This window comes from Sinohyriopsis cumingii, unplaced genomic scaffold, assembly GCF_028554795.1.
Source record: "Sinohyriopsis cumingii isolate HCF-2022 unplaced genomic scaffold, ASM2855479v2 utg000488l, whole genome shotgun sequence".
NCBI classification, from domain to species: Eukaryota; Metazoa; Mollusca; class Bivalvia; order Unionida; family Unionidae; genus Sinohyriopsis; species Sinohyriopsis cumingii.
Genome location: NW_028315905.1, coordinates 229577 through 373755, shown reverse-complemented (window position 1 = coordinate 373755; position 144179 = coordinate 229577). Strand labels below are relative to the sequence as shown.

The window sequence follows — 144179 nt, the reverse complement described above, 5'->3', positions numbered from 1 at the left end:
TATATGCATACATACATAGTTACTTATATGCATATATAATACATGTATGCATACATAGATTCATACAGATCTGAAACGTTAGATTGTTGCACAATGAATGGGGCTATAATACAAGATGGCTGTGGATGACATATACATAATATTCAAAATAAATACCACCTTCCCCAGATTGGTTAATCCACCAAAGACCCTACTAACTTGTCAAAGGACTTACTGCTAGAATGAACACTTCATCAAACCCAGCCTTCACTAAATTCAAGTGAACATCACCTTGCCAGCTTGTGTACCTATCTTTATTTGTTTCAATTTTCAGTACATTTGTGTGCTTTCTCCAATTAATAAAATTTTGGGTTGTGAATTTAATACCACAACAAGCACTGTAGCTACAATGCAATGCAGTTCATCTAATTGATAATATCTGATCACCTGGTATATGATATAGTTGTAATAAATCAGATTGTCTGTCTTTACAGCTCTAACCCTTTATTCCGAAAAGCTTTTACATGAGTCTAAAATAACCATTATGAGTGCACTGTTAAGCTTTCATGGCACAGTGTTGGTGTATATAATTAGAATAAAAGTTTTCATTTTGTCTCGCAACCAATAAGGGTCCATAACTCGTGAAAAATATGTTTAAATGCTGGAATATGTGAATTATGTTCATGAATTGAAGTTGCACATTATTATAATTTGAATCGGTGTTTTTGTCCATATCGCATGAGCTAAAGATATATTTTATTGTTGAGGTATATTTGTGGCTATGGAGGAACCAAGGACATGATCTAAAATATTCCCATATAATGTGATGATTTGGTCATTCCTGGTCCCTAAATGTTTTTGTTATGAATGCAAGCAGCAGGGGGGGCGAATCCGACATTTTGTCCAAACGTCATTTGGCTTAATTAGTACTTTCTGCACTCAGCGGATCCGGTGTCGTCAGCGCCTGGTAAAAAAAAAACGACGTCGTCGTCGAGGGGATCGTCCGGACGTCATTTGGTTTAATTAATACCTTCTGCGCGCCGATCCCAGCGTCGTCAGCGTCCGGTAAGCACATCGACGACCGCGTCGATGTCATCGCCCCCCCTGCTGCTATGATCTTACAAACAGAGTGATCACTAACTCCTCCTCTTGCAGATCAATTAGGTTATTTGACTGATCGGTAAGTCTGAAATTAATTCTCGTTAAAAGCCGATTATGGCATCGCATATAGACCGGATTAATCGGACTCTCAATGATCAAAAATTCCGGAGGGGCTGTTGGTGAAAACGAATAAAGGATATACCCCTGTTGAGCTTGATTTGATTGCTTGGTATCCACCTGGTAACTCCCTTCGATAACATCACACACTAGATTAATCGCTATCACCGATGCAATATTTACGTTGTATGGAGCAATATGCCTACCACCATCTCCGTTATCGTATCTGAGGATAGTTGATGGGGGGGCGTCCGCGGGTGGATTCTTAGGCCATCCTAGTATGGTTCTTATTGAACTGTTATAAATATCAACCATATACCCCGGTGTGCTTATTTCAATCGTCGACGATAACGTCGGTTCATGAACCGTAATAGCGATTTTTGATTCTTTTCCTGTGATCGATTTTATCCTGCGTTGAAATTCCTTATTGATTTGTTCTATTTGGTATGACCCAGTTGGTATTGTAACCTCCTCCCAGTCTGGGGTCCCATCGGGTTTATTTGTCCGTGCAAAAACCAGCGAGTTATTAGGTTGTTGTCCGTTAAATGCGTCCGCTCGAATATTAGGCCAACTGTGATATATTCGCAATTTTGCCAGTGCTATTTCCTTCACTGGAACCGGCGACGGGAAGTTCACACTGAATTCGGGTTTCGTTGACGTTATCGATATCATATTTGTTTGTACCGGAGTGGTATTCTCCGCGATCCGCTGAAGTAATTGAGACCCTTCGGGGTTCAGCGACATTATTATTATTCGTTGTTTTTAGTGTCTAATTTCAACAACCAGGTGGTTCCGGCTTCCAGTTGAAATTCCTCGATTTTTGACATCGCGGAGCTATACAACTGGACCATCGTGGAGAATTCAACATCGGATATGAACAAATTATCAATCGATAATGAGATCAACCCGGATAATTTCGAGTACGCGTCGGATACTATTTGATGTTTTACTGTATACTCGTCGAGGTTTTTTTGAAAACACGATGATATCTTCCTAGTGATTGCGTTGGCGACTCCAGCAATTGTTGTCATCGCGGAGACAGCGATTGGAACAGCGATCGGGGCTATCGTGGTCACCGTGGATAAAATAACACCGGCGCCAGCTACTATACCCGACACCGAGCACACGACCGCGTCGATGGCGGTTATTTTTCTGCGGTATTTTTTTATTTTTGCGCGGTATTGTTCGGAAAGCGTTTTCAAATTCGCGGAGAATTCTTTTGCGGTATCGAATCGATATTGATGTGACGTCGGTGATACCTCTGATTCAATTACCCTGGTGGTCATTTTATTCTAAAAGAGCTAGTGTTTTTAATTACTTAGATTCGCTACAAATTCCACATACCATGTGATGTTTGCCCGGGCTAAATTTCCATCAACGGCATAAATTGTAAACTGTTCAGTTGCGTTCTTGTCTATAATTGTTGATATTGTATTGTTAAACCCGGATGAACTCGACGATAATATATTAAACTGCATCATTGAAACCAGTGTCAATCGATAAATGCCCTTAACAGTTGCGGTAGTATTTACTGTATTCTGTGTAGGAGTCCAATCGAATGATCCATGCCGAATTGTGTATACTGTGTTGATGATGTTCTCATGAGGGATTTTTATTTTTTCGAATTGCTCTGCTACTCTCGGTAGTCCGTCTTTAATCGCTTCAACATCAGTTCCGATTATTTCTATTCTCCGCAAATTCGCGTCTATATTATTCTTGTTCGCTGCAACCCTAGTAATGAGTATATCTATTTCCTGTATATGCGCGTCCACATTTATTTTGTTCGCTGCAACCTTAGTAATGAGTGTATCTATTTCCCGTGTATGCGCGTCCACATCTTTTTTGTTCGCTGCGACCTTAGTAATGAGTGTATCTATTTCCTGTGTATGCGCGTCCACATCTTTTTTGTTCGCTGCAACCTTAGTAATGAGTGTATCTATTTCCCGTGTATGCGCGTCCACATCTTTTTTGTTCGCTGCAACATCAGTTTTGACTGTTTCTATTCTCCATTCATGCGTGTCTATATTATTCTTGTTCGCCACAATATCAGTTTTGATCGTTCCTATTCTCTGTTCATGCACGTCTATACCTTTTTTATTCGCTACAATATCAGTTTTGATCGTTTCTATTTCCCCTGTATGCGCGTCTATATTTCTTTTGTTCGCTGCAACATCAAGTTCGATTGTTTCTATTTCCCCTGTATGCGCGTCTATATTCCTTTTGTTCGCTGCAACATCAGTTTTGATTGTTTTTATTTCCTGTCCATACACGTCTATATTTCTTTTGCTCGTTGCAACATCAGTTTTGATCGTTCCTATTTCCCCTCTATACACGTCTACACCCTTTTTGTTCGCTTCAATATCAGCTCTGATTGTCATTATGTCCTGTGTATGCGCGTCTATATTCCTTTTGTTCGCTACAATATCAGTTTTGATCATTCCTATTTCCCCTGTATGCGAGTCTACATTATTTATGATCGTTGCAACATTAGCGCCGATTATTTCTATTTCCCGTTCATGCACGTCTACACTCCCTTTGTTCGCTGCAACATCAGTTTTGATTGTTTTTATTTCCTGTCCATACGCAGTGATATCATTTATAGTTGTTGTGATTTCATCCAGCTTGGTATTTTTTTTACCAAAGAATTTATCAAAGTTGTCATCGATCCTGTTAACATTTTTTCGTAACGTGTAAAATTGGCCCGACAGCGTTGTAAACTCCGAAATAGTATTTTTTATTGTTGCAAGATTCGGTTCGGTTACCGTCGGGGTCCCGAAAAAACTAGCGGTAGTGAGTTGTATATCGGTGACAGATTTTTTCACCTCGGTGACAGATTTTTTCACCTGCGCGTCAAGTTCGGTTACCGATCTATTCAACCTTATAAAACCGTCTTTGACTAATGTTATCGTCGACAGATGTTCACCCGGCTTGAGTCGTCCGTCGCTGGTATACAGCGCGATAGTGTCCTCGGCGGCATCACGCCGTCGTGTTAAAACGTCATCTAGCGACACATTACTGGATTTCAATTTATCCTGGCGGTCTTGAAATACAACTATTTCACCTGGGTCAACACTTGTTAAATTCAACGTATCAGCGATTTCATCCTCGATTAGTTTTTTTATGTCATCGGTGGCGGGCGTTTCCGTGGATCCTTTCAGCGCCGAAATAGGTCGTCCCCAAATATCAATCATCGTTATTGTAAAAAAAAACAGCGTTTCTAATTAACCCGCCGGGCCTCTACGACCCCACTAGTGTATTCGTTTACAACCACATGAGGTGGTTTTCGCGATGATGAAATCTCCGCGAGTACGTTCAATACTTCACGGCCGCATATCGGCGGGTCGCTTAACTGCTGTGTTGGCAACGTGGAATAAAAAACCCGGGCTGAACACGCCCGGATATACCGCATAAACTCGATCGGCGGAGCTAACCCGTATGAATCAAAATAGACGATCGCACGCGGATCAATCGCGTACACAACCCAATGAGTTCCCGCTCCGGAGGACCCATCGAGGTTAATTATGCCTGTTTCAATATTCCTTGGTGCCGCCGGTAATTGATCCCTCATAAAAACACCTCTGAAGTTTTTTATCGCTAGCGCGTCTGCGGCGTCTATTAAATCAAAATTAGACATGGGAGTCATAGACTCCTGGTTCCCGGTAGTCTTAGACCCTTTCCCGAGTACCATGAATACGGGGTTCCCGGTAGTCTTAGACCCTTTCCGGCTACGGGTCGTTTTTTTTTATAGCCTTTCCCGGTTGCCTTTTTCAGTGCCATTCCCGCCGCGGTACCAACGGCTCCTAACTCCGCCGCCTTAGCCACTGCTGGTGCGGCCGCGGCAATCAACGCTGGAATCGCGGCTAACAGCGGAAATATCCCACCGGTCTTTTCCATGTCTTTGATCGCTGCGGCCGAGAAATCTACCTGAACACCCTTTTTATTCTTCATCGCATTATTGAAATGTTTTATTTGACGCACCGTCAACGATATCTTATGATTACCCCCCGCCATCTGCGACGGCTTCAGCGTTATTGTGGTCCCGCATTGTTTAGCCGACTTTGATCGTAATTTCTTGACTTGACCATCAGTCAACTCTACACTGACGACACTATACGACATTTTATTGTAAACGTGTTTGTGCTTTCAATTACATGTTTTCCACTGGTGCATCAACGATTCTCATTCGTCCACCAACACCTTCCAACAGCATTGATTTATCGCTGAGAATGACAGCAACCGCTCTATAATTAACACCAGCCGGGGCTATACGAGCTCGGAAGTGTATATCAACGACGGATTGTCTCGTTAAATCAAGATGTTCCAACGAAAAATAATAAATCGGATACAGCTTTTTAAAATCATGTTGTGATATTTGCAAACCAGTGTCGACGTTTTGATCACGACCCATATATGACAGCAATCGATGGTACACACGTGCGACATGGTTGTCGCCGTAATTAAGCTGTATATCCTCGGATGGTTCCTGTTGTCCGTTTATTCTCAGCGAAACATCCCTGACTCCTAATTGATCAAATATCATATGGCTGTGTTCTTGATTACCCAATCGTTCCCTATTCTGTAGTGCTATAAATATATGACGCGGGGCTGAAACGCCTTGTTTTGATGCCAAGTGCCATGTAAACGTATCGGCGACGTTATCCTCTTTAGCATCAGTTGTTACCGCTAGCCAACTCAACAACGATTTTCCTCCCTGTTCCATAAATGATAACAATCGTGCTTCCGTGGTAACTGATGGAGTCAGCACCGGCATCCACAATGGCATTTTAGTTAAAACGACTTTACCGGCAGCGACGCCAGCAGCACGCCATATTGCATTGTTATCATCGCCCCTTCGCGTCAGCGCGATTGTATGCTTGGCCCCATAGATAACCCTCCTGACATTTCTGCAGAATCCAAATATGTGATGGAGTGGAATCACGCATGAAAACTGCCGGCGTGGTCTTTTTAGCATCGACATTCGTGCTGCGAATCCCATATTGTAATTATCGTTAAGACTTTTTATAACAGTGAAATCAGCGTCTGGTTTTGCTCTGCGATCTGGATTGGTTGCTTCAACCTGGTCAACTGTGGTATTTTCTTTTATTAGCACGTTAACGTACTGAAAATGATCAGCGTTATCGGCGGAGTCCTTCGCAAACATCATAGATGGGCCCGCCGATCTCGTATAATCGTCCGAGTATCTCGCTTACCTAATTATCGTCGTTGCAACATCAACCTCGCGTTCTATTGATTCAATTTCTCGCCCGTCAATAAGATATCTGGCACTCTCAAATAACGCCATGATACCGTTGTTGACAAAACCAACTCGAACACGATCGTTATCTGCGTACGGTGCATTATCGGCGGCATTTGTCACGAGTTCTCCCTCAATTTCGATAAACGCTTCACATGGCAGAAAGTATCTACTGGTATCTTGGACTTGAAGTTCAATTCGCGATCGTAGGTCAGGTTGCGCTGCATAATAAGAATAAAATTGATAATCACGGACAGAATCATCCCTGCGCACTGGGGCATCCATATCAAACGCGGGATCAGCGGTTCGCACAAACATTTTATTCTTTATCATGTTGATGTTTTCAATTGCGATTTTTTCGTCGTAAATTCTTTGAATTCTGTTTAAGACCACTCTCCCGCTATTGTGTTCATGGGCGCGTTGGTGGATGACTGAGCCGCCAACGACTCTAGTTTTTCTTCCACGGCGTTATTTATTACTTTACTGACATTTGCAGGCATCACCGTCGTTGATGGCATCACCGGTGGTTTCTGTTTTTTTCTCCTCACCAACGACATTAGTTTGTCCTTTGCTGCAGAAAGCGCCTTTCCGGCAACGTCTCCAATAGCACTAATACCCTTATCACGAATAACATCAATAGCCTTCATTCCTAATTGTTTGGCTAACGGCGCTACTTTTGGAGCCATTCTTGTAAATAACCCCGCAATGGTGCTACCGAGACCATCTCCATAGTACGCGCGGTAAACAGGCAATCGCGAGTTTACCACGTAGACGAGTACTGGTTTATCGTGGTTGTAGTGTATGATCATCCTTATTATAAAAACACCGGTTTTTCAATTAGTGATTGTGATCACCACCCCCTTCCCACCGCCGTGTGGAAAACCGGAATAAATTTTATCAAAATTTCCTGGGGTTTTTGCCCTCGATAAAAATCCGGTTTTTTACCGGTTTTTTCTTGATTTTTGGTCATTTTTTGTTGCCTATAGTCGTTTTTTTTCGATTTTTCAGCAAAAACATCGATTTTCTCTAAATGATTTCCTGGGGTTTTTGCCCTCAAAAAATGGCAAAAAACGATCAAAATTGACGCGGATATAATTTTGCAAACGGTTGACATGTGTGGCGGGTTAGTTTTGTAAAACATTTTTTACTCTGACCAGTTTCCATCGATGGGGGAACTGTCATAATTATTCTGACATTTCCTCCTGTGGAAAACCGGAATAAATTTTATCAAAATTTCCTGGGGTTTTTGCCCTCGATAAAAATCCGGTTTTTTTCCGGTTTTTTCTTGATTTGTAGTCATTTTTGGTCATTTTTTGTTGCCTATAGTCTTTTTTTTTTCGATTTTTCAGCAAAAACATCGATTTTCTCTAAATGATTTCCTGGGGTTTTTGCCCTCAAAAACCAACCAAAAACGGTCAAAAAATGGCAAAAAACTACCAAAAACGGTCAAAAAACGACCAAAAACGGCCACAATTAACAAAAACGATAATTTTTTAAATCATCCACGAGTTCGTCTATGAGTGTTCGATACGCACTAACGTCCATGATACCGCCCGTAAATAACCGCTTGCAAATATCAACGGCCTCATTGATTATTTCCGGAGAGTTATTTCCGGCTCGTTTTCCTCCGATTAGTACCTCTAGCCGTGATATATCACTGAGAACACTGTTAGGACAGGTAACGCCGTAGGATTCTTTACCAACAGAGTATCCTTTTCCTTTTTTTGGTAATCTACTTTTTACTTTATTGTGGAATGCGTCGTAATCGGGGCCATCACCACGTAGTAATGCATTCTTGTGTTTATTCGCTAAATACACCATTCTTGTCCAATCCCTTAACGACTTTATATTTTTCTCGTAGCCGCTATTGATATGCCTATCTCGTAAATTCTTAGCAAAATTGTTGGCGGCAAAATCAATTAATTCTTCATCGCTGAAGGCCCTGATTTGATCTATTATGCCCTTCTTGAGTATATTCCTCTCTCTCTCTTTTTCTTCCGATGTTTCTTCCGGTATTTCTTCTTCTGGTTCTCTTGCGGTAGCACCTAGTTCTTCTTCGTCGGCCATTGTAACATAAGGTTCTTGTGGTTCGGTTATAGCGAGTGGTGGTGGCCTCCGTGTTGTGGCAGCCGCTAGTGTTTCTAAAGACCTTTTTGTTTGTTCGGTCTGAGCCGCTATCTTTTCAAGCGCATCGAGGACGGGTACAGTTGCCGCCGTAACATCTGTGGTCGCTTTAGTTACCGGGGCAAAGAGTTGTTCGCTTCCAACAGTAAAATCGGTTTGTAGTTGCTGCCGCGTTTGAAGTTGTTCTGGGACCCTGTCTCGTAACGGTATGAACTTTTTAAGCGCTGCTAGCCGCTCTCTGGCTAGCCGAGTAGTAAGTGATTCGCCTACCATTATTGCAATTGCGAAGCAATTTCTAATTTCTCGCCGGAGTTTTCGTCTATAATCCTTCTAATGTTTTTGATCTTACTAGAAATCTCCCGGCGTCGTTCATAAACACGTCCGAGTTTTTTTCGTATTATTTCAACGGCAGTGAATAGTCCAATGAATGCATTTGCGTCATTGTGGTACAAGTTTTCATTGATCGTATGTTGTAATCGTTTTATAAAAAAGTACACGCGGGCCAGGGTAAAACGCCCCCGTTTCGATTGTTCGTTAATAATCTCATAATCGGATAATATTTTTTCACTGTCGAGACCATCAGATAATTCAATTCCTTGATTTTTTAATTTTGAAATCTCGGCTAATATATTATTGATGTCTTCGATATTCATTATTCTTATAGAACATCTTGTTTTTAAATAAAAAAAATGAAACCCCGTGTATCAATCCCGAGGCGTTCAACAATACTGAATACTTTGTTTTCTTCCGGAATGGACAATTTATTGTCATGGCGACTTCGTCAGCGCCATAGGCGCCGGTGACTTCGTCACTCGCTGATATTTACATATGAAAATCGAATTCTATGCCCGGTCTTTTTTGAGATTGCTGTTTGATATACTCGTTCTGCTGCTTTTCGTATTGAGGCGATACAAATGTCAAAGTATCTACTGGCTTCATTCATCGACTGAAATATTTTTTCCTCGTGAGTTGTTGTATCAAATGACTTTACGGGTTTTGCTTTCTTTGGGTATTTACCGGTTTGGCCTTTTTTGGTATTTTGACTCTGCGAGACAGCTTGCAAGTTTATAAGAGAATTATCAGTCTTATTATTATTAATATGATCAATCACAAGTCCATTTTCGATTAATCCGTTGAATACCTCAAATACCGCCCTATGAACATGGTACTTCTTCTTTCCGGCACCAAACATCAGATACCCCTGATTACTTACGGTACCAACCGGCTTCTTCAGTTTGCGGTTTCTAACAATGCCGTCGCGAGATGCCTCGTAATTGACGAGCACAGGATGCGGCTGAAATTCTTGGTCCATTTTGTATAATAATACTACTTGTCTAATTCATTATTTGGTTTAATTATAAATCTTTCAACGTAGTCTTGGGGGGTTTTGATGACGAAGTCGGCGGTGGGGTCAATGACGGCGTTTTTAATTCGCTTGTCATAATAGCGTTTTAGTTCCCTGTATCGCTTTCCGCCACAATTGATACACAACTGCGATTTTCCTCTTACACCGACGTGACAAACCAAGCACGGGAGGGGGCCAAGAGAACCATTACGAACGCTTTGTAAATGATACCCGCAGAATTCGCCTCTACATGATTTATTGCACAGGGTTGTCGACCCAATCATCAACCATTTGCAGTGATTCATTATACTATATTCTTTCATTTAAATACTTGTTTTAATTATATGGATGAGTTCGAGAGATTAGCAGCAATTAAGCCCTGGAAAAATATTAAGTTCAATCTCGATAGAGTCCTCAGGGACGCACCAAAAGCGTTAATAAACGATAAAACCCTGTTGAGTAAAATACGCGATTGTATCGATGAATTCAAGCGTGATGGTGCATCTCATAGTTGGTCAACATTTCGAATTGATGGCGTTGTTGATGCTACCATGAACGACAACCGCGCAGCAACGATAATATCACAACTTGACGGTAAAAGGTATTTCTTCAGAGTAAAATTCATTGTCCGGGTGGAATCAGGTGATTGGATCATACGTGATAAATTTGAACCAGTTCTCAGCGACAAGAAAACAGTCATTGTTAGCCGCGACTCCAAGCCGGGGCTGTTAACCGGAGTTGACAGACCATACTATGAACGAGCGTATCCTGAAACAGCAGTTGTTTATGGAATATACCCGTTAAATAAGAAACCTGATATCGGAAAACTGAAACCAATGAAACAGTCAACGGGGATAAATTGTGTAGCAGAACGAGTAATAGAGCATTTTACAAATGCGTGTCGAGGAAACAAATTGACTGATTTACGACGTAGCAAAATCAACCAGTGGGAACTAACCGTAAAAGAGCGTGGAGCGACCATCAGCGACATAGCGAGATTAGAAACATCGCTGAGATTTCCAATAACCGTTACAACGATAACCGGTGAAGTATTATACGAATCGAAGTACAAATCAAATGGAGCCCCAATCAAAATTATTGATCATAACGAACACGCATGGACGCCCGCGATCACAGTGTTTCCACGGGATAGAACAGTAAAGTATATTCCCGAAGAATTCTCCCGGGATGGTTTTCTCGCGGAGAGGAAACTATTTGATGCTATCGCTTATTTGTGTAAAAACGACCCTGTATCAGTGTGGTTACTTCGCAGCGCTGATACCTTTGATCAGTTTGTAAGACCAAACGGTGAATTATATCGCACTGAAGCGTTTCACAACAGGATGAAAAAAACCGCCATAGAATTTGAGGAGCATGATGAACAACTGCTAACAAATTGTTTTACGATTCCATCGGTTGTAGCTCATGTTGCAGCAAGGAAAAATGCGTGGAGTCCAACGCGCAAGGAATTTTTACCGGATGTACAATCCAGTTGTTTGGAATACTATCACGGTGGACTATGGAACACTGAATACAACCGCGACGCTATGATTTCCGTTGATATGGTTGCTTGTTATCCAGCGAGTTTTCTCGGGTATGGATCCGCCGCTGAGTATTTCAAACGATTTGGACACCCCAGACATGAAATGACTCGTGTTGCTATTAATGGACCCTGCCTGATTTTGATTTAACCGGATTCGCTCGCATAGTATCATTTGAGTTCGCGGCAGGACTTCATCGCTGTTGCTATATTTGGATCGGTAGACACATGGCTGAAAAGAAGTGGCTGCCAATAGCGCTGCTACGGTATATGATTGATTGTAAAATGCTAGTTTCGTTGATTGTCAGTGACGCGATTATATCATACCGAGCGCAGACTGAAGTCTGGTTACCAGAACCGGAGCGTCTAGATAGCATAATTGACGAGTCCAGAAAACACATCGATGCCGACGAGGAATATATCGTCGAATGGTCCAGGAGGATATTCAACCAACGAAACCACGAGGCAAAAGATCTCGGTAGAAGAATAATCGGTAAGTTCACACAAGGTGGAAAAAACTGCGACTACAAACGATATTGCTCACGGCTGATTATAGATGACGCAGAATATGATTTCGTAATCAAGGACGCAGTGGCGAAAAATAGATACGTGAACTGCGAAACAGCTTTCTTGTCCAATGGAACAAGGTTGGGTACAGTTGTTACCTACAGCGATGGAGACAGCCCGGCATACCCGCATTTGAGGGCGTCTATGCTGGGTTACGCCGCTATCAATTTATTCTCGATGATAAATAGATTTCCTGACACCGCCGTTAGAGTAGCCGTTGATTCGTTTTATGTTGACGTAGCGTATAAGGAAAACGTAGCCGAGTTTACTAGTCCGGACGAGAGTTGGGGTACATGGAGAATTAAAAATGAAATACGACGCGATTATTCCCCGTCAGCAGATGTCACCGTTGAGAACAATTACATACGCGGTGATAAATTGTCAGAATGGTCTAATGCACCATCGTGTTCTGATCCAATTTGTAGACACAAGACGGTTTATTTAAGCGGCTGTGGCGGGTCAGGAAAGACGACTCGGGCAATTGAATTATTTCGAACGCGGGCAAGTATAATCGTGCTTACACCGACCCATAGACTAGCGCGAGAAATAAAACAACGAAATGTTGACGCCGTTACTTATCACAGCTTTTTTCGATACAGCGGCGGTGAGTGGACTCCTGATCGAATGGGTGAAAAATTTATTCCTGGGGTTATCATTTGGGATGAGATATGTACTGTTTCGTTAGATACTTTACGAATGTTTCTTGATTGGTTGCTGCTCGCGAATACAGCGGTAATCATGTGTGGGGATCATGGCCAACCACCACCATTTGTCGGCGAGGGTCCACATGATTGGTTAAAGGGTTTTGTGGACTATTATGAAGAAACCGATACTGATTACCGAGCACTTGATGAACAACTGCGCGGGGTTAAAAAATTAATCAGATTACAGCCGGATAGAATTCAGTGTGAAATAATTCGCGAGGTGATTCCGGAAACGCCGTTAAATGAATTCTGGGAAACATGGAGACCAAACGATTTGATTGTAGCGAGTAGAAAGATAGTCAGGGACACACTTCAACGGAAGTTGTTTACGTTGCATAAGGAAAAGTTTCCAACGCGTCCAGTGCCGTTATGTTATAGACCCGCGGACACACGGCGGCAAAACATTGAAGTTGAAATCCCGGCCCCGACAGCGTCGGGGACAAAAAAACAAATTCTCGTGCTGAATGATATCGTGCTCGTTGATATCAGCGTCGTCGAGGACGCGCTACGTGCTGATAAATCCCCGTGGACGCTAGGATACGCAACAACAATACATTCCTCGCAGGGACTAACCATCACGGACACAATTGTTTGGATGGTTGATAATCGCATCGAATGGTCAAATCTAGTCTATCTTGCGGTGTCCCGAGTACGGAGGATAAATCAGCTTCGAAGAATTGTTATTGACGGAGTCAGTGACGGAGTCACCAACGACAACGACATCATCGATGCAAGCGTCATTGATAGAAAACTCTCGGGTTACCGCCAACAGGATAAAAAAAAACAGCGGCGTTTTGATATTGATGCCGAATTAATAATTGCGTTACGACAACAACAGAATAATCACTGCGCGAGTTGTAATTGTGTAATGCGCTGGCGTTATTCGGATAAAGACGCTCGCCAATTTACCGTGGACAGGATCGATAACAGTCTCGGTCATGTCAAAAACAACGTGAGGTTGACCTGTCTCGAGTGCAATAGACGCAACGGCGCTAGTTAAGACCACGTGGGGGCAATTGAGTATCGTTAGGTATCACTTGTAGTTGCTCGCGTGTAAACCCCCGCTGCGGGGCAGTTGAATCCAGTCTATAGATCGGTGGTCTACCAGTTGATCGTGTTATCGTTGATATGTTATGTGTGGTAACACTCCAGACAGGATCAGTAGCTCTTTTTTTACCGCCTTCAAGCTCTCCTGGTTCATACAGATATCTCACGGTAACATCGCCGAGAATCGGCTTGGAAACGCTATCTATTTTTGATCTTCCGGGTATATACTTTTCTTTAATCGCGTCGCTGGGCTTCATGTTGATTGCTCGGGTAATCTCGTTATTTAACGCTACAATTACGCCTGGCAACCTTTTAACCCATTCACGAGATCGTTTTTCTTGGATGAATTCCTTCGCGTACTGATATCCAAATAACCGTTCAGCGAGAGTCCGATTGAATCGTTCAACAATTGCCTGATCACGATGTAGCGCAGTATGACCTCGTCGTATCGCGACGCTATGATGTTTCAGCGTTGATAAAACAGCGCCGCGAAATTCATTGCCAGGATCAACTTGTAATAGATTTGGCCAGCGCAGAGGACCCCTTCGGTAAATCCGCTCAAACGCATCGCCTACTTCAGTTGCTGACTTTGTTTTTAACGGCTCCGCTTGTTTGTATCGACTCGCAACATCAACTACGGTTAGCGCGTATTTGTAACCGTTGTCATGCGGCAGAAATAGTATATCAGCCTGATGAACTTCATTAGGTACGCTGACATCAAAGCGCGAAAAGTTGATTTGTTTAGGCGGTGGTAGATAAATTTGCCATATAGCCTGTCTGGATAACCAATTAGCCGCAGTGGCCCTCGTTACTTTTGCAGCGCTTGCAAGCTTACCAATTGCGGCCTTCCCCTTCCAGTATCCTCTTGGAGAATAAATGATGGATTCCATGTTGTTATTATAAACGCTAGCGTTTTCAATTACCAGTGCGAGAAGCTCCGCTTCCAATCATTAATTTACCTTTCATAGCCGATTTTACCAACCATGAGGCCAATTTTTCTTTGAAGGATTTATCAGGAATAGCATTTAACGCGTGAATTAATTTTACGTCCGCGATATGACGCTGTTGCAGATCGCTACTTTTGTAAGCAACATCATGAGCATGACACGCCTTATCGATAGCGTTTATTGGATACTCACCGGGTTTGGGCTGATTTTGATCATCGAGTTTGATATCTAATCGTGTTCCGGGGCCACAGTAGCTATATCCTGGGAGGTGTTTTTCTCCTGGATACTTTGCCCACGGGGTTCCGGGGAGTTTTGATAACTTGGCTGCAATATCACCTCCTCGCTTTTTTTTAAAACATCTCCGGGTCTAATAGAAATAAATCTAAATTTCTTTATACCGCATTGTGCACACTTGCCAGTAAGCGCCGATCTGTTATTTCTTGTTGTAACGGTTGTCATATCATTTGAGCCAGTACGCACTCTACACTTTACACAATATAGATCCATAATTTATGTATAGAGACATGAATATAATTGACTTTTCAGCGACTAAAACAAGAGAACCAGTTAAGCATGTTGCAGCGTTACCAAACTCGATCCGGATGATTATCATCGGACCATCTGGATCCGGCAAGACGCAATTGTTACTCAATTTAATAATGAGATGGATGAAGTGGGATAAGTTGCATTTGGTTGCTCCTAGCGTGGATGATCAACGATGCTACGAGGTGTTGAAAGATTTCAACGAGAATGCATCAGCGATCGCTAAAAAAAATGTTATTGAGTTTATTACAGATATCAATGATGCACCAGGTATTGATGATATTGATGGCGACGTTAACAATCTAGTCGTGTACGATGATGTTATGTTAGACAATCAAAAAAACCCAGCTAGGATATTTTCCAGAGGCAGGCATAAAAACACTGACGTGATATATGTCACTCAACGATACACTCAGATTCCAAAAGTAATCAGAGACAACTGTAATATTCTTGCTGTATTCAACGGCGTTGATACACACACGCTACGAAATATTTGGCAGACATGGTGCGGCGGTGACATGGACTTTAATGTTTTTCGAAACTTTTTTAGTCATGCTCAGTCAACCCCACATGGATTTGTAACGATAAATTTACATGATCCTCGGACACGATATCGTATCGGACTTGACCAAATATTCGGTTAAATTGTAAATAACCACTTAGCAGCAGGGGGGCGATGACATCGACGCGGTCGTCGATGTGTTTACCGGACGCTGACGACGCTGGGATCGGCGCGCAGAAGGTATTAATTAAACCAAATGACGTCCGGACGATCCCCTCGACGACGACGTCGTTTTTTTATTTACCAGGCGCTGACGACACCGGATCCGCTGAGTGCAGAAAGTACTAATTAAGCCAAATGACGTTTGGACAAAATGTCGGATTCGCCCCCCCCCTGCTGCTATGCAGGTTATCAGAAGGAAAGGTTGTACTTGTTTCGGTGGTTCAACATATTAATGTATATAATCAGTGTTAGGATTATATATCTCCAAGGACTCGTTGCAACTGGTGCAGCTTCCTTTTAATCAATGTGACATAAAGACAACCAATTTGTAGCAGACAACGAGAGCAATTATTTCTAAAGTTTAAATGCTATATGGTAAAACTAGCATGTTGTTGTACAGATTCCTACTTGCTTTCTGAATGATCTGGAGTATCGTTCTGCTGAATTCAGTTTGTTATGTATATCTACATTATGTGTTTAGGTTTTGTCCACGATTGTAGATTGTAGGCCTGGACCCAATATTCACTTCGTATTCTTTTCCTGCGATGACTAGTTTATTAAATGAAGTATTTTGTATTCGGCCGAATAGTATGATGTAGTCGTATAGAAATAGTACAATTAGTTCAACCTTCACAAACAGCAGAGTCATTGCAATCAGCTTTGTTACTTACACCAGACGGCTAGGCAGGAGGCAAGTAGCCAGTTCAGTCTGGGACTAGCCAGTCGTGTTGGTCGTGTCGTCTGCAAGGGTTGCATAAGATGTCAAATGTGAGTCTTGTTGTTTAGTTTTTGCGTCACTCAGCACCGGTGATGGTGAGAAATACGAAGTCAATATGCTAATGGGTCTACCATCATCGTTTCGGAAAAGCGTTGTCCAACCTGGAAATGTGTCACTGTGTGAGGAGGATGCTATCAGAGCAATGTGTACAGTGTGTAAACCGTCATGTCACGCAGTGGTCTTACGTCTAAGACGTTTACATCTCCGTTCAACAATTACCTGTCATACAAACAGCCAGAGGAATAAAAACAGGTTCTATTCAACGATCAGCGACAAATGAAACATCTGCGGCTGTAGCTAGATCGCCAGTCAAGGCATAAAATCCATATGATAATAAATGAAATCACAACCAAAACGAGACTGGGGCAATAGGCCGTGCTGAGGCAAACAAAATGCTTCTTGCCATTGGTAAAATGTTGGCGATAGACATTCAGCTGTATTCTATCGAGAAATATATCGGTTTTAAGTATTTGATATGTTTGTTGTAGCTAAGATACATCATGCCAGGCATCAAATATTTCCTGACATGTACTATGTGACTAGCAATGAAATATTTCCTGACATGTACAACACCGTCGGGGCTCGTGTCCAGTCACAGACTGGCAAAACTAAATTCACTTGTCTAACAATTGATACATGGACAGCTCGATATAACAAAGAATATATCAAAAGTCTTACAGCAATTTAGCTAAATGAGAGTTTTGAGTGAAACACGACATTTCTTAACTGTTAACAGTTTATAGCAAAGCACAAAGGATCGCGTTTGGCTGCTTTTCACATACATTACAGCTTGTTATTCACGATACCAATCTCTGCAAGTCATCTGTAACAAAGCTTATTACTTCCGCCAGAAGTATTGTTGGACACTATAAACATATCTCGACAGCAACCGCTCGCTTTCATGAAATACAACAAGAACTAGGATTGTAGCAATTACGTCAAGATGTTGCGTCTCGTTGGAATTCACAATTTTATATATTAGACTGTCTTGCATGCCAAAAATGTGCAATCTCATTGTTCAGCGTAAAAAAATGACCATCAGGATTGCTGAGAACTGAATTTTACGACAAATTAATGGATTCTTATGTCTCGCGTTGTGACATTACTGAAGGCCTTTGAACTACTGACTTGTGGAATCAGCAGTACAAATACTATGTTTGTCCATAGTATTGCCAGCAATACATGCCATCTTGCTTTATCTGTAGAGAGACATATGTGATGACAGAATCAGACGGTTGCAGAAATGATATCAACGTTGAAGCACGGGCATTTGGGCCTATTTGATGATGAACGTTTTGTATTTTCTCCACGGTAATATCCACGTTTGAAACTGAGCGTCTTATCTGAAGTACAAAAATTTAAAATTAAGGCGGAAATTTTAACAGCTGTGTCATTTTCTCAATCACAAGATACCGACACTGTCAACAACATACAAGTAGAGTCTGAAAATCCACCAAGTAAGAACTTCTAGGAGCGCATCAGATGACTTCTGAACCTCACAGAACCTCACAATACCGTATGTCCCTCTGAAGTTTTCATTTTATGACTTAGACAAGTAATTAATGTTTTGAATTTTACTAAACCTGTTCATTTCGCTCTTTTTGTTATTTAGTTATTGACCGTAGGGTCGTGACAAATAACATTCGTTGGGTTCCATTGTTCATTGATTGTTGGGTTGCTATTCGATCATATCGATTGTTTATTATTTGAAGCATCAGGATCGTCCAGAAAGAAATGAAATGAACTGTCGGTATTTTCTCTAAGACAGGCTGGTTTATCCTGTGTAATATCGAAGTCACCTAGAACCTGGACTAGTAGCTGGTGTATAAATAAGTGCTCATCATGAGCGGCTAAATCAATCAAGTTTTGATGGAATTTCCCTCTATATTATACTTAGATTTTCTTTCTTGTTTTAAGTCATGTGACAATGCTGGCTGTGCGCTTGTTTTCCACACGTGGATGATTTTTGAGTGAGCAGCAGAGAGACTGGACCCACCAACTTTTTCGTCCAACCGGACCATCTATCAAAAACTCTTCTGATAGAAGGTCTTATTTCGCAAAATAAACCCTTCTAGCCAGAAACTATGATGACTAAATCCTCTTTTCTGGCTAACGGGGTTATTTCGACAGCGATAACTCGCTATAAAAAAAAGTTTCTTCACGGGGGGGGGGGGGAGGGGCACGACGACGACGTTGGTGGCGTAGTCTCTCTGCTGCTAATCATTTTAGGATTTCTGTTGTGAATTAAAAATTTAAGTTAACAATAATGGCCAACATCGGAGAAGCACATTCCGCTAGACTAGCTCGAGAACGACTTGAAGCAATAAAAAAAATTTCTTCCTGTCAGAGATAGTGTCAGAGAAAAATTACAGCAGAGACAGCAAGCACAGGAAGGTTTCGCAACGACCACAGGGGAATTATTTAAACCTATCACTGCAGTCACTGGAAAGGTTTTAACTGCGATCAAGGGACGAACTGAAGAAGAGGCTGCAATTGAGGGTGGAAAACCAGAGCAGGGTTTGCTTCAAGCAATAAAACAACTTAGTGAACAACAAGTAGCAGCCGCAGCTGATCCAGGTGCAGTAGGTCCACTTGCAACTGTCAAGGAAACATTTATTAAAAAATTTACCGAAGATGGTATCAACGAAATAAGAAATATTCCACTGAGTACCGTAGATGAGCTTCGGCAGTTTTCTGTTTGGATCGTCGACAATTATCGTCGCAGACACCAATTTCTAAAACCAGAAGCTGCCAAGGGCATGTCTCAAATTGAGTGGGCTGATTATGTGTATAAAATAAATCGAGATCTCCCCCGAATACCTAAAGGTGATGATACTTATAATTTTATAAAAGCAGGTATAATTGGGTATAATAAAGAGCTGAAAGATCGAGCGGAAAAAATAAAGGAAGAAAAAAAAATCGCGAAAATGCAAGGGAAGGAAATGCAAAAGAAAGTTACCGCAGAGAGAGATCAATCGCCGCCACCTGAACCACCTAAACGAAAAGGAAGACCTAAAAAAGAGAAACCAGCGCCATCTTACTCTGCTCTGAAAGTAGAAGAGTTTCCAGAAGAGGGAGATATTTTTGAAGAATTGGAGTTGCTGGAACCTAAAACTGGATCGGGTTTTACTTCCTGCCCTGATAATATCATCAATGATGTATCACGGCTAGAAGTTCTCATCGGAGGAAAACGAGCTGGAAATAACTCCCCGGAAATAATTAATGAAGCGGCTGATATCTGTCAGCGACTATTTCGCGGCGGCATCATGGATTCTCACATCTATCGAGAACTTATTGATGAACTCGTGGACAGCGATTGAAAGTCGCCGCGATTGAAAGTCGATTAGAGAAATAACTAATTAAATAAAATGATCATACATGACTCTCATCATATGACCCGACGAGAGAGAGTGGTAAATTCGCGATATCCTGTTTACAGTGTATATTATGGAGATGGACTTGGAAATGTTATTCAAGGATTGTTTACAAGAATAGCTCCAAAGGCGGGACCAATTGCAAAACAATTATCGTCAAAAGCTATTGATGTTATCAAAGACAAAGCTTCTGGTGTAATCGGTGATGCTGCCGGCAAAGTGTTCACGGCGATCAAGGACAGACTAGCACGATTAATACGCAGAAAGCCTTCGCCGGTAAAATTACCAAGCACCGCGGACATGCCTGCGAATGTTAGCAAAATAATAAATGAAACTGCGAATCAAAAACTAGCATCACTGATACCTTCCAAAGAAATGGAAAAAAATATAGCTTCAAGTTTAGTAGCGGGAAGTGGTCTTCGTTTTAGATAATAATGTATTACAATAAGATGTTTCAGCGCATATCTAACGTAGCACTTGATATGGTTAAACCAGTCAGAAAGGATGAATCCTTGCGCGATTATCAATTTTATTCCTATGATGCAAAAACACCTAACATGAAGGGGAGAATTGAGTTTCAAATTCATGATACAAGTAGATATTTTCTGCCTTGTGAGGCTTTTATTGAAGTCACAGGTAGAATCTTAAAAGCGGAAGGTACTGGATACGGAATAGGCGATCGTGTTGGTTTTGTTAATAATGGTGTGATGGCGTTATTTAGCAAAGCCACATACTCGATTGATGGAAAAGATATTGAGTCGTGTTTGGATAATGTTGATGTTGCCACGACAATACTTGGTCTTGCAAGATATTCCGATGACTACACAAGATCAGCTGGTCCAACAATGATGTTTGTAAAGGACACATCTGATCATCCCGAAAATAGAAATGTAACGATGAACTTGGCCGGGGATGCAGTTGCAGCCATGAACGAAAATTTCAACTTGGGTTTTGCCGCGCGTCGAGCAATGCTGAGCGGCGAAGAAGAGTTTTCTTGTGCAATTCCGTTATCTCACATTTTTGGATTTTGTAGAAATGTCCGAAAGGTTATATTTGGTGCCAAACACACAGTAACGCTTGTCAGAAAAAACTCTGATAATGATGCAATATGGAGAGCTGGTGGAGTTGATCCTGGTCAAGTAGAGTTAAGAAAACTATCTCTGTGGATGCCAACAATGACTCCATCAATCGCTGAAGAACAAAAATTACTTTCTTTTATGGATCAAGGCGGAAAATCGTTGTTATCATGGTTAGCAATGACAACAGATAGTACTTCTATCAACGCTCCTCGACTGTTCACGTGGCAGTTGGGATCACAGCAGGGGGTAGCAGCAGCGCGACATATATTTATCGCGTTTCAGGCAAATTCTAGAATAAATAACCAGGAAGCAACTCCAACGATATTTGACACACTTGGAGTTTCTGAAGTTTCATTAAGAATAAACGGACATCAAGAACCCGCTGAGGATATCAATCTAAATTTTGAACAAAATGATGTCGCACGGGCATATTATCAATTGATGTCTTATGATGGGCGTGATCAAAACGTCGACACTGGGCTGCAGATATCCCAGCGTGATTTTACAACGTTGTATCCGATCTATTACTTTTCGTTGGAACATTTGGATTTATTCAGAAAATCTGTCGTTGACATAGTTATTCGGGCTCGCCTGGCTCGAGTGCCAGCTGCGGCACCACCACTTCCTGGAGGTGCTAGAGCAATCGCGGTCATACTTTCCGATAAAGCAATGTTGCTTGAAGGCGCTGGCGGCCGAATGAGATTCGTCGATGCCCCAGTAGAAAACCTGTAGGTGCTCCAAAACCTTTTAGGTTTCCACTTGTAAACAATTAGATCAATATCGTATTAAATAAAATGTCATACAATCATGTTAATGTGTCACTGACTCCTGGTCAGGCGAAGAAATTACAATCGAAAAACGCGAGCACATGTGGGACATCAATAACGTTAAAGCACGATCAGCTAGCGGGCGGTCCCAACAAGCTGTCGCTGACCAAAACTCAGCTAAAACATTTCAACAGCGCGAAGTAGGGTAAGACTGGAGTTCGACTTGATCTCTCTCCGGCCGCGGTCAAGGATATGGTTATAACCGGTGGTATATTTCCTCTTCTCGCCGCGATACCAGCACTGATAGCTGCTGCTGCTCCCGCAGTCGCAAAGGCAGCCGCGTTAGGAGCAGTAGGAACCGCAGCTGGAATGGCACTAAAGAAAGCCACCGGGAAAGGATACAAAAAAAAGGGATCCGGTCTAAGACTACCGGGAACTCCGGCATCATGGTACCCAAAAAGGTTTTGAAAACACTTGCAGCATTGAAGCTTCCAGCTTCTAATTTTGATTTACTTAATGCTGCGTCACGGTTACGTATAAAATCCTTCAAAGGTGTATTTATGCGAGATGAATTACCAGCACGACCGAATAATCCAGAAACAGGAATTATTAATCTTGACAACCGCGAAGGCCCTGGGACTCATTGGGTTGCTTACGCGATCGATCCGCGTGGAATTATCTATTTCGATTCGTACGGGCTAGCACCGCCAGTTGAATTTCTCAGGTACGTCCAAAGATTTTCAATTCCAGTTTGGCAGTCAACGTTACCAACACAAACACTAACCGATCCTCCGATATGCGGTCAGGAGGTTTTGAATGTTCTTGACGAGATAACAAAACATCCAGCGATTCCTCCTCATAAAGTCGTGCACGAATACACGTTGAAAAATCATCTCCAAATTTAAACAACCCCATAACAGATAATGGTTGATATTTACGGAAGATCAAGCAGATCCAAGGAGCGCCGCGAAGACGTCGATTTATCGAAGTATGCGACCAAAGATGAAATTGATGATCTTTTAAATCTAACCGGGATAGACCCAGATGAGGTTGTTATTTTTCAGGACAGGCACGGCAAACTAAAAACCAGTAATATTAAGTGGAAATTCGCAGGGTTATTGGAGCTGTCGCGGACAACATTGTTGTATTCACTGACAGCGGCAGAATCAGAGATTCGTCGATATCAATTGCGATGCTGCGAGATGATGCACGAAGAGTCTCAGCGACGCGTGTAGCAAAATCCGGCGACATAATGACATGTGAACTCAGCATGAACGGCAACAAAATAACCGTTCTAAAAAATCCGGAAGGTCCCGAAGATGCCGCAAACAAGCAATACGTAGACACCGTTGATGGTAAACTAACTACGTTGCGGACAGAGTATGATGTTCACGTGGGCGCGTTTGCAAGATTTCGAAGAAACTATCAAAAAACTGGTGAGACCGTTGATAAGTTCTTTGGGGCTCCTTTGGTCGTCGATATGAAGCTTTCTGAAATCAAAACCAACATTGACACGATCAAACAAACACAGCAGGATATCGTATCGGGAATTCCTGAGATCGTTAACAAAACCAGTTTAATTAAAGTCCCCGTTACAGTTACTCCCGGGCATATCACCAACATCGTATACACGGTATCATCGGGATTCGCAACATGGTCCCGACAAAATAATACTATCAAATACACAGCAACGGTCACTGGCGTGTACAGGTTGTCTGTGTTTGCAGCCGCTAAATTTGAAATCTTCACAACATATCCTTGGAGACATTCCACCGATAAGTATTCCGGGGTTGTAACTATAATACTAAACAGCGGAACCGAAGAAATATTTATACTTGAAGCCGCAGACAAGAAATTAACCGCAACATCCTACTGGTGGTGTTTGGAATTCGTCGAAGAAACGCCTCAATTGGTTACCGCGTAATTGAAAATCGCCAGCGATTTTAAATAATGTCAACGACAACGTTGAAATCAGAAACATTTCCAGATGCTCAGCAATACCGGTATGATCAGGTACGCGAATGGCAATCAACGTTGAAAAACACCGTTGACAGATGCGCAACAAAAATAACAAAATACAAACGCCGTGTGACCGTGCTGGACATAACAGTGTACTCGGTATCCGCGGTAGTTGCATCCACTGGTGTGCTATTGTCTTCGCTGACACCAGTAACTGCTGCAATCGCTATCCCCATCGCGATTTCGGCCTCAACGACAATTGCGGGAGTCGCCAACATCATCGCGAAAAAAATATCTTCGTGCGCGATAACAAAATTACACGAGTATCAGCAACTAGCCAACGCGGCCAACAGCGCCTACTCGAAATTGTCCTCGTTGATATCATCCAGTGTAGACGACAACAACATATCAGATTCTGAATTCACGCTGATGTCCGGTATATATAACAACTATGAGCGCGGGGTAGAAACCGCAAACGGTTTTCATTTGAAAACCAACAATAACAATAACGATGGAAATAATTCAGCGCCAAGCGTTGCTCGACATAGCCGCGAATACAACTCCGACAAGGACCACAATGATATCAGTGTCCTCGACGCAACCAGAGTTCAGCATTAATTTTCCAACTGCAATTCCAGTTACCGAAATCGCGTTGGCACAATTACGAGTATATCACAGTTGGCCCAATATCAGGTCGACATCATTTCACGGACAATCGCCGAATAATTCATTTGTATTTTCATATCAGAATAACGCTGATGGAACCCCAGATTGGAACGTCATTGCGTTACCCACTGGGAGTTATCAGATAGAAGAAATCAACAAAGAAATACAGCGTCAAATAAAACGTGTCACCGGAAAGGAAGCAAAAATATCAATCACTGCACACGAGCCAACGCTGTCCACGATCATCGAAATCTCAACGCCGGGTTACGCCGTGGATATCTATAACAGCTCAATAAGAACCGTGCTAGGGTGGCCTCGAAATCCACCATTGACACCACCGATACCACCTGCACCCCAAAAGTCTGATTACATGAGTGACGCGCAGTCATATCACACAATTACACCGCCACACCGAGAACGTCTTGATGAGATCCGCAAGGATAATTTACAGGGTAAGATTTTTCCTGTCGCGCGCGGTGTCGATATTGTGTTTAATTTTACTCCTGAACCCGAAGATGGATGGGTGCGTGTTGGAGTTGTTATGAATCTGAACGACATCGTTGAGTACCTGAAGGGTATCAGTGACGCGCATGGAAAAGCACCGAGGGTATCTACGGCAACACTTCCAAGAACATATATCCACGGTGAGCACCGCGATGACAAGTTCACGCGAAGAAATTATTAAACAAATTGAGATATTAAATCAACTTGCCGCAGATATGGAGTATATCAACAAGCACGTGGTTCAGGCGGTAATCACCAGCACATCCCCCGATAAACAAAAATTTCTGAGCAAGTACTCGCTGACGGAAGCTGAACTACCGAATTTTAAATTACCAGGATATATTTCCCCAGGCATCCTACGAAAATTTGTCACTGATATCGTCGATGAATACTTCGATGACATACTTGCACAGCACAAACGAATACTACCAGAACCCGTTATCTTGGCACATGATAATTCCACAGCGAGCGATGGCCGGCATATTTCTCCGGGCATCGTAGCAATCACTGATGTCGTCGCGGTCAATCTTGTATATGATGTCATCGATGGCAGTTACAACATAGACACAACAATATCAAATCAAGCCCAGCAAGGGTTTATACTGTATTCGTTTACTCCTACACAACCGCCTGGATTTTTGATTGTGCAGGAGCCAATCAATCCGGTATCGTTGCGGTGTCATAATCCGACGCTGACAAGGATGAATTTTAAAGTCACTGACCAACAACATAGACTGTTGGACCTGCGTGGGGAGACTGTTAGTATTAATCTGCTGGTGAAATCCTAAAGGATTTTCGTCTTAAGATTTTCATCGTGAAACGATTTCCATCGTAAAAATACAAAGTATTTTTCAAGGACTTTCAATTAATAATATCATATCATAATAATGTCCAAAAAATCTTCGAATTACCAAAAGTATGATGATGATGATGAAAGTCTCTCTGATAGTTCTGACGCTAGCGTGGAAACACAGCGTGATTGTGAATCACAGCGTGATTCTGACAGTGATTTTGTTGTCAGTGATGAAGATGTCTCTGACAGTGATTTCGCTGACAACGACGACGACGACGATGATAGCACTGTGGGAAACGCTAACGACATCACCATCAACGACAGCACTGTTATAATAAATTATATTAAATGAACGCGAAAATAATAGTATGTATCAGCACGTGAAATGTTCCATCGTTGACAAAAGCGCGCTTGAAGAATTCATCCGAAAAATATTTACCGGAAATCATTCCCCGGGCGTTGTTAAAATAATCATCGATAAACACGGCAATGATGACTTTTTACTGACAGATTTTCAGCTGAAGCAACTCCGCGAAAACAATATCACGATGATTACTTGTGATGCAGACCAAATCCTCAATGTTGCTCACTCGTGCATTTCACGGGATCATCTTGATAAAATACTGCAGTGAAAATCCTTTAGGATTTTTAAAAATATCTTCGACATTTCCATCCTTTAGGATTTTTAAAAATGTCAAAGACATTTCCATCCTGAAATTCGAAGAATTTCAAAAATATTTTACTTTATACACATTTTTTTTACCACTGACAATTTCGCTGATTTTCATAGGGTATTTGCTAGTAAAAATCAAAGAAATTGTCCATTTTCCTCGATTTAATAGGGTATATTGCTATGAAAACCAACGAAACAGACCAAAGTCACAGATTCATAACGGTATTTTGCTATGAAAATCAACGAAACAGACCAAAGTCACAGATTCATAACGGTATTTTGCTATGAAAATCAACGAAACAGACCAAAGTCATAGATTCATGGGGGGTATTTTGCTATGAAAATCAACGAAATCGGACAGTTGCATAATTTACACAGTAAAAAAAAATTTTACTTTTTTTTACTTTCGATTTCACTTCCAAGTATTTCACTTCCAAGTAAAATGCAATCAAGGTGAGGTATTTACTTCCCGCTGACTTCGTGAATGACTTCGTCATCGGTGACAAAGCTATCATTGCTTTCTAAATTCTCTGGATTTTCAGCAGACATACAATGCTTTAATTTCCGGACCCGATTGTTAATTATTTTTTTAGTTTCATACTCAGCTGCCAGTGCCAGCCTGATCTTTTCGATTGCACGAGACAGTGGAACAAATTCATTTATTTGTGTCTCCGCTACGCTGGCTAGCGATTTATACAAATTATTTTGGATCATCTTTATGAATCGATATTAAGCAGGAAGAATATAACGCCCTGCGCATTTAGCTTCGTATAATGATTCAAAATCTGACAGAATAGTTTCAACATTTAGTAATATTTTAAATCCTTGTTTTTCTAATTTTTGAATAGCATCAATCACATTATTGATATTTTCTTGATTCATATTTATATATATTTTTAAATATTTAAAATAAAAAAACATCACATCTCGCTGAGTCTCTAGGGTGTCTTATGACATCCTACCAAACTCAGGAGGGGCGGAAACACTTACCCCCGATTGAGCCCCTAAACTGCCAAATAACAGTCTAGAAGGCCCAGAGGGTGTGTTTGCGAAACGACGAGACATTCCCCATTTGTGAACCTCCTAGCTTACCATTTGATATGCTAGCAAGGCTCGTATGGGGATAACACATAACACATAACTTAATTCTAACTTATCCTAGGGACGGTACAAACATATAGTATTTACAGTAGAAGCTATTTACAGCAGCAGTTGTATTTACAGCAGTAGAAGCTATTTACAGCAGTTGTATTTTACAAATGTATATATAACTTATCTTAGGACGGTACAAACATATAACTTATCCTAAGACGGCACAAACACATAACTTATCCTAGGACGGTACAAACACAATGCGGGGTTATAATTCTACATCCAACAAGTTGCACACGTACCCCTGAAATCAACCCTGTTTCCGGGTAAAAGGTTACCCCGAAACGGGGCGATAACAGAGTACGTGTGCAACTTCGTTGGGTTTCGAAACCCCAATATAGTATTAAGACGATATTGTATATAAACTGACTGATACTTGAAAGTTCAGAAATAGCTCAGCGTGATTTGTTTAAAACGTATATTCTTAAATATGATCATGTGGAAACCACAGATGAGCCATAAACCCGAACAAGTGTAATAAAAGAGCGACATTGTCTGTGAAAAAAAAAAGATAAATACGCGTTTATTCTTGATGCTGTCAAGGATAAAATCATTCTTGCGCTGTCCCTGTCCTTGACAGGGAGATAAAAACAAGGGAAGTTATTTACTTCCTTGTGCAGAAAATCGTCTGCTCGTACCTGTAATACTGCGCTCGATAAATTTACCTATTGCACAAGGGGAGGGGACTAATTGCATGAGATATACCTAACGGAGTTATCTCCGTTAGGAAAATCATCGTGATAACGAAATATAATTTTCTGATTATTATACTTTTTTGCCAACGCCGATTTGGTAATATTTTCTGCAACTTTTCCTACTGAAGCCACACAAATACCAAAATACTTGCCAGCTGCATATATCGATTGAAATATTATTTCTTCATTTGTATCTAAATTTATAGATATAACTCTCCTGGCGATCTTATTACCATGACCAGTATTACCAGCCCTACAATTTTCGCTCTGCGTCACAGCTCTCAAATTGGATAAATTATTATTAAGTTTCTGTCCATCAATATGATCAATTACAAGACCTTTTTTGATCTCTCCGCGGAAACACTCGAACACGAACTTGTGAATATAATAGTTTTTACCCCCAGCAACCTTAAATCGGAGATAACCAGTATTATTAACAACACCAACTGGTTTTTTCAATCTACAGTGTCTGACTATTCCCTAGCGAGATGCTTCGTAATTCTTGATTGTGGGATGTGAGACAAATTCTTGGCTCATTTATATAACAATGTATTTGTCTAATTTATAATTTGTCTGAAAACCTAGTTATATAATCACTTTCGGATTTTAACGCGTCTCCGCTATATTTTTATTGTAATATCGCTTGAGTTCCCGGTATCGTTTCCCCCCGCACCCCGCACATAATTGTGTTTTACCCCTGACACCAATGCCACATCGCAGGCAGCGAATAGGTCCTGTACTTCCTCGTTTGATGCTCTGTATATGTTCACCGCAGAATTCCTTCCTACAGGGCTTACCACAGACTGTTACAGATTCAACTTTTAACCATCTGCAGTTGTTCATTGTATATATAATATTTTCTTATTTAAATATTTGTCTTAAATATAACAATGGAGGAGTTTTCGAGGTTATCCGCAGTTGGCGGCGGGAGATTCGATCTTGACAGGCTAAACCCGGATCCACGACGACGGCATCTAACTGATCTGTTTAATATTATCAACGAGGGTAAAAAAGAATTCCGCGACGACGGCGCATCTCATGTATGGTCGACATTTAAAATTATCCGCGACGAGGACATCATCGATGCTACAATGACTGATGCCCGAGCAAAAACAATTATTGATTATATTAATCAACGCGACAAGAAATATTTTTTCAGAATAAAATTTATTGTCAACGTTGAAGACGATACGTGGATTATCCGTGACAAACTCGACCCTGTTCTTGCTAACGGAAAGACCGCTCTGTTAAGCAGCAATTGTAAACCAGGAATGCTGACCGGGATTGATATACCATATTACGCTCGAGCGTATCCTGTAACCGCAGTCATTTATGGAATATACCCGGTAAAAAAAAACAAAAATTGATAAACTCGCTCCGATGCGAATGACTGCGTCATTTACTTCGACGGTGTTGAATTGTGTAGCCGAGCGAGTAATGGAACATTTTAAAAACACAAAACGAGGAAACGGTTAAACCGACCTGCGACGTGAAAAAATAACAGCCTGGGGCGATTCGGTTAAGAATACCGGGGCAACAATAAATGATGTTGCTGCACTATCAAGTAAATTAAAATACTCAATAACAGTAAAAACACTAACCGAGGAAATATTATACAGTTCGAAGCATTATAAAAAGTCAGGAACACCGATTGAAATTATTGATCATAATTCGCACGCGTGGACTGATGCGGTTACAATATTTCCACGAGACCGTGTTGTCAAGTTTTATCGTGGAAACATATACGAGGTTATTTACGCGCTGAGTAAAACCGACCCTGTGTCGGTGTGGTTATTTAGGAGCTCCGAAGATTCCGAGTATGATCAATTTGTGAGACCCAACGGAGAATTATACAGAACAGAATCGTTGCACCAACAAATGAAAAAACTCGCAAAAATGTATATGAGAGATGCTAGCGATGAGCAGTTATTGGTTAATTGTTTTACAGTTCCAAGTGTTGCCGCTCACGCCGCCAGAGAAAGAAATTCGTGGAGACCAACCCGAAGTCAGTTTCTTTCAGATATACAGTTAAGTTGTGTCGAGTATGGTCATGGCGGGTTGTGGAATACCCGATATGACTACCGGGATATGATTTCCGTAGATATGATTGCCTGCTACCCAGGAAGCTTTCTCGGGAACGGCGAGTGCCGCGAATACTTTGCGCGGTTTGGACACCCCACGAACTCGATGACACGAGTCGCCGTAAACGGCAGTTTACCCGACGCTGACCTGACAGGATTTGCTCGTGTGACTTCGTTTGAATTCGCCACGGGACTTCATCCGTGCTGTTATGTTTGGTTTGGCAGACACTTCGTCGAAAAGCGCTGAGTACCAATAGTGTTATTGCGATACATGCTTGACAGCGGCATACTGGTATCGTTGACTGTCAGCGAAGCAATCATATGTTATCGACCGCAGACATCAGTTTGGTTGCCAGCACCGGAGCGTGTAACTCTCGATGAAGTTATCGAAGAATGGACACAAGCACGTCCAGAAACTCCTATTGATGCTATCCGCGAAGGAGCTCCTGAAATTCTCAAGATTAGGCTCAAAAACAATGAAATCACAGCGAAAGATCTTGGACGAAGAATAATCGGTAAATTTACTCAGGGTGCAGCATTTGATCATAAAATGCATCACTCGCGGTTGATTATAGATGAAGCTGAATTGGATTTTATAATCGCCGACGCGGTTGCCAGAGACATATTTTGTAACAGGGAGGATGTGTTCTTGTCCGACGGGAAAAAGTTGGGCACAATTGTAAGTTATATCGACGGAGAATCGCCTCAATACACACATTTGAGATCTTCAATGCTGGCTTATGTTTCTATAAATTTGTTATCGATGGTAAATCGATTTCCTGACACCGCAGTCAGAGTTGCCACGGATTCATTTTACATCGACAAGAAATATTCAGAATCACTGACCGATATAATGAAATTCTGCGGCGGAGATAAATGGAGTTCGTGGAGAATAAAAGCCGAGATGTTGCACGAGTATTGTGAATCCGCTAATGTTGCAACAGAGGATGATTATTATAAATCAACAATGCCAGAAATATCTTCTGCACCGTCTGTGGATGATCCAATCACCAGACACAAAACTGTTTATTTGAACGGGCCGGGCGGGTCTGGTAAAACAACTCGAGCGATTGAATTATTTCGGAATTCAGATATGATTGTGCTAACACCCACACACAGACTTGCCAGAGAGATGAAACAGCGAGGAGTCAATTCATGTACTTATCACAGCTTTTTCAAATACAGCGGCGGTGTATGGACGTCAGATCGAATGGGCACAAAATATATCAATGATATAATAATTTGGGATGAGATATGTACGGTGCCGCTGGAAACGTTAAAAACATTTCTTGATTGGCTGTTAACGAAAAATACCGCAGTGATTATGTGCGGCGATCACGGTCAACCACCTTCGTTTGTCGGCGCATCTCCGCATGATTGGCTAAGGAATTTTGTTGATTATCACGAAGAAGTGTCTGATGATTACCGAGCACTTGATGCAAGGCTGAAAGAATTTAAAACACTAATCAGGCTACAACCGAATAAAATTCAATGTGAAATTATGCGCGAGATGATTCCTGAAACTTCGATGAGTGACTTTTTACGCGTGTGGAAACCAGACGATTTGATAGTGGCAAGTAGAAAGATAGTCAGAGACACACTTCAACAACAGCTATTTCGGTTGCAACAAGAAAAGTTTCCAGTGCTGCCAACGCCGTTATGTTATAGACCAACTGATACGCGGTTACAAAATATAGATGTTGATATTCCAGGAAAGACAGAGAAACAGAATTTAGTATTGAATGATATTGTGTTAGTTGACATCGATGCTGTCGAGGATGCACTAGCGATGAATAAATCCCCGTGGACGCTAGGATACGCAATGACCATTCATTGTTCTCAAGGACTAACTATTTCAGATACAACTGTCTGGATCATTGATGATCGAATCGAATGGTCAAACTTAGTCTACTTGGCGGTGTCCAGAGTCAGAAGAATATCTCAACTGCGAAGAATTGTCTTGGAAAATCCTTCGGATTTTAAATCAAACGCTGATAGCGATGAAAACAACAGCAACATAATAAGAAAAAAACTCGCCGGTTACAAACAGAGTGACCAAAAAAATAATCGCGATTTTGATCTTGACGATGACTTCGTTGTTGCGCTGAAACAACAACAGAATAATCACTGCGCGAGCTGTAATTGTATAATGCTATGGTAGTATTCGAATAAAAATTCAAGACAATTTACCGTAGACAGAAAAGATAACAGTCGCGGTCATACACGTGATAATGTCATGTTGACCTGTCTTGAGTGTAATCGACGTCGGGGTGCCAGCGCTAGTTAAGTCACTTCAGTGATTTTGGCGGCAATTGTGTGTCCTCGGGAATTACGTGAAGTTGCTCACGGGTGAATCCGCGTTGAGGAGCAGTTGAATCCAACCTGTAGATTGCTGGTCTGCCAGTGGATCTTGTCACGGTGGATATGCTATGTGTGGTAACACTCCAAATGGGACCAGTCGCTCTTCGTTTACCACCTTCAAGTTCGCCTGGTTCATATAAATATCTTACAGTAACATTACCCAGTATCGGCTGCGCTGAAGAATCACGTCGTACGGGTATATTTTTTTTCGTGATCGCGATGGAAGGTTTCATGTTGGTGGTTCGGGTAATTTCATTATTTAGCGCAGCTATCACGCTTGGTAATCTTGCAACCCATTCGCGCGATCTCGTATCCTGAATGAATTCCCTCGCGTATTGATATCCAAATAACCGTTCAGCAAGTGTTCGATTGAATCGCTCAACAATTGCCTGATCACGGTGAATTTCAGTGTGTCCTCGTCGTATGGTGACGTTATGTTGTTTCATCAACGATGATACTGCACCTTGAAATTCTTTGCCAGGATCAACTTGTAATAAATTTGGCCATCGCAGAGGTCCTCGCCGATAAATTCTTTCAAACGCAGAAGCAACCTCAGATGCTGTTTTAGTTGTTAACGGTTCCGCATCTTTGTATCTACTGGCAACATCAACTATGGTTAACGCGTACTTGTATGTGCGTCTTCGGATAGTATCATGTGGCAGAAATAATATATCAGCTTGATGAACCTCATTTGGCACACTAACATTGAAATGCGCAAAGTGAATTTGTTTAGGGCGCGGTAGATAAATTTGCCATATTGCCTGTCGGGATAACCAATTTTTGGCAACCGCGCGTGTTACTGATGCCGCGCTGGCAAGTTTATCAATTGCTGCGTTACCTCTCCAGTATCCGCTTGGGGAATAATAAATCGACTCCATTATATACCAGTACCTAACGCTAATTTACCCTTCATTGCAGTTTTTATCAACCAGGATGCTAACCTTTCTTTGAAAGATTTATCAGGGATGGCATTTAACGCGTGAATTAATTTCACGTCCGCGAGATGGCGCTGTTGCAAATCCTTGCTTCGGTAAGCTACATCATGAGCATGGCACGCTGCATCGATAGCGTTTATCGGATACTCACCGTGTTTTGGTTGATCCTGAGCATCAAGTCTGATATCAAGTCGGGTTCCTGGACCACAGTAATTATATCCTGGAAGATGTTTTTCTCCTGGATATTTAGCCCACGGAGCTCCTGGCAGCGCTGTTAACTTGGCTGCGATATCACCTCCGCTTTTTTTTAAATAAATCTAAATTTTGTTGTGCCACATCGTTCACACTTACCCGTGAGCGCTTGTCGATTATTTTTTGTTGTAATTGTTGTCGTATCCGTAGTTGGGGTACGTGCTCGGCATTTCACACAATATAAATTCATATTATTTTATGATATATCTAATGGAAATCACTGACTTTTCCGCGACAAAGCGACGAGAGCCAATCAAGCATAACTCAGTGCTACCAAATTCAATCCGAATGATTATCATAGGTCCATCTGGGTCGGGTAAAACACAGCTGTTGTTGAATTTGATAATGAAGTGGATGAAGTTGGATAAATTATATTTGATAGCCCCGCCTGTGGACGATCAGCGATGTTATCAAGTGCTAAAAGATTTTAACGAGAGTGCAAAAACAATCAGTGAGATCGACGAAAACGTAGTTGAATTCATAACTGACATAAATGATGCACCCGGCATTGATGACATCGATGGATCAATTAATAATCTAGTAGTGTACGATGATGTCATGCTGGATAAACAAACAAACCCTGCGAGAATATTTTCCCGTGGGCGTCATAAAAACACTGATGTCATTTATGTGACTCAACGGTATACACAAATTCCAAAAGTGATCAGAGATAATTGTAACGTTCTTGCGGTGTTTAACGGAGTTGACGCACACACGCTGAGAAATATTCATCAGACTTGGTGCAGTGGTGACATGGACATCAATAAATTTAAAAATTTCTTTAGTCATGCTCAACGAAAACCACACGGGTTTGTGACGATAAATTTACACGATCATCGGACACGATACCGAGTTGGGTTAGATACATTTTTTAACTAAAAATCCTAAAATGATTAGCAGCAGAGAGACTACGCCACCAACGTCGTCGTCGACGTCACCCCGTGAAGAAACATTTTTTATAGCGAGTTATCGCTGTCGAAATAACCCCGTTAGCCAGAAAAGAGGATTTAGTCATCATAGTTTCTGGCTAGAAGGGTTTATTTTGCGAAATAAGACCTTCTATCAGAAGAGTTTTTGATAGATGGTCCTGTTGGACGAAAAAGTTGGTGGGTCCAGTCTCTCTGCTGCTGAGTGTAAATATAATGAAAGTCAGAGCTTATCACGAATTCCAAGTTATATACGCCATCTTTTGGTGGTTGAAACCTACGTGAGCAATAACGAGGCTATGGCAAAGTGTTACGGTTATGGTATCGTAAGTTACATCATCCTCGTAAAGCGAGGTCGTATACAGACAAAAGGTAACTTTTGGATACACAAATAACACGCTCTATGATTCACATGGTGATCGACATCTCAGTTTAAGTGAGAGTACATGCATTTATTCTGTACTTGTGGTTATATTTTCACAAATTTAGATGTTGCCACCTGCTACATTTTGCAAAATTATGGCCTCCGAGAAAAAAGAAACATATACTGTAATAAATTTGGAGTATGCGCATTTGTTTATAGCCCTTGGTTGTAAGGAGTTTTTTTAGATCACTGCGATTATTTGCTGGATTATGGGAAATCGGCGCTGGGAATTTATTTCTCAGACCGAAATAATTAGCCCATTACGAGGGGAAAACGTCACCGAGCGAAGTGTTAGTGATTTTTTATGATTCCAATATATTGTTACAATACTTTCTGGGCACAATTTATACAGTAATTAGGAATTTAAGTTGTTCTTTGCATGTTATCGAAATTAATTCAGAGTCCAAATAAATGGATTGAGCGGGTTCTATTTCTTACAGCTTACTGATGACATGTGAGTTAAAAAGCATTTACCAATTGCATGTTTTACATAGGACGTAGGTAATGTGAAATGTGTACTAAATAATCCGATTGCCTGTGTGCACTAATGAATACATATTTCTTACAAACTTTCTATTTAGTTGTTTTTGTTTGTCATTAAATCTTTAGTTTGCACTATATGGTGAGAATGATTTTCCTGCCCATCATATCATGTATGTGTGCCTGTCAGTCATAAACAGGTATGCACCTGAGCATGTAAATTGGCACTGGACAGAAACTTACAACCTTTTATTTCTTGAAAATTATTCTTGTTAAAATTACTTGCATTTGATATATTGAAACCATGTTCTAATTACTTTACTGCTCATAGAAATAGAAAATGGGTATAACACATTACTAAAATAAATGTCCATACCCATAAGGGGAAAATCGGTTTCAATGCAACACAAATGAAATATAACAAACATTGAGGGATCATATTATATGGTTAATTAATATGTGTTTATAGATAACTGGTTAACTTTCATGTCCATTATAGCAATATTCAATTATGTTCACATTTGTTGACATTTGGGAGTTTGAGACCCCGACTTGATCTCGTCATGTCCATTTCATTTGAATGCAAACATCATTTTTTAAAAATAAAAATAAATAAGCCCGATGGACTGATGGTTCTGAACCTTGCTGATTATGACGATGTTAGTTGGCTTGGCATGCACTACACACGATATATAAATAAATAAATAAATAAATAAATAAATAAATAAATAAACGGATGTGTAGATGACTGGATTAAAATTAGAAAGATTTTGAGCTTTTGCATATTATACAGTTTACTTATGGGATATATATATATATATATATATATATATATATATATATATATATATATATATATATCCAGTCTCTAACTGGATTAAATCATCGGCAGAGACGTTTATTTTTTTGTTACGAGAAGTTAATGAATACAATCTAGAATATTAAGTAACCTTTGATGAGATCTGTGTAGCAATGTTTCAGTAGAAATACACATATTCTCGATTTCTCGATATTTGTAAAACAACAATTTCAAAGAGTCCTTGACATGGAATTGCTTTTGGCTGCTACGAATATAACCTTCACAAAACAAACTTTCATCCCTCTATGGCTGCAAAATACTTCGAGCACATCCCCTCAGTAGGAGTTAAAGATATTGTATGGTTTGAAAATGCTAAATCAGCTTCTAAATTCGCTCTACATTCCAGCATCTATCAAAATGAAAAGAAAGTTTGAAGCGAAATGGTTTGCGAAATAATGCTTAATAATTTAGTTTTAAAAGATATATATATATATATGCTTATGAAATGTTAGAAAGCATTTGATTTCCTCTTTTGTTGGATAAAACAATAAGTGCCTTAGAAGCGTTACTAAGTTTAATGCTAGATTACTTAAATTATGTGTGTGAAGATTATGTTGCCATAAAGACTTGTTCATGCCACGGTTGGGCCCCTCCGGTGACGCAAGTCATTAGAACGTCAGCCTCTGATGCTGGATGTTACGGGTTCAAAACCCCGACCGAGTCATATCAAAGACATGAAAATGGTAATTACAGGTGCCTCGCTAGTCTTTCAGCATTACGAGGTCATTGTTAAAACTTGTTGGCTTGGTGTCAGAATAATGTGACGGGGGGGGGGGGGGGGGGGGGACATGCTGCTAAATATCCGACATGATGACCCAGTACTAGACATAGCTCTAAACTGCCACACTGCAGGCATTGTAGCAATATGACTGGACAATTGTTAAACCTACGTTAAAAATCCAGATCACACAAACATACACACACAAACACAGTTGCGTATATCGACAGATGTGTTGTATATGTGGGCACAGTATTACGGCAACAAGTGTGTGCAGGTTTTCACCCGTTTTCATTAAGGCGCAATCACTGATGCATTTAACCCACTTACAAAAGCTTCAACTAAAATCATATCCAGTTAGGAAAAGCTATTATTTGAAACAGGAAGAGGTAAGGTTGCGTTCAGTAGTTGATTTAAATAGTTCTGGTCAAATAACCGAATAGGATTTAAAACGTAGTCTGATGAAGCAACCTAACATAACTGTTTGAAGTGTACGCACTGGACGACGTCTGAAAATGGTCCTCCACGCAGAAAGAGTTATATTGTGTTTCTTAATGATTACTTTCAGGATGGAATTCGTCACTGCTGCACAAGGTTTGTATATATACCTTTATATATGTAATGTATATAACGTCGAATCTCGAACAAATCTAAGACTTGACGCTAGGTCATATATTAAAACTAGTAAATTTAACGATTTTATGAGTACAAATATAAACCATACAGAGCCAAGTATGCTATCCCTGGTTCCCGCAAGTGAAATTTTAAATATGGGGAAGCGATGTTAACGTACAAGTTTGAGGATTTCTAATACGTAATCTGCTGAATTTCAATCCCATGTCCGCGGCTTAAGGGACCTATCGTCGTACCTGTACGTATCAAACACATACCCAGTCAAGCAATCACACATCCTAAGTGTATGCTACAAAGGTGCTGATACAAACCTACATCACTAGGTCCATAAGCGGCGTGTTTGTTATGCACCCATGACCCTACAACGATATAGGTGATCGTATTACATCCTGCATTTACATCTGAAATTTATGCAATTTATGTACTCGTTTCTGTCATGTGAGATGACTTGCTAAACAGTACCTGTATGGAGTTAGTTTACTGCGTAGAAGCAATGACCTAGAAAACTAACCGTTATATTTCGCTTCTTTGTCGTAACAAGTACTATAAACAACTCTTGTATCATGACATGCCCGATATCTAATTTCTGTATATGAATGCAAAAATGGAGTCACTAAAAATTTAACAGCCATATATATCACATTAGCTTTATGTAGAATATTAGCTCTTTTACCGCTGATTCGTTGATCCAATGTTAACAAGTCATTTGAACAGGGAAGAAAGATATCAAGCAAACAACCCAATAATGAAACGATCAACTCGCCAACCAAATAACAAACAATCTAAAGTCTTAAGTAATCAATAATTTGTTATTAAATGGACTGAACAGATTATTCTGCTTATGTCTCTAATTGGTCAATATTTGATATTGTTATGTATATTTAATTTATAATGTGTAGTTGCATTTTGTCTGTGATTGAGTCTTATTAATGAAGTGTGTGCCTACCTGACTTCTACCATGCTTGTAATGTGTTGGAAGGAGTTTATGAGAGTCCGAGTTCGAAACTTATTTACGGGTTAATTGTATTTTCTATTGGAAATCCAAAAGATTCTATTGCGTCGTAATTCAAGTGGAGATATGTAAATATCGCGCGTGGTAAGCAAATACTTCATTCCTCTTTTCGACCAGTCTCTGGGAATCAGCTGAGATTACAGGGTATTGTTGAAATCAGAAATGAGTCGAGAATAATTACTTATTTAAATCATTCTTTGGAATTAACAAAGTGCTAATTTATTATACGATTATTACATTACTTTAGATTTTTAGTAAATTCGTTCAGACATTCTGGATTGCAACTTTGGTATACCAAGACATTCAAGACTAGGGGCACATCAGGATATTCAAGACTATTTGAATTTATTTAGAACATTCTATATTCTTGGACTTCTTGTAAGACGTTTAGGATTATTTTGTGTTTAGTTCATAGTTGAATTTTCACTCTGTATTATAGGGAAAACATGTTTTGTAGAATATTATTGGCATTGTTTTCCGTTAGTTCTTGTTACATTTTTTAAGACCAAGGGTCGTATCAATACCATTATATTAATCTTGTTACATTTTTTAAGACCAAGGGTCGTATCAATACCATTATATTAATAATGGAAGTATATTTTTAAATGTTATGATCGTCGCTAAATTTGTTATCACTGATGGCATATTAAGTGTCTTTACTCACTGCCCAATCGGTTTGCAGCTTTGTTGCAGAACATCAAATAATGACTTTTCGCGCTTTGTACTATCTTCTAAGCCAAATTTACGTCCTTATTATTTCAACATAATTCTATGTCGATTAAATTATCACGAAGCTCAAAAAATGTATTCGAAACATCATACTGAATGGTTTGAACGTCTCTGACAAAATCCATATAACGCATTGAGGCTAGATAGTGATTTTACTTTGTGTGACCTGTTAGAAACATCCACATGATTTGAAGTAATAGCCACTATCAGAGGCCCCTATACAATTTTTTAAAATGATTTCGCATCAGTATGAGAACGTTTCAACATTATAATATCTATATTAATAATTAAACTCTCTCTCTCTCTCTCTCTCTCTCTCTCTTGTTAAATTGTCACGTATGCCGCATTGCTTGATTCAAATACAATGTACAACCCCCATTGGATATCCTAGGTTCCCAGGTATAAGACAAGTATATTTAGCGGCTAATAAAGCAATACAATGATGAAAACAATTCCTAGGCATTAAAGAACTGGATAAGTGTAATCTGCACTAGTTTCGACTCATCTTTGACACTAGCTTGGTTGTTTACTTGCACTTGGGAACAACAAGATTAGGCAGCTGTGCTCAGTTAATCGAAAGTGGTACATGCCCGTTATAAGTCTCGAAGATACAGATATTGGCTTTGTGTGTCTCAGAATTCTCCAGTGGTACCTTGATACCACTGGCGACATGTTAAAGCACTACTTTACAACGAAATACTACTACTGATCTTAAGCTGCTAGGTGAAGTCCACTTCCTTGGCATCGGAATCCGGAGAACATTCCTGCTTAGTATCCCTGATGTCATAATAGTATAGTCTCAAACTAATCAACAAAAAAGAGTAAAATCTAAAACGTTTTGTAAAATTCAACAAATAATTTCTTTTACGTAAGATGCAAAGCGAACATTTGAAAAGAGATTACAGCATTGTGAATTAAATCCTCAATAGTCCTAAACGTTTTATGAGAAGTCCAAATGAAAACATTCCAACTGAATTTCAGTGGTATTTAAAATACGGTGCAATATTGAATGTGTTGATGTGCCTGTAGTTCTCAGACGTGGTAGTGTGCGAATTGGTCTAATGTTGTACTAACATTCTATAGATTTATCATACAAGTATAATACAATAAGTGTCCTTGTCTAAATTCGCTATAATTCCAAATTAGTGTTTGTCAAAGAAGATTATAGATGAGCACTTTGTATTCCTAGTGAATAATTCTGAAAACGTTATTCAGCCCTAATGAAAAACTGATCACAAACTGAAACTGAACACAAGAATATAAGCCTGATTCTACTTCAAGATTTTCGGGTAAGAATGAATAACTTCTCAAGTAAACAACATTATATCAAAAGCTAAGACAAAACAGTAGAACCAAGACGAGCGTCAAACGTTCATTTCTGGAACATTTTAAGCTGTCAACAACATAAGGATTCTTAATAAAATTATAGTAAAGAACGAGGCAAACATGAAAAACTCTAGGTTTGTCCGTCAGGGAATATCAATGCCCTAGGCTCCGATTTAGATAAACATATTTACTTCCATTGGTAAAGATCCTAATGTTTTAACTATACTCACAAAGAAATATTAGCTAATGTTATATTGTTAGCAGAATCAGTATCCCTAGTAAATCACACAGTGAACTTTAGTGTAGGCTAAGGTCAACAGCAAAATAAACTTAGGCATAGCACATATCATTAACAAAAGACAACTATTAATAGAAATAAAATCTACATAACACTGAGTTATCGCTATGTATAGTACAAATGTTCTGATATTACGCCCTCATACTATGTCATAGTTATACTCATTTAAAGTACTAACGCTCCGTCGTTACGTTCTACCTACGCTTATTGTGCTAATATAACTTTGGCAAGCTGGTATTTGCATTATTGGTAATATTTACTTTTGCTTAAGTCGATAGTTTCAGTACAAAATGCGATTAACAAATGAGCCAATCGCGTGTATATCAGACATTCAACGTCATAAGCTGACTGTAGTTTATCCTTAGCTACAACTGACGTTATCAGAAGGGCAAGGTCACAATTTGAATGGATAATATACCCATGTACCATATATGCCTATAAGGAGCCCCGTTTTATAGTAATTTATCTACCGTACACCCTGATCATAGTTGTTGTTGTTGCTGTTGTTGTAGGGTTTAGCGCCATTTTTCAGCACACGATGGGCTATACGTGGCGGCCAATATTAATGGTGGAGGAAGAACCCGGGAAAACCCCGGAAAGAACCACCGACCCACGAGAATCTACTGGCAAGCTTTCTCACATACCCACATTGGCTGAATCCGAGACTCGAACCCACGCAGACAGAGGTGACATGGCAGTGATCCGTAACGGAGAGCGCTTTAGACCACTCGGCAACTCGCCCCCCCCCCCTCAATCAATAGTAGTTTCAAAATTAATTGTTATACAATATATAAACATATGTGCATTATTTTGTAATATATGTGAATGTTGTTGGAGAATACGTACTCTTATTTCCCTAAAATATGTAAGTTATATTTTTTCAACATTTTTCTATAAAATATTCATTTTGTTGGTTTGTTTTTATCAACTTTTATTTATAATTGACAATTAGCATAATTTTATTCGCTAAAACTTTTCCTGAGTATTACGAATATATGGTCATAAACAAAGTAACAGATAGAAGCAAAACCAACAAGTTTTGTAAACTAAAACAAACAACTAAATTATCAAAGTCATAAATGACAACGTGAGAGGAACTTAGAGTACTGTCAAACCAATCCGTATAAAATATATAAATGAGTGAAAGTTCCTTATACATTTCAAAACCAAAACTGTACTGTCCCCCAAGAACTGGGACGCTGTCAAGATGGCGTTTTCCAGAATTCCTTCGAATAATGTATCACAGTTCCAGAATATTATAGTTCAAAATGAGCACTTTCTATTTCCACTGAATAGACCAAACAAAACGTTTTCCTCTCGAATAATATATATGTACAACAGACACACAAGATGAATACAGGAAGTAAGAAAGACTCCAAAATCGGAATGAATCTGATTGCTTAATTCTCTCCTTATATGCACAATCTATTGTGACTGGATTCCGCAATAGACCCCACGTTACAGAATAGAGTACTCATTTTGCGTTAAGTTGGCCAGTTCAAGTGACCCACCAGAACTAATGTAAAATTACTGAATTCTGCCAAAAACGTATAAGCCATATCAGCTAATGAATTATCATGCCAATGGTACCGTTAAGTTTATTATTAATAATTGTCAACACATATGCTAGCATATATTTATATATCCTTTGTAATTTGCGTTCTCAACAAAGTGAGGCCACAGATTCACAAGATATAAGACAATATATCCTGTGCGACTTACAACCATGCATAAAATTACAAAACTTAAATTAATTTAATTAAAATAAATAACAAAATAAAAATTAGAAATCAAATCATGTACCAGGAGTTATAAAAAATATACATATAGATAATAAGATTTTATCAAAACATGGTCATCATGTATACTCAAGTGACATTTAATTTTTGATTTGTTGGTGGACTAAATCAATCACATTTGCATACAACACATTAGTGGTTGGTTGCACGCATAAAATTTGTAAATTGAAGCAGTAATCTTAACAAATATTCAACAATACTAATCTGCGCAAGCCGTGTTACTGATGACACCAGCACTGCTAGTGACCTTCAAATCTCATCCCAACATCTCACAGACAATTAAAACGTCATAAAGATCCATTGTCAATGAGGAACAGCGAACTGACTTCAACTTAAAGAAGACAAAAAAAGATGTCCCACCCAGTCACATTATCCTGACACCAGGCCGACCAGTCCTAACACTAACCTCTTAATGCTGAACGCCAAGCGGGGCAGCTGTTAGTACCATTTTTTAAGTCTCTGGTATGACTCGGCCGGGGATCGAACCCACGACCTCCCGCATCCGAGTCGGACGCCCTAACCACTAGGCCACCGGAGCGGTAAAGCGTAAGAGAATTCTAATAATGTATGTTTTTTGAAAAAGGTTTCTTCACTATTCAAAAAGAGCTACTATTTGAAGCACGAAAAGGAAAAGGTTGTGTCAAGTGTTGATTTAATTAGTTCTTGTCAAGTGACCCGAAACAGGAAGCAAAATAATCCTGTTTGAAACCTAATCTGTTTAAGCAGCCGAGCATAAATGTTTGAGGTGTACATACAGGGCTTTGTCTGGAAATGCTACTCTATGCAGAAATAATTATACTGTGTTATATAGTGATTACTTTCAGGATGGAAAATATCACTGCTGCTCCTGGTATGTAAATATACCTATTGTATTATATATATATATATATATATATATATATATATATATATATATATATATATATATATATATATATAGTGTGTGTGTGTGTGTGTGTGAAATCGACTCTCTTCAAAGATCTACAAGTTAACTATTGGTCATACGTTACAGCTGGTATTTTTAACGACTTTTGGCAGCAAACATTTCGATGCTGACTTTGCTGTTAGTACATGTAACAGCAGCACTAGTGGTTTTAGTATTAATAGCAGTAGATGTAGTTGTATTGATGCTGTTGTTAATTTTGCTGTAATGTTTCACAGCCGTTTAGGAACTATTCTTTGCATGGCCATTTTCCCATCCGATTAAACCACTTCGCAAAGACTTAGATCTCTAGGATATTCAGGAATGATTTTCCTGTTCGGGGAGGGCTAGTCTGGCTTCAGCGATTCTAATGACATCTCATGTATTCTTCTAAATTGCGGACATTTTTCCCGATTGTCCCAGGTTAATAGGTAAAACTCTGAATGGTGGTTCTCAGTTTTCCAGATATTAGCATCTTCTATGTATAGGTCGCTGTACTAGGTTACGTTTTCTATGTTTCTGACATGCATCTTAAGGGACACCCATCTCGTTCTGCCATGTGTGCTACGTCAATGGTAACGGGGATGTTATTATTATTATTATTGTTGTTATTTTCACTTTCACATTATTTTCGCTAATATATATGGTTGGCCATTCTTTCCAAGATCACACATTTTTCCAAGTATGTGATCGCAAAAACCACTCTCAGATTCATCGGCGTTCTGGTGCATGGTAAACATGGCATTATTCCAGAGGTCTTTAGCTTATCTCCTACTCTGTATGACATCATCTGTTTCCAACACCATTGGTACGACAACTGAGTGTTACATGCTTTTCTGGTCACTCAGACCATTATACTGATACGATATCTGAGTGTTACAGGCCTTTCTGGGCACTCTGACCATGATGTTGAGTATTACAGGCCTTTCTGGGTACTCTGACCATGATGTTGGTCAGTTTCAGCAACTATTAAGCCAGTAACAAGTCGGCTGTCTGGTGCTGGCGATCTTTTCTGGTATTGAAATACGAAAGGGTTCTAACCTTTCTGTTCTAGACCAATCTACCGTCCTTTGTACACTAAAACTAAATCTTCGTAGGCAATTGCTAATAGATGGTTAGGGCTAACTATTTTTTTTTTTTGTTTTCTGTTCTGGTTTTTTATTTACGGAAAGACTCACCTCTTACCAACCTGATAGACCCACCGTGTTGATGACAGACGGTTCAACTTTACCCCTCAGAATTCTTTCTAATGCAAAGATAAGTTCTTCTGTTGCTAGGTGTAGGAATTCTTCATCACTTACGTAACATACATTTAAAGACTCCACTTTTCCGCCTCTGTAGTCTTCGACACTTGTCATTAAGTTCAACCTAGTATTCTAGCTTTTCTAACTTCATATGTACTTCATAAAAAAGATCATATGTGTCGTCTGTTTGATAAGGTGATGATAACAGAGCGCGAATTAGGTTGCTCAGTCTGAGTTACCTTATAAAACTTTTTACTTTAAGCTATTAGATGACTGCAGCTGAAATTATTGCATAGAATGTTGCCTAGGAATACATTTTTCAAAGAATCAAACTTATCGCAAAAAGAACTCTGCTCCTATTGTACGTTACATGCATAGACAATCTCTCATATCTCTTAACATTCTCGCATAATTAGAACTTTCATAAAGAATATTATTCCATGTATAAAATGTAACTGCAGTCATAAAAATTATTTAGTATTCATAAATAATAAGTAAATATTAAATTTAGACCTAAAGACAACATTTAGAAAAGTTTTTTTATTGTTTGTTTGTACAACTGATTGTTGTAAATTATTCTTTCCTGAGTTTCAATTATTGACTGTAGGTGTTTAACATGTTTAGAACAATTATGCCTTTGTATATAAATTTTCAAATGCTTGCATTCTGTCGCGAGCACTTTCTGGAAGGTCGCATGGGGTCTCCATGATTTTGTTTTGAGTATGGCAAAACTTAAAGTGCTTTAAAAGGGTCGTGGGGCTCAGACAGATTTATTTTCTAGGGTCGCAACTGTAAAAGGTTAGTAACCAGTGGTTTAAATCTTTGGTCGTTATTGTGGGTTGTCAGTGGACATGCCCAAAAATTATAAGTTTTGATCCATGCTGTCGTAGCCTATGTGTAGGGTATGTTCCGTATTTAAACAAAGAACGCTGGAGAAGTTTGGAGAGCTTAGTGTAGCTTGGAGATAATATCTGGGTGCAGACGACTACTTCTATGTTTTAATGTTTAACATCTTTTTATTATCATATTTCAGATCAGTAAGTTTTATCCATACTTGAGACATTCTGAAAACTGATATCATATGAAAATGTATACTCTAATCCTATAAAAAGGGATATTACGTGTTTAACGTTATTTCAGAATTGACGAAAACGACGGTCTTTCCGTCCAAACTCCATTGCTTTATGTTAATCAATCTCGTTCAGCACCAAACGATGTATATAAGTGAAAACGTACTTTCTTTTATAGATCAAGGACTGTTGGTGACTTTAATGCCGGATCCAAACTTGACACCTACTGTTAATAGATCATACGACATATTTCCGATTTCGGAGAGCGGACTACCTGGGAAAGCTGGGCATTACACTTTTTTCAATATGAGCGTATTTTTTCCGAGTGTATGTGTAGACTACCAGTCGGATACGTTGTTTTTGTATGAATATATCAGAAGGATCATCTACATAGAAAGAAACCATTCTCAATCTAATATCAGGACTTGGACACCTTTCCTCAAAGGTCCTGCAAGTGTCTACACCAGAGTGGCTTTCGACTGGCTTAGTAGAAGCCTGTACTGGACTGATACAATATATGGATGGATAGGGATTATGGGCACAACAGAAGAAGATTTGGGCATGTACAAAATTCTTCTGCATGAGGATATTGAACACCCTCATGGGATAGCGCTTGATCCTTTCCAAGGGTAAGCAATGCTCATTTTAAACTTCCTCTCCCTAAAAAGACTCAGAATAAGAAGTAGCAAGTTTTTCCTATTGCCTGTGTAGATCATCGACACTAATTTCATCAAAGTATGAAATAATCTTATAAGGCATACGTTATATATATATGGATTTACAATATTGGATGTAGGTAGAACAATTGCTTAAAATGCGATATATACTGGAAGATACTAAAGTAGTTCATAGTCAACGCAGTTGAGCAGCAGGGAAGTTGTACAGACCAGTGGTTCCAGACCAAATAAGCCTTCCTACGAGAACATTTCCCGTAGAAGCCTCGGATTTCAAAAATAAGCCTTCCTACGAAAATTAATTTGCGTAAATTCACTCCCGACTGCAATTTTTTGTGTGCAAATTCAATGATTCTAGACAAGGAAAAAAGGGGGGGGGGGGGAAATTATTCCGTCGATGAAGTTTGCGAAGATTTGGCTGCCGATCCTAATTTTACCTCGCATTAAAACAATATAGTTGAAAATAATATGAGTCCGAAAGCTAGTACAGTTGGAGAGCCTCATTCTGCCAGATTAGCGCGAGAGCAATTAGCGGCATTAAAGAAGCTTATCCCGACAAAACAATTATTTAAGAGAAATGTTCGTGGTTACGAAGATGTGCAACATGGAATTGCCGAGGAATCATTGAAATGGTTGAAGCCAGTTACCGGAACAATCGAGCAAGTTGTATTTGGCGACGAAAAAGATCCGGATACTAGGAAAAAGGGAATTTTTCCTATGTTGAAAGGTATTGAGGAACAATCACGAACATTACCCGATCAATTAGCAATAGCAGCAGCAGCACAAGGGCAACAACCTGCAATTGATTCTGGAGCAAGTAATGGAAAACCTAAAGTAGGAAAACCGGGAGTAAAAAAAGGGAAGTTTAGTATCGAGAATTTAAGAGAAAATTTCACCGATGAGGGATGGGAAATAATATCACGACCGCTCTCGACACTGTATTCCATAGATCGAATTGGTCAATTTGCGGAAGATATGTTTAGTATTCGAAATGAATATTTGACTGCAATAGGAAAAAAAAGATACGGAACTCGTGATAATTGGTACAACATGGTATATAAAGTTTACTCGGGAAAAACACATGTGAGTATGGTAACGGATCCGCGCTACAGGAGATTTTTAGAAGCAGCAAAAGACACACAAAGATATAATAAGCAAGTAGCAGAAGAAAGAAAACAACTGGAGAAGGAAGAAAGGCAGCAAGCGAAGGAAAGAAAACAACAGGAGAAGGAAGAAAAAGCTAAAACACGAAGGAGAAAAGTAATACCACAGGAACCAATAATTCAACTACAGGAAGAAGATATTCAACCACAAGAATTAGGAGCTAGACCAAAAGAAGGAATTCCACCTCAGAAAAAGGAGAGAAAATCAAAAAAGAAAAAAGATCAGAGTGATCAGGAACCAGTAACTCAACCAAGCGAATATAAACCATCTGCGGATAATGGTTCGTTTAAAATTGATCCTAAAATACCCGCTGATAATTATTTGAACAAGAACTTGTTGTTTTTACTCAGTAACGATGATTCAAGAATTCAGATGGCTGCGGATAATTCTCTGGAAAATAAAAGATTTTTATTGAAAAAGGATATTGCCGATAAAATTGAAGAAATTGATTGGCTAGCGATAATTTATTTTGGTAGTTTAGGAAAACCAGTAAAATATAGTGATGAAAATTTTGGAAAATTTTCATCAGATGTTATTAAATACAGATTTGCGAATATAAGAGGGATAATTTCGTCACCTACATTGGCGAGTGACACGTTAATCCCCATAATCCCCCCCTTCCCTTTACCTCCCTTCAGAACAATTACCTAAGAGTTATAGTCCTTCTTCCCCCTCTTTTGATCTTCGCCATCCTCCTCTCTCTCCTACATTATATCCAAGGGGTCCTCCTACAACGCGTCCCCTTTGGGCCGGCTCCCCACCTCCAGAACCAACATCGACAAACTGGAAACCACAGGAACTTTCACCCAAAGGAAAATGGAATGTTCCGAGAGATGAGCACCCTGCTGCTAGAAGCCGCGATCCTCAACAATTACCATATTCGCCAATGACGTCGCCACCGACGTCGTCAGGGACATCACCAGGGTCATCTTCAACGCCGTCAGACGAAGTATTCCGCGTAACGCCATTGCAATCTCCAGAACCAAAAACAGGAAGCGGATATACCGTTTGCCCTGACAGCGTTGTCAACGATGTATCTCGCCTTGAGGTATTAATCGGAGGAAAACGAGCCGGAAATAACTCTCGCGAAGTAATCAACGAAGCCTCAGATATTTGTCAGCGGTTATTCCGCGGTGGCGTCATTGATTCTCACATTTACAAGGAACTTGTCGATGAGCTCATCGATTAAAACAACACAATTGAAATAACATGATTGTTCACAAACATCAGCGCAGACCCAAACAGGTCCGCATAGTAAACTCTAGATTGCCCGTGTACAAATATATCCACGGCAATGGATTCGGTGATATCATTGGAAGTCTCGTTACGCGAGTAATACCTAAAATCGGACCCACGATCAAACAATTCGCGTCAAAAGCAATAGGAAAAATCGGCGAGACTGCCATTTCTGGTATCGGTAATTTGGCTAGTAAAGGCTTCAATACTGTCAAAAGTAAAATATTAAATTTAATGCGCAAAAAACAACCCGTCAAATTACCCATCACCAGAGAAATGCCACCCGAAGTCAGTAAAGCCATAAACGACGCAGCAAATAAAAAAATAAATGATCTCGCAAAGGAAGTAGCTAAGACAAATCTAGCGCAGGAAGTTGCTAAGACAAATCTCGCAAATGAAGTTGCTAATACAAGTTTTATTTCAGGTTGTGGTCTTCGTTTTAGATGATATTCTTAATAATAAATGTTCGCACAAGTGTCAAATGAAGTGTTTGACATGGACGAGCCTGTAGGTAGGGATACATCCGTGCGAGATTTCCAGTATTTCTCGTACGATGCAGTTGAACCAAATACACCTAATCGCTTGGAAATTCAAGTTCACGATACAACAAGATATTTTCTTCCATCTGAGGCATATATCGAAGTTACCGGGGAAATTGTTAAAGCGGATGGTACCAATTATGGGCCAGATTTTAGAGTCGGATTCGTCAATAACGGTATTATGGCATTATTCAAGAGCGCCACTTACATGATCGATGGAAGAGAGATTGAGTCAATTACTAATGATATTGACTTAGCAACAACGATAATAGGCCTAGCTAGATACTCGGATGATTTTACTAGATCAGCTGGCCCTAGTATGATGTTTGCCAAGGATAATACTAATCGTCCCGAAAATAGGCCGTTCCTTATCAGACAACCCAACGATCGCGCCGCTCCTAATGCTGCTCCCGCTGCTATCGAAGATATGATCATTAAACCTTATCCTGATTATAATCTCGGATTTGCCACGCGAAAGTCTATGCTATCACCAGGTAACAGAAGATTCGCTTGTGCTATCCCGTTATCCCATATATTCGGATTTTGCAGACATTTCAGGAAAATTATCTACGGAGCAAAACACACCGTAACATTTATCAGAAAGGAAAATAGCAACGATGCTATCTGGCGAGAAGGTGCCGTCGATTACGCTACTGGCGTGATAGGTCCCAATGATGCCGCGAATAATAACGGCATAGTAAGATTACTAAAATTTACCTTGTGGATGCCAGCGATAACCCCGTCAATAATCGAAGAAGAAAAATTATTGTCATTTATGAACCAAGGCGGTAAATCTGTCATGTCATGGCTGACAACAACAACAGATTCCACAACTACCAATATTAATGGTGATTTTACCTGGCGTATTGCATCGCAGCAAGGTACCTCCGCACCTAGGCATATCTTTATCGCGTTTTTGCGTACCAATAGGTATCATCAATTATACAGTCATATGATATTTGATCACATTGGAGCAACAAATGTATCACTGAGAGTAAATGGCCAGCAAGAACCATCCGAGGAAATATCAATTGATTTTGAAAATCATTCGACGGCTCGTGCGTATCATCGCTTGTTAAGTTTCATGGGTCGCGATCAAAATATCGATACGGGATTGCAAATATCGCAGCTAGATTTTAATACTCATTATCCTATCTATTACTTTTCCCTGGAGCATCTCGACCTGGTAAAACAATCCGTCGTTGATATCCATTTCAAAGCCAGAATTAACACAGCTGGACTTAATCACAAAGTGATCGCGGTAATTCTCAGCGATAGAACAATGATCTTGGAGGGAATCAGCGGTAGAATGAGAGTCATCGATGCTCCTGTCGAAAGAATGTGACAAATTCCAAATTTAGACTAAGCGATTATTAATATGCCATACGAACACGTCAGTGTAACTCTGACCCCAGGTCAGATGAAAAAGCTCCAATCAGCGATATCAAAGCGATGCGGTATGAAATTAACACTGAAAAACGATCAGATTCACGGTGGGCCTAACAAACTGTCGCTAACTAGAGGTCAACGTGAACGATTTACCAAGGCCAAATCAGCAAATTCTGGCGTTCATGTGAGCCTTTCCATAGGCGCCATCAGAGATATGGTCAAAACAGGCGGATTTCTTCCTTTTCTTCCCCTGATAAAAATGGCCCTTCCGATTATTGGAAAGACATTAGGATTAGGCGCGCTCTCGGGCATAGGTTCCAAATTAGGAGAAAAAGTGATGGGAGGGAGATACGGTAAAAAAAAGGGAGGATTATTTCCCGCCTGCTCTCCCCTAATCGCGAAAATGTTGCAAAAACAACAAAAAGGATCCGGCCTTTATCTAAGACGCCCCCCATACGGATCCGGCCTAAGATTAGCACGGCCTATTCAAATTTAGATCTAATCAACGAAGCAAAGAAAAAAAAAAAAATTTTTCAGAGGCGTATTTATGCGAGATCAACTACCAGAAAAACCAAACCCTACCGAGACAGGAATAATAAATCTCGATAAAAATACCGGCCCTGGAACACACTGGGTTGCCTACGCGATTAATCCTCGCGAAGTTATTTACTTTGATTCGTATGGATTAGCACCGCCAAATGAATTTATCAACTATGTGTCTTCGCTGAAACTTCCGGTTTGGTATTCGACACTTCCAACGCAGACATTAGCAGATCCACCAATATGCGGCCCAGAGTCAATTAATGTTCTTGACGCAATTTCAAAATCATCCGGCCCTTATAACAAAATTGTACTTGAATACGCCGTAGATAAATATCATGGTTGATATTTACGGTAGATTTATCTACAGGAAGGAAAAAGCAGAAGTGACTGACGTCGATCTATCAAAGTTCGCAACCAAGAGCGATATTAACAATCTTCTATCGCTGTCAGAGGTGGACCCTGGCGAAGTTGCTGTTTTTCAAAATACCGAAGGGCGATTACACACCAGCAACGTGAAAATAACTGATATAATCAAGCGAGACGAATATAATGATCATATTAGTCAGTTTACTCGTCAATCGGAGATGGTATTAAAATCTATTGCTGATATTACCGATCTATTAGCGGTATTGCCACTAAAGGCTAATATCGCGGATGTGGAAAAATCCGACAAAGAGCTATCAGCGGCGATGCTTCTAAAGGCTGATAAAGCATCACACGACGATCTTCAGGATAGAGTGACAAAAAGATTTACCAAGCTAACTAACGATCTTAAAAAACTAGATGATACATCAAAAAATCTCAGTAAAAAACTCGACGAGGATATAAAAAAATTCATCGATACCTCTTCAACTACACATAACGATCTGACCGAGAAAACAAAGAAAATAAACGAAGATATCGCCCAAATCAACAAAGATATTGAATCGGCACGCGCATTAATATTTCAAAAAGCCGATAGAACATCACATAACGATCTTACCGAGAAAACAAGAAAAATCAACGAAGATATCGCCCAAATCAACAAAGATATTGAATCGGCACGTGCACTAATATTTCAAAAAGCCGATAGAACATCACACAGCGATCTCATCGAGAGAGTAAAATCCATTAACGAGGAAATTACCAAAATAAATATCTCGTTAGGTCAGAGAGCAACAATCGACGATCTCAACAAAAAAATCAGCGAGGAAATTAATAAACTCAACGATCTTGTTGTTCCCGAATTTACCAAGGGGTTTAACGCGATACGTGAATTGACAGATGAGAAAACAAGAAAAATCGACGAGGATATTACTAAAATTAACGATGAAATTAACGCGGTACGTGAATTAGCGCGTCAAAAGGTTGATACATCAGCGAACGATGGAAAAATTCAAGAAATCAACGCGAAACTTCTCGACGCAACTACACAAATTAACGATATTAAAGCAGAAATATTACCGTTGGATATTCCAATATTAGCGCGTATTTCGGTACCTGATCAGTTTATAACAGCGAATATATCCTGTAGTGTGACATTTGTTGTTAAAAGATTATCTCTCACTTGGACACCCGAGGATGATTCTTTTAACTTTACCGCGCCATTTCGGGGTGTATATCGAGTTTATGTTATATCCAGGATAAAATTCAATGTAAATTCGAATTATGAAATTCATGAATATTATCCTGGATTTTTCATTATTTCGTTAAATGAAGGTACCATCGCAAATTTCACACTAAAACCACCAGATAGAACCACCATGGGACCAGTGCAATATTTTGTAATATTCGAATATTTATCATATTGAATCCAATTAGTCAGGTAAATTAACTAATAAATGACCGCATCGGATTACCGTTATAATCAGGCGCGATCATGGCAGGATTCGATAAAAAAACTACTAGACGAATATCAAACAAAAATAAAAAAATACCAGCGTAGATTAGTTATCATTGACTTCGCTGTGTACGCGGTATCTGCGGTAGTCGCTGGTGCTGGAATAATTTTATCCGCGGTAACAACAATCGCGCCAATCGTTGCAACAATAATAATCTCGTCAACAACGACAATCGCTGGTGTTCTCAATATCGTAGCGAAAAAGATATCCTCGTGCACGAGTGAGAAATTATCGTTGTACAAGAATAAACTATCCAAGGTCAACGACGCGTATTCGAGATTATCATCGCTGCTTTCGGAGAGTCTCAACGATGGCGTTATCTCCGATCTAGAATTTTCGGCAATGATCAGTATTTACTCCGAGATTGAACAAATGAATATTAATAATGTCCGAACTAGCCCAGATCGTGACAAACACGACACCGCCGACAACAACACTAATATCGTTAAGCTCAACCAATCCAGAATTTAGCATTAATTTTCCAACACCAATTAGCGTCAAAGAAATTGCGTTAACACAATTGCGTGTCTACAATAGTTGGCCTAATGTTAGATCGAAATCATTTGGCGGATTATTATCAAATAATTCGCTTGTTTTTGCCAACAAAAACAAACCCGATGGAACGCCAGATTGGATCGTCGTTGGCATACCAACAGGCAGTTACGAAATTGATCAGCTGGATAAGGAATTTACCAGTAGAATATCAAATATAACCGGCGATGCTACTCCGGGAATAAAAATATCTGCGCACGAGCCAACACTATCATCGATGATAGAGGTGAAATCGCCGTACATGGTAGATATTTACCAATCATCGATTAGGACCATATTAGGTTGGCCTGAAATCGCACCTCTAGCAAAACCAAAAAAATCAGATTTTATTATTCCAGGTTGGTACGAGGAAGCTCCTCCAGAACTACCGGAACCAAAAAAAGAAGATTTTACCACCGACGAAGGATGGTATGGAGATATCAAACACAAACCTCTGATCGATAGCGCCATCAACCTCATGAATAACCACAAAATTAACCTGGTAATATTCGCTTTTACTTTTATTAACGAAAGAATTCTCTCGTGGTTGCCTCTTCCTAAAATTCCCCCCGGTGTGAAAATCTTCGACGCTACCCACATTTACAGGATAATAGCCCCCATAGATGGTATCTTGGTAAGAAGAACCCTCGACGAATTTATTCAAGATCATACAATACAATTAAATTTATTGCGGGAATCCTTTCATGAATGCATCTTAAATAAATCAGGCTCATGTAGCGAAATTATCAAACGCGTGAAGATTTTAAATCAACTCGCGAATGATATTGAATATTATCATGGTATGTTTATTCAGGCGATAGTCGACGATATATCAATTGCCGATTATGTTCTTCCTATTAGCAAATTCGAGTTGATCAAAAATTCAGAAGAAAAACAAAAATTCATGAGAGTATTTGGATTAACCGAGGAAACGCTACCAAATTTCAAATTTCCCGATTATGATGTTGATAAAATGAGAAAATCCGTCACTGATACCATCGATGATTTATTTCCGAAGTTACATGCCGCGTGGACTAAAAAAATACAATCAGAATCGATTCTCAAACACGATAATGATCCCGCCGGGCAAGGGCGGCATATCTCGCCAGGTATCGTTAATATAACGGAAGTTATCGCGATTTATCTTCACGCGGATGTTGTCGAGGGGAGTTACAATGTTGATTCGTCAGAGTCAAATCAAGCGCAGCAGGGTTTTATCTTGTATTCGTTTTCACCTAGCGCTTCTCCTGGTTATTTGATAATAAAGGAGCCGGTGAATCCGTTTTATCTGCGATGTCATAATCGATTGTTGTCAAGGATAAATTTCAAACTGACGGATCAGAAAGGAAATTTGCTTGATATCCGCGGGGAAACTGTTAGTATCAATCTACTGGTAAAATCGTGAGAGTCTCTGACTCTTGAATCTATTCACGGGAAAAACGGGGCAAAAAAATAAATAAAAACCGGGGAAATTTTCAAAATTGGAAGATTTTTTTAATTTTTGTTTTTTTTTTGTTTGCGGAAAATATTCAGGAAAATTCAAGAGTCTGTGATTTCCTTGGCCTTGCTCTCATCGACAAGCTTTTTCAGTTGTCTGATGCGTGAACTTGTAATTTTTTTTGACTCGTATGCGTCCGATAAAATCAACCTAGCTTTTTCCACTAGCGTAGATAATTTAACAAAATCCTCGACGCGATCATCACTGACTGTCGCAAGTGATTGATACATCGCAATCTGGATTTTCTTTATTAATTTGTATTCGGATGGTAGCGTGTATTTGTATTCGAGTTTCCCCTGAACAATCGCCTCGAATTCGGATCGGATTTTATTCGTGTCCAACTCCGATGGAAGATTTATTTTTTTCCTTAGATCATCGATAGCTTCGATAATATTGTTTATGGTTTGCTCATCCATGTTATATTAATTCTGTAAATATTCAATTATTCTTCGTCGAATATTATTGGGATATAGGAGAATTTGATCCAAGTGCCGAGATTATATGAAAAAGTTACGTGAATTATTCCCTCTGCCGCATATCGCACCGATGCTGGATGAATACGAAAATACCTCCCAGCGCCTCTCATCGACGTGAATATCATCTCCTCACCCGTTTCTTGATTTATTGATTTAACCGACTTAGCTGATCGTGCGCCACCGGTATTGCCGGATCTTAAATTTTCGCTCTGCGTCACTGCGCGAAGATTGGAAAGTTTATTATTGATTTTATTTCCATCGATGTGATCGATAACAAGTCCAATCTCTATTGGTCCGTGATAGCACTCGTATACGAACCGATGGTTGGAATAATTTTCGCATCTTCTTTTATTATTTTTACCGACTGAAAATCTGAGATAGCCATTGTTATCAACCCTACCAACATTTTTCTTTGTTTTGATGTTTCTGACAACGCCATCCGATGATGCTTCGTAACCCTCGATCGTAGGATGCGATCTATACTCGTGTGTGATTTTCATTGCAGGAATCGTTGATTTCAGTTCCATATACAATATTCCATTTGTCTAAATCATAATTTGCCTTGAATCGATTAATATAATCCTCTTCGCAGGTTATCACCGAGGAAGATTTCTTTTTGTAATATCTGAGCAATTCTCGATAATTTTTCCCTCCACAGGACAAACACAATCGAGTTTTTCCTCGAGTGCCAACTTGGCAAACTAAGCACCGCTGTGGTCCTTTACTGCCTCGTCGAATCGCATATATATGAGCACCACAATAATCACCTCTGCAGGATTTGTCGCATGATTTTGTTGATCCGATTGGTATCCATTTGCACTGCATATTATAATTTAAATATTTGTCTAAAATATAATAATGGATACATTTGATCTTGATGAGGCAGAATATATCATTCCTGAGGTTGATCGTGCCAAAAAAGAATTTTTCGATGATGGGGGGATTCATGTTTGGTCGACATGGAAAACTAACGCTGTTGATGCTACGATGAATCTGGAACGGGCCAAGAAGATAATCGAGCATATAAAAATCTCGCATTCCGAGGAGCGATTTATCTTTGGAATAAAATTTATTGCACAAATGCCTGACGACACTTGGATTATTCGCGATAAACGAGATCCCGTGCGTGGCGGTAAGAAAAATGTTGTTCTTGATAAAAATTCGAAGCCAGGATTATTATTGGGAATTGACGGTCCTTATTATGCCAGGGCGTATCCATCTAGCGCTGTTGTTTATGGAATTTATCGGCTAAATAACAACCCGGATGTGAAAAATCTACCCGCGATGAAAGAATCGCCGATGATAAATTGCGTTGCCGAGCGCGTTATCGAGCATATGAAAAACGCCCGTCGTGGATCTGGATTGACTCAGTTGAGGCTGGATAAAATTAACGCGTGGGCGAAGACAGTTGTTGATGGCGCATCGATTGACGATGTTGCTGTGTTGAGCAAGAAACTTAAATTTCCTATCACGGTGAAAACACTATCGGGAGAAATATTATATTCGTCGCCATATAGATCTCGAGGAGTACCAATCGAGATTGTTGATCATAATTCACATGCGTGGTCGCAGTCGGTAATGATATTCCCGCGAGATCGGGTTGTTAAATTTTATCCTGTGGAAGGCGCTGATGCCATGTTTCGATATATCAAAATATTAGCCGCGTCTGATCCAATATCAGTTTGGTTATTCTCGAGCGAAGAAAGGTATGATCAATTTATCTTGCCACGCGGAGATATTTACCGTGATGAAAAATTGCATGAATCGATGAAAAATATCGCGGTGAAATATTCGTCAAATCCTGATCAGTTACTGACAAATTGTTTTACGGTTCCGTCTGTTGCTGCTCACGCTGCCAGACAAAGAAATTCGTGGAAACCTACAAGGAACGAATTTCTCACTGATATTCAACTTAGCTGTATCGAATACGGCCATGGCGGATTGTGGAATACCAAATATTACTTCGAAGATATGATCTCCGTTGATATGAGCGCGTGCTATCCTGGAAGTTTCCTTGGATATGGCGATTGTGCGGATTATTTTGCTAAATTTGGCCATCCCACCAGCGAGATGACGAGAGTGGCAATTAACGGACCGTTGCCAGATTTTGTTATGACCGGATTCGCTTATGTTACTTCATTCGAGTTTGCTGAAAATTTACATAAAATTTGTTATATTTGGTTCGGTCGGCATTTCTCTCAACGCAGATGGGTCCCTATAGTGTTGTTGAGGTATATGCTAGATTCGTCAATGTTAGTATCGTTGACAGTGAGCGAGGCAATTATATCGTATAGAAAACAAACTAAGGTGTGGCTACCGACGGACTGTGAAAACGCGAAGGATATTGGAAGAAAAATAATTGGCAAATTTACTCAAGGGGGATCCGTTGATCATAAACACCGACACGCTAGATTGTTTATCAACGATGCCGAAATGGATTTTATTATTGCCGATACGGTATCGCGAGGAATATTCTGCAACAGAGAAAATATTATCATTGACGGAGTAAAGTTAGGTACCGTAATTAGCTATCTCGATGGAGAATCAGTGCAGTATACGCATTTGAGATCATCGATGCTCGCTTATGTGAGTATAAATTTACTGTCGATGATAAATAAATTTTCTGATATCGCGGTAAGGGTCGCAACGGACTCGTTTTATATCGATAAGAAATATCAGTATAGGCTGGATAATTTAATCGCCGATGGTTCTTGGGGCACTTGGAGGATAAAAAACGAGGATATCCTAGATTATTGTGAAGACGCCGATGTCGAAGATTGCGATAAATTTCATCGGGATAAATGTGAGAAAATATCAACGGCTGCATCTGCATTTGACCCGATTTCACGTAGTAAATTCGTTTACCTAAATGGACCTGGTGGTAGCGGTAAAACAACGCGAGCGATAAATTTATTTGCGAAATCTGATATGATAGTGTTGACTCCAACTCACAGATTAGCGCGAGAAATAAGGCAACGCGGCGTTGATTCTTGCACGTATCACAGTTATTTCAAATACAGCGGTGGATTATGGGATTCGGCTCGCATGGGAAATAAATATATCAACAGAATTATAATATTTGATGAAATTTGCACAGTAAATTTAGTTGTATTACAATCATTCCTGGCATGGCTGGAGGAGAAAAATACAGCCGTGATAATGTGCGGAGATCATGGCCAGCCTGATCCGATTGATGGTGAATCTCCTCACGAATGGCTCAGGAATTTCGTTGACTATTATGAGGAAATCGACGCTGATTACAGATCCAATGATATTTTATTGACTGAATTTAAGAAAATAATACGATTACAACCGAATAAAATTCAATGCGATGTGATGAGAAAAATAATCGACGAGACTCCGATGGATATTTTTCTAAATTTGTGGCGTCCCGATCATCTGATTGTTGCTAGTAGGAAAATTGTTCGCGATGTTATTCAGGAAATGTTATTTAAGCTTCATTGCGAGAAATTTCCAACATTACAGGTGCCGTTGTGTTACAGGCCCGCTGATACCAGAAAACAAAATATCAGTGTTACTTTACCCTGCGGAGAGGAAAAGATCTTGGTCTTGAACGATATTATTCTTGTTGATATTAATCTTGTTAATGACGCGATAAACGCAGAAAGATCGCCATGGAAATTAGGATATGCAACAACGATACACTCGTCGCAGGGATTGACCGTCGATGGTCAAGTTTGGATCATCGATGATAGAATTTCCTGGTCAAATTTAGTTTATTTAGCCGTGTCAAGAGTAAGAAAATTATCTCAGTTAGGTAGAATTCGGTTTCACATTAATGACGCTGGCGGTAGTTGAGTATCTTTCGGTATTATTTGTAATTCTTCCTTGGTAAATCCGCGTTGTGGCGCTAGCGAATCTAGGAAATAAATTGCTGGTCTCCCTGACGATCTTGTTACGGCTGATATTTTGTGTGTTGTTACGCTCCAATTTGGATCGGTTGCTCTTTTTCTTCCTCCTTCGGCCTCGCCTTCTTTATATAAATACCTGACCGTGACGCTACCTAGCACAGGCGGAATTGTGGAATCTCGCTTTAGGGGTATCTTCGTTCTTGTAATTGCAATCGCGGGTTTCATTGCTATTGTTCTCGTTGTCTCGTTATTTAGTGCGTTAATCACATGAGGCAATCTTGATACCCAATCATGAGATCGATTATCTTGAATAAATTCACGCGCGTACTGATATCCGAATAATCTTTCCGCGAGAGTTTTATTGAATCTCTCAACGATAGCTTGATTGTGATGAACACCTACAATACCGCGACGGATTTTAACATTATTCTTTTTCATCAATCAAGTAACCGCGCCAAGAAATTCTCGACCTGGATCAACCTGGAGAAGCTTCGGCCATGTTAATGGAGATCGTGAATAAATTTCGCTAAACGCCTTAGCGATCTCCGTTGCTGTTTTATTCGATAACGGCTCCGCTTCCTTGTATCTGCTTGCGATATCAACAACCGTTAACACATACTTGTATGTGACTCCGTCGACGGTATCGTAAGGAAGAAACATTAAATCAGCTTGATGAACTTCATTAGGGACGCTGACTGAGAAACTCGCATACGGTATTCTCTTAGGCGGAGGAAGATAAATTTGCCAGACTGCCTGTTTCGATAGCCACGATTCAGCGGTGGATTGTTTTACTTTTGCTGCCTTGGCGAGTTTGGCAATTGCTGATTTTCCTCGCCAGAATCCTCGCGGAGAATAATATATTTGCTCCATTATTATTTACCAGCGCCGAGTACTAATTTACCTTTCATCGCACCTTTTATCAACCAAGTTGCCAATTTTTCTTTGAAACTTTTGTCAGGAATCGCGTTTAGTGCGTGAATTAGCCTAATATCAGCGAGATGTCTTTGTTGTAAATCTCCGCTGCGGTATGCGAGATCGTGATAGTAACACGCGTTATCGATGGCGTTTACTGGATCTTCGCCGGGATTTGGTTGATTATTATCGTTGAGTCTTATATCGAGCCTCGTACCAGGTCCGCAGTAATTGTATCCTGGCAGATGCTTTTCTCCGGGATATTTCGCCCAGGGCAGCCCAGGTAGATTTTTCATGGAGGCGGTAATGTCTCCTCCGGTTCTTCTATTTTTTTTTTTACAAATTTAAACTTGCGTGTCTTACAAACTTCGCATTCTCCTGTAATTGCGTTCCTGTTGTTGCGTGTGACGATTTCGGTTGGATTTATCGTAGCTGTGTGAGTGCGACACTTAACACAATATAGATCCATGTATTCTAGTAACATGAATGTAATTGATTTTTCGGCCACGAAGAAACGCGAACAAGCGAAACATAACGCGGTGTTACCAAATTCGATTAGGATGATAATTATTGGCCCGTCCGGTTCTGGAAAGACGCAATTGTTGCTAAATTTGATAATGCGATGGCTAAAATGGGATAAGTTGTATTTGGTTGCACCCTCAGTTGATGATCAGCGTTGTTATCAAGTACTAAAAGAATTTAGCGACAATACCGACGAAGGCACGATAGAATTCATCACAGACATCAATGAAACCCCATCCGTGGAAAATTTAGATGGCGATGTTAATAATCTTGTCGTTTTCGATGATGTTATGCTGGATAAACAAACTAATCCGGCTAGGATATTCTCGCGTGGCCGACACAAGAACACCGATGTGATTTACGTGACGCAGCGATATACACAAATTCCAAAGGTAATTAGGGACAATTGTAATATCTTATCAGTTTTCAATGGCGTCGATACTCACACGTTGAGAAATATTCATCAGACTTGGTGCAACGGCGATATGGACATAAACAAATTTAAAAATTTCTTCAGCCGCGCTCAGGCAATACCGCATGGTTTCATCACGATTAATCTTCATGATCCGCGTAGTAGATATCGAATCGGTCTCGATCAAATTTATTCATGAAAAGGCAGCCAAACCTTGCAAACTTCATCGACACCAGAATAAATTTCCCCCCCCCCCTTTTTTTACTTGTCCAGAATCATCGATTTTGCACACAAAAATTGCAATCGGGAACGAATTTACGCAAATTAATTTTCGTAGGAAGGCTTATTTTTGAAATCTGAGGCTTCTACGGGAAATGTTCTCGTAGGAAGCTTTATTTGGTCTGGAACGTCTGGTCTGTACAACTTCCCTGCTGCTCAGTTGTGTACTCAGAATGACATATTAACTAAAGAAGCTTGAGAGAAAAATATGAACCTGTCTTTTTTCCATCAGTAATATTGTTCATGTTGTGTATTTTGATAAAAATGTTGTACCAGTTGGTGGTATGTTCTCTTCGTTCCATGATGTTATAAATATAAAACAGTATTTCTCATATAATTATTTCATGAATTTGATTTATATATTTGCTTTAATGTTTGTAGGAAAGGGGGCTATCCGTAAATGTGATCATTGTAGCAGCAGGGAAGTTCTACAGACCAGACGTTCCAGACCAAATAAAGCTTCCTACGAGAACATTTCCCGTAGAAGCCTCAGATTTCAAAAATAAGCCTTCCTGCGAGAATTAATTTGCGTAAATTCACTCCCGACTGCAATTTTTTGTGTGCAAATTCAATGATTCTAGACAAGGATTTTAGGGGGGGGGGGGGAATTTATTCTGGTGTCGATGAAGTTTGCAAAGTTTGGCTGCTAATCCTAATTTTACCTCGCATTAAAACAATATAGTTGAAAATAATATGAGTCGGAAAGCTAGTAGAGTTGGAGAGCCTCATTCTGCAAGATTAGCGCGAGAGCAATTAGCGGCAGTGAAGAAGCTTATCCCGACAAGACAATTATTTAAGAAAAAAATTCGTGATTACGAAGATTCTCAATATGGAATTACTGAGATTTCGTCAAAGTTGTTGAGTCCAGTCACTGGAGCAATCGAGCAAGTCGCATACGGCGATGAAAAGAAAGATAAGGAACTTAGGAAGAAGGGGCTTATTCCCATGACGAGAGACATTGAGGAACACACTCGATTATTACCGGAGCGAATAGTACAAACACAAACACGAGCACAAGCACGAGTACAAGCACAAGCACAAGCACGAGCACAAGCACAAGCACGAGCGCAACAAGAACAAGCACAAGCACAAGCACGAGCACAAGCACAAGCACGAGCGCAACAAGAACAAGCACAAGCACAAGCACGAGCGCAACAAGAACAAGCACAAGCACAAGCGCAACGAGAACAAGAGCAAGCACAAGCACAAGCGCAACGAGAACAAGAGCAAGCACAAGCACAACTAGAACAAGAACAACTAGAACAAGAACAAGCACAAGCACAACAAGAAGGTAAGATGGAGCGGATTTTGAAGGAATTAAGGGAAGAAGAACTAAAAGAAGATGAGGAAGAAGAACAACTAAGGGAGGAAGATGAAAAACAACTAAAAAAGGAAGAAAAGGAAACGAGGAAAACCGATCCTATCGCGAATATAAAGGATAAATTTAAGGACGTTGGTTTTTTAAACATTAAAATGGAATTAGACAAAATAAAATGGAGCGAAGATGAAGATCTCGCTTATTTTGCAAAAACAAGCTTTGATAAAAGAGGTGGATATTTGACTAGCGAAGGGCGAGATTTTTATAATTCACGAGACAAATGGTATAAGGCAATATACCGAATAAAGAAAAATGTGTCCCAGGCAAGGGGGGGGGGGGAATATTATCGATTTGAAAATTATGCGAAGGAGAAAATTACGGGAGAAATGGGGGAAACTTCTAGAATTTTTGGAAAACCCACCGAGGGAGATTTTACACTACCGGGACTTAAAAAATTAAATGAAGGCGACCTGGCTGAAATTGCCAAGTTCGATTATAATGAAAGAGGTAAATATTTAGCTCCCAGAGCCGAAGATAAATATACCGCCGAGGAATGGGTTCCAGCTGTGTTTTTTGCTGTGAGGGGGGATAATGTTGATCCTTATCTTCCAAGTTACCAGAAATTCAAAGTGGCTGTGAGAAACTTAAGAGAAAGAAAAAAAGTATCCGAGGAAGAAGAAGAGGAATTCGAGGATGCGCCATCGTCATTTTCAAAACCAAAAACAGGAAGCGGATATACCATTTGTCCTGACAGCGTTGTCAACGACGTGTCTCGCCTTGAGGTATTAATCGGAGGAAAACGAGCCGGAAATAACTCCCATGAAATAATCAACGAAGCCTCGGATATTTGTCAGCGATTATTCCGCGGTGGTGTCATCGACTCTCACATTTACAAGGAACTCGTCGATGAGCTCATCGATTAAAACAACACAATTGAAATAACATGATTGTTCACAAACATCAGCGCAGACCCAAACAGGTCCGCATAGTAAACTCTAGATTGCCCGTGTACAAATATATCCACGGCAATGGATTCGGTGATATCATTGGAAGTCTCGTTACGCGAATAATACCTAAAATTGGACCCGTGGTCAAACAGTTCGGGTTAAAAGCAATAGGAAAGATCGGCGAGACTGCTCTCTCTGGTATCGGTAATTTGGCCAGTAAAGGATTCAATGTTGTCAAAAGTAAAATATTAAATTTAATGCGCAAAAAACAACCCGTCAAATTACCTAGCACCAGAGAAATGCCACCCGAAGTCAGTAAAGCCATAAACGACGCAGCAAATAAAAAAATAAATGATCTCGCAAAGGAAGTTGCTAAGACAAATCTAGCGCAAGAAGTTGCTAAGACAAATCTCGCAAATGAAGTTGCTAATACAAGTTTTATTTCAGGCAGTGGTCTTCGTTTTAGATGATATTCTTAATAATAAATGTTCGCACAAGTGTCAAATGAAGTGTTCGACATGGACGAGCCTGTAGGTAGGGATACATCCGTGCGAGATTTCCAGTATTTCTCGTACGATGCAGTTGAACCAAATACACCTAATCGCTTGGAAATTCAAGTTCACGATACAACAAGATATTTTCTTCCATCTGAGGCATATATCGAAGTTACCGGGGAAATTGTTAAAGCGGATGGTACCAATTATGGGGCAGATTTTAGAGTCGGATTCGTCAATAACGGTATTATGGCATTATTCAAGAACGCCACTTACATGATCGACGGAAGAGAGATTGAGTCAATTACTAATGATATTGACTTAGCAACGACGATAATAGGCCTAGCTAGATACTCGGATGATTTTACTAGATCAGCTGGCCCTAGTATGATGTTTGCCAAGGATAATACTAATCGTCCCGAAAATAGGCCGTTCCTTATCAGACAACCCAACGATCGCGCCGCTCCTAATGCTGCTCCCGCTGCTATCGAAGATATGATCATTAAACCTTATTCTGGTTATAATCTCGGATTTACCACGCGAAAGTCTATGCTATCACCAGGTAACAGAAGATTCGCTTGTGCTATCCCGTTATCCCATATATTCGGATTTTGCAGACATTTCAGGAAAATTATCTACGGAGCAAAACACACCGTAACATTTGTCAGAAAGGAAAATAGCAACGATGCTATCTGGCGAGAAGGTGCCGTCGATTACGATACTGGTATGATAGGTCCCAATGATGCCGCGAATAATAACGGCATAGTAAGATTACTAAAATTTACCTTGTGGATGCCAGCGATAACCCCGTCAATAATCGAAGAAGAAAAATTATTGTCATTTATGAACCAAGGCGGTAAATCTGTCATGTCATGGCTGACAACAACAACAGATTCCACAATTACCAATATTAATGGTGATTTTACCTGGCGTATTGCATCGCAGCAAGGTACCTCCGCACCCAGGCATATCTTTATCGCGTTTTTGCGCACTGATAGATATCATCAATTATACAGTCATATGATATTTGATCGCATTGGAGCGACAAATGTATCACTGAGAGTAAATGGCCAGCAAGAACCATCGGAGGAAATATCAATTGATTTTCAAAATCATTCGACGGCTCGTGCGTATCATCGCTTGTTAAGTTTCATGGGTCGCGATCAAAATATCGATACGGGATTGCAAATATCGCAGCTAGATTTTAATACTCATTATCCTATCTATTACTTTTCCCTGGAGCATCTCGACCTGGTAAAACAATCCGTCGTTGATATCCATTTCAAAGCCAGAATTAACACAGCTGGACTTAATCACAAAGTGATCGCGGTAATTCTCAGCGATAGAACAATGATCTTGGAGGGAATCAGCGGTAGAATGAGAGTCATCGATGCTCCTGTCGAAAGAATGTAACAAATTCCAAATTTAGACTAAGCGATTATTAATATGCCATACGAACACGTCAGCGTAACTCTGACCCCGGGTCAGATAAAAAAGCTCCAATCAGCGATATCAAAGCGATGCGGTATGAAATTAACCCTGAAAAAAGATCAACTTCACGGTGGACCTAACAAACTATCGCTAACTAGAAGTCAGCGTGAACGATTTTCCAAGGCCAAATCAGCGAATTCCGGCGTTCATGTGAGCCTTTCCATAGGCGCCATCAGAGACATGATCAAAACGGGCGGAATTTTTCCTTTTCTTCCTCTGATAAAAATGGCTCTTCCGATGATTTCAAAAACAGTAGGATTAGGCGCGCTAACAGGCATAGGTTCCAAATTAGGAGAGAAAGTGGTGGGAGGGAGATACAGTAAAAAAAAGGGAGGGTTACTTCCCGCCCTCTCTCCCCTAATCGAGAGAATGTTGCAAAAACAACAAAAAGGATCCGGCCTTTATCTAAGACGACCCCCATACGGATCCGGTCTAAGATTAGCACGGCCTATTCAAATTTAGATCTAATTAACGAAGCAAAGAAAAAAAAATAAAATTTTTCAGAGGCGTATTTATGCGAGATCAACTACCAGACAAACCAAACTCTACCGAGACAGGAATAATTAATCTCGATAAAAATACCGGCCCTGGCACGCATTGGGTTGCCTACGCGATTAATCCTCGCGAAGTCGTTTATTTTGATTCGTACGGATTAGCACCGCCAAATGAATTTATCAGCTATGTGTCAAAACTAAATCTTCCGGTTTGGTATTCGACACTTCCAACGCAGACATTAGCGGATCCACCGATATGCGGCCCTGAATCAATTAACGTCCTCGATGCAATTTCAAAATCATCCGGTCCTTATCATAAAATTGTATTTGAATACGCCGTAGATAAATATCATGGTTGATATTTACGGTAGATTTATCTACAGGAAGGAAAAGGCAGAAGTGACTGACGTCGATCTATCAAAGTTCGCAACCAAGAGCGATATTAACAATCTTCTATCGCTGTCAGAGGTGGACCCTGGCGAAGTTGCTGTTTTTCAAAATACCGAAGGAAGATTACAAACCAGCAACGTCAAAATAACTGATATAATCAAGCGAGACGAATACCGCGATCATATTAGTCAGTTTACTCGTCAATCGGAGATGGTATTAAAATCTATTGCTGATATCGCCGATATTATAGCGAAGTTACCCCTGAAGGCCAATATCGCGGATGTAGAAAAATCCGACAAGGAGCTATCAGCGGCGATGCTTCTAAAGGCCGATAAAGCATTACACGACGATCTTCAGGACCGAGTGACAAAAAGATTTACCAAGCTAACTAACGATCTTAAAAAACTAGACGATACATCAAAAAATCTCAGTAAAAAACTCGACGAGGATATAAAAAAATTCATCGAAACCTCCTCAACTACACACAGCGATCTTACCGAGAAAACAAAGAAAATAAACGAAGATATCGCCCAAATCAACAGAGAGATTGAATCGGCACGTGCATTAATATTTCAAAAAGCCGATAGAACATCACATAACGATCTCATCGAGAAAATAAAATCCATCAACGAGGAAATTACCAAAATAAATACCGCGATGGGTCAAAAAGCCGATAGAACATCACATAATGATCTTACCGAGAAAACAAAGAAAATAAACGAAGATATCGCACAAATCAACAAAGATATTGAATCGGCACGTGCATTAATATTTCAAAAAGCCGATAGAACATCACATAACGACCTCAGCGAGAAAACAAGAAAAATTGACGAGGATATTACTAAAATCAGCGTAGATATTGACGTAATGCGTGAATTAATAAAACAAAAAGTTGATAAAACATGGCACAACGAGAAAACAAAATCCATCAACGATGATATTAACACGGTACGCCAAATCGTAAACGAAAAAGTCGATAAAACATCACACGATGATCTCCACGAGAAAACAAAAAAGATCAGCGAAGATGTTACTAAAATATCCGAGGAAATCTCCGCGGTGCGCCAAATCGCAAATGAAAAAGTCGATAAAACATTACACGATGACCTCAGCGAGAAAACAAGAAAAATCAGCGAAGATATTGCTAAAATTAACGATGAAATTAACGTGGTACGAGAATTAGCAAATGAAAAAGTCGATACATCAGTGAACGACGGAAAAATTCAAGAAATCAACGCGAAACTTCTCGACGCAACTACAAAAATTAACGATATTAACACAAAAATATCGTCGGAGAATCTTGGAAGATTTGCGCGTATTTATACACCAGTGGAATTAATGACAGAAGATACTAGTTATTTTATGTCACTTGTGGTACAAACAAAGGGAGCCAAATGGACGCCCTTTGGAAATCTTGATACTTTTGTCGCGCCGTTTGATGGGGTATATCGAGTACAATATATTTCCAAGATAAAATTTAAGGTAACAACCAGATTTCATGAAATTCATGAATATTATCCAGGATTTTTTATTATTTACATGGAGAAAAATGCCAGGGAAATATTTACAATAGAACCACCAGATAGAACCACGACAGAACCAACGCATTATCGTGCAATATTCGAATATTTATCACCTTGAATCCAATTAGTCAGGTAAATTAACTAATAAATGACTGCATCTGACTACCGTTACAATCAGGCGCGATCATGGCAGGATTCGCTAAAAAAACTCCTCGACGAGTATCAAACAAAAATAAAAAAATACCAGCGTAGATTAGTTATCATTGACGTCGCCGTGTACACGGTATCTGCGGTAGTCGCCGGTGCTGGAATAATTTTATCCGCGGTAACAACAATAGCGCCAATCGTTGCAACAATAATAATCTCGTCAACAACGACAATCGCTGGTGTTCTCAATATCGTAGCGAAAAAAATATCCTCGTGCACAAGTGAGAAGTTATCATTGTACAAAAACAAACTAACCAAGGTCAATGACGCGTATTCGAGATTATCATCGTTGCTTTCGGAGAGTCTCAACGATGGCGTTATCTCCGATCTAGAATTTTCGGCAATGATAAGTATTTACTCGGAGATTGAACAAATGAATATTAATAATGTCCGAACTAGCCCAGATCGTGACAAACACGACACCGCCGACAACAACGTTAATATCGTTAAGCTCAACTAAGCCAGAATTTAGCATCAATTTTCCAACACCAATCAGCGTCAAAGAAATTGCGTTAACACAATTGCGTGTCTACAACAGCTGGCCTAATGTTAGATCGAAATCATTTGGCAGATTATTATCAAACAATTCACTTGTTTTTGCCAACAAAAACAAACCCGATGGAACGCCTGATTGGATCGTCGTTGGCATACCAACAGGCAGTTACGAAATTGATCAGCTGGATAAGGAATTTACCACCAGAATATCAAATATAACCGGCGATGCTACTCCGGGAATAAAGATATCTGCGCACGATCCCACGCTGTCATCGATGATAGAAGTGAAATCACCATACATGGTAGATATTTACCAATCATCGATTAGAACCATATTAGGTTGGCCTGAAATCGCACCTCTAGCAAAACCAAAAAAATCAGATTTTATTATTCCAGGTTGGTACGAGGAAGCTCCTCCAGAACTACCGGAACCAAAAAAAGAAGATTTTACCACCGACGAAGGATGGTATGGAGATATCAAACACAAACCTCTGATCCACAGCGCCATCAACCTCATAAATAACCACAAATTTAACTGGGTAATGTTCGCTTTTACTTTTATTAACGAAAGAATTCTCTCGTGGTTGCCTCTTCCTAAAATTCCCCCCGGCGTGGAAATCTTCGACGCTACCCACATTAAGATAATAGCCCCCATAGACGGTATCTTGGTAAGAAGAACCCTCGACGAATTTATTCAAGAACATAAATTACAATTAAATTTATTGCGGGAATCCTTTCATGAATGCATCTTAAATAAATCAGGCTCATGTAGCGAAATTATCAAACGCGTGAAAATTTTAAATCAACTCGCGAATGATGTTGAATATTATCATGGAATGTTTATTCAGGCGATAGTCGACGATATATCAATTGCCGATTATGTTCTTCCTATTAGCAAATTCGAGTTGATCAGAAATTCAGGAGAAAAACAAAAATTCATGAGAGTATTTGGATTAACCGAGGAAACGCTACCAAATTTCAAATTTCCTGATTATGACGTTGATAAAATGAGAAAATCCGTCACTGATACCATCGATGATTTATTTCCGAAGTTACATGCCGCGTGGACTAAAAATGTACAATTGGAATTGATTCTCAAACACAATAACGATCCCGCCGGGCAAGGGCGGCATATCTCGCCAGGTATCGTTAATATAACGGAAGTTATCGCGATTTATCTTCACGCGGATGTTGTCGAGGGCAGCTACAATGTTGATTCGTCAGAGTCAAATCAAGCACAGCAGGGATTTATCTTGTATTCGTTTTCACCTAGCGCATCTCCGGGTTTTTTGATAATAAAAGAACCAGTAAATCCGTTTTACCTAAGATGTCATAATCGATTATTGTCGAGGATAAATTTCAAACTAACGGATCAGAAAGGAAATTTGCTTGATATCCGCGGGGAAACTGTTAGTATCAATCTGCTGGTAAGATCGTAAATCTGTCCACGGGGAAAAACAAGCCAAAAAAATAAATAAAATCCAGGGAATTTTTTTAAATTAATATATTTTTTTAATTTTTTTTTTTTTTTTTGTTGTTTGCGGAAATATTCAGGAAAATTCAAGAGTCTGCGATTTCCTTGGCCTTGCTCTCATCGACAAGTTTTTTCAGCTGTCTGATGCGTGAACTTGTAATTTTTTTTTATTCGTATGCTTCTGATAAAATCAATCTAGCTTTTTCTACCAGCGTCGATAATTTAACAAAATCCTCGACGCGATCATCGCTGACTGTCGCAAGTGATTGATACATCGCAATCTGGATTTTCTTTATTAATTTGTACTCTGACGGCAGCGTGTATTTGTATTCAAGTTTCCCCTGAACAATCGTCTCGAATTCGGATCGGATTTTATTCGCGTCCAACTCCGAGGGAAGATTTATTTTTTTCTTTCTCAGATCATCGATGGCTTCGATGATGTTATTTATGGTTTGTTCATTCATGTTATATTAATTTTGTAATATTCAATTATTCTTCGTCGAATATTATTGGGATATAGGAAAATTCGATCCAAGTGCCGAGATTATACGAAAATGTTGCATTGATTATTTTTTCTGCCGCACGTTGCACCGATGCTTTACTAATATTATAATATCTTGCAGCTGCGCTCATCGATTCGAATATCATCTCCTCACCTGTTTCTCGATTTATCGATTTAACCGCTTTAGCTGGTCGCCGTATGCCACCGGTATTACCAAATCTTGAATTTTCACTCGGAGTTACCGCGCGAAGATTGGATATTTTATTATTAAGTTTATTTCCGTCAATGTGGTCAATGACCAAATTATTCTTGATGAGTCCGTGATAACACTCGAAAACAAATCTGTGGCATAAATAACTTACTCCACTAAAGTTATGCAATAGATAACCCGAATTGCTAACCCTACCAACATTTTTCTTCGTTCTGATATGTCTGACAACACCATCCGATGATGCCTCGTATCCCATGATCGTAGGATGAGATTTATACTCGTGTGTGATTTTCATTGCAGGAATCGTTGATTTTGGATTCATATACAATATTCTGTTTGTTTAAATCGTAATTTGCCTTGAATCGATTAATATAATCTTCTTCGCGTGTTATTATCGACGAGGATCTTTTTTCATAATATCGCCGCAATTCCCGATAATTTTTCCCTCCACAAGCCAGACACAATCGAGTTTTTCCTCGAGTGCCAACTTGGCAAACTAAGCACCGCTGTGGTCCTTTACTGCCTCGTCGAATCGCATATATGTGAGCGCCACAATAATCACCTCTGCAGGATTTGTCGCATGATTTTGTTGATCCGATTGGTATCCATTTGCATTGCATTATATAATTTAGATATTTGTCTAAAATATAATAATGGATGTATTTGATCTTGATGAGGCAGAATATATCATTCCTGAGGTTGATCGCGCCAAAAAAGAATTTTTCGATGATGGGGCGATTCACACTTGGTCGACATGGAAAACTAACGCTGTTGATGCTACGATGAATCTGGAGCGGGCCAAGAAGATAATCGAGCATATAAAATCCGAACATAAAGAAGAACGATTTATCTTCGGAATAAAATTTATTGCACAAATGCCTGACGACACTTGGATTATTCGCGATAAACGAGATCCAATACGTGGCGGTAAGAAAAATGTTATTCTCGATAAAAATTCGAAGCCAGGATTATTATTGGGAATTGACGGTCCTTATTATGCTAGGGGGTATCCATCTAGTGCAGTTGTTTATGGAATTTATCGGCTAAATAACAACCCGGATGTGAAAAATCTACCCGCGATGAAAGAATCACCGATGATAAACTGCGTGGCTGAGCGTGTTATCGAGCACATGAAAAACGCTCGTCGTGGATCCGGTCTGACTCAGTTGAGGTTGGATAAAATTAACTCATGGGCGAAGACAGTTGTTGATGGCGCATCGATTGACGATGTTGCTGTGTTGAGCAAGAAACTTAAATTTCCTATTACCGTGAAAACGCTATCGGGAGAAATATTATATTCGTCGCCGTATAAATCTCGAGGAGTACCAATCGAGATTGTTGATCATAATTCACATGCGTGGTCGCAGTCGGTAATGATATTTCCGCGGAATCGTGCTGTTAAATTTTATCCCGTGGAAAATTCTGCGAAGGATAATTCCGATGCCATGTTCCGATATATCAAAATATTAGCCGCATCTGATCCAATATCGGTTTGGTTATTCTCGAGTGAAGAAAAATACGATCAGTTTATCTTGCCGCGAGGAGATATTTACCGTGATGAAAAATTACATGAATCTATGAAAAATATCGCGCTGAAATATTCGTCAAATCCTGATCAGTTATTAACGAACTGCTTTACGGTTCCATCTGTTGCTGCTCACGCTGCCAGAGAAAGAAACTCGTGGAAACCCACAAGGAATGAATATCTCACTGATATTCAACTTAGTTGTGTCGAATACGGCCATGGCGGATTGTGGAATACCAAATATTATTTCGAAGATATGATCTCCGTTGATATGAGCGCGTGCTATCCTGGAAGTTTCCTCGGATATGGCGATTGTGCGGATTATTTTGCTAAATTTGGCCATCCCACCAGCGAGATGACGAGAGTAGCGATTAACGGACCGTTACCTGATTTTGTCATGACCGGATTCGCTTATGTAACTTCATTCGAGTTTGCTGAAAATTTACATAAAATTTGCTATATTTGGTTCGGTCGGCATTTCTCTCAACGCAGATGGGTCCCTACGGTTTTGTTGAGGTATATGCTGGATTCGTCAATGTTAATATCGTTGACGGTTAGCGAGGTGATTATATCGTATAGAAAACAAACTGAAGTGTGGTTGCCGACGGATTGTGAAAACGCGAAGGATATTGGAAGAAAAATAATTGGCAAATTTACTCAAGGAGGATCCGTTGATCATAAACATCGACACGCTAGGTTGTTTATCAACGATGCCGAAATGGACTTTATTATTGCCGATACGGTATCGCGTGGAATATTCTGCAACAGAGAAAATATTATCATTGACGGAGAAAAATTGGGTACCGTAATCACTTATCTCGACGGAGAATCAGCGCAGTATACGCATTTGAGATCATCGATGCTAGCTTATGTGAGTATAAATTTACTGTCGATGATAAATAAATTTTCTGATATCGCGGTAAGGGTAGCAACGGACTCGTTTTATATCGATAAGAAATATCAATATAGGCTGGAGAATTTAATCGCCGATGGTTCTTGGGGAACTTGGAGGATAAAAAACGAGGATATCCTAGATTACTGTGAGGACGCTGATGTCGAAGATTGCGATAAATTTCATCGAGATAAATTTGAGGAAATATCGACGGCTGCATCCGCATTTGACCCAATTTCACGTAACAAATTTGTTTACCTAAATGGTCCTGGTGGTAGCGGTAAAACAACGCGAGCGATAAATTTATTTGCGAAATCTGATATGATAGTGTTGACTCCAACTCACAGATTAGCGCGAGAAATAAGGCAACGCGACGTTGATTCTTGCACGTATCATAGTTATTTCAAATACAGCGGTGGATTATGGGATTCGGCTCGTATGGGAAATAAATATATCAACAAAATTATAATATTTGATGAAATTTGCACAGTAAATTTAGTTGTATTAAAATCGTTCCTAACCTGGCTGGAGGAGAAAAATACCGCTGTGATAATGTGCGGAGATCATGGCCAACCTGATCCGATTGATGGTGAATCTCCTCACGAATGGCTCAGGAACTTTGTTGACTATTATGAGGAAATCGACGCCGATTATAGATCCGATGATATTTTACTGACTGAATTTAAGAAATTAATTCGATTACAACCGAATAAAATTCAATGCGATGTGATGAGAAGAATAATCGACGAGACTCCGATGGATATTTTTCTAAATTTGTGGCGTCCCGATCATTTGATCGTTGCTAGTAGAAAAATTGTTCGCGATGGCATTCAGGAAATGTTATTCAAGTTGCATTGCGAGAAATTTCCAACATTGCAGGTGCCGTTGTGTTACAGGCCCGCTGATACCAGAAAACAAAATATCAGTGTTACTTTACCCTGCGGAGAGGAAAAGATCCTGGTCTTGAACGATATTATTCTTGTTGATATTAATCTTGTTAATGATGCGATAAACGCAGAAAGATCGCCATGGAAACTAGGATATGCAACAACGATACATTCATCGCAGGGATTGACCGTAGATGGTCAAGTTTGGATCGTCGATGATAGAATTTCCTGGTCAAATTTAGTTTATTTAGCCGTGTCAAGAGTAAGAAAATTATCTCAGTTAGGTAGAATTCGGTTTCACATTAATGACGCTGGCGGTAGTTGAGTATCTTTCGGTATTATTTGTAATTCCTCCTTGGTAAATCCGCGTTGTGGCGCTAGCGAATCTAGGAAATAAATTGCTGGTCTTCCCGATGATCTTGTTACGGCTGATATTTTGTGTGTCGTAACGCTCCAATTTGGATCGGTTGCTCTTTTTCTTCCTCCTTCAGCCTCGCCTTCTTTATATAAGTACCGGACAGTGACGCTACCTAATACAGGCGGAATTGCGGAATCTCGCTTTAGGGGTATATTTGTTTTTGTAATTGCAATTGCGGGTTTCATTGCTATTGTTCTCGTTGTCTCGTTATTTAGTGCGTTAATCACGTGAGGCAACCTCGATACCCAATCATGAGATCGATTATCTTGGATGAATTCACGCGCGTACTGATATCCAAATAATCGTTCTGCAAGAGTTTTATTGAATCTTTCGACGATAGCCTGATTGTGATGAACACCTACAATACCGCGACGGATTTTAACATTATTCTTTTTCATCAATGAAGTAACCGCGCCAAGAAATTCTCGACCTGGATCAACCTGGAGAAGCTTCGGCCAGGTCAACGGGGATCGTGAATAAATTTCGCTAAACGCCTTAGCGATCTCCGTTGCTGTTTTATTCGATAACGGTTCCGCTTCCTTGTATCTGCTAGCGATATCAACAACCGTCAACACATACTTGTATGTGACTCCGTCGACGGTATCGTAAGGAAGAAACATTAAATCAGCTTGATGAACTTCATTAGGGACGCTGACTGAGAAACTCGCATACGGTATTCTCTTAGGCGGAGGAAGATAAATTTGCCAGACTGCCTGTTTCGATAACCACGATTCAGCGGTGGATTGTTTTACTTTTGCTGCCTTGGCGAGTTTGGCTATTGCTGATTTTCCTCGCCAAAAACCTCGCGGAGAATAATATATTTGCTCCATTATTATTTACCAGCGCCGAGTACTAATTTACCTTTCATCGCACCTTTTATCAACCAAGTTGCCAATTTTTCTTTGAAACTTTTGTCAGGAATCGCGTTTAGTGCGTGAATTAGCCTAATATCAGCGAGATGTCTTTGTTGTAAATCCCCGCTGCGATACGCAAGATCATGATAGTAACACGCGTTATCGATGGCGTTTACTGGATCTTCGCCGGGATTTGGTTGATTATTATCGTTGAGTCTTATATCGAGCCTCGTACCAGGTCCGCAGTAATTGTATCCTGGCAGATGCTTTTCTCCGGGATATTTCGCCCAGGGCAACCCAGGTAGATTTTTCATGGAGGCGGTAATGTCTCCTCCGGTTCTTCTATTTTTTTTTTTACAAATCTGAATTTGCGCGTATTACAAACTTCGCATTCTCCTGCAATTGCGTTCCTGTTATTGCGTGTGACGATTTCGGTTGGATTTATCGTAGCTGTGCGCGTGCGACACTTAACACAATATAGATCCATGTATTCTAGTAACATGAATGTAATTGATTTTTCCGCCACGAAGAAACGCGAGCAAGCGAAACACAACGCGGTATTACCGAATTCGATAAGGATGATAATTATTGGCCCGTCTGGTTCTGGAAAGACTCAATTGTTGCTAAATTTGATAATGCGATGGCTAAAATGGGACAAATTGTATTTGGTTGCACCGTCCGTTGATGATCAGCGATGTTATCAAGTGCTAAAGGAATTTAGTGATAATACCGACGAAGGCACGATCGAATTCATCACAGACATCAATGAAACTCCATCCGTGGAAAATTTAGATGGCGATGTTAATAATCTTGTTGTTTTCGATGATGTTATGCTGGATAAGCAAACTAATCCGGCTAGGATATTCTCGCGTGGCCGACACAAGAACACCGATGTGATTTACGTGACACAGAGATATACGCAAATTCCAAAGGTGATTAGGGACAATTGCAATATTTTATCAGTTTTCAATGGCGTCGATACTCACACGTTGAGAAATATTCATCAGACTTGGTGCAACGGCGATATGGACATAAACAAATTCAAAAATTTCTTCAGCCGCGCCCAGGCAACACCGCATGGTTTTATCACGATTAATCTTCATGATCCGCGTAGTAGATATCGAATCGGTCTCGATCAAATTTATTCATGAAAAGGCAGCCAAATCCTTTGTGCAAAAAAACACCAGAATAAATTCCCCCCCCCCCCCTAAAATCCTTGTCTAGAATCATTGAATTTGCACACAAAAAATTGCAGTCGGGAGTGAATTTACGCAAATTAATTCTCGCAGGAAGGCTTATTTTTGAAATCTGAGGCTTCTACGGGAAATGTTCTCGTAGGAAGCTTTATTTGGTCTGGAACGTCTGGTCTGTAGAACTTCCCTGCTGCTTCATTGTTTATTTACTACTTTCTTTGTAACTTTCTGTTTTGGATCACATTTGCTTTCTTTTTACTCAGTTTCCTAATTATGGGTAACCGTTACTATTCACATCTATCAAAATTATCTTTGGAGAAGAAATAATTTGGTTTGGTGTCAGTCATTAACCCCGTTTGTTCACATATCTAAAATTCGCGTGAGAACAAAATGCCATTTGCATTGTCTACATAAGCAGTCGTATGAAATGGTGTTTTTGCCTCATTCGCTAATCTATGTGTCCTCAGCCATGTTTAGCGAAATGCACACTTTTAAAATCCATCCATAGGGCATCGTATTTTCTTATGTTTAGTTGCGCATTTTATTTGGGCATTTTGGTTACAAGCAAACAACTGCAGAACCAGAAAAGCAGTAGATATGAAGTGGGCATGCTAGAGCGTTCAACAACCTCAAAAACCCCATAGTCACTGACTATGTTGTCAATAAAAGAGGCCCAAAAGATGTAAGAATTTTCCGAAACATAGTCAGAGGACATTGATAAGTAGGTGAATCTGGCAGTAACCTTAGAAATGGATAAATGAGAACGAATGAATTGACAGTTTATCCAAGCACTGACCAAAATTTAAGTCCAAACCCTTTTTGACAGATACACACCAAGTATTTCCACATTTCGTTTTAATTATAATATCACGATATTACACTGCATTTGATTATTGTGTATTGTACTGGTTTATACTGCAGTGTATCGTACTGTACGATACTTTGTATTTTTTTAAAAATCTTGATTGAGTGATGTAATAATTCTTTGATGTATTTCAAAAATGTTAATCGCTAAATTCCACATAATTAATGCTGACTTAAGATGAGAAGTTCAAGACAAAATACGCACCTTGTTCCATTTTTATTTATTTGTTTATTGTATATTAATTAGCATGCGAGGTTTGTTTCCAAATTATCATATATGTGAAAGAATATGACATCTACTAACTTTTATAGCTTTCTATTCTGGACGGACATTGGTGGGACGGTCAAGATCGAACGGTCAAGCTTGTCCGGAAAGAAGCGGAAGGTGTTAATTTATTCCGAACTTATATTGCCATACAGTATAGTAGCTGATGTTCGCACCCAGAACATCTTTTGGATAGATGATGGAAGGGACTCCATTGAGTCTGCGCAGTACGACGGAACAGGACGACAAATTATAGCACGAATCACACAGGCTTCCTTGTTTGATATTGAAGTATTCAAGGTAACTGACGGAAGAAAACATCTGTAAAAGAATTATGATGGTTTCAAATTTATTTTACAATCTTTAATTACTTGGCGGAATTGCTTTGCAAATAAGCCGTTTTAGATCTCGTCCACATCGATTTTAGCAAACATTCATGCACAGCCAATACATTAGGTATTGTGATATTTGGTTATTATGGACATTTATATTTGTGACATTACACTGGCATTATATTCAATAGCATGGTATCAGATGTAAGTAATGGGTACCATTTAGGCAGTGTTCCATTATTTGATGATTTCCGAATCAAATCCAGTCTTATAAATGTAAAGATACTTTTGTTTTAATATCAGTGCCGGATTAAACCCTTTTGAGGTCCTTAGGCAGTCGAAATCTTGAGGCCCACCTCGCAAATTAGATGCTCATACGTTTTTAATTTTATCAACCAACAATTTTAATAAACCAATTTTATTACACAAAACAAATATTAACAATTATTAGTGTTTTTAAACAAATTAACATTTCGTGTTATCAAACAAAAATTATTAAATAACTATAGTCGCGGGGCCCCTAAAAGGCGTGGGGCCCATAGGCTGATCCCTACTCTTCCTATTTGGTAATATGGCACTGTTTAATAGCAAAGCAGCGGCTAGCAAAGTCAACACAGAGGTCGATTTTAATTGGGATTTGGTCGATTTTCTCTCTTTTTGCGCAAGAATTTGTTCAGGTACCAGTGCCTTCGCCACCCTTTCCTTCTTTATCACACGTCGATGATTTTAAACAAAGACAGAAAGAAGAATTGGAGAATTTTTTACAGCAGCAGAGAGAAGCAGAACAAGCTTTTCTCCTTCAACAACAACAATAAGAAGAGGCAAGAAGAAGGAAACGACAGGAAGAAGAAGAAAAAGCAGAGAAGACACAAGGTCTTGGAGAGAAGGAAGACAGTGAAAGTCAAATGGTGACGGTACTCTTAGACATTTTGGCAGAGATAAGGAGTCTGAAACAAATGTAGCAGACTTGTTTAATACGACCCAAGAGAAAACGACCTTCCCGACCCAAAGAACCCAACCCCGTCATCACACCTTCGACGTCTGCGATATCACCCCATGTCATTTCTAATAAATCATGGACAGGAGCCAGTCCAGAAGTATGCCTTGGCAACTGCTTAAGGCAGTTAAAGCTGATTACGTCCCGTTCCTGAGGCTTTTGTTTTTTATATCAAAAAACACCGAACGGTCCTTTTCAGGGTCACCCACTTCTCTCGAAAAAGAGATAGTATCCATTTTGCCAAAATCAATTAAAACTCAAAATCCCTTTTTTACCCCATGTGAATGAATATAGTTCCTTATTCTACAAAATCAAAACCAAGATACACTTTCGTTTACTGTCTGGTCTATTCTGTTACAAAATTTTACAATCCAATATCACTATACAACACCTTAAAAAGTTCAAATACTTCTTCTGTGTCTTTGTTCACTCTCTCTGTTTTTTTTTAATTTCTCCACTTTCACAGTTTATTCCTCCCCTTTTTCCTCACTTTCTCCGCATCTTCTTTTCTTCTCTTTTATCTCTTTCTGGACGTCTCTGGGTTCTTCCTTTGGGGAGGGTACCTCTTCTTCCTGTTCCGAACTCCTCTCTCCCTCTTGCTCCTGTTGTTTCTTGGAGCATTCTGAAAACAATGTCCTTTCTCTAGACAATGATAACATGTATCTTGCCTTTTGTCTTTTCTGATACTTGTCTTGCTTTTATGACTTCAGGAAACTCTGTAGCAAAATGCCCTTTCTCCTTACAGATATAGCAATTATCTTGACTTTTATCTCAAAAGGCGGGGGAGTAGTCCGTCGGCTTGTCTGACGAAAACTTTCTTATGACACCTCGCAAAGCTCTGATCAAAAGTTCGATCTGTGTGGGCTCTTCCATCGTTCTGGTCAGCTTGTTAGGGAAATGAATTTTGGAAGGGAAGACACACACCCTTTATATATACACTGGTCTGACATGAATATATAGCGGACCATGGCGTTTAAAATGTAATCATTTGACTTTTTCCTATCAAGATGAAACGATAGCATCATTTCGTGGAGAAAGGAGAATAAAGAAAGAGGCAGAAACGTGATTTATCATCTCGCACAGTAGCTGAAGTCTAGGCTCAAATTCAAGCCAGCGATTTTAAAGATGACATGAATGAGCGAGAAAAGTACTACCATATCTGACAGACGGAAAAGCGATCCTCTAGAAAATTTAGAACGACGGCTTACACGTATCCGGTGAAGTTTAAAGATTTTAAGTCCAAAGTATCGTTGGAGAAAGGAGAGGGGTTTAACACGGAGGTGTGGGATTATTTGTTAACCACACTGAAACGGCAATGTCAAACCACAGAAGACGATCCCTTGAGACTTTCCATTCATCACGACAGCTTGAACTTCTTTAATACGACCCAAGCAGAATTTAAACCTTCCAAAGTCATCCACAAGATTCAACACGTGTAAGAATCCAACGACAAGTTTCACATCACGATGGAAAAGCGATGTTGTTTATGACCCACTTGTCTCTTCTCCAAGCGACAGAACGCAAAAAGGTGTTATTGGCAGACTACCTTCGCAGCACCAAAAACGAATTAACAATCATCAAGACCAGATGTGTTTAGCCCGTACCATCGTGGTGGGACTGACGTGTGCCGACATTCTCGACGCGTTAGAATGGAAAAGAGCCTGTAAAACTATTCAACGATCGGACAGAGTCAAACAACGAAGAGAAGATGAACTCCTGTTACAGCAAGCAGGGCTCTTGAAAGACACCCCAGGTGGCATTCCTGAAATGCAAAAATTGAAAGTGCATCCTCAAGATGTGCGTGGACCTCTGTTGTTTCGAGGCAAAAATTTCAAAGACGGAAAATACATTCACGTCTGTTATCACGACGAACATTTCGATGCCATTACCAGTATCACTGGATTACGGAGATACAGATAATACTGTGATAAATGTGACTATGGCTATAACAGTCGAGAGCAACACAAGTATTCTGGATCGAAATGTTAGGTATGTTTGGCCTCTCAACTCTTTCTGGACGAAGGACAAGAAACTAACGCATTGCCAAGTTTGTCAAAGCACCTTTGTTAGCCCTGTCTATTACCAACAACATCTGAAGACACTTAGTTCACAGCAGAGACATGCTTGTCAACTCCTGAGATTGTGCCCAGCTTGTCGACAAGGAATACATACCAATAAGGCCAAGGCTCTCGTATGTCCAGAAAAGAAACGATGTCACATTTGCACCAAATCGTGAACTTGGAACACGAATGCTTCATTCAAAAAAAACATTCCAAACATCAAGAGGAAGATGACCAAAAGAAAGGCGATTTCATCTTTTTCGATTTCGAATGCCTGAAAGAGACCGGTATTCACATTCCTAATGTAAGCGTGGCTCACCGAGCGTTGGAGAATTGCATCCAAGAACCTATCTTTAGTCATTGCCCTCACTGCAGCAAGATTCCTGGAGGACGTGAAAATTCTTTCGGGGACAGATTTCGCCAAATCGGATTTTAGACCCCATCGACGAGACATGCAGCCAAGAGGACATCGAACGTTACAGAGATTGTCATCGCCATGCCACGGCGAAGGCTCACAATTTTTCGGGATACGATGGGCAATTTTCCTTCTCAGATACAATAGGGAACGAAGTACTGAACATCCTAAAGTGACTTTGAACGGAGCCAAAATCATTTCCATGCAAGTGGTACAAGTGCAGTATAAAGATTCGATGAGTTACTCGGCCATGCCTTTGAGTCGAATGCCTAAAACGTTTGGAATAACAGAAATGGTCAAAGGTTATTTTCCTCACTTTTTCAATACCGAAGCCTATCAACATGCCGTCCTACCCCATTTGCCTGAGGTCAAAGACTACAAACCCAAAAACATGCGTACCAAACAACAAGAAGCTTTCTACACTTGGTACAAGGTTCACGCCATGGACCCATTCGACTTTCAGGAAGAAATGTTAAAGTATTGTCGTTTCGACATGGATATTTTACGACGTTGCTGTGGAAAATTTCAAGAATTATTCATGGAACACGGAGGGGTCGATCCTTTGAAAGAAGTCTGCACTGTCGTCAAAGCGTCAATGATTCATGCCCAAAAATACCCTGTCTATCATCAGACCTCAAACGACGAACTTTGTCAAACGTCAATACTCGGTCAAAGCCATACGCTTGCTACATTACTTGTGCGACACTGAAGACAAATGGATACAACATTTCCGCAACGAAGGAGGCGAAAAGACAATCGGAACGTATTTGGTGGATTGTTGAGATTTAAAAAACCGCAAGATCGTATACGAGTTTAGCGGATGCTTATTTCACGGATGTCATATTTGCTATCCTCAAGGTGACACTAAAAATCAGTTTTTACAATGTACCATGGAAGACTTGTACGAGGCCACTTGTAAGCGACGCTTGAAGTTAAAACAGCAAGGATAGCAAGTGGTGGAAATGTGGGAACACGAGTACGATCGCCGTTTTCAAACCGATCCCGAGTTTAAACGCATGATGGAAAGTTACAAGCTGGTCGACCCTCTAAACCCGCGAGACAGTTTGTACGGAGGACGGACAAATGCCACCATCCCATTTTACCTCACCATTGCCAAAGAAAACTGATGTTTCCCTTGTGCCGTACTTGTGCCGAAAGGTGCAACCGAAACCGACCTTGTCAGCACACCCAGGAAGAACGAGCCTTGACTGGAACGTAGGTCAACTTGGAATTGTTGAAAGCTCTGGACCTGAGATACCAACTGCTAGAAGTGTACGAAATTTACCACTTTCCCAGGACACACAAGGGCGAACAAACTCAGAAAGGTATTTTCGCAGACTACCTGGATGCCTTTTTGAAATTGAAACAAGACGTCAGCGGATATCCTTCCCGATGCCACACACCCGAAGACCAACTGAAATTTAAAGAGAAATACTTGGAGCAGGAAGGTATCACTTTAGACCACGTGGAGAAAAACGAATGAAGGCGATCGTTTGCCAAAGTGATGCTTAATTGCTTGTGGGGTGAAACGGCACAACTATCGTCTTTCCCCAAAAGGAGTATTTCTCAGAATCTTCCCATAACTCGCAGATGATTCACCACAAAACCAAATACATGAAACACGTGGACGTCCTTCGTGAGGACTTGATCTTAGACAATTACTAAGAAGAAGTGGACCTTGTAGGAGCCGACGAATATTGAAATGTCATCAATGCGGCTTACGTGACAGCCCATACTTGGTTAAAATTGTACGAAGCTTTAAACCTGTTAGGAGATCGTGTCCTATACTTTAACACGTTTCGCCTGGGTCAACATCACCCTAAAATTGAAGCAGACTGTTTATGAGCTTGGACATACGAGCACACCGACAACAAGTTTTGCTAGCGGAGGTCCCAAAATGTACGGCTACGAATACGGGAACAAACAAGAAGTGCACACGGAGTGTAAGGTGAAGGGATTGATTCTCAGTTATTGCACCAGTCGAGTGGTGAACTTTGGCGTACTGAAACAAGCTTTACAGTCTGGACAGGATGGAAACTTTAAAGTGACCACCTACGAGCCGCACGAGATTGTACGTTTACCCACGCACCGAATCGTCAGTCGGCCTTTGGAAAAGGTGTATCAAATCGTGTATCAGAAGCGAGTACGGCTTCCCAACCTCTTCACTTTCATTCACGTCGATATTGGTCAGGATATCAAAAGTGACAACGTCTAAAACCGACAGTTCATTGTAGCTACCAAGACCAAGCGAAAAAGACGAATACCTTTAAACAGACATCATTCAAGTTCGGTGGTTCTCAAGAGGAGTGCGATGCTGTGCCTTGCGATGAGAAAGATGCCGTACGCTGTGACCTCAGCCATTCAATACCACATCATGGGAACTTTGTTATGACTACTACTACTACCACTACATCTACCGTGGAATGTGATGCTGTGCGTGTCAAATCTGACGGATGCGAAAGCGATACCACTCGTTATCATGTACTCTAGACTTTTTTCATTGTCAATGTCAACTTCCACGCGAGCCAATGCGTCTTCCAACCTACGGATGTCATCCGAAAATGAGCAAACTGTATTTCACCGTGCCTCATACAAATGAGCTTTTGAAAGACGAATATTTGCACCCTGTCCGTTTGCCTGAATACTGCTGCTTTGAAAGTCGATTCCAAATCTTCCAAGGAAAATGGCCTAAATATCTGGGAGGATCTAGCCCCGAAGAATTAGCCAAAGCCGGATTTTTCTACTTGGGCGAAGGGGATAAAATCAAGTCCTTCAGTTGCGGAGTGTCACTGCACCAGTGGAAGCAAAAAGATTAGGCTACAAGAGAACATTCGTGGTTTGCCTGCGGAGTTGAGAGAACGCATTTTCCGAGAGCTGGTCAAACTACAACTTCAACTGAAACAATTGCATCCGTCAGGTCACCTATTTTGGAACCATTGGTACCTGAAGGGCGTATGAGCACTGATTAACTTCAAAGCGTTCCATTCGTCAGACATTGATGAATCGCGTGAGATTCATAAAGGTTTGGATGCCACTTATTCTACTTACAAACTGATCCAAATACACCGAATTCCAACAATCGAGTTAGACGATTAGCAAAATCTGTTACACCAAGAAATCTTGGTTCAAGAGGAAACATCTGTACGACGTGTGTTGTGTGAGTTAGTGACTAAAAACTTTTGTAGGGAACTAAAATAAAACCGATGCTGTTCAAAAAGTACACCTATTACCTTACACCAAACAGGGTATAAAAACTTGCTACCATGCCATGACCGCCATCACTAGTGATACAACAGATTCCGTGGAAAGAAATCAATGACACTATCCAGATAGTGGAGGATTACCAACTCTTATTACGAGAACACTGTCCATTGAATTGGGGTCGACTTGTGGTGTGTGTCTTAATGACTTCCTTTCTGGGATTTTGTTTACCAGCCAATTCATTGCGGACTGTTTACGAACAGTACTTACCACCAAATAAAGCATGAAAGTGGTCCTTTTAAATGAGCGCGAGAGACTCGTTCTGTTAAAAGCCATGCGTTTTCATCTGGATAGATCTCGACCTCTACGGGAAGAAAAGATTTGTCAACTTTTAGGTACTGAAGATGTGTATGAAGATGTGCGTGTGAGTTGTGACTTACATCTTCAGTGGAAGGATGTACGTCACTGGAAAAGTTGGGGTTTCAAGGCATGGACCAAACAAGTGGCCACTTATGCCCAAGAGTTGCGATCCACAATTCAAACGTCCTGTGCAAAAATTAACTTTTAAACCTTTGTTAGTGACAGTGCAAGAACAACCCGTCACCGACGACAACTACTCCCTTCAGGTCAGGACTGTCATGGATATTCCTGAAAGACCTTTCCAAGAGAACACCTGTGTGACTGTACTCAGTGTATAGACTGTAAGAACATTACTCACTGTCCCTAGGAGAACATGGTTACCAAAAACATGTTTTATAGAGACTTGTACATATTCCACTTTGATCGATGTAATGTGTATTTTATCGCTGTGCATAACCATTTTGCTTTCATGTATTATTTTTCTTTCAAGTTGTTCAATTTTTACTTGCAATAAACGTGTCCTGAACAAGTATAAAAGCTCTTGCCTTGTCTGTTTTCGTGTCAAAAGTGGCATTCCCTATACTATGGCTACCTCTGCTAGTTCTACTCCCACTTCCTTCACTTTCAAAGTAATCGACAAACACTTAGATCGTGCCAGTTAGTAGACCATATATCTTCACCATCCCTTTAGCATGTTAATTGCAGGCTATCGCCATTTGTCAAACGTTTGATCGAACATAAGCATCATTTGTTTGATATTTCACCTAAAATTATTGTGTAGTGTTACAAAGAGTGGCAATCGGCGTACAGCCTCTTGCTCGAAAGTCAAAGCGATTCCATCGTGTTTGTGGAAGGCATTCCTAGCGAAGACGACGTGATCGTGTCTGACCCATCTGTTCATTTTCGACGACATGTTAGGAGAAGACGAAAAAGAAATTAAACTGTGGTTTACGCGCAAAGGGCATCACCGTAATGGCGGTGTCATTTACAATCCCCAAAATTTGTTTCAACAAAGTAGAGACTATAGCAACATCAATCTCATTACTTAGCACGTGGCCTTGTTTAAAAGCCCTAGGGATAAATCGCAAGTGCAAGTCTAACCAAACATTTAGAAATGTTTTGGCTGAATCATGCATATGACAATGCCACTCAAACTCCACACGCCTATTTACTCGTGCATTTAAAACACACCACTCTAGGAGATGTGGTCATTCGCTCCTTCGTAAAATGGGATCATAATGCCCCAATGTTCTCCCCCAGAAAAAAGTCACTCCCAAAAAAGCCAAACAAACCCCAAAGAAGGAAAATAGCAGCGGTGTCAAGACCAGGTCCAAGTCCCAGAAAAAGAAAATCCCAAACAAACAGAAAAAGTCCCCTGAAAAAGAAAATCCCACAGAAAACAGTTTCTACCCACATGAGAGACACTTCGGTCAGGACGCAACCTTACATTTGCAAAACACGACCTGCATCTCCAGTAACCTCAGCTTCTTCCACTTTTCCGTTGCTGTTTATGCCAGCCGAACCCAATTTGACACCAGTTCTTCCTCATTTGATGAACCAATGGAAACCCGCGTCTCCAATAACTTCTCCTCCAGCGGTGACACCCTCCTCTACTTTAGCTGCAGTGGGAGCTGCTCACAAACTACATGCTCCCAAAATAAAAGTCCAAGAGATATCGGGTATGATACAGAGTTTACTGGATTTGTCCAATCAAGAACTGTCCCGATTTAGTCCGTTGCTAACCTCTCCACGACGTGTGATGCCTGTCGTCAAGTTGATATGACGTAAAGACAATCACAGGCAACGCATTCCAGTATAAAAAAGACTTGATGCAAAGAATAGGAATCAGTGTTTTTGTGCTCCTGAACACCCAAAGATGTCAACCCCCCCCCCCCAGAAGACATCCCACTTCTAACCCCCAAAGGAAAGAAAGGTAAAGGACTGCCTCCTGGTTTAGTCAACATGAAGACATGTTGTCTCTCCTGTCCAAAGCCTTTCCACCCATGCAAAAAAAACCTCATTCAAGCAGCCTCCAGAGACGTCATAGACACCATGTGCGAATATTGTTTGAACGTCTTGAAAGTCAAGTTACCATTGTCTAAACACAAGAAACAATGCTTATCGAAACATCGCCACGTTCTTTGCCAAAGGGTTCAAAAGAAAATACCCTTTAGTCAAAAGAAAAAGATGTTGGTACAACGCGGAGGACTTTTGCCCATATTGTTAGGAACCTTTCTGAAAGGAACATTGGGAACAATGCTGGGAGGACTCATGGCAGCAAGATGTAAATGGCCCAGAAGATAAAAGGTAATTTTTAGGTCAAAAATTTCAGACGCGACAATTTAAATCCGATGGAAGGACGAAAACTGGGTTTACTGGCAAGAACGATGGACCCCGCATTTGCCTTCCAATCCTTATTTGACCGAGATGTCCCAGTTACAACACAAATTGCAGTCGTTGATGGATCGCAACGATTTGTCTGAAACAGAAAAATCGCAAAAAAAGGTCAACAATTGCAACGACAGCAACTCTTTCACCAGAAAGCTTTACACGAAACAGCTCTGCCAACTCTAAAAAATTTTAATACCCTGATGTAAAGTATATTACGATCACCATCACCCCCAGCGGTCAAAACAGGCACAGCGCCACGAATGCCTCAGGAAAAAGAGGTACGAGAAGTCTTTCAAGCATCGTGAGCAGCCCCCATTCCTAGTAAGATTTCAGCGACCTTGCTGCCCCTTCCCCCACTCCCAAACGGGAAGAACTCAAAACTTGGGTTAAAAAGGTAATGTCCACTCCTCCTTCGACAGAAATCAAAAAGACCTAAGGGAAACCAGAAGTCAGAAAAGCCAAGAAGACCAACGCTATCCCAATACCACCTCCACCACCGCCACTACCCTCGACTTCTACACCCGTGGCACATTGGACACGCAAAGCCGTTTCCAAACCATCATTTCGCCCAATCTAAAGTAGTGTCAGCGAAGAGTGGGTGATTTATCAAAAAAATGGAGAAGGTGTTGGCCAGCATTTACCACGATACATCCCATTTTGCATGTTATGCACGAGTTCTAAAATTGTATCGTGCTGCCAAAACCCGTCTAAACAGTCTCCGTTTACCTCAAGCGCAACGATGGTTACAGAAACAAGCCATGTACAATTTGCCAAAACCCATTCGACGAAACTTTTCAAGAGGTCGCACCCGAGTGGAGGGCATCAATGATCAATGGGAAGCCGATTTAGCCGATGTCTCTCAATCGACCATTTACAATCGTGCCTACAAATTTTTTGGTGTGTCATAGACGTCTTTTTCAAATTTGCCTTTGTCGTGCTATTGACATCTAAATCGAGCAGCGAATTAGTGCGAGACTTCCAACTGGTATTGAAACAAAGCGGTCGTCACCCTCTTCGATGGTAAACCGACGAAGGGACCGAATTTCCCAAAAGAATTAAAGAAATGTGACACTCGTTTTTTCACCACCGACAATCCCGAAACCAAAGCCAGCATCGTGGAACGTTTTCAACGCACTTTGAAAGAACGCATGTGGAAATATTTTACGTATCAACACATCGATGTTTTACCGCACTTGGTTCAAGCGTACAATCAATCTTACCATCGGGGCCTCGGACGTGCCACCTAGGAAGTGACTCCCGACAACGAAGTGATCGTTTTTGAGCCCCTGTTTAGCACGTTCCCGACGGCGACTGTCCCCAAGAAAAGTGCAGTGTTGGCAGCAGGAGATTTTGTGCGCACTGGCAAAACCAAACGCACTTTCGACAAACGTTACTTACCCAACTGGACCACCGAATTGTTTCGTATCACTGGACGAGTTCGTGGCCATCATACTGTAGTCTATAAATTTGAAGACATGAACTGGGAAGTGTTAAAAGGAACGTTTTGCTTGCCCGAGTTACAACGCGTAACCAAAAACGAAGACGAAGTGTACGACATTGAAAGAATTCTCAAACGAAGAACCCGTACAGTGGAAAAACGCCGTTTCAAAGAAGTCAAAGTGCGGTGGAATGGTTATCCTCCCAGATTTGATTCTTGGCTTAACGCATCGCAGGTCATTGAGTATACCACCTCTACCTCCGCAGCGACCATTCCTTCACCCAGTTCTTCTTCGCAAGATCTACGAAAGCAACACTTGTGGGTGTGGCATGGAGATCGTGTGCCTAAAACCCAAATCGTCTTTTTCTGCTAAATCTTTGTGATGTATTGTATCATCGGTACGGACATTGCCAATTTCTGTTTGCAACAAGGAGACAAACAATTGTGGAGCATTTTACTGAGCAGTTTTCTTCTTCCCAATCCTTTCTTGAAATACTCCTCGAACAGGAACAACGGGAGTCTTGGGCCCAACGCCAGACACCACTCCAACAACAACAACAATAATCACCACAACAGCAATTCTCTTTTAGACACTCCTCTGACTTCAAGTGAGCCCAGGGCAGCAGCAGAACTCTGATTAATTAACTCTCATTAATTATGAACAACAACAACTATATTTATTTAACGTTACCCAGTGACAGTTCCCCAACAATACTTTGTCTTGTTACACGTCCAAATTACCTCAGGCCATACAATTAGATCACGAAGCCCATTGGGAAGTGGCTTTGTTGGAAATGATTTACCCTGCACAAATCAAACACATGATTGAAACTCAAAACACAGTTGAGGTCCAAGTTCTGGACGAAGCAGTGCAACAAGTCATGATTACCGCTAAACAGCATCAACAATTCACTGCGAATTGAGCAATACCCATCACTGCTCTTGTATTGTACATCTATGAGTTTAAAATTAACTCAGGCTATTATTTTAGCGGTCAATATCTGGAGGACGCGATTGTTGACACATTCAATGCATGATTTGACAGAGTCCTTGCCAAACTGAACAAACGTATCCCCATCGAGTACCATAAGGTGGATTGTCGCCTACTGATGAAATTTGAAAGTGAGGAAGTAAGGTATAGGTATTAGATTTTGCCCTAAATTGTATGACAATTTCTGTGGGGAACTAAGGATGATCAAGGATGTCAAGAACATAAGAGAAATGGCAATAATTGACGATAACTCGAAATTTGTGAAACATTTTCCTTCCCCGGTAGAACTGAACCAAGGACACAATTTGATTTTTGTGTATTCCGATGTGGTGGAGTGCAACGTGTTGGGACACACCTTTGTACCGTTACTGTGTGTCATTCCTTTGAAAGTGGATTCTGCCACGATCAATGATGAGGAAGTTGCAAACACCTATCACGTTCACCGTGAATTTGTACATCCTCGATATTTACCAGTCAGTACGTCGTACTTTGACACTGTCAACATTGCTATAGAAGGAGATCTTGGACAAAATATTCCATTCACCAAAGGGAAAATCAATCACGGTGAAACTCCATCTTCGGAAAAAGATTCTCTAACGACTCGTAAGTCATGTATCCAGTGTACCGAGGCATTACTCGACAGCGAGGACATGGTTTAGGAGATATGCTGAAATCAGCCTTTCGTTCGGTGGCCCCAGTTTTGAAACCGATGATAACACTTGTCCGTGTACGATGCCACTGGACAGTTAGGAACCAACAAAAGTCACGTATTACGTACAATTATTATGCAGGAGGCTACGTATTGTACGCTTTTGATTTCACTCCAGACCAAGGCAGCGACGAGGGACATTTCCACAATATAAAATCCGGTCAGATTCGTGTGTAAATTAAGTTTTATAAAGCTCCAGACGAGACGGTGAACGTCGTCTTGTATGCCGAATTCGATAATACCATAGAGAGAAGTCATTCTAGACTATTAGAAGCTATGGAAGACTGTAAACCCTCTTTGAATGGTGGAACATCTATGGAAATGGAATACCGTGGATGTAGAACCCCAAGACAAAGACGACAAGGATATAGTGATGAAGTCCAGATAGTCAGAACAAGAACAACATTTCGTCTCCTGGTTTGCCAAACACTGGGCAGAACAAATTACTGAATTGATCAAGAAAGATTGATATGGATGTCAAAACGACCATCCCAGTCAAATTCAGCACGACAAATGTCTGATGCTGAGTCAAGAAGAAAAATTGTACGAGTATCTGGACGAAGCTTGGAGTCTCGTTGCGGAAGAAGCCGTGTTGCATCAGTGGTATAAACACTTGCGTGATCATTCCTCTCCTCCATTGTTGACTCTTGAGAGCCATCACATCGAACCTGTCTTGGCTCAGAGTGCGGAGACGAAGCGAATAAACGGTTACTTGTCACAGATTTTCAAGCAAAACGTTCGGATTGAATTGATAACTTATCATTACCTGTGAAGAAAACAACAAAAAAAAACTACACAAAAATGGATAACTGGGAACTTTATTACCTTTTGAACCACAGTTCGTACACTGCTTCTTGGAATCATGTCGTGTGTGCTAAAAATGAACTTCATCATCGCAAACCTCAAGACCATCAAGCTTATGTCATCAACACGGACGACGCTCATCTCCCAGGAACCCACTGGGTAGTCGTCTACTTTCCCCGTGATGGATGTGTGGAGTACTTTGCTTCGTATGTATTGCCACCTTCGGAAGACATCATCGACTTTATGAGAAGAAATGCCCAGACGACACAATGCAATAATGTGAAATCACAAGGCATAGATTCCATGGTGTGTGGACTATATTGTGTGTATTATCTTCATCAACGCAGTTTTGGATATTCTTTCAAACATTTTGTGGCTTATTTGGATCGTCACTTTTCTAGAAACGATGACAAAGTAGATCGATGGTTTTGTGACCGTTGTGATTATATTTTGTCTTTAGCTAGGAAGCTTAATGTACATCAATGGCCCAATGACCTCCATCAGTGGAAGTCTAGCTTCACTTCACAACGTTGTCAACTTTCTCAAAAATAGTTTGTTATTTGAAAAATGTTTGTTTGTTTCTTTGAAAAATTGATAATTGTAGGTTGTTATTTGAATAAAAATATTGATTTCGAAAAATGTGTCTGTCCTTTGTTTTCAATTTTGCCATGATAAGAGCTGTTTCATTTTTCTGTCACTCACCCTTCAATCAAATATCATAGTGTTCCGACTCTAAACGTTGTAGAGATGTTTTCTATCGCGTCCGCACTAGAACCATATAAAAGGGGGAAGTCTCCCGTCTGACCATGCATTGTTGACTCATAGGAAGATGTGTTCAAGACTAGCCAAGCTGAACGACGCTTACGTGAATTTCATCGTGTCAGGAAAAAATTTATACTCAAGCCTGAAGAGATAGAGAATGTCAGAATGTTGAACGTGACCGAAGACATGATTGATGAGCTCTTCAGTGCGGAAATCAAGAAGGCGAAATAAGATTGGACGGAGAAGTTCAGACTTCAGAAGCAGAGGGAACAGAGAGAGCAGCAGCAACAACAGCAACAGCAAGAACCAGACAAAAACGAAAGAGTTCTCCTTTTCTTTCCAAAGAAGCAGGTCCTATCCTGTGGGAAAGCCTGTCGCCAGGCTGGGTCGCAATCTTCGACGAAAACAAATTGCCATAACTCCTTGCCCACAAAAACAGCCCTTTTTAGGGCTACCCCAGTACTCTAGAAAAGAGATACTATTTCAATTGCCAATTGTCTGTTAGTAAGTTTTGAAAGAATAGAATTGTGTCTATAAGCACTTCGTTTGTTTGACTTTATTACAAGTGTGTGTATGATATAGGTCTTGTACGTTTTGGTATCGGGGATGTTTTCCTTCAAGTCCGTGCTTGACAAACATAAAGGGAGCGCTCCTTAGTCTGGCTACCCATCGCCAAAGAGACAACAAGAGTAAAATAATTGCTAAATTGCTTTCACTCCATATGCACATGGTGTATGCCAGACGTTTATTGGATGAGCTGGCTAAGGAGGCCACAGCCGAACAATGCATGATAGAAAACGAGGAAGAGGAAAAACGATAAAAGAAGAGGAAAAGAAGAGAGGGGTTGTGCCTCACCTCATGCTAAGATGTCTGTGTGAGGTCGAGCCTGAGGTGAGGACGCCTCCACAGCCAGTACCAGCACCACAGCCACAACCTTTGCTAACAGTACAAAGACCAGTAATTCGCCAGAATGAAAACTGGGAAGAGGAATTATAAAGGCCACATCATCCATGCTTGTGGCATAGGAGAAGACAGAGGAAAGTCTTCACTATCTCTGAAAGTGAAGACTGGGAGAGTGAAACCAGTCCCACCCACCCCCCACCCTCTGCGTTACCAGCCACACGCGTCAATTTGGAGCCGGATTGGAGCCGGAGATGTGTCTGTGGCGCCAGACCCGGGAGATGTAACCATTAGACAGGTGTATTTGGAGTTAAAAAGAAACAGCCCTTCTCAGGGCTAAACAAATCTTTAGAAAAGAGAATATTCAAGTTGCCAATTGATGTATATGTGGAGTAGTGTGATTGTAAACACTCAATTCATTACTTATGTGATTGTGTGTGTGTGTGTGTATGAATGGGCGTACGTTTGTGTGGATGGTAGATATTGTGTTTGTATGAAGTTGCGTACGTTTGTGTGATAGTAGAGTGTATTGTTTTTACCCTTACCTTCTGTGTGGATAGTAGAGTGTGTGTTTATATGAGTTAGCGTACGTTTGTGTAGATGGTAGATATTGTGTTTGTATGAATTTGGGTAAGTTTGCGTGATAGTAGAGTGTGGTCTTTCCCCTTCCCTTCTGTGTCGATAGTATATTTGTGATTGTTTTTTCTTCTCCCCGTGTGTGGATAGTAGATTTTGGGGTCTGTTGTTTTCCTCTTCCCCTGTATGGATAGTATATTTTGGATTTGTATGAGTTAGCGTACGTTTGTGTGATAGTAGATAATATGTGAAGTGAGTGTAAAGAATGTTTTCCTTCATGTCCCTGCTTGAAGCATATAAATCATAGCGGTCGCCAATGTGGCTACTTCAGCGTTGACTAGTCAACACCGTAGGAAAAAATGGATTTGTTTAACAACTTGAAAGACAGTTGGTAGTGGATGGTGGATGGAGCCTATGTGATGGAAAGGCTTGCAGATGAATTAAAGTTTCCAGGTAGCCTAGTCTTTGTGACCATTCTGAAACTAGCGAGAGATTTGGTAAAAGGCATGATAAAGGAGGAAGATGAGACATTAAGAGGCTTCATTCAGCCAAAATATGTTAGAGTTGGAATATTGAAGGAGGCACTTGATGGTATCGTCAAAGTCGGGTGCTTATTAGAAGAAATATTCAATTTGACAGAGTGATCTTTTGTGAAGTGAGGATTAGACCAATTAAAGAAAGCTGAAGAAATGAATGTGAAAGGTACTGAAAGAGGAAGCGAAGAGGATATCTGGGCAAAGGAGAGAACAGATAACTGGGCAAAGGAGAGAAAAGACAAAGACAACAGAAATAAAAAAGAGGACTTTGAAAGACTGAATCAAAACTGGATGAATGTGCTGGAGAAGTTTAGATTAATGGGATATCCTGGCTGCATGCCAGAGAGGGAAAAGAAGAAGGGAATAATATAGACAGTTAGAATATGGGGAAAGAAGTGGAGAAAATAGAAGAAGAGCCCAAAGGCCCTTTTCAGGACTACTCATATGAATCGAAAAGATTTACTTTCTTGCCAAAACATTTTTAGTCTGTTTTTTAGTTGTTTGTGTGATAGATTAATGTGCGTCCATCTATGTCTGTATGTTGTATGTCGTATATATGTATATGTCTCGCCAGTTCCGTTCCCGCCAAGCGTTCTATGTTTTTCCCCGCATTTTGATCAAATTGAGGTCAGCCCTTGCTACATTGTTACCAATCTTCAGTACCTTGACGTCACCTCACCTGTTCCATTCATATTGTCCCTACACAACAACCCCACTTTTCCTTGTCGCTAGGGTGGCCCATTAAATTCCCCATGTTAAATTCCCCTTGTCGCCAGAGAGGCCCAAGACCTTTTTGACTGGGTATTCCATTGTCACATAGGTGGCCCACTTAACTACTATTGTATGTGTATTGAGCTGCTCTCTAACACTTCACAATTATTTTGGCTTCGACACACTATTTAAATTAATTTACAAAATGGAAGATATATTTAATATTGACAAGGAAATAATCATCATTTACATTATATAATAAAAACAGTACCAAAAAAAGAAAACACACATATACCAATCTGCACTACAGATTCGTGCTTATATCAGGAAACAGAATTGATAACTGCAACGTGCGCTTATAATTCGGATTTGATCTCTGTTTATACTTATCATCTCTATTTACAATATTTTAAAAGCACAATACAGAGAATGTTAAGCTACGATAAAACGTTTCTTCAGATTTCCAAGTAATAAAAGAATATTAAAAGAAATTAAAGTTTTACTATAACAAGAATAATATAATATGATATAATATAATATAATATAATATAATATAATATAATATAATATAATATAATATGATATGATATGATATAACATAACATAATATAGCATAACATAATATAATATAATATAATATAATATAATATAAGATAATATAATATAAGATAATATAATATAATATAATATGTAAAGTATTACAATTATTAAAGCTGCTGTGGATAACATTCTCTATTACGTGATATTTCCTTTTATCTGAAGGACCTTCTCTACGTCGCTGACGATAAAAACAAAATGGTTCACATTGTGAATAAGACCAGTATGACTGATATGATTGATATGCAATTCATGCCTGATCATATACCGTTTGGAGTCAAAGTCTTTCATCCAGACGGACAGCCAATTAATGGCACAGGTAAACTCTCCAAACCACGCACCTGCATTCACGTAATAGCTTGAGGAAATTTCTAATACTGCATATATTGTTTTTTGACCGGAGAAAAACATTGCTAATGTATCTCATCATCTCATGCTGGAGAGGTATAGTAAAAGACGGTAATGTTTTGCCATGGGGATACAAACTCCCCGAGTTTCTATGTTACTACGACTATTTTTACCGGACCAAGGTTACAAACACATTTCATGTAAAGGAAAGTAAATTTAGCAATTTATTTTCGGTGATGTTATCTATTATACATCATACAATTTGCTTAGAAATGAAGTGGAAACATTTATATGTGTTTGTGTATGTTAGTATTAATTTCAGATTATGAGGCCGTTCCGTAATTGGAAAGACCCTTAAGCTAACGAACCAACACCTGTTCCATCTACTTTACACCTCCCTTTTGTGTCTCACTTCTAACTATAAAATTGTTATTTTTGTTAATCTTCAGATCATTGTGCAACGCTTCAATGTAGCAATATCTGTGTTAACACGAACGAAGGTGCAGTGTGCATGTGCAGCGAAGGATATAACTTGAATGACGATGGAAAAAGTTGTTCCGGTAAGTATAGATAAAGGCTTAAAGCAATTATGATACCGTTGATAAAGATATTCAAAATAACGTTAGCATTAAATATTCATGTAGTGCATAAACTACACGGAATAATAGACCCTGATATGTATATTACGAAAAACATCACATATTGCGTTTGCATTTTTGTTCGATAAATGAAACGAGGTTAAACATGTTTAGGTCTGTTTTGTAGCAATTGTCAATAATGGAAGGTGGCTTCAAAAGTTACAACCAGTACATTTTTTCTAACATAAACAATTTAAAATAGTATCAACTCGATCAAACGATGGCACAGGTTGTCAAAGAGTTTTTATCTCTGTAAAGGTTAATCCATTTTAGTATAATTATGAGTTTAAGGGATCCGGCATGCCTCTATGCGTGACGTAGAAAGAGATAATAGATTAAATTCATTTGAGAAGAACATTATGTTTATGTTCCAACGCTTCTACTGATGCCATATTTTCCTCCAAGGTTCCGTTATACCGATGTTTCGTCGTTCGTTTAATTTAAACAGCTAACACAAGACCCAAATGCAAAGCTCGTTTATAAGTCCAATTAAAGAAACAATAAGTCCAATTAAAGAAACAATCGGCATTACAAGATTATACGAATTATACAATAGGAAAATGCCAAATATTTTTCAGAAGGCTCCAGGCTTTTCCGTCGAGGACTAATTATGAGCAATTCAACAGCCATGTGTGTTACAGATATTTACGCAGTTTCCTCAAGTGGATATAATATGACCTGCTTCACCGAATCAAATGAAATCTCCCATTTTGAGCTGGATACAATTCGAAGACAAATCGTCTTTGCAAATAGTTCTGGACTGTATTACATATCTGCTAACCAGTCAGTTCGATTTATATTTGCAGTCACAGGCACCATAAGTGGTACGTTAAATTTAAATTGAGTTATAATTTTATTTTTGTACACGAGTTACACCATAACTGCAAGTCAATACGTTTATGCATTATATATATATATATATATATATATATATATATATATATATATATATATATATATATATATATATATGATCTGAGAGTTCCTGAAGTGCAAACAATTGATAGAGACGATATTTTCCCAATCTAAAATCAACCTAACGCCGCGCGGGGTTCAATGGGAGATTTATGACCTTCAAATGTGCGTATCACGTCATGGGGTAAATGCCATGATTCGTTTAGATAACACGATAAAATTATGTTTTAAGATTGATTCTGGCACTTACTCCACCTTTCGTAGAAGCTCGGATTGACCAACAGAGTCTTAATCACGCAATTTGACCCTTACAACAGGCCGTGGGGTAAGTGCCATGACTTATATAGATAACATAAAACTTTAGTACTGTACTATTTGTTCATGGCACTTACCCAAAAGCCCGTAGAAGCTCGTGAGTGACCCGCGAAAATTTAGTGGACATCCGTGGACTCAACGAGGCCTCAATTGCAATATTTGACCCCTTCAACCGACCGTGGGGTAAGTGCCAGAATCAATAAGTAATAAATAACTTTAGTATGTTATCTAAATGACTCATGGCACTCACTCCAAAGACCGTAGAAGATCGTGATTTACCCACAGAGATCTCATGGATAGCCGCGCAGCTCTTTTATTGCCCCCTCGGGGTGTTTTGGATTTTTTGTGAGAGTGGGCGCGGTTGTGGGCGTGGATAATCAACGCATGAACAACCAGTACAGACGTGGGGGTATAAGCGGCGACCGTGATCGATAGGAGGGTTAAACACGGCGAGAATTGCAATGACATTGTTAAGATACTCTCGCTGATGAATGCGAAAATGCTAAATGTACGGACACGCCTTGATGAGATCTCCAAGCGCCGTAGTTTCAAAGTGTTAATTATACACAAACACAATCGCGTGAGCCGAAGCAAACCATTTTAAAAACCTTAGCGGGATCAGGAAACATCACGTCGTTAACTTCTATCTATTAATGCGCATTCATCAGTGATCTGATTGTGGCGTACTCGGGATTTCGTAACACTACCTCGGCTTCTTTCATGGATCACCTCCGTGTAATTTTTGCTACTTGTACTTGGGAAACATTAGGGTTAATCAATTCAGGATCCAGTGTTGGGTTGATCGTGGTGAGGCTGAGCATCGTCGCATCAAAAGTGTCCCGATCCTCGGTGCTCATTTTTTTCATACAGGATTCAATCTCAGCGTTAATGGTCGTGTGATCAAACTGGTAATCGACGAATTTATTGAGCGAAGCATTTAAAATCAAATATGACGTCAATAACAAATTACATTCGTAATCGTATCCATGTCGATGTAATATAACCCTAAATCGCGAAACCACCGATGTTTTGTCAATCGCCATCGCATATGTTTTAATGTCCCCTGGTGCCGCTTATGTAACGATTCAAACGATGTGTGAGTGGAGTCCGTACGTGTGACCTGCTCGCTACCGGTTTCTTGGCTTAGATTTAAATATCTGAGGATCAGTGACATATGTTTTTGTTAATTAATTCATCCAGTATTTGCTGGATTAGCGCTTTTACCGTTGTGACCGCCAACTCACAATGTGATCTCGGACATACCACGTTTATGGCCTCGTATTTTTGGATCGCGTTGTAATTTATTATTTTGCGAAAATTTATGACGACTTGTGCAGCGTTGATACCTGGATTTTCTAGATTGGCGACCGAATGAAGCATATAATTTTGATCACATACCGCCTTACAAAAATCACGGGCCAGTGCAGTAATAACAGGATAAGCTGCCGCTGAGACCATAGCTGATTAATTGATTGATTGGAGTGTTATATAAGGGGTAAATGCCATAAACAATTGTATAATACTAACGGGATATGGTCTCCACTATTATTAACGCCGAATTTTTAAAGCGATTTTGCACCGATTATCCTCCGCGGTCGCCACCGCCGCGCAACACCGAGCACCATGGCGACGCGATGTCCCGTTATTAATACAAATAAACACAGGTGACCGCACAATGGGTAAGGATTAGGTTTGGTGTTTGTTTAATCTGAGGCGTTAAATAATTTTTGGACTGACTGTAACCGTGACAGCGACAATATCTTTAATCGAACGATATTTTTCATTCGATGCAGCACCGTTCGCTGATGATAATGCAACTAGTTTTCAGTACATTGAATATCTCGACGATGATTTGAATAACACTGAGAAAGACGGGGGGGGGGGATGCACACCGTTTCCACCAAAGATGAAAACCTATATTTGTTACCGCATAAAGTGACCAGTATGTTTTGGTATAAAGATACAGGGCTTGGAGAAATCAGTACATTGGAATATGTGACACTCGCCGAAGGTGATAATGCTGCGACCACTGCAACGTTACTCGCTTATGTCAATGAGGTGGTGGCATCGGCGGGCTTACTTCTCATCAAGTTCATCGAGGTATGTAATGTAGTAGGTATACTGGCTCCAGATAGGCCGCAGATGTTACCGCTGTATTAGCTCATGTGAATAATTATGTAGTGGGAAAACGGGTATAATGAAGGATTCGTAAAACGCCATGGCTTCACCGATCATGGCCGCCATGTGATCATGATGTTACCATTTTCTAATATCTTTGGATTTGCGTTGGATGTGCAGACGGTTTATCGTGGCATCAAGCATGCAATTGAATTAAGTCAAGCCCGGGATAACACCTTTATTATTCATGCACACAGGGTCGCCGATAGGCATTTTATAATGACGTATCTCGCGTTATAAATGCCTAAAATTGTCCCTACAATTATTCGACAACCGGAGCTCGAATTCTCCGTGTCGACATTAGCACGGCAAATGTATTTTGAGCAAAACAAGACGTATATAATTACTTGCCTGACAAGTAGTTCGACCACCTGGCGCATTGCGACCGTGCCCGAAGAGCAATTACCACGGCGTATCTTTATTGTTTTTCAAGATGTCACACGTGCGGGTTTGTAAACAGACAACAGACAATCGCGTGTTTTATAATAAATTAGTAAAGAGGTTTATCAAACGCACCAATTCACATCGATATCCAGAACGCGAGCTCACGCGTTAGTTTATCACCGGCGCCAACAAATATGTTTCTCGTGTCTGCATGCACTTGCTGAAAGCGATGAAAATACATCAGGATTGTGAATCGGGAACACAAAATTACTTTTGAGGAATTTCGAACCATGTACCCGATTTTTTTTATTTTGATGTCATACGACACGATGAACGCTTGCGTGGGTCATCCATGATATTGAATTTTTATGGGTGCTGGATGCTAATATCGCTATTTCCCCATATCGAGTCAATGCACTCATTACGTCGGACCGACAATTTGAAATTAATACAGTCAATGGCCATATGACCGCGCGGGTCGGATCTAATCTGCGTCAAGCAATATAATCACAGTCACCACAGCAGCGACAACAAAACAAAATCTTAGGATCATTATGTCGGCATCGTACACCCCAACAATAATATATCTGACAGCGCGACAACATCAAACTTTTAAAAGCGCGCTTATCCCTCCTACAGCACAACGTTTAAAACTCGTCGTTTTCGTCGGCAGGCCCAGGTACAACCACAGTCACGACGCCACTCTCAACACGGCAAGCCGCGAAATATCAGCGACACAAAGGATTAATTTAAAAAATAATCACATGCACAAATCACAGCCATGCCTCGACAGCACGGAGGGTTTTTTGGATCATTCATAGCGACTTTGGTTGGCACAGTTGTGCCTAGAGCACTTCCGTATTAGCACTACCTGGAACAACGATTTCCGGAGCGAAGAGAAAGTGCCCTAGGGACATTATATTCGTCTGACGGTCTTACGACAACGGAGATGATTGGAGGATATTTTTTCTAGTCTACGTGAGGAGTATAATCCCATTTTCGTCATGCCGGCTCAATGAAAAAATAAATCCTCTACAACGACCACAAGCCTAACGCGAAAACGAAAAACACGGCTGAGTGAAAAGTTAACTACCACGACCGCCACAAAAATACTAAGCGTGGAGGTTTTATTATAGGCCCATTACTTGTGGCGATTGCGGGAAGCCTTCTTCCGGGTTTACTAGGAATCGGAGGACATGGATTTGTCGACCCTACGACAGAAATGGCGATATTGAGGAGAATGACGAAAGAGCGGCTAACGGCAATGCGGAGAATGGCATTGATTATGGAAATGCAAGGACGGGAAAGTACATTGTGGAGCACCCACTATCGCCAGTCTCAACGCACCTGTTAACGAACTTTGAAATCACGCGTGAATTAGCACCATTGCGACATTTTCCATGTGTTGTATTTTACAATCAGTTAACACCGGCCTCATTGCACCGCAACCAATGTTACGTAATTAATTTACACAATTATTATGCAGGGTCAGGCACGCATTGGGTCTCCTTATTATAACGCTTTCCAAATGAAGCAAGTGGGCTCTTCGGTATTTGGGCAGTATTGTACGCGTTATACGAATCACCACGTGCCTGCGAGTTAGGGTCATTTTTGGGAACTGAGTACATTCATCACATCGTAGACGAAAAGAATTCCAAGGTGTATTGTACGCCACGCCTGATTGCTGCCATGCTAGCGTTAGGATATATTATCGAAAATAACGTTGATGAGTTTACAGAGTGGGCACAAAAAGCAAGTCATCTACTATCGACGATCAAGAACTCAATGATAGCATCATGGTCGATGACGAGCTGAACATTCCTTACGACACACGTATTACCATGCCGACCATTTCGGCATCCCCATCCTCATAGCCCAAAATCTCATATTACCAGTACGATGCCAACCTGACTGATCCTTATGCGAGAAAAAAGTCCTGCATCAACAGTGTGAATAAATGCGACTGCAGCACCATGACCGACAGTAAAGTCATGATCGTGCTTTAGCGTATTCGTGTTTCAGCTCTTAGAACGTGGTGACCGAAATGTTAAAAGCACCCACAATGCTGTCAAAGTTATTCGATGTCGATCCCATAAATGGAGTAAACACTAACATATTATCGCTGTGAGAGGGTATTTACAGGAGTTCGGACTACCGGATATTAATCCTGACAGCGATTTATCGACATCCCACGTGACAGCTAATACACGACTGAGTAAATGAGCCGGCCACCAGACCCGGCCTTAGGATGTGCTGGTCCCAAAGTAGCATGCAGTGCCCAAGGCAGCAGTCGATAAGCTCGGTGACCCATGAAAAAAAATTGCTTTTCGAGTTAACGCGGAGCCCAAGGGGGTTGGCTCGGTCGCCTTGCCCTATTAGTGTATATGCGGCGCTCATCAAGTCGTGTCCGTATTTGTTGACGGGTATCAAACTGCACGAAACTACCAAAGATTTCCTAACATGATCGGCAAAGCCAACAGAATTTGTGGACATTTTGGAGTTGCACTGATACCGACCGATCTCAAACATCTAGAGACAGGTGATTCTTGTCTGACCTATCCACAGTGGCCCACGGCTGATTTTATCAACGACAATGCGTGAAGCACGGACTGTTGTTCTGATGACCCACGATTATTAGGAGGCACAGACATCATCGCATAGTCAAAACATCGGCGGTTATTACAAATTTTGAAACATTCGGTCAACGGCTGGTGGCACGCGGGCTATCAATCGCTTGATGACACTGGCAGCGATATTGTCTAGCCAAGTAAACGAAGTCATTAATGGTTACACACGCCCACGCCCACAACCGCACCCACTCTCACAAAAGAATCAAAAAAAGGGGACGATAAAAGAGTGAGCCGCGTGACTGTCCATAACATCTCCGTGGGTCAATTTTCTAGCTTCTACGGGTTTTGGGGTAAGTGCCATGAGTCATTTAGATAACATAACAAAGCTAGTTATTACTTATTGATTCTGGCACTTACCCACGGCCGGTTGAAGAGGTCAAATAGTGCTATTGAGGCTTGGCTGAGTTTACAGTTGTCCACACGATTACCACGGATCAGTCACGAGCCTCTACCGGCTTTGGGGTAAGTGACAGGAAGAAATAGTATAGTGCTAAATATTCTATGTTATCTAAATAGATCATGGCACTTACCCCACGGCCGGTTATAACGGTCAAATTGTGCGATTAAGACCTTGCTGAGTCGACGCAATCCATGCGGTCTATCGCGTGCCTCTACGAAATTTGGGGATAAGTGCCAGAATCAGAGTTAAAATATAATTGTATTATGTTATCTAAATGAATTGCGGCACTTATCCCGTGACGTCATACGCCCATGTGACAGTCATTAAAACTCCGCGCGAACTACGCGCGGCCTTATGTTGGCTTTATATTGAGAAAACAACGTCTCTATCAATGATTAGTATTTCACGAACTTTCAGATCATAAAATGTGGTTTTATTGGGCTCCCCAACAGCAATTTGTTAATAATGTAAATAAATAAATATATATGTATATATGCGACATATGAAAACTCATCTTCATTCATAACATTAGCATTTTTTGTCTCTTGTTTATTTGCTGGAATTTTTATATATAAAAATTTGCACATTAAGATATTGTTAGTGATTTTAATGTAAAACATTTCAAATGCTTTTACATTGCAAATAATTGTAGATATCGTCGGTTTACTTCAATGGCGTGATATTGTTTAAAGGGAAATTCACTCGTGACATGACCCATATGTGTATACATACAAACAAAAAACCATGTGTTTGGAGCACGGTCCCTATCCACATAAGTTACTATATAAATTTTATCCCGGTAAAGTTGTGCTGCTGATACTTAAGGAAATATCATTTTAATGGCGTAACGGGATAATGGACGACGACGGCAACAACAACAACATAAACAATCATAATAATGATAGTAATATGTAAAGAGTTACGGAATATAATCTTTAATTAAAAAATATATAGCAAGACGTGCATCCGTGTGATAAACATATGCATGGCCACAAATTTGATAAGACTGCATTGGAAATGTTAAACATTTCCATTTAGGCCTAATTCCTCATGAGTTTTCAATTTTAGTTTCTTGAATCGTTTGTTACGTGTGCGTTTTATATCGATCCAACCCTGGTTAAATTACATCTCGAGGGACTCGACTGAATGCCCAGTTTAGTTGTAGTTAGTTAGTTTTCCGTTGATTTTGTTGCGAATGGGTGTTTTGAGATTATTCATTCGTTTTGTTAAATTAATAGTCTCACCAACATAGTGGATGTCATAGATCCTGCATGTCAAGAGAGAGCATTACTTTTTAGTTCGACATCCTAACTATGTTTGATAGCAAAGCTTACTCTTGTGGTCGAACTTCTGAACGATTTTGTCTAGGGCATATGTTTAAAAATTAGACAGTAATGTCTATATAGCTTGAAATTGTATCCCTTTTACGCTGCGTGGCAGGTACCAGCAGGTCCTAGTACCGCTCCATTAGCCTAAGTGGTTAGAGCGTCCGCCTCGGATGCGAGAGGTCGTGGGATCAAACACCGCCCGAGTCATACCAGTTATAAAAATGGTATAGCACCTGACGCTTAGTGCTCAGGATTAATAGGTTAGTATAAGGACTAATCAGCCTTGTGTCTGGATAATGTGACTGGGATATAATGATATATGTCTGCTACATGATACCTCAGTGCTTGCCATCACTTAAAACTGCCACACTGCAAACATCGTAGCGATATGACTGATTTTTTATTTACAGCTACGTTAAATATCCAACACATACACACGCACACATGCATACACACATGCACACACACATGCGCGCTCACACACACATACACACGTACTTACACACACATATACACGAACGCACACACACAAACACACGCGCACACAAACGCACACACACACACACATACAAGCACACAGACACACATACACACACACAGGCACACGTCCAGCAGGTCCTTAAGATTTTTAAACATTCTATTGTAAGTTTAATGCGTTGGAGTGGAAAGTAAGCAGAAGAAGACGAGCTTGTTGGTTATCTTGGTTTTATTAAAGACGGATCTTCTATCGAGTCTTGTTTGTTAGTAGTCTACCAATTGTATCCCATTTTGTATCTTCTGATTTTAAAGTGTTTTTTTTTTTTTGTTTTTTTTTTTGAAACATGGCCAGATGACCCCACAAGCGTTTGGTCTCAACAATGGAATATTAGTTTTATTTCGTGCTGCGGGTGGAAGTTGTTCCGTAATATATACTGGTGAAAATCTTTGAGTTCAAAATAAATATTAGTTTCTATGTTCCAATCCGGGTCGGACAGAATCGATATCTAAGAAGATGTTGTTTGAATACTCCGACGTGAATTTAATGGTTGAATGGAAGTTAGAGAATTCCAAAAGTATTCTCATTGTGTCATCCATATTGATCCTTTTCGACTGAATATCGTCACTAAATATGCGCTAACTGCTTGATGACTCTGGCGAAAACTGAAGTTAGGATGGAAGCTGTTGGCGAATTCAAACAATATTTTGTCACTCATTTAGATTCATTTTGATTCTATGTCTTCAATGAACATACACCAATTTAGAGATATGTCTTGTTTTATGAAAGGGATTACTAATGGTCATAATAATAGTAAAACTCTTTTCATGCCCAATTTATTAATGGGACAACTCTCAGATATAAAGAACGAAAGAAAGACATCATTCTGTCCTCGTTTGCGGACAGTGTTATTCCTGTGATGTGGGTATTACATCCTAGTGTGTTGAGAGGTACTGGATTCGAACTGGAAAAGTAAGTCAGAATCTGGTATGCCGCGCAGAAATTCTGTATTATAAGTAAACATCATTCAATATAGAACAAGTACACACGAATAAAATTATACACCTAAGATATATAATAAAAATGTAGTATTGATTTAAGCTAACCAAATCATACAGTATGCAATCTCTATACAGTATTTTGGAATTAAATGCCAAATAAATTTCCAATGATCCAAAAATACTTAAGGATTAAAGGTAGCAAACAAGTAGCAAACTTATTTGCAGTCAAACCATTTTATCGAATGATCGTTCTAAAAAACCAAAATATTACTTTCTGTAACTTAACCGGTATTTTGTTTCTAAATTAATTATTTTGCAGCATGAAGTTGACAGCAAACCATTTCACAAAAATAAATCCTAAAATTATGAATTAACCCAAATTCTAAATAAATTTAAACCATTTTTTTTTGATACACTATATTTTAAAATTAATATCATATAATAATAAGAGATTACAGACGTTTTCAAAAATGAATGAAATATTTTATAAATATATTTCTTCTCAATGTTTTAAGATACCCCGAAGAAATCCCTAGACTAAAACACATCACAGTTCTCATATCTGGAAAAATGAAGTCAGAAACTGAAGTCTGCAACGCAGCAATTTCTGATAATGATGTCGAGAGCGGACTGTATATATAGTTTTTCCTATACTGACAGACATTTGCTTTGTCCTTAATAGGTCATGGCTTATAACATTAAACTTCAATTTACGTGTTCTTGGAATTCTGATGGCTCCTCAAACATTACCAGCAATCCGCGAAAAGTCCTCCATTTCCCATTCAGCTTCCAAGCATAATTTGTCTCGTCATAAATTGCCTACAGTACAGACTAATTAGTTTCTCTCATTATGAATTTGTTACGTCAGTGGCTGAGAATGTTGTTGGCGTAGCTCAGTTTTCTTACACAAGTACTGTATTTGCTACATTTCTTTATTAGAATATAGACGAAGCACAGTCATATATTTCTGTGTAAGTGCTGCAGTACATAATAACGCTAGTCATCTCTACAGATGATTTGTTTTACGATATTACAGCTCTAACAATGATAGTCTTTGTTAAGGCATACAATTTTGAATTAAACAGTAAAAACAATTTAACAATCATCGTCGTTATTAAAATTATACAAATTTCAATCACAACCTCAAAAATTACACAGAGGTGTGATGGCAGTGATCCGTAACGGTGAGTGCTTTAGATCACTCGGCCACTATATTTCACAAACAATTTTCTTATAGTATGTGTAATTTCATATTGTCGATATCTCGTTATACATATCACTTCATATGAGTATGATTTGTCCAAAGAAACCCGCGGAAATTGTTTAAAAAAATACATTTGTCTAAAGAATCCAATCTTATTTCTGCAGGTCTTGGGTTTGATTGGATAGAGCAAAACATATACTGGAGTGAGAAAGACACTGGGAACATAAATGTTATATCCTGGAATAAACCTATCCTGTTTACGATTCTTTCTGGTTTAGATTCCCCACAACGACTTTTAACTTTGACTTCAGAAAGTTAATGGAATATTATCTCATACACAGTTGCATACAATATGTCTGCATGCTTTTTTTTTCTTTTACTTTTGAGACAGGTCGGCTAAAAGAGTTTATTTTTGTTTCTTGATGATTAGTTATTAATTTATTTATGTATTTGTTTGTTTGTTTGTTTGTTTATTTATTTATTTATTTATTTATTTATTTTATTTATACTACATCGACAGCTTGGGTGACATATCCAAACACCTTGCACCGCTTAGTTTCTGATAATGCACAAGGAAAACATTATAACCATTCTACACGATGAACGATGTTTTCTACTGAACATAATGTTTAGAATGACGGAATATATTTTACTCAGGACTACTTTATCCTTTTTGTCATAATCACGATAATAAAATGTACCCCGAATAAAGACAAAGGTACAAATATTATATGTAAGCATTATAACTAAAACTACCGGTAATATTAATTTGAAATAGATTTGCATCTTCAATTCCAGGCGTTTGCTCTGGGTGTCAGGATCCTACCTTTATACGATCGAGTCCTCAAATTTTCAAGGCATTGACAGAAGAGTGGTAGCCGAATTCAGTTCTGATTCAAACCTTGCATCAATCGGCATTGATCCAAGCAATCAAAGGTATTTTAGTTTCATTGGGCCGTACATTACATAAAAATCCTATACTTTCTCTGCTGGTGACAAATGATTGTCGACTATCGTTGCGCTGCAAGAACGCTGCAATCATTTATTACATATTATTGTGTTTTGCACAACTAAATGTTGCATCGGATTTGCTAGTCCCATGCAAGTCTGAAATGTTTATAAGCTTATAATATATATATATATATATATATATATATATATATATATATATATATTATGACCCAATTTAATTTTAATCACTTTATAAATAGTTCTCGTTTGTTAAGAAGCAGAACCGATATTTTGTTGCCTCCAGATAAATTAATTTTGCAAGCACTTTGTTAAATGATTGGCATTGACAAATTAGCTCTATCCAGCTTCCCTAAGCTATATCTTTTATACCAGATATTTATTTATTTACAGTTTGATAGACATTTACGCAAAGATAGTACATATTATTGTGCTTCGTTCTGGAGAAAGTAAAAAATTTGACAAAAGCCCAAACGTTATAATTTCTCCATGTTTATATTTCCATTGCACCTTTGCTTTATATTTTTTTCAGAGTGTATTTTGTAGACAACACATATATTAGAAGTTGTAACTTAGATGGTTCGGATGTCAGAGTCCTAGCCAATGCCCCAAGTAATACTGAAGGTGTCTATATATACAAAGTGAGTAGCTATTCTTCATTCGTAAACGGTCGTGATGTACGTTTGTGGTGATACCTTATGGTTGTTGACAAAGAATTGACAGATACATTAAAAAAGGAAATAATCTATCCTAAAACTATGAAAGATAAATGGCAGAAATGGTCTAAGACTTTAATGTATCTCATTGCATGACAACATTTTTACATCGAGTACCCTTAGTCGGCTAATCTTCACAATTTTAATTTAATTGTTTCGAGAGTTAGTAAAGTTTTGTAAAACTAAAACGCTGTATTTGTTCTACGTTATATTGAATCATTCATCATTAATCATTCAGTATTTATAAATAACGTATTTCAAATTTATTGTTTCAGGGATATTTGCTTTTGAACTACCAAATTTCCTGGAATTTTCAGTCATCTTTAAAAACCTTTGCAATAGAGGATCCTAATTTAACAGAGAAAAAGGACGAAAATTTCCATTTCGTAGGAAAAATTACAGATGTGAAGGTGTTCGATGAAAGTCTACAGCCCATCAGGAAAGGTGATTTACAAAATCAAGTTCATGTATTCCTATACGCATTTATCCCACAGATGGATGTTTCTTTTCCATACAATATCAGTAAAATGCAGTTTCCAAAAGCGTTATATATATACATATATATATATATATATATATATATATATATATATATATATATATATAAAATTGGCTCGTATAGAGTTTATGAATATTTAGCATCTGTCTTGGAATATTTGACATTTTGTAAATACAATGTGTGATAATAGAAGCTACAAAGATGGCGTATTTGGTCTCCGTTTTGGAACATTATGCATATTTTAACGTAAAAAAATTAAATCTATAGGGCCATGTGACGAGCAGAATGGCGGATGTGAGCAGATCTGTATTCCTACGGGCCCGTATAAAAAAATGTGTCGATGTCGCTTTGGATTTCATCAGGTCACTCCCGACGGAAAGACATGCGTTTTCAGTGAGTATCAAATATTAACGTTCTCATCAACGAGTTGACGTACCTTTCATGATTTACATAAAACAGTAACTTTGTTCTAAGAGTTAGCGAACTTAAGATATATCTAAGCACTTATCAGACAACGTTTCGACCATGTAACTTCTCTATTACCCACAAGTTTATATGTATATATATATATATATATATATATATATATATATATATATATATATATATATATATATATATATATATATATAAGAAAGATAACATTGCAAGACTAATCCATGTAAAGCGTGTTTGCTTTTTACATTTTTTAATACAGCTCCAGTGTTCAGTAACTTTCTGTTAGTATCGGACCGGACTAATGACATGTTATATCAACTCTCCCTGGACACTGGTGATGCCGAGGTTGTGATCAACAAGACGATCAAAGGACCAACAGGAGTAGCATATGACCATACAAGAAAAACTGTTGTGTGGGGGTCGTCCGGAGAACAACAGATAGTCAGTGCGAGAATAGATGGCTCAATCGATTTGTTTATTTTTAGAACAGGAGGTAGGTACCAGTGAGTAAGGGGGTTTGGGCGTCAAGTCCAAGAAAGTCTGAATCCGAAGAAATCGGGAGGGTTACGCACTTAATGTAGAAGAACATAAAAATTGTACCCACCCGGTAACAAAATCATACAAAAGTAATTAAATCTTGGAGACCACGGCACCTTCTACAATTGAAATATTACTGAGGTTATTGCACGCTTTTGGATGCGTGGGGTGTTTTGGGATAAAGATGAGAATATTATCTAGAGGCACCCCAGACTAATGTTGGATTTAAACTTACTAGCACTGCAATACTAAATATCATTATCAATCGTGTTTTCTCCTCAGACATGCAAAAATAAATTCGAACAGTTTACATGATTTCACGTTTTATAAAATAAAAAAATAATGTAAAACATGTATATAAAGGTCACGGTCACATTTTGAAAAAGAAGCTTTTATGAGGTCAGAATGTATTTCTAGTATAGTCATGAAACACAAATATTGCAGCAAATTATATATTTATATCAGAGTGTTCAATTCCATGTTATGAAGACGTATACATATAGAAAAAGGATATTTCATGGTGCATATATTTTATTTAATTTTGGTTATATGTATGTAAAACAAAATCAATAGCTGCAAAAAATAATCGCAGTGACTATATTAGTTTATAGAACCTGTTAGGAATCGACGGTCTTAAACGAAGTAACGAAATAAGCAGAAACCAACAAGCTTTGTCTGTTTCAAAACATAATTTATTTCCATAGAATATAAAGTGAAAATTTTAAAAGAACGTATTTTATTGTTATTTTAAGTCCCAAATACTTCTAAACTTTCTATCACAATTCTTGTGCGACTGAATTCCAATATCGAATGTGCTGATGTGCAAGTAGTACCAACAGTCTTGATGTATCACAATAATATAATCCAAAATGTTCTTGAATGAGTTGACATTAAATCCAACAAAAAGTAATAATGTCAACTTCTTAATTCCATTGAATAATTTAAATAAATAAATCCTCTGAAATATTAACTGAAATACAAATTGATTCCACTAAAATTGATATTAAGATATGAAACAAGTATTTCTAAAGCAAACAACTTCTTGCTTTCCTAACCACCTGACCTATTTCGCAATAATCAGATGCTAAAAAAATATTCATGATGAAATTGTCCATCAAATTCGTAAACAATGTAAGGTATTTTGACTTGCATTTTACAACGTTAACTGGGAAGTGGCAAGTTGACTACGTTTTTCCCAGGGGAATACCAAGTCCCTAAATTCAGATCCAAGTAAACATGTTTACCTCCTAATTACAATGAGTTTAAAATATAATCTAAAATCATATAAAAATATTAGCTATATAATATTTTGTTTACAAAATAGCAATGCATTAGTCAGGTAGGTCATAAACTCAATTAGTGGTCAACCACTCAATAACATATACGTAAACTATCATCATGGAGAAAAGCCAACAAACAATACAAATTAGGTATACATAACCTACTTTTTGACTCATAAAATATGCGTCATATATAATCGCCGCCAATAATTTAACTCACTGCAAAAATAAAACCCAAGAAAAGATATCGATAGTAATACAAGTAGTATATGTCATCTGCCGACATTTAAATAATAAACATTTCTTTTTAAATTGGCGTCATGTTCTTATTTTTTACAGACCAATACAATGCCTTTCCAGAAAGGTTTGATATCGACTTTTCAACGGGAAACATTTATTATACAGCTGGTAGCTTAAATGACTCCACAAGCCTTCTTGGCGGATACATTGCCGTCCTTTCTATTAACGGACTTCACAAAAGACTCCTAACAGGACTTGACAAGCCGAGAGCCATCGTTGTACATCCGTCTAAAGGGTAGCTTGTTTTAATTTCAATCGTCCAATTCAAAGCCAATCCTTCATGCTGACGTATTAATATAGATACTTATAGAAACGATTATAGGTATATATAAAAAGTAGAAGAAGCAACTTTCTTTTGGAAACTCGAACACTTTGTAGGGGAAGTATTAAGAAATATTGTATCCAAGAATCCTAAACTCTTGTAATTTGACGTCGGAATTAGTAAACTATTTCATGTCTTGCGAAGCCTTAAATATTACGAGCAAATACTCTATTAAGAATTATCAACGATATATATATATATATATATATATATATATATATATATATATATATATATATATATATATATATATATATATATATATATATATATATATATATATGTATATATATATATATATATATAATGAAATTTATGATAGAAGCCAATAAAATTATATTTCGCGAACCTTGGCTAGCATGTACGTGTAGTTTGGATTTTTGGCGTAACTTTATCAATGTTGGAGCGAAATCGCTACGATGTCTGCAGTGTAGCAGCTTATAGTGATGCCTAGCACTGGGACGTCATGTTGCAGACACGTAACATGATGTACCACCCTGTAATATTCGCCTGACACCGGGCCGACCATTCCTGATACTAACCTCTTAATACTGAGAGCATAGCGTGGCAGCTGTTAGTACCATTTTTAGAAGTCTTAGGTATGACTCGGTCGGGGTTCGAACCCTTGGCCAGCAAATGAGAGAAAGTTTTCAACGATATTCATACATTTATTTTGAGAGGAGAAGAAAAGTAATTTTGAATTGATTGGATGACCAAATTGTTATATTTAACCAAACTATAGAATAGTGTTGTCAAATGATTTTGAAATCTAATCGGATGCCATGGGCGTTACGATTGCCCTCTGCACAAAGTTATTAAATCATTTATGATGCCATGAGGTTTTCTGGAATATGTTTTATACATGTAAATTGTGATATTTTTAAAAGTTGAACTTATAATTTTATTCTTTAGGCCGCTCCGGTGGCATAGTGGTTAGAGCGTCCGCCTCGGATGCGGGGGTTGGTGGGTTCGATCCCCGGCCGAATCATACCAAAGACTTACAAAAATGGTACTAACAGCTGCCAAGCTTGGCGCTCAGCATTAAGAGGCCAGTGTTAGGGCTGGTCGGCCTGGTGTCAGGATAATGTGACTGGGTGGGACATCATGTTACATGTGCTTAACATCACTATAAACTGTCACACTGCCGACATCGTAGCGATATGACTGAAAAATTGTTCAAGCTACGTTAAAAATCCAAATCACACACACACACACACGGTTTTATTCTCCACGCGCCATAAGAACGAGAAAAACAAATTACTGCCTAGTTAATAATAAGTAGCGAAATCGTTATAATTTTAAACATGACAAAAGTATATATATATATATATATATATATATATATATATATATATATATATATATATATATATATATATATATATATATATCTTTGTATCTTATCTCGACAGGATAATGTTCTGGACTGACCATGGGGTTCATCCTCACATTGGCCAGGCTGATATGGATGGACAAAATAGCATCATATTTATGAGTGATGACGTCTTGATGCCAAATGGTCTGGCAATAGACTATTTAGGTACCTATGTTCCATTCTCTCTCTCATATATATATATATATATATATATATATATATATATATATATATATATATATATATATATATATATATATATATAGATAGATAGATAGATAGAGAGAGAGAGAGAGAGAGAGAGAGAGGTTCTCAAATGCGAAGTGATTTAATATTGAATTTATGAAACGGGTTGAATAATGTGCAGCTTTTGCTATCCTTGGCGAGCAAAAGCAAAGAGTCATCCAATTATTTTCATAAACTTTAATATCAATTCATGACTTATTTCGATTATTTTTATCATATTGTTGTTATCCGAGTGAAAATTATTTAGCGAGCAACGATATCGGATCATTTCGTTCCGTCTGACTGAAGTCGATCATTTGTTGTGCGTACAATAGGATGAACTAACAGTATTAACGTTTAAAGGTAGATTACATATTTTTTATTTTACAAATTATTAATCAAAGAACAAAAAGTCTTTCTGACTAAACATAATATTTTACACAGACAAAATCAGGATTCAACACAGGCTGTCCAATGCGTGTGATTTCACATTGTTTAGTTCAATACCGGTTAGAATACATTAGAAGATATATATTTACCCTAAAGTGTCAGTTTCACAAGTAACCATTACATTGTTGTGATATTCGATTTAAAGGATGTTTATTGGATGCAGAATTACCCATATATACTGTAATTTATTTGTGACCGTATATTTGTATTATCTGATTCGGAACAGTGGAGTGCAAAAGACATCAACAAAGTTCATTCTGAGTCGGAATTGCATCCCATAATTACCTCGTAAATATGCTGTAGTTGAATAAAATACGTCATCTGGGAGAATGGTTTATGATCACATTTTGCGTTTATGTACTTCTATAATGTAACATTTAAGCTGCGCATGTATATACAGTGGATTCCATTGAAATGGTATACCGACCCCTCCTCCATCGTCACTACAAACAACCGCTATTAACTGAGCAATACCCTTCGTTTCACTTGATGTTTTTGTTCTTGACGAATCATTTATTTAACTGGATAATATGGGCTCTAGAAAGATGATACTAGTATTATATATTATTTGTAAGAGGGTGTCTGCTTTGGAGTAATTTCGATTTAGGCCGCATGATTACAGTAATCTCAGGCGAAACATCCAGAAGATTCCTTTCCATTCCTGGTTTTGGTACTCCAGCTGCGGTTGCAGGCAATAGCAGTGAGCGTAATGTCGCTGCGGGCATGTTTAGTGGAAGAGTAGTGTTATGCTAATGGGTTTTCCACTTTCCTTTGCCTAAGACTCAGTCAGAGTCGAACGGGATTAGGTTAGCTTCAAACGGTTAGTTCTGCACTGCCCCTTGGTCTGCGCGCTCTGTTATGTGGTATAAATAACACAACTGAAATAACCGAAACAGAATATTATTTCAACATTTATCGAAGATTTGACATGTCGTTTACTGCCCGACTGAAACCTGAGCACCGCACACTAATACACGTTACTACCTAGATGATACATGGGTGATTCTCGTTCAGCGTAATGAAAATAAATTTATTGTTGTTGTTGTTGTTGTTGTTGTTGGGTTTAACGCCATTTTTCAGCACACGATAGGCTATCATGGCGGCCAAGATTAATGGTGGAGGAAGAACCCGGGAAAACCCCGGAAAGAACCACCGACCCACGGGAAGCTACTTGCAAGCTTTCTCATATACCCACATTGGCTGAATCCGAGACTCGAACCGGCGCAGACAGAGGTGAGAAGGCAGTGATCAGTAACGGAGAGCGCTTCAGACCACTCGGCCACTCGGGGCCCCCACTAAATTTATTAACGAAGATGAAATGTTATGCAACCATGCAAACACCTATAACTATTGGCAATACAAAAATGACGCAATGCATCAGTAAAAAATTGAACATCCACTTATGAAAAGATCAGCTAAAACAATTCTGACAATGTTTGGTCATTATTATTTTGTTTACTCTATATTGTTGCCATGGAGACGGGTGCATTTGAAATGTACAATGTCATGAATATTGCGAAGATTTTGTGGCCCATCGGTCTTATATTCTACCAGAAAATAAGGATATAGATTCATTTTAAAATCGGATGTGTTTCACTAAATTTCCATTGCAGGATAAGACAATATTATACAGAGTGAAAATATGTGTAAAAAGGAGGCTGTTCATTCATGCATTGCATCAAAGGTCATTCAGACTGAATCTCTCCCACCCACCCCCTCTCTCTCTCGTTATTGGCGTAACAGTAATACCTAACGATCATTAGCAGTCTATTTTCATAATTATTTTATAAATCCTTGAATTTCTTCTTGAATATTTAGTCCTCGGATATATGTAGATTATTATTATTATTTAATTGAAATCATCCGTATTTTCTAGACTTGCTGTATAAAAAGAGCAATGACAGTCCTTTCAAGTATTTATGTAACAATGAATTAGGCGTATCAGGAATAGATTTAACTGTATTGCAAATAGAAAAAGACCTGTATAAAACGCAAAACACTTCAGCTGCTTTTGTGCCTTTGACTATAACGTGTTTTGCTGACTGCAAGTGCGAAACAGAACGATGAAGGACATACACACAGAAGACAGCATTGGTTGAACTTGCAATATTAGGCTGGACGGAATAGTATAAAAGTGTCCTTCACCCTGGCGATCCGTTTATTCTTAGTAAGCAAACTGCGGTTACCTAAAACTTGAATCAGAACCAGGAAAGAAAAAGGAATCTTATAGGATATGCCTCGCAGAAGCACAGAATCCAATTATTTGAATCCAAGAACCCCAAAACGTGTATCCACACTCGAATACAATTGTGATGCGTTTAGAATCCATGATACGTAATTCAATCATTCGTTCATTTAGTTTATTATTTTTTTACTTGTCGTTACAAGATCTTATTGACATTATTATTATTATTATTATTATTGACGTTGCTGCTAGACTGTTTGGTTTCCTTTTCATGTACAGTGTAGAAAGACTAGAGCGAAAGTAATGGCATGTACACGTGATCTCTCTCTCTCTCTCTCTCTCTCTCAAACACACACACACACACACACACACACACACACACATGCACACACACACACACACACACACACACATATATATATATATATATATATATATATATATATATATATATATATATATATATATATATATATATATATATATATACTAGCGGACCGACTGTACTGGTCTGATGGATCCACAGACAGTGTTCAATCTTGCTATTTGAATGGAAGTGACAAAACGGGGATATTCGCTGATGCAGGTGCACACTTAATGGACATTTCCATTGACAACGCCGGATATCTTTACTACACTGCATTGAATCGACCGTAAGAAAATCTACATAATGATAATATGTTCAAAGTTAAAGACAAAACGGAATTTATGCAAGTTCAATATCCAGCTGTTCAATCATTAAAAGAGATAAACATGCTGAATTTGGGTTTTGGGTATTTACCTATAAATATACGTTGCGTACCTGACATATTCATTAAATTATACTTTTAGTAATAGATTTCTAATAATAAAAAGCACTTTTTTTTGTAACCCTGTTTATGTTTATGACAGGTTATTTTCCATTAGGTAATAGTTTTATTAAAAAATATTAATTGTGATCAGAGGTCAAGTAGAGGACTATAAAATCTTGTAAATCGGAAAATTATTCATTCGTGCTTTAAGATCTAGCAGAATCAATTTGTATACTTGGTGTGACCGGTATTTCATTTGGGCTGGAATTTATTTAGTCAAATTATTTCTTTACTTGAAATAAAAATGTACTTTGAAAACATTCTTGGAAATAGAGACTTAACATTATAGTGAAATACAAAGAAAAGGATTTATTTTCGGATTGTATTATTGTGATCCAAAAAAAGACTGTTTGTACATCAGAACTTTATGAGTCATTACCGACACGTTCACACTTTTATCGTTGGGTTTAATTTGGACAGCCACTAAAGATTATTTCAAACTTTCATAATTAGGACTTGTGTTCCTATGTCTGGGATTATTTTGGGATTTAATTATCAATACCGTAAGTTTGTGTCCTTTTGTATTCTAGTGAAATAAACTATTTGTTGAATTTTACAAAGCGTGTTGCTTTGCACTCTTTTATATTACTTATTTTACGACCATAAAGTCGTAATAATTGATTTATGTTTCGACATGTCATGAATAGTTTTTTTTCAGACACGTGTTTTATCATGCTATCGGTAAACTATTTATAATAATCAAACTCAGGACAAGCTAAGCTTTAGTTATACAGTTGTTTTAAAGATCAAATATTTCAGACCTGTTACTAGCTGATTTTCCTCTAGTAAAGTATAACCGACAGTTCAGATCCAAAATTCTTTCTAGAATTTGCTTATCTATACTTTATTTTATATTTAAAAGCAAGTTATAATTTTTAGACATGATTCATACTTGATCATTCACATAGAAAGCATATGCATTGATAGATACATTTATAGTATGTGCGCATTTTGCTTTCACTTCTCAAATATCGTCGTGCATTTTGTTTCATTTAACATCGTTCTCTTAGAAGCAGCTGAGGAAGATAATGATGTAGAATATATAATGTAGTTACATGTGTTTTTTCTATATACTTAACGTTTTAAATTGCAACGTTTAAATTGTAGGTAATGCATTCAGCAGTTCATAGAATTCAGCAGAAATAACATTTTCGTACTTTCTTTGCTCGATATCACGAATGTTTGCACAATATCAGTTTTCATCATGAAAAGACGTTTATTAGAAAAAAAAATGGTGTATCTGTTGATTGTAAAGAAATTCAAGAAACAAGACACAATATGTCTGCTTCCTCGTTTTCAAGCTTGTATCTGAATGTATACATTTCAAATGCGGAGCTATAAAGAGATCAATACGATTTCTAATCCAATGCATTATCGTTATATTAGAGAAATATATACATCTGGAATATTCAGGAATACGTTGATAGAGATTAGCTAGAACTGATATATGTCTCTTAACATTCCACACAATTGCATAAAAGTAACAATTTTGCTTTGTTTTGCTTTACATTCTCGTGTACATATTCTTGATAATATTGGAAGAGAGAGAATGCATGTTTGAATTGCAACAAAAGAACATCCTAACTAAGCACGTTCTACACTTAAAATGATGATGCTTAAACTTTCACGCCAAATATAAAATATATGTGTAACCAATGTGTATTTATCGTTTTGGCGTCAGATCAAAGATGTCAAGGATGCACGCACCTTTATGTAGTGTTCTTGTTTACATTAAACATAGACATGATTCAACATTATGATACCTGATTGTCTATGCTTTATATTTAGTCATTCAGACATCACAAACGTGAGTAGAGTTCTGGTCAGAGAATGTTTTTATAATCTTCGGAATTAACCAGAGCTGATAAGAAAGTTGACGATGAGTAAAACAATGTTCTTATACCAATCTCAACAAGTCGTCTATCGTAAGAGAAAGAGCAGAATACGCGGAAACTTAAACAATCAAGTGTATGCAAAGTAAAGCTACGAAAAGCACAGAATGGATTGTAATATCGACTAATATAAATAACGATAATTTATTCCTTGGTAAGGAATATAGAATCTTATGAAACATACAAACACGTTTGCGGACAGCAAAATAAACAAGTGATAAGCTATAAAATGGAAATGAGATGACGCATTATATGGTTCTTGCTTTGACTGGATAAAGTATTTTCCAATCATCAGATATAATACTCATCATTTGCTTCATTCGTAGATTTTAACATTGTTTGAATAATTACAAAACCCAGCATTCCCATTCTAGTATACGTCTGAGTCTTATTTTTAAGAATCCATATTTAGGCAATAAACTTCTTTACGTCATTTTACTTAAGGATTGCTATTTGACTGACGCTGGTTGAGAATGACTCATACAGTAGCACAGTCAACAAATATTATGTTAAATGATCACATTAATCGATAGCTGTTACATAGATTTAAGTAAGGACGTATTCTTAATCTGTTATGAAATGTGTATCTTACCAATTGGATTTAATGCCAAATAAGAGCAAAGGTGAAGAAGATAGAGGTTTATTGCGCATTTCTCTTCGCACAGGTACATAACAAAACTGACGTTATCCAGGCCACATGAAAGGGTGCGTCTCTTTGAAAAACCTGAACTTGGTTTCATAGATGCTATGAAAATCTACAAAGACGATAGACAACCACGTAAGTATGTTATCTAGTGAATCTGACAAATTAGAAAGGTACTAGAAATAAATGTACAGATCTGGCTAAATGTATATTGGTACTACTGTTCAATTCTTGATGATTTTGCATAAATTCACTGTAGCTATGATTGATTATTCTTATAGTATCTAATTAATTTGGATCAAAGTTTATATTTCTTTTTGAGATCGTATGCTGTGGATCCATTTAATATTCCTGGCAGTAAAGTTAATGGTCTTGACCATATTATTTTTTGTACTTACTTTACTGTGATGTCTCTAGCAAGAAAATGATTCCAGTTATCATTTTATGACTTTCAAGTTTTCATTTGCAGCAAAGTCAGAATGTCTATATATCTAAATCTATACTGCTGTGAAGATCAAAATTTAGTAATGAAAAATTGTATTTTTATTATAATCAGCTTTTCTTTTGTTGCCAGGAAATGTTCCTTGTTCGTATAACAACGGCAACTGTAACATGTTTTGCTTACCGAAAACGTACGGTAGTATCTGTGCATGCGAAGACGGGTTTACGATCCTAGAAGACGGAAAGACGTGTTCTGATGGTGAGTAAGCCTGCGTTTCTACATCAGCTTCAGCAGCGTTTCTATTGTTTCACGATGTCAACTTTAGTTCTCCATGACTTTTTCACGGATTGCTTATTTTTCTCATTGCGTTCTGATGCATCGTTTGTGATAGCATTTATTTGGTTCTTACAGTTACATCATCCTCAGACAACAAGAAACAGATAATTATATTCATAGCTGCTGGATGTTCGGCAGGATTCGTTGCTGCTGTTATCCTTACCATCTGCTGGTTGCGCAAAAGGTACTTAATTTCTTTCTTGCAATTATTAATCTATGCATAACATTATATGTGGCGATGGAGAAAGATTGCTCTCACTACAGAGCGCATTAGTCTGAACTTTCTATTTTTCTTCTTATAGAATCATTGCTAACGACACTATTTGATCACAGGATACTGACCTTGATTTTATTTTCTCACATACGCCAAGCACGGGTAGGAGAAATATAGAAGGTATCTCTGTTCAATTGTTAACTGCCACCTGAGGTGTTATGACGCTATTCTTCTTCCAAAGATTGCTGAAATCTCTACGCATGGATCGCATGCTACCAGGAAATCTGGAAAGAGCCTGGTTAAACAATAACTTGATTCCCAATCGGGAAACGTTCTTGACGTTATCAACTTTCCACCCAAGTCGAGCAAACACAATCATATCAGCTGCCAATTAGTCGCAAAAAGTAAGGAATTATGTTATAAATAAACAAATAACAATAGCATGTAATGGGATAAAAAAAAATCAAACTAACAAACAAACAGTCAAATTAAATCAAATATACATAACAATATGTATTCCTTTTTGACAGAACTTGCTTTAAATATCTAATATTCCTATTACGACATGTAAGCGAGAAAATGCGAGACTGGCCTTGACATTGTCAACATGTTAGAAATAACACATGCACTAGATGAAAGAAACTGTAGCCAGGTATACAGCAAGATGGAATGCGCTACATATAAATAAAGGTGTTCATATTTGTATTGTGAAAAGACTTTAGGATATAACATTTGCAGAATATAAAGCATTATGAACAGAACAAAACTCCTTGTAGATAATTTGCTCTTATACAGTTATTGAATTTTACCCAAACCACCGACGTTACCTAAAGTGTCTAGTATCGTGTACCCCTTCTCCAAAGTTTGTAATTTCCCACAGGCATAAGCCTTGCAAATTTTAACTTCCCCGAGCCAAATTGAACTTGGCCTTTAAGTCGAGCAACTAGAATTGTAAATTCCTGACTAGTAATTATATAATTTAATTTTGCATATTTGATGTAGGTAGAAGAGTTAATATGGGATCTCACATATATTGTTGTTGTCGTTGTTGTGGGTTTCACGCCATTTTGTAGATATTATTTCCTGACCGAATGTGAAGGACAATAATAGATCTTTAATACCCGACGCAATAGATATAATACTTATATTTTTGTTGTGCATTAAATATGTAACTTTTCCTATGTTTCAGGGTTGTACTATCTATAATGTATTTAAATGAGTATTTATAAAGGCTTGTTTTAAGTACAACCTTCTGTCTGTGTGTGTGTGTGTCTGTTTGTTTTAAGCAATAATGATTTCGATAAGATTGGTACTGATAATATTATTATTAGCCATTTGTAATTGTAACTGGCACAAATAATATTAATTGCTCTATCTTTCAGACGTAGATCCAAACCCGAAGAATCAGAGCCTCTAAAACCAGATGAAACAAAACCACTCATCAATCCAGATCCAGATACAAAGCAATATGACACATTTCCAGCCATTAGCTTTGAAAACGATGAATTTCTTGAAGACGATGTGGGAATTGAATATACTCAAACAACTGACGAACCTACTGAATCTGATTCCCCACAAAACCAGTGAGATCAGTGTTTTACCAAATCGAAAATAAGCTTAGAACAACTAGGCATCTAAACTGGTGACAAACGGTTCAACAGAATACTAGCATTTTCAAAATATGCGGCCATAATACACTACAAATACGTAAAAAACATGATTAGAAAGATGAATAATTAACAAGATTAAGATTTGAAAAGATAACTATATATGTGTTGATTGTTCAATAATTAGCTTTGTTACTTCCGAAACAGATCCTAACCTTCATGTACAGTACCTAACAACAAAATGTCTTTTGATATTATATATATATATATATATATATATATATATATATATATATATATATATATATATATATATATATATATATATATATATATATATATATATATATATATATATATATATATATATATCAATGTGCAAAACATGATGTAATTTATCACATCACATGCACGATCTGTAGCCTTCTGTATGTCGGAAAACTGAAAATCTACACTGAAGGATTAACCTTGATAGATCTGATTGGATAACAAAGAAGCTGAACAGAAGCCTGGTCGCAGAACACTTTTCCTCCCCTCGCCACACTTTCAGTGATATGACACTCATCGTAATTGCTCACAACCCCAACTGAAGTTCCAAAACCAGGAAAGAAAATGAATCCTACTGGATAAACCGCCTGAGAACATTGAAACCAAGCGGTTAAAAACAAGAAGACTGGAATAAGACAGCTATGCACAAATAAAATTATCTTTTGCAGCCGACACATTTCCCTTTAAATAATTTCTAGGTCAATAAAACATATTTTCCAGCATCCTCAACAAGTTGAAATAAGCTAGTTGAAGTATAATAAATTTAAAGATTTAATTCCTGTAGAAACAGACATGTAACGTTTAGCAAACATAACGGTTTTTGTTTTATTTGTTTGATCCCTTGCTGGATCCAGTGCACTTGAAAGGACTGTTATTCGCCATATATATATATATATATATATATATATATATATATATATATATATACATATGCTTTTTATATTCTAAGCTGAGTTCACACATTAACTATCTTGAATCTAAAAGCTATTCAGCTAATATTTCTTGAAGAAACCAGTTCTAATGTAGAAATCTCCTTATCTATAGATGACCGATGTTTCTCATGGAGTGCTACTTAAAACTTGGAATGTAGGAAACGCTTTTTAGAAGGTCATTTCAGTAACATCCAAGTAAATATTTTTGCAGAACTGTAAATAGCGCGCTTATAAAATGTAATCACTTCCATTGTTCCCCTCAGACACTTTCTGAAATTCGAAATGAAAAATTGACAAAGCCCAAAGGGTACTGATTAGTGAGTGACACATCTGACCGACACATCTGCCTTTTCAACCTTGTAAATAATTATAGATTTATACAAAGGCATACGTTTAAGACTAAAGCATATCAATTAAAAAGTGTTACGGTAGTTACGTTTGGAAATCCTATACATGAAGAACGTCTTGCTTTCTTCATTGTCATCTGGTCAGGATCAAGTGATACAAACAGTCAGTAACATAAGCACATACATATATTCTCTCTCTCTCTCTCTCTCTCTCTTAAATAAAATGTATGGTACTGTTTTGTTGGAAATTTCGGATGTATATCATTCGACAAGTTGATGAATTAGATTATTTTAATTGCCTGTGTATAAGTGTGACCAATTAATAGTATTTTGAATTCTATTAGTCAAATTCACATCGTTATTCTTCACAATCTCGGCACTTTTTTCCTTAATTCTATTAGGACTGATATTTAATAAATTGCTTTAATAGTACAGTATGATCAGACGTTTATTTGTAGATAGCAAAGTGTTCAAAACTTATGTTAAGATTATTACTTGACACATTAATAAACATGCTTTTCTCGTTTATGTGTATCATATTGATACTTTACCATTTCGTGGAACACATCAGCCGTTTACTATATTGTTAAGATTGCAAACAATACTTGATATGATTTGCATATTAAATAGTGTTTTATCTATCTCCAAATAATCTAACACTTAATTACGAATAATTGCAATAACAACTATGATTTTATCTACAAAAACAAAATCTTAGAATGCCTATACTTTCGGCAAAGACAAAATGGAGAGGAGCTGACATGCAACACTTGTATACAATGAACGTTCCCTTAGCTTCCTGTCTGGATCTTGTATTCAACAAAATCCCCTTAATCAACATCCCATAGATGTATATCGTTTGTGGTATGTCAATAGTTTTGGGTTTTGCCTTTCTGATGATATTATCATCTAACAACATCCAGCTTATATTAATATCAATACACATACCGAGAGAAAAGGTTATCTTTTCATTGTATTCAATTTATAATAATCGTATCTTTCAAATTTGTCATATTTTTGTTTATGCAACAGTACACTCATAGGTAACAATCTATATATTTGTCATTGTCGTAGATGTAGATTTTTATAAAAACAGATATGTATTTTTTTTCTCAAAAGGAGCAAGTTAGTTTTAACTGTGACTTTAGAATAAATTGGAGGCTAGATGACAATGTAATGCTGTATTTCAATAAATTAGATAAAAAATATATATTCTCTTCTCATTTCCTCTAAGATTATACTAGCTGTATTTATTATTGTTTAATTCATGCATACAATCATTTGCCTATTACCTGAAATATTAAGATAAAAGGGAGGCAAATTAAAACCACTCCTGTCGACCATGTACATTCAATTCACCACCGAATGCCCATTTATTGGATGTAAGCAGACCTGATAAGTACTTCTATTTAAAAGCAAAACTGACGGGGATGATCCAACTACCTTGTCGTACACACATAGAAGATAAAGGACACGGTGGAGACATAATGAGGATGCAAGTGTCAGCATCTCGTTTTTTGTAAACATATTTATCATGACAATTATACAAAGGTTTGTAGAATGCAAGAGACCTTCGCTGTGCAACAAGTGCGTAATTTTGGCCAGAAATTTCACGATCTTAAAATGTGTGGAGGTTGCTATTTGTAGATTCCACGATCTAAAAATTATGCAAATTCCATGGTTAGTAAAACCCCACTGACATAAATGTGGCACGTTAGAAACATATAGAAAAATCTTTGGAACTTGCAGCTAAAGATGTTGAAAGGAACTACTCTGCAAAATCGATGGTACAACTGTAGAGAATTTTTTCCAAACATGAAACACCGTATAGAGCAGTGGTATCTCAAGGAAGCAGTAAAGAATAAGAATGCTTCTCCATGAGGTGAATAATAAAATCGACTTCATAAAATCACTAATTCCTGATGATCTGCTAACAACAATATGTATTTGTTGTACCACACTACATATTCAAATGCATTATTATCGAAGGAGGGAAATGCAATTCACTAAGATATCTAAAATGCTTTCATTCATAAATACATACAAATACTAGTACTTTCTTATTAATAGCCACACTGTATTAATATCTTTAAAGGATTTTCAGGCTAAAGTGAGACGGTTGCATGATAGGAAATGATTGCTGTCTAATAACAGGAGTAGGTAAAAGGTCATATACTATTCCATGTTGCTGGCTGTGGCGATGATGTCTCCAGCGCTATTGACAGCAGGTGGCTGTCATAGTCGCTCGAGTTGTGAGACATGGAAGGTTCTTTACTTTCTTCTGGAATTAAATATCAGCTGGGTGTTGCAGTGATTACGGACAGCTACTCAATGTTGCCCTGTGATGTGACAGTGGTCTCTCATTCGGTCCTTAACCAGACACTGTCGAAAAGTTTGACAGACCCTGACCTCGATAAACGTCGGGGGTTTTCTTGGCTGGCGTCATTACTTGATGTCACGGGTTGGATAATTCCTCGCGGATGACTTCCATTGCTTTCCCAAAGCTTTTGATAAGTTTGATTGCCGTCTGTTTTCATCAGTTTGTAATGTGGATTTGGTTTACCATTACATCGCTTGACAACGTAACAGAAGTAGCGTTGGGGATGTCCGTCAGTCTCTAATAGGTATACCTGTAGGTGGAATGAATCTCTTACATTTTCACAGGCACAATTATATGATACAAAAGGTGCTTACTGTATAGGTTATTATTTCCGGGAACTGGTAGGGAAGGTACTCTGTGACTTTGAAACTATACCGTGGCAGTCTTTGACGTGGCTTTCGAGCAGGTGGGATCGGAATAAGGTGGCGAGGCCTGAGCAGCAAACATGTGTTCGATCACTATGCTTGCCACTACTGTAGACCATCCGTGACAGATCTTTGATCCGTACGTAGGTTTCATTCAGTGGCAACAGATCTTTGTTGGATATGTGTATAGAATAAGAGTTAATGGCAGGGTTAATATGGTCTAAGTTTGAGATGCCTGATACTTTCATATGAAACATACGGAGTTTTCCCTGCTTCTTACTGGTATGGGTGAGCTCGAAAATGTATACGAATTCAGATAAGAGAATAGTATTTACACAAGAAGACATATTGCATATCCTCCACAACACGAAAGGTTGTTCCATTTATGCCCAAAAGAGTTTAGAAACAATGTTCGTAGCCTAACCACTACTGTACAGAGGTCATTCACATAACAACTGAATTTAAATATCAAATTTACATACTATTCTGCCATTCCTTATCATCAATATATATATATATATATATATATATATATATATATATATATATATATATATATATATATATATATATATATATTATTCAACAATACGTTTATTATTTTTCAACAAAGAAAGATATTAAGAATGATCCTAGACATAAACCAGAAAAAGAACCATTATTAGTAAAGTGGATATTAGTCTGATCCTGGATTTTTTCCTTTGGAAATTGGCAAAGAATTTGAGTTCGTTGAGACAATAAATAATTTGGATAGCATCATACCTCAATTTTTAAGAAATGACATCTATCCATGTCAGTACACGTGTATTTGTGATAGTTTTCATGAAACTATACAAATTAAAATATTACTCAACAACCATAAACGATTCAAACATATATTATTACCATTATACACATGATGTAATGGCACACTTCAACCTTCAAAAATTAGGTGACTTGTACGATTTTTATGTGGTATAAAATACCTTAATGTTCAAGCTATTTCGTAAGACCTGTATAAAACACTACAAGATCGATCCAGTTATTGCTGTTTCGCAAGGTCTGTATAAAACACTACAAGATCAATCCAGTTATTGCTATTTCGCAAGGTCTGTATAAAACACTACAAGATCAATCCAGTTATTGCTATTTCGCAAGGTCTGTATAAAACACTACAAGATCGATCCAGTTATTGCTATTTCGTAAGGTCTGTATAAAACACTACAAGATCGATCCAGTTATTGCTGTTTCGCGAGGTCTGTATAAAACACTATAAGATCGATCCAGTTATTGCTGTTTCGTAAGGCCTGTAAAACAAAAAAAAAACATTACAAGATCGATCCAGTTATTGCTGTTTCGTAAGCAGGAAGGCCTAGATAATAATACTAAATGATAGAGCCAGTTTAATATTATGCTGTACCAGTTTTGGTTAGTGATGCAAATGAAAATATTAACGATCATGAATCTGAACTTTTAATGTACATTTTTATTTATTTTCGTGGGACTACATTTTTGTGGTTTTGTTATAACAAAGGACATTTTCATGGTTAATTAAATTCGTAAATTTAACTGTCAAAATTTGGAGATTTCTGGGTTATTAATTACGTGGATTTACCTCAAGAAAGACCCAAATTAACGAATGTAAAAGACAAACAAACCATGTAGACAACAAAATGAGATCGCTTTAATAGAATAAACAATACAACCACCTGTCTGAGCACAAAGCAAACACCTGTCAAAAGCTCTGACTCACACTCGGCATCAAAGTGAGCTGACGTAGTCAAGAAAACTTTTTTTATGAATGATCTCTTAACATATGAACTAAACATATTACTACCTGCATCCTTCTCAATCCAATTAAGCTGAAAGGAAACGTAATTACCTTCGAACACTACAACGTACAACAAATAAAAAATACAACACACTTCCACATCTGCAAAGCTAAAGAGGTCATGTAGGCCATCAGTGAACAAGTTGACATCTCATGTGAAAGATTGGTCCTAATCATATGTTTCTGACACTCATTCTTGAGAACTAAGGTCTGTCATGGCACGAACTAAACAAACTGCACGTAAAAATCCTCAGAAATGTGAGGTGAAAATTTACTACTACAAGAATGAATGGAATCCATGGAACATAATACGTTAAAGTATAAACACAGACAATACGAGATACAAATTACGAAGCATTCAGGACGGAAACAATACAACTAAATTTTCTCTTAAGCTGAAACAAACTCAGTGCACGATACATACGAGCAAACAAAGATGGCGAGAAACAGATAAATGACCGAACTAGAACATTACTTTGATACCAAAAGAACTGATACAACAGAAGGATCATACTTGAAATGTTCATATAAAAAGGGAACGCACGAAATATATACAACAAGAATACCGGTTGATCAAAACCAGCAACTAGTAGGGTGATGGCATTTTTAAGCATATTGAACAGAGAATTTATAGACTTAGCAGACATTTTGAATATGAATGGTAATGGAGGTTTTATACTGAGACTAAAAGGGACTGAACCATACGGGCAAATATAAATTACAGGAGGAACAATTATCATCAGAAACCGGAATCATTTCTGAGGAAAATAAAAAAGAGGACAGGAAAACTACACATATTTGATATACCCATGGAAATTCCACTGGATGCCACGGTAGAAAAATACCAACAAAAAGTCCAAACCAAAGTAATTAGAGCGAGAATGGACACCATCCCTGGATACATAATAAAGAACGGCACCAGCATACTGGAAATAGAAACAGAAGAACTATATACCATCAAGAAAGTGTTATTTTTACACGGCTTTTTAGAAAACAGGTGGTACAAAGGATGCATCTTCCACAGGAAATGCCATAAATGTGGGAAAGTGGGACACACGCCCAAGAGGTGCCAAATACAACAAGAACTAACAAAATAACAGCATCAAGTACAACAAACACACCACATTAGTATGATAGCAATATTCCCAAAACAGGTAAAACAGCAACAAGCAGGAGAGAATAAAAAAGGAAAAGAGAAATAAGAAAACAGACAGCAAATGACACAAAAACAAAATGACAAACAACAACAAAAACAGTCACCATTAGGAAAAGGAAAAGCGACACGAGAGTATAGACAGAAAGCAAATCAGCAAATGATCCGGCAACTAATCCAACAACAAAAAAGCAAACAACAAGAACAACAACAATCAATTGGCAAACAACAAGTGAAACAATAAGAACCGAAAGGTAAACAAACAGAAACAGATATTTATTTAAAAAAACAGAACCAAAATAAAAAGCTATCATGCAATGAGGAACTAGATGAAACAAAGTATGACATCAATGAGATGACAGTCTTACTGAACTAGAAATTGGTCAAAAGTAAAAAAGGAAGAGAAAAAGGATCCGAAAGGACAACAGCGCATAGAACCAAGACACTACCCATAACAGTCCCCAAAAAAAAAATTATCAATAAAATACACAACACTAAAAACTTAAAGAATATAGCAAACACTTTTCACAAAAACACTAAGCCTACGGTAAAATTACAGTTAGGGAGTTAGAGCTACCTTGAATGGTCTATAAAGATCACAATAGGGACATGCCCCAAAACAAACAAAAATTGTCATATGTGGCATTGAGAACGCTTGATATATTTAATTCAACTTTTTAATCGCAACTGGCAGTTTGGCAGGGTTAGTTGTGCTAACTGTCGTGACTTTCCTCATCATCTGGTGCATCCGTGAAAGGTATTTAATAATAGACTGAAATATGTATAATATACATAAGAGTATATTTAGCACAGAAAATAGAAATGCATTTATTTAATAACTATGTTCAATCTTCGCCTGCTATGCATGAAGGCAATCAAGTATAAAAAGTATAAACCCTTAATCAGGCACGCAAATAGCCATCACAGAAACGATTTCTTTATATCTTTTATTTGCATTGTTTGGGTCTTTTTCTATTCTAATTTTTATTGTATGTTGGTTTCTTTAAAAGCGGGCTTTGAGGTGGATGGGGCGTGGTTTCCATAGAAATATATTTCATTTCAGGACATTATTTTATGGGCTCAGATTGTCGCTTATACCTTGTTGTAATATATTTCCTCACTGGGACCAAAGGGGAAATGTCGGCATGTGCTGCCATAATGTTTACCGTAGCATAATTATCAGTGAAATACTGTAATAAGTGTAATACCTTGATAAGTGTAATACTGGAAGTGCAATACTGTAATAAACGGAATACTGTAATAAGTGTAATACTGTAAGTGCAATACTGTAATAAATGTAATACATTAACAAGTGTAGTAATGGAAGTGCAATACTGTAATAAACGGAATACTGTAATAAGTGTAATACCTTGATAAGTGTAATACTGGAAGTGCAATACTGTAATAAACGGAATAATGTAATAAGTGTAATACTGTAAGTGCAATACTGTAATAAATGTAATACTTTAACAAGTGTAGTAATGGAAGTGCAATATTGTAATAAACGGAATAATGTAATAAGTGTAATACTGTAAGTGCAATACTGTAATAAGTGTAATACCTTGATAAGTGTAATACTGGAAGTGCAATACTGTAATAAACGGAATACTGTAATAAGTGTAATACTGTAAGTGCAATACTGTAATAAATGTAATACTTTAACAAGTGTAGTAATGGAAGTGCAATACTGTAATAAACGGAATACTGTAATAAGTGTAATACCTTGATAAGTGTAATACTGGAAGTGCAATACTGTAATAAACGGAATAATGTAATAAGTGTAATACTGTAAGTGCAATACTGTAATAAATGTAATACTTTAACAAGTGTAGTAATGGAAGTGCAATATTGTAATAAACGGAATAATGTAATAAGTGTAATACTGTAAGTGCAATACTGTAATAAATGTAATACTTTAACAAGTGTAGTAATGGAAGTGCAATACTGTAATAAACGGAATAATGTAATAAGTGTAATAATGTAAGTGCAATACTGTAATAAATGTAATACTTTAATAAGTGTAGGACTGGAAGTGCAATACTGTAATAAACGGAATAATGTAATAAGTGTAATAATGTAAGTGCAATACTGTAATAAATGTAATACTGTGATAAGTGTAATACTGTGAGTGCAATACTGTAATAAATGTAATACTGTATTAAGTGTAATACTGTAAGTACAATACTGTAATAAGTGTTTTACTGATGTAATATAATGTGCATATAAGTTTTTTAGTATCCTGGTCTTTATAATGAGAGCTATCGTTACCGTGCACAATTTTAAGTGCAGCCAATGAAATCCAAGAGTTTATTTTTTAATTGTTTCTCTGAATATTACCCAAATAGTCAATGCCTATAATGCATTCTCTTTGCAAATTATTTAATACTGAAATTGTGATTGAAAATATCATTAGTAATATTATTCTTACTTCAGTTGGCATTCTAACCTTGCATTGAAAATATCATTAGTAATATTATTCTTACTTCAGTTGGCATTCTAACCTTGCACTGCACAGGGGTTCCTAATGACACGTTGTACTGTGTTTACCATCCGTGACATAAATTGTTTATGTAACTTGCGTTGCAGGATCTAAATTTAGGACGCACGAGCGAGAGGTGTACCTTTTATACGTTTTTAGTCTCGTTTGTTGGAAAGATCTCATACGGAATAATGGTTATAAATTGTATAATTTACATAGCTTGCAAAAGCCAATAAAAATGAAAAGCTGATTTGTCTAAGATCTGCATTTGTGTATGAAACTGGTAATTAAATAAAACATTTAGATTTATCGGAAAATTAGCACAATTTTCATTCTATATTGTAGCAGTATGGGCGTGTTTTACACATCCGTATTTGGTAGCTGTACAGACATATCAGGGTTTTGCACGTCCATATTTGGTAGCAGTACAGACATGTTTGTATATTTCAGACATATTTTGTAGCAGCAGAAATACGTGAATCATGAAAGTCATAAGAAAAGGTGGTAATATGATATTCGGGAAAATCTGCACACTCGATGGAATAATAAGATGAAAACTAGGAATCGTCTGATGCGAATTTTCGGGCTGAAAATAAGATCCAGTAGCAAATTTCTGTTTAGTACATTATTATCGTTTTGGAAGTAGCAAAAGAATTAAAAGCAATGCTAAGAATGCAGGACGACCTTGAATCTAAAGTAGACTTGGCTTATTGGCAGTTCTTTGAACATCTATCAACTTTTTCAAGCTTGACATGTCACGTCATTGTAACGAAAAGCAACATCTTTCAAAGATATTTTTTCTTCAAAATTCAAACCGAAAACTCGGAAGTATTTATTCTATCTTTATAACTCTTTCTATCAACATTACTTAATAACTGGAACCTTTACCATATGACTAATGTGTTATTGAAAATTATAAATCAGATCAAAGTTTGACGTATTGCTTGCGCAATAACAACTCATAAAAATCAGGACATCTCATGAACGGAAATGAATATTATTCGAAGCATCTGCATGTGCTTAAAAATTCATTCCATTGCTCAATTTTGCGATTTTGTTGAATAATTAGTAAGCTTTCAGAGCATGTGATAAATTTAATTAAACGTTTTCTAATTTCAAAATAAAACTTAACTCAGAGTGCCAGAGACATGCTTATCTTAACTTCTCCATAGAGTAGTCATTCATGTAGTTTATTACTTTGATTACATGCCTGTACTCCTTTTTCTCACTTAAATATAAGAATGCAATTACCTTACAGATTATGACCAACTTCAGATAAAAATGAACACAATGTATTTCATAATTATGATATTTTAAAATTACAGAAACGTTTTTGGAACAAGGAGGTTCAAAACGAATCATTTTCTACCATCAGCAAATAGCTCTGATTGATGCCATGATACCGTCCACTAGAAGCGAAATCAAAGATTCTGGGAGTAGACTCATGTTATCGGTGTACGATGCCTAGGCTATTACTCAAAACTAAGTTATGACTTACTCTATCGATCGAAAGAATATTAATTGTAAGGGTCGACAACGGCAAAAGACTTCAAAACGCAGTATATAATGTTAAATACTTACCAACAAGAAACATAGATTCCTATCGGCTGAGTAACATTTTTCACAATCCATGTGTGAGATCCGGAAAATAAATACCACAAGATAGTTAAACTGTCTGTTCAGAAGAGAGACAAGTTGCTAAACCTACAGAAGGAGTTGGACAAATTCCCTATAAGCGGATGACAGGTAATCCAATGCAATGCATGGATTTCAAAACACCAGATTTGGTCGTGAATTACCATTTGCTATGAAACAATGCCTGATCTAATGATTAATGGATTATAAAGATCAAGGGATACACGAGCAACCATTACTATTTTGACAATGTTATGTATAAAAAATATCAAGTAAAATATAACCTTATGCTTTTTGAATATGGACATCAAGCTAGATGACGAAAATATGACTGGCCGTATTTGTAAAGGACGTTAATCCTCCAATAGTATCAGTCATTTATTCAGTTCAAGATCCAGGTCATTATTCATCTTAATTTTAAAGACAAGTTTCTACTGTAATATAAGACTTCCTTGACAAATATAGGATTTACTATAAACGCCTTCTTTCGAATATTTGAAATTGTATTTGATTGGTTAATATCAGCTAATGAAAATTCTTCTTAACAAAGTCACAAATTAAAATCTATATAAAACCTTCATCATCAAAACTTCTGTTTCCAATGACAGACAACAATTTGTCTTCAGAATATTAGAACTGAAGTTTGCATAAAGTTTATTTGTAATGGAATTTTTCTTTCATTTAAATAATTTATAATGACCGATTCAGTGGTCGTTATATAATTTGCAGGTTAACGAAATGTAGCTCTAGTCTTAATTCTGCCTTCAAGCGAAATTAATAACCCTGACTCGAGAGCTTTGACATCTAGAAATAGTTTAGAGCATATGCAACCCTTGGAAACTTTATTATGCGTAAATATTTTGAATATACTTTGTATATTTTGAAGTTTTAAATCAATGAAATTTAGACTTGAATCTCACTCTACGTAACTTTTCCGGAAAGTGCAAGTATGTCTTCTAGGCCCAAAATGATACAAGAGAAGTATATGGGGCCACCCTAGCGACAATGGGAATTAGCATTACAAAACCCCTTGGGCCACTCTAGCGACAAGGGAAATTTAACATGGAGAAAAACCCTGGGTCACTCTAGTGACAAGGGGAATTGAACATGGAAATTGAACATGGGAATGTCACCTGGGGATCAGTGGGAATTAAACATTGGTAACGTCATAGGTTTATAGGGTCAAAACCTTTTATAGGGTGAAATGTATTTGTAGGGACAAAGGGTTGATAGGGACAAACATAGACATACAGAAACAAACAAATACACATTGAAACACACAGAAAAGAGGACAGAAATATTCTAAAGAAAGACTCACAGATAGAATAGAGACTCGATAAAGAAAAGTCTGTTGTATGGGTTCAAAACATTTATTCAAGTAAATATATACATGGGCTCTCTGGCCTGTGCTTTGGTCTAAGCACTATCCATTAAATACATAAACATTTGAACATAAAAGAAACATATTTACGAGTTGTTTAGTTATTGACTCTAGTAAACTAATGTTTAAAATTAACGTTCACTCCTTTCTAAAATCACTTCATATGCAACGAATTTACATTAAATGTTCGTTTATAAGAAAAAGTCAAAACAAAACAAGTAACAAACAATCAAATAAGAGAAAGTTCGTGTTTGTCTCTCTATCCGTTACACACGTTGTTTAATATCTGGTCAGCTACCACTTGTGTCCCAGCATAGATGTTTCCGATCTCGTATTCCCTGTCAGTCGTAAATCTGCTGTTACGTCCATCGTGCTAGGTACACTTATCGGTAAGCAGATCAAGAGCAGTGATCGTCTTCTTCCCATGGAGGTGCAACATATGCTATATGAATAGTCACTTTTCCATCGGTGATGTCAAATTTTTCTCTCACCGACCGCACGTCTTCAATAGCCCTCAAAAGTTTGGAAGAAGTTATTTCTGCAGGTGTGCTAAATCCGAGACATACAGGCGAGTTCAAACTGTCGTGATACATAGATAGGCTCAAACGACCTTCATCTTTGACTTGGCAATGACATTTGAATTCCTCTAACAGTGAGTCAAGTAGATCCGTAATGAAACCTGATACTTCCTCGGCTGGAATGTCAGACGCGAAGTCTTTAAATTTCATCGTGTAGGTGTAAGTTGTCGTTCTAAATTTTCTCGAGGTCGCTGTCTGGGTCATTTGGATGCTAAAATACTCCTGTAGGTCTACTGAATCCTTTCCCTTCTTGAACGCACTTTGCTGTGACGGTATGGTGGTGAAAGAGGTCAATGATGTTTGTTCCTTCTCTTTTTTCTTCTGCGTAGAGTTATTCATCTTTCTCGTCGCTTGTCCTCGCAATGAAGTGTCGTTCTTGGAAGTCGTCCCTTTTTATACTGGGTGATATCAGCATGTACATAAGGTAAAGTTTTGTGGTCTGGAAGTTTCACTGGTTGCACGTAGTTTGTCATGGCATTAGTACATAACAACTAAGATGTGGTATTGCATTGGTGATGTGATCGTGAGGCATAGAATCACACCCGAGTTTCTCGTTGGACTTGAGTCTTACGCTCTATACTTGCTGTTTGAAAGGATTCATTTTTGTCGATTGGTCTTGGTAGTGACAATGAACTATTGGTCTTGGACGTTGTCCCTTTTTATATGCTGACCAATATCGATGTGACCGTACGGCAACGTAAAGTGATTGGGAAGTCTCACTCGCTTCTGGTACACGATTTGATAGATTTTTTCCAGGGGTCGACTGACGATGTGGTGAGTGGGTAAACGTACAATCTTGTTCGGTTGGTGAGTGGTCACTTTAAAGTTTCCATCTTCTCCCGATTGCAAGGCTTCTTTCAATACCCCAAAGTTGACCACTCGACTGGTACGATAATTCAGAGTCAGTCCTTTCACTTTGCACTCCGTGTGCACTTCTCCTTGTTTGTCCCGGTATTGGTAGCCGTAATTTTTAGGACCTCCACTCGCGAAACTTAGAATCTTGTCGTCGGGATGTTCGTCTGTCCAGGCTCCTAAACGGTTTTCTTCGATGTTAGGGTGTTGCTGACCCGGTCGATCGATGTAGATGCAACTGTCCGTGTCAAAGTACAGGACGCGTTCCCCTAACAGTTCTAAAGCTTCGTACAATTTTAAGCGAGCATGAGCTGTCACGTAAGCCGCAATGATGACATTTCCAAAAGGGTCGTCTTGTACAAAGTCCAGATCTTCTTTGTAATTGACCAAGATCAAATTCTCTCGAACGACGTCCACGTGTTTCATGTATTTGGTTTTGTCGTGAATCATCTGGAAGTAGCGGGAAGGTTCTGTCAAATATTCCGTCTTGGGTAAACACGGTCGTTGTGCCATTTTACCCCACAAGCAATTTAACATCACTTTGGCAAACGATCGCCTGCCTTCGTTTTTCTCGATGTGGTCTAAAGAGATGCCTTCTTGTTCATAGTATTTCTCTTTGAATTGTATTTGGTCTTCGGGAGTGTGACACCAGGAAGGATAGCCGCTGGCTTCTTGTTTCAGTTTCAAAAAGGCATCCACGTAGTCAGCGAAAATGCCTTTCTGACTGGGATCACCCTTGTGGTATTGTTGTGTCTTGGGAAAGTGGCAAATTTCGTACACTTCTAACAGTTGGTATCCCATGTCCAGAGCTTTGAACAATTCTACGCTGACCCAGGTTCCCGTCAAGGCACGTTCTTCCTGGGTGTGCTGACAAGGTTGGTCTTGGTTGCACGTTTCGGCACAAGTACGGCACAATGGAAACATCAGTTTGCCTTGACAATGGTGAGGTAAGACGGGATGGTATAGGTTCGTGGGAGGCAAAACTTTACACTTGATCAAGCCTTCGTATTGTCGAATGTTTTTCAGGTCGATGTGTTCCGTTAACAATTGCGGGTGCCCTACAGGAAAGCGACAATATTTGCACACGTAGGGATACAGCGAACACACGTCCAAGTATTTGATTTCTTCTCCTTTCTCTTCGTCGGCTTGGTACAGCAAACAGGTGGCATTGGTCCTTCCTCCGTACAAACTATCCCTCGGGTTCAGCGGGTCCATGAACTGGTAACCTTACGGTGATCGTACTCGTGTTCCCACATTTCCACCACTTGGTATCCTTCCTGTTCCAACTTTAGGCGTCGCTGACAAGTGTCCTGGTACAAGTCTTCCATGGTTCGTTGTAAAAACTGATTTTTAGTGCTACGATCAGGGTAACAGACGGGACATCCGTGAAATAAGCAACCGCTAAACTCGTACACGATCTTGGGGTTTTCTAAGTCCCAGCCATCTACCGAATATGTTCCGATGGTCTTTTCACCCCCTCCGTTGCGGGCATGCTGAATCCATTTGTTTTCCTTGTCGCACAAGTAATGTAACCAACGTAGGGCTTTGACCGAGTATAAACGTTTGACAAAGTTGGTCGTTTGAGGGCTGATGACAGCCACGGTGTTTTCAGGCATGAATCGTTGTCGATACACTAAGGAACACGCTTTGGCAATGGTGCAAGCTTCTTTCAAAGGATCGACCCCTCCGTGTTCCATGAACAGTTCTCGAAATTTTCCACAGCAACGCCGTAAAATGTCCACGTCGGAACGACAATACTTTAGCATTTCTTCCTGAAAGTCGAAGGGGTCAGAGGCGTGAGCCTGGTACCAAGCGTAGAAAGCTTCTCGTTGTTCGGTACGCATGTTGTCGGGGTCGTAATAGTGAGCCTCAGGTAAATGGGGTAGAACGGCGTGTTGATTGGCTTCCGTATTGAAAAAGTGTGGAAAGTACCCTTTAGCCATTTCTGTCATTCCAAACGTTTTAGGCATTCGACTCAAAGGCATGGCCAAATAGCTCATCGAATCTTTAAACTGTACTTGTCCCACTTGCATGAAAATGATTTTGGCTCCGTTCAAAGTCACTTTAGGACGTTCGGTGCCATGTTCCGTATAGTATCTGAGAAGAAACTGTCCATCGTATCCGGAGAAATTGTGAGCCATCACCGTGGCATGACGATGACAATATCCGTAACGTTCGATGTCCTCTTGACTCCACGTCTTGTCGATGGGGTCTAAGACCCATCGAGCGAAATCGGCTAGCGTGTTCGGTCCCCGAAAGATTTTTTCACGTCCTCCAGGAATCTTGCTGCAGTGAGGGCAATGACTGAAGATAGGTTCTTGAATGCACTTCTCGCACGCTCGATGAGCCACGCAGAAATTAGGAATGTGAATGCCAGTCTCTTGCATGCATTCGAAATCGAAAAAGATGAAATTGCTTTTCTTCTTGTGACCATCCTCTTTCTCTGGTTGGGGTTGGTATTTTTGCACGTAGCATTGGTGTTTCACGTCCACGATGTGATGACAAATGTGACATTTCATTTTTCCTGAACATACGTGTGCCTTGGTACTATTGGTACGTATGCCTTGTCCACACGTAGGGCACAATCTCAGGAGTTGACAAGCACATTTCTGCTGTGAACCTTGCGTCTTCAGATGTTGTTGGTAACAGGCAGGGCTGAAAAACGTGCGCAGACAAGCAGGACAATGCAATGGTTTTTGCCCTTCGCTCAGACAGGGTGGAGAGGCCAAACATCCTCGGCATTTCGATCCACAATGTTTGTGTTGCTCTCGATTATTATAACCACGGTCACATTTCTCACAGTAATATCTGTATCCCAGGAATCCGGGGATGGCGGTAATGGTATCGAAATGTTCATCGTGATAATAGACATGAATGTATTTTCCGTCCTTAAAGTCTTGGCCTCGAAACAACAGAGGTCCGCGCACTTCTTGAGGGTGCACTTTCAAGGTGTATCGTGGAGCTAGGGCATCTTGCAATTTTTGCATCTCAGGAATGCCACAGGGTGTGTCTTTGGACAGTCCGGCTTGTTGTAACAGGAGTTCTGCTTCATTTCGTTGTTTGGCTCGATCGGATCGTTGAATAGTTTTCCAGGTTCTTTTCCATTCTACCGTGTCGTTCTTGTTGGCATAGGTTCGTCCCACCACGATGGCACGGGCTAAACACATCTGGTCTTGAGGGTTGTTAATTCGGACGAGACTTGTTTTGGTGTTGCGAAGGTCGTCCATCAATAAGACCTTTTTGCGTCCAGTCCCTTGAGGAGGAGAGACGTGGGCCATTTTCAGTGTGGCTTTACCATCGGTGATGTCAAACTGATCATTAGATTGTTGTACGTGTTGAATCTTGTCCATGACTTTGGAAGGGGTTAGTTCTGCGGGTCTGCTAAACTCGATCCAAACAGGGGATTTCAAGCTGTCGTGATCTATGGATAGTGTCAAGAAATCGTCTTCTTTGGGTTGACATTGTTGCTTTAGTGTGGTGAGCAAAGAATCCCACATCTCGGTGATAAACCCTTCTGCTTTCTCCAATGGTACGTCGGACTTGAAATCTTTAAACTTCACCGTGTAGGTGTAAGTCGTGGTTCTAAATTTTCTAGAGGGTCGCTTTTCCGTCTCTCGAATGTGATAGTACTTTTCAGGGTTAACTGGTGGACTTTGGTTTGGAGTGGGCTCTCTATGTCTGGTCGCAGACGTGGAAGGTGTTGGTTCAGGTTTGCTCATGTCTTCGTTTTGAGCGAACACTTCTTTTCGTGTGTGAGGCGATACGTCACTTCGCTGCCTCTTACGTTCTTCTTCTCTCTCACTGAAATCGTGCGATCGTTTCATCTCGATTGCTGATTCAGAAATGATTTAACCAAGTTCATTCTCTCCATATATACCCTCTCTACCTCTTGTTGTCACAATGACTTGGTATATTTCACAAGGGCAAGTGAAAGCCAAGCATATAGGAGCCCAACGACAGCGGTGCGTCTTAAACACCTCATGCATCTTGATGACCCTTCGATTCAAACCCTACCACGAAAGAAAAAAGTTGCAAGAAAAAAACCCAGACTGTTGGTGTCTTCAAGAGAGCTAGAGACGCCGGCACTGTGTCGCTGGGACACGTACGTACTCCAGAAAACTACGCCACTCGACAACGTTGTCTCCATCTCTCAGTCACTTCTACTTTGTCGCTGAATACATTCTACCAACCCTGTTTTAACACACGTTTCTTCATCTGATATTTTTAAAAAATATACTAAACGCATTTTTAAAAGAACTACCCTTTTTCGACAGCAGTGACGGCGTCTCCTGCTGCTGTTACCACTGTTGCTGCACAAAGATGATCTTTCCTTAAGATCAAAATATGAGACAGAGCAAGTAAGTTGTGAAGTTGAGCGGAGGTGTCTAAACAACAACTGTCAAGCCCCTATGTTCCATTTCTGTTTGTGATAATAACTTGTGATACTTCACATTTTCTAAAGTGGAAATCTTTACAAACCGTACAAAAGTTATATGACTTTGGCTTCTGACAGTTGTACAGACTCTTCACTTTATAAGTGTCACGAGAAAATAGTGTATCCAAGTTTTACCATTTTCCAAAACACCCACACACTTGCAACGTGACCAGAATCTGTACTTCTTTATTTGTGGATATCCAACAGACCCGTCCCAGCATATATAGCTGGTTAAGAACTGTAGGAATATCACCTCATTTTTTTCAGAAATATCAAAGCTTTTATGTGTATCTTCCCTGTTCCACCCTTTATTAGTGCTTAGGTATATTCCCTAAACAACACAAACAATTTGGAACAAAATTAAATTTTGAATTAAGGTTTCTCTCTGTTTATACATTTTTTTTCTCAAGTTGTTGGTACATGGCATATGACATCCAAATACTTTCTCAAACTGAGAGGCATTTCTACACATGTCATTGCCTTTGTTAACTTCGGTTTTGTTGGTTAGTCATCGTTAATCTTTAATTCTATTTTTATGATGTATTTCTTTTTTGCTAGAAGATTTAATTTATTTATGTTGTTTAGTCTGCTGCTGCAAAAAAGAAAATGCAGCATGTATCTATAGCAAAGTGTTTCAGTTTGTTCAGTTTTTTATTTCAAGCTCTAATCTTACTCAAACATTTTGTCAAGCACACTCACATCAACAGAGACAGATGTGTTACAGTACCAGGTGTCAGTTTTTTGTTATTTTTTCCCTTCAAGCTAGTGATTTTGGGGTTTGTATGAAGTAAAGAAACTAAAAGTACAGTGAACCTCAAGGATGATAACCCAAGCTGTCTATCCATTGATGTATGTATTTACATCAGAAGAAATATGATCCTAAAACAAAAAGATATAAGGCAAGCATGATTAGAACGATCACAAAGACAGCAAATTGTAGTAACAAAGGTATGTTTTCCTTCACGTCCGCGTAACTTAAAGTTTCAATCCCCTTGCAAGACAAACTTGGTACCTTTTGTAGAGCTTGAAATAAAAAACTGAACAAACTGAAACACTTTGCTATAGATACATGCTGCATTTTCTTTTTTGCAGCAGCAGACTAAACAACATAAATAAATTAAATCTTCTAGCAAAAAAGAAATACATCATAAAAATAGAATTAAAGATTAACGATGACTAACCAACAAAACCGAAGTTAACAAAGGCAATGACATGTGTAGAAATGCCTCTCAGTTTGAGAAAGTATTTGGATGTCATATGCCATGTACCAACAACTTGAGAAAAAAAATGTATAAACAGAGAGAAACCTTAATTCAAAATTTAATTTTGTTCCAAATTGTTTGTGTTGTTTAGGGAATATACCTAAGCACTAATAAAGGGTGGAACAGGGAAGATACACATAAAAGCTTTGATATTTCTGAAAAAAATGAGGTGATATTCCTACAGTTCTTAACCAGCTATATATGCTGGGACGGGTCTGTTGGATATCCACAAATAAAGAAGTACAGATTCTGGTCACGTTGCAAGTGTGTGGGTGTTTTGGAAAATGGTAAAACTTGGATACACTATTTTCTCGTGACACTTATAAAGTGAAGAGTCTGTACAACTGTCAGAAGCCAAAGTCATATAACTTTTGTACGGTTTGTAAAGATTTCCACTTTAGAAAATGTGAAGTATCACAAGTTATTATCACAAACAGAAATGGAACATAGGGGCTTGACAGTTGTTGTTTAGACACCTCCGCTCAACTTCACAACTTACTTGCTCTGTCTCATATTTTGATCTTAAGGAAAGATCATCTTTGTGCAGCAACAGTGGTAACAGCAGCAGGAGACGCCGTCACTGCTGTCGAAAAAGGGTAGTTCTTTTAAAAATGCGTTTAGTATATTTTTTAAAAATATCAGATGAAGAAACGTGTGTTAAAACAGGGTTGGTAGAATGTATTCAGCGACAAAGTAGAAGTGACTGAGAGATGGAGACAACGTTGTCGAGTGGCGTAGTTTTCTGGAGTACGTACGTGTCCCAGCGACACAGT

The 144179-nt window shown here is 38.8% G+C and overlaps 1 protein-coding gene across 1 annotated transcript; it reads left to right on the top strand.

Annotated features, from left to right (window-relative positions):
• The first annotated feature begins 37833 nt into the window (after positions 1-37833).
• Positions 37834-126284, top strand: LOC149773984 (low-density lipoprotein receptor-related protein 2-like). The gene is made up of 19 exons (XM_089945930.1): positions 37834-38062; positions 46680-47130; positions 78920-79172; positions 96818-96971; positions 97450-97560; positions 98217-98462; positions 108633-108783; positions 109267-109404; positions 109970-110078; positions 110429-110597; positions 110920-111045; positions 111350-111583; positions 113247-113442; positions 114942-115069; positions 118258-118417; positions 121173-121285; positions 121725-121850; positions 122004-122112; positions 123525-126284. The coding sequence occupies exons 1-19, from the start codon at positions 37984-37986 to the stop codon at positions 123727-123729; spliced, it is 3258 nt and encodes a 1085-aa protein (XP_089802056.1). The 5' UTR covers positions 37834-37983; the 3' UTR covers positions 123730-126284.
• The last annotated feature ends 17895 nt before the right edge of the window (positions 126285-144179 follow it).

Coding starts and splice junctions, on each gene's coding strand:
- LOC149773984 (XM_089945930.1), top strand. CDS start 37,984: ATGGTCCTCCACGCAGAAAGAGTTATATTGTGTTTCTTAATGATTACT. Junction 110,598..110,919: donor TCTACAGCCCATCAGGAAAG/GTGATTTACAAA, acceptor TTAAATCTATAG/GGCCATGTGACGAGCAGAAT. Junction 113,443..114,941: donor GTTGTACATCCGTCTAAAGG/GTAGCTTGTTTT, acceptor TTATCTCGACAG/GATAATGTTCTGGACTGACC.